This window comes from Martes martes, assembly GCF_963455335.1.
Source record: "Martes martes genome assembly, chromosome: 2".
NCBI classification, from domain to species: domain Eukaryota; kingdom Metazoa; phylum Chordata; class Mammalia; order Carnivora; family Mustelidae; genus Martes; species Martes martes.
In genome coordinates this window covers 198,948,179-199,078,184 of record NC_137889.1, presented here as the reverse complement: position 1 = coordinate 199,078,184, position 130,006 = coordinate 198,948,179, and the positions used below count along the sequence as shown (strand labels likewise).

At 40.4% G+C, this 130,006-nt stretch overlaps 3 protein-coding genes across 10 annotated transcripts; 1 reads left to right on the top strand and 2 right to left on the bottom strand.

Annotated features, from left to right (window-relative positions):
* Positions 1–13,629: 13,629 nt before the first annotated feature.
* On the bottom strand, positions 13,630–19,996 carry ODAPH (odontogenesis associated phosphoprotein; the record flags this gene model as incomplete). Its single annotated transcript, XM_080796382.1, has 2 exons — positions 13,630–14,027; positions 19,930–19,996. The coding sequence occupies 2 exons, from the start codon at positions 19,994–19,996 to the stop codon at positions 13,630–13,632; spliced, it is 465 nt and encodes a 154-aa protein (XP_080652508.1).
* An 18,750-nt stretch (positions 19,997–38,746) lies between these two features.
* Positions 38,747–56,871, bottom strand: THAP6 (THAP domain containing 6). The gene is made up of 5 exons (XM_080796163.1): positions 56,799–56,871; positions 55,614–55,716; positions 54,222–54,429; positions 48,191–48,316; positions 38,747–41,398 (listed from the first exon to the last, which is right to left on the bottom strand). The coding sequence occupies exons 2-5, from the start codon at positions 55,691–55,693 to the stop codon at positions 41,144–41,146; spliced, it is 669 nt and encodes a 222-aa protein (XP_080652289.1). The 5' UTR covers positions 55,694–55,716; positions 56,799–56,871; the 3' UTR covers positions 38,747–41,143.
* A 126-nt stretch (positions 56,872–56,997) lies between these two features.
* RCHY1 (ring finger and CHY zinc finger domain containing 1) lies at positions 56,998–105,245 on the top strand. 8 transcript variants are annotated; one of them, XM_080796157.1, is made up of 10 exons: positions 56,998–57,124; positions 62,007–62,126; positions 62,359–62,474; positions 71,129–71,207; positions 73,457–73,501; positions 74,303–74,361; positions 74,451–74,477; positions 75,494–75,614; positions 82,766–82,861; positions 105,123–105,185. In XM_080796157.1, the coding sequence occupies exons 1-9, from the start codon at positions 57,035–57,037 to the stop codon at positions 82,814–82,816; spliced, it is 708 nt and encodes a 235-aa protein (XP_080652283.1). In that variant the 5' UTR covers positions 56,998–57,034; the 3' UTR covers positions 82,817–82,861; positions 105,123–105,185. The 8 variants fall into 8 exon arrangements, with proteins under 8 accessions (XP_080652283.1, XP_080652284.1, XP_080652282.1 ...); XM_080796155.1 differs by lacking the exons at positions 82,766–82,861; positions 105,123–105,185 and adding exons at positions 63,517–63,591; positions 77,095–77,774 and having other exon boundaries at positions 57,011–57,124; XM_080796159.1 differs by lacking the exons at positions 82,766–82,861; positions 105,123–105,185 and adding exons at positions 61,309–61,416; positions 77,095–77,774 and having other exon boundaries at positions 57,011–57,124.
* Positions 105,246–130,006: the final 24,761 nt, after the last annotated feature.

Genomic DNA, 130,006 nt, shown 5'->3' with positions numbered 1-130,006 from the left:
CCCTCCTCCTTTCTGTTCTTCTCCCCCCTCCTACTTCCCTCTCTTCCTTCTCCTCCTCTTCTTTCTACTTCTTCTCCTTCGTTTTCTCTTTCTCCTCCTCCTCCTCCTCCTTTCTTCCTAATTCCCTTCCCCCTCGTCCCTCCCCCTCCACTACTCTTCCCCCTCCTCCTCCTCCTCCTCCTCCTTTTCATCCCTGCACTCAACATAGCGCTCAAACTCACAGCCCCAAGATCGGGAGTCACATGCTCTTCCGGGTGCCCCCAACAGTGATTTTTATGTGACAATAGTAGCAATAATCCGACAAAGGAAGGAATGTAAGTTTCTTTTGTTTTTGTTTTTTTGTTTTTTTTTTTTAAGATTTTATTTATTTATTTGACAGAGAGAGATCAGAACTAGGCAGAGAGGCAGGCAGAGAGAGAGGAGGAAGCAGGCTCCCTGCCAAGCAGAGAGCCCGGTGCGGGGCTCGATCCCAGGACCGTGAGATCATGACCTGAGCCGAAGGCAGAGGCTTAACCCACTGAGCCACCCAGGCATCCAGGAATGTAAGTTCTATTTTATAGGCAAGGTACTAGGCTTAGAAGGTTTAAGGGACACATGCAACGTCACTCAATAAATGGTAGAGCCCATGGTGTTTGTTAAAATAAATACACGAATATGATTATTTAGATGAATGAATTTTAAAATTTTTATTTAGGGCACCTGGGTGGCTCAGTTGGTTAAGCGACTGCCTTTGGCTCAGGTCATGATTCTGGAGTCCCCAGGGTTAAGTCCCACCTCAGGCTCCCTGTTCAGGAGGGAGTCTGCTTCTTCCGCTGACCCCTCTCCCCTCATGCTCTCTCTCTCTCTCTCTCTCATTCTCTCTCTCTCTCAAATAAATAAAAATCTTTTAAAAAAATAAAATTTTAGTTTAGATAATATACACTTTGGGAAATTTGACTCCTGGAGCCACATGCTTCATTCACGTATGGAGGAGGAAGTGTGTTTCTCTGGCCATCAGACAAAACTCCACTTCATTCTAGGCTGAATGTGGATATTGCTCACTGTGAATCAAGCACTGTAGCCAAGGAAATGGTATGTACTTATTGGCTTGGGCGTCTGTTAAATTCCTTTGCCTGAATTAATAATGGGAGCAGAAGGAAATAGGATGGTGCTGATTGGTTTAGGACAATGCCAGTTTACCTGTGGAACCACCTGGCTTCTACAAAGCTAGGGAAATATATGTAGAATGGACGCTGGAGAAAAAATTCACCGGAGACGGACAGTTGAAGCTGCAAGACTATGCTTCATTTTATTTTATTTATTTATTTTTAAAGATTTTATTTATTTATTTATTTGACAGACAGACATCACAAGTAGGCAGAGAGGCAGGCAGAGGGAGAGGGGGAGGCAGGCAGAGGGAGAGGGGGAAGCAGGCTCCCTGCCAAGCAGGGAGCCTGATGCGGGGCTCGATCCCAGGACCCTGGGATCATGACCTGAGCCGAAGGCAGAGGCTGTAACCCACTAGCCACCCAGGCGCCCCTGCTTCATTTTATTTTATTATTTTTTAAGATTTTATTCATTTATTTGAGTGTGAGAGGGGAGGGATCCCAACCAGGGGGGAAGGATAGAGGGAGAAGCAGACACCCTGCTGGGCACGGAGCCCAACATGGAAATCCATCCCAGGACCCCAGGATCACAACCTGAGCCAAAGGCACACACTCAACCGACTGAACCACGCAGGCGTCCTTTATTTTTATTTTAAAAATATTTGTTTATTTATTCATTTATTTATTTTAGAGAGGGCGAGAGAGGGTGCACAAACAGGGGCAGGGCCAGAGGGAGACACTATCCAAGCAGACGCCTGCTAAGCACGGAGCCCAACACAGGGCTCGATTTCATGACGCATGAGATCAGGGCCTGAGCTGAAACCAAGAGTCAGAAGTTTAACCCACTGAGCCCCCCAGGAGCTCCAGGTATGTTTCATTGTAGATTTTGACTGATTCTGCCAAACTGCACTCCAAAAATGCTGCACCATTTTATATTTCTACCCACAGTGTATGAGGAAGCTTATTTCTCCGCACCCAGACCATGTTAGATATTACTAATAATTTCTGTTTTGACCAGTCTGGTGGGCGGAAATTATCTTGCTTTATATTTTCTTTTTTACTACTGAGGTTACATGTATTTTTACGTATTTTTTCTTTTTGTGTATCAGTCATTTGGTTTCCTCCTTCTGTGAATAAAAGATATTAAAGGTCTTTTAGAAAAGGTAAAGTAGATTATAGCTTGAGTTTTGGAGATTTTCCTTTGTAAATGTTTTTCCTTCCTACTGAAAACAAAGGCAAACATCAGATTTAGATAATACAATTTGGCCTAAGCTATATTTTAAAGATTTTATTTATTTATTTGAGAGAGAGTGGGGGCAGAGCAGAGGGAGAGAGATGAACGACTGCGCTGAGCAGGGAGCCTGACACAGAGCTTGATCCCCATGACCCCAGATCACGACCTGTGCTGGAATCAAAAGTCAGACGCTCAATGGACTGGGCCACCCAGGTGTCCCTCAAGCTGTATTTTAGACCAAAATTATTTTGTACTGGGAAATACAGCCCAGCCAACAGAATGTATTTACTTGTTTATTTTAAAAATGTTATTTTAATTCCATGCAACTGACATACAGTGTTATACTCATTTCAGGTGTATAATATAGTGATTCCGCATGTCTATGTATTACTCAGTGCTCATCAAGGTAAGTGCACTCTTAATCCCCTTTATTTCGCCCATTCTGCCCCCCCCACCACCTCCCTTCTAATAACCCTCAGTTGGTTCTCTATTTAGGGGTCTGTTTTTTGGCTTGTCTCACCACCACCCACCACCTTTTGTTCATTTGTTTTGTTTTTTTTAAATTCCACATATGAGTGAAATCATATGGTATTTGTCTTTTTCTGACTGGCTTATTTTGCTTAGCTAATGCTACTCTCTAGATCTATCCATGTTATTGCAAATGGCAAGATTTCAGTCTTTTTATGGCTGAATAATATTCCAGTATTTATATATACACCATATCTTGTTTATCTATTCATTTGTTGATGGATACTTAGGTTGCTTCCATAATTTGGCTGTTGTAAATAATGCTTATAATAAACATTGGGGTGCATGTATCCCTTTAAATTAGTGTTTTTGCATTCTTTGGGTAAATTTCCAGTAGTGGAATTACTGGATCATATGGTAGTTCTCTTTTTAATTTTTTGAGGAACCTCCATACTGTCTTACACAGTGCCAGCCAACAGAAAGTTTTCGTTTTTTTAAAATTAACATATAATGTGTTATTAGCCCCAGGGGTACAGGTCTGTGAATCGCCAGGTTTACACACTTCACAGCACTCACAATAGCACATACCTTCCCCAATATCCATAACCCAACCACCCTCTCCCTACCCCTCTCCCCCTGGCAACCCTCAGTTTGTTTTGTGAGATTAAGAGTCTCTTATGGTTTGTCTCCCTCCCGATCCCATCTTGTTTCATTTATTCTTTTCCTACTCCCCAAACCCCCCATGTTGCTTCTCAACTTCCTCATATCAGGGAGATCATATGATAATTGTCTTTTTTAAAATTTATTTTAATAAACATATAATGTATTTTTATCCCCAGGGGTACAGGTCTGTGAATCGCCAGGTTTACACATTTCACAGCACTCATCATAGCACATAACCTCCCCAATGTCCATTTCCCCACCACCCTCTCCCGTCCCCCCTCCCCCCAGCAACCCTCAGTCTGTTTTTTGAGATTGAGTCTTTTATGGTTTGTCTCCCTCCCAATCCCATCTTTTCATTTTTTCTTTTCCTACCTCCCCCCAACCCCCCCACATTGCATCTCCACTTCCTCATATCAAAGAGATCATATGAGAGTTGTCTTTCTCCGATTGACTTATTTCGCTAAGCATGATACCCTCTAGTTCCATCCACGTCGTCGCAAATGGCAAGATTTCATTTCTTTTGATGGCTGCATAGTATTCCATTGTGTATATATACCACATCTTCTATATCCATTCATCTGTTGATGGACATCTAGGTTCTTTCCATAGTTTGGCTATTGTAGACATTGCTGCTATAAACATTCGGGTGCACGTGCCCTTTGGATCACTACATTTGTATCCTTAGGGTAAATACCCAGTAGTGCAATTGCTGGGTCATAGGGTAGTTCTATTTTCAACTTTTTGAGGAACCTCCACGCTGTTATCCAGAGTGGTTGCACCAGCTTGCATTCCTACCAAGAGTGTAGGAGGGTTCCCCTTTCTTCACATCCTCGCCAGCATCTGTCATTTCTTGATTTGTTAATTTTAGCCATTCTGACTGGTGTGAGGTGGTATCGCATTGTGGTTTTGATTTGTATTTCCCTGATGCCGAGTGATGTGGAGCATTTTTTCATGTGTCTGTGGGCCATCTGGATGTCTTCTCTGCAGAAATGTCTGTTCATGTCCTCTGCCCATTTCTTGATTGGATTATTCTTTGGGTGTTGAGTTTGATAAGTTCTGTATAGATTTTGGACAACAGAAAGTATTCTTAAATACACTTGTCTTTAAGTAAGGTGGTCCGTTTCCCATTCTTCTGTTGCGTCTGAGAAGAAATAGAAATACTTCTCCCTTCTAGGGTAGAGGTTGAAGAAGTCAGTTCTGTCTGGGCGGGCAGGAATTATTTAAGGAGGATTATGAAAGTTCTGAGCTTGGGGGTTGCTACGCTTGGCTCTAAATCCATTCCACCACGGTGACGCCCCACTCCTTTGGCTCCGCCGGGACTGCCCAGTGCTGCCGGCGTCATCCAGGAGGTGGCAGCGCAGCCCCGCTCAGGGCACTCAACCCACAGGGCAAAGGACTAAGAGCCCTGATGAACTTCACCTTTCGCCCATGCAATAAACGGTATTTTTCCACTTTAAGGGCTCAATGTTGATGAGTTCTTAGTGTATATGAACTGAGGGGCGGCAGAGGAGAACCGTGATCCGCGGTGCATCACGTGGTCCAGCCGGCGCAGTGGCGCCCTCTCGTGGACATCGGTAGTTCCACACGCCGGTAGCCCCGTCCCAGCATGACGTCAGCGCTGCCCGGAGGGCCGCAGGGGGCTGGTGACTCAGGTCCGACGGCAGAAGCCGTGGCTGGAGGAGGGCGAGGCCGATGGGAGCGTGGGGCGGGTGGGGAAGCACGTGGACTCCGCCGAAAATCCCGAGTAAGAGAAAACGTAGCTGGGGAATGATGAAAGGAAATTTGCCTCGTAGCGATGAAATGTGAGCGGAAGGGCCGAGGCCGAGCGGCAGGAGGTTCCGATCGGCCCGTCCGCGGGCGCTCATGCAGAGCGGGTTCGAGCAGCCTGCGATCCGCTGGAAGCACGACTCTCCAGTGCGGTTTCTGTACGAGCCCCAGACGTGGCTGATGCTCACGGCGATCCATTTGTGTCTAATATTTAAGCCCTCAATGTCCTTCTCCACGTGTTTATTTGAGAAAAGTTCAGCAAACAAACTGAAAAGGAACTATGGAAAACGAGAAATACTTCGCCAACACGGGAGCAGAACTTTAAAACACATTTTGAACACAATTTTATTACAATTACTGTATGAACTCTGCCTCTATTCTGAATGAAGGTGGGCATCTGAGTCTCCAGGTGAAGGAAATTTTGAAAGTTCTAAAGAAAAAGTATTTACTATGTACAGAACATGTAATAAACCTTCTGTTTAGAACATGAACCAAGATGTGTTATTAATTTTGTTGCCAGAAAATCGGTTTCTCCTCCCTGGCGAACAGATATTTAAAGAATAACAGTTTGAAGAGACACCTCCGGCAATTAGCCCTCCCAGCAAATCTATATGTCTTGCCTTAGCATGGAGGAAAACTTTACGAGGAGGACTGGACTCAGATTTTTTTTTTTTTAAGTGACAGGTGTTGCTAGTAAAAACCTGAAAAAAATTTACAAAATGAGTGAGCAGTTAAATCGGTGGATTCTCTATCTCCGGTTGTCATTCCAACTTGTTCTCTAACAAACTCCTAAAAGAGAGAAATGTTATCAGCAGTGAAATAGGAATATTCATGTTAAAATTCCTAAAAGAAGGTAAAAAATATGCATGGGTAGCAGCAGCTTTTTTTTTTTTTTTTTTTGTATGTGCCTTATTTTCTTCTCAGTAGAAGTTCCTTTTCTTCAGGAGATTTTAAAATCCTGAGGTTCCCCCTGATATGTGGAAACTGATTTGGAAGCAACTAGGGTTGAATATCAGGAAGTTTAAAAGTTCATTAATAAGTATTTATTGAGCGTCTAGTATATGCAGGTGTTATTGTCAGTGCTGGACATAAAGGAGTGAACACAATAGGTACAAAGCACTGCCTTTAAGGAACTTCTTTTTTCTTTCTCTTTTTTAAAAAAGATTTTATTTATTTTATGACAGACAGATCACAAGTAGGCAGAGAGGCAGGCAGAGGGGGTGGGGGAAGCAGGCTCCCTGCTGAGCAGAGAGCCGGATGCGGGGCTCGATCCCAGGACCTGAGATCATGACCTGAGCCGAAGGCAGAGGCTTTAACCCCACTGAGCCAGCCAGGCACCCAAGGAACTTATTTTCCAATGAAAGACAAAAAATAAAAAAGATAACTAGGAAGGCATTAAGAGTAATGAATATGATACATGCTAGGGATAGAAACACAGCTGGGAACGGGGCGAGGAAGTGCATCTGTGGCTGCACATTTAGCTAGGATCGCCAGGGAGTGGAGACGTGGCATTTTATGAATGTCCTGTGAGAAGTGAGGGAAGGGCCCAGGTGGAGAATGTGGGTTTCCGGGGCCCTGTAGAAGGAGGGACCGGCAAGGGTGCTGGGGGTCCTGAGGAGGGAGTGTGCCTGGTTTGTTTAAGGAACAGCGAGGAATGCAGTGTGTCTGAGTGGAGTGAGAAAGGAAGAGAGTATAGGAGATGAGGTCAGAGAGAGAGAGAGGCTGGGGATGCGGAGGGGAGAGGCCAGGTCAAGCAGGCCACTTTAAGGACCCGTCATCTGTGTCAGGAGGTTTCAGATGTCACGCTTTGTCATGGCCCCTTCTGTACAAATCACTGAATTGCTACTGTCGTAATAAGAACCCTTATCATACATTTCCAATGTCGAAATTGTGAGAGAGTTTCTGTTTGGAAGGTGTGTTAATCTCTTTGTGTGGTTCTTTGGCTCACCAACTGTATGAAGCATACAGGGTTAGATTTAAGGCTGTTCAAACTACTCTGTTTTAAATTTGCCTTAGCTGGGAAAGAAACGCTTGTTGGTACGTACTAAAAAGCATGCGGTCTTCTACTTACTCTTAAGAGGTGATGATCCAGTGAAATATTGCTCCCCCCAATTTATTGAGATACAGTTGACACCTATCATTGTGTAAGTTTAAGGTGTCCCACATGGTGATTAGACATACTTCTATATTGCGGTATGATTACCACAAAGGTGTTAGCTAAACTCTCCATCCTGTCACATAAATAAATACCAGTTCTGTTTTCATGGTGAGAATATTTAAGATCTACTCTCTTAGCAACTTTCAAGTCTCTGGTACAGTATTATTAGGTGTAATCACCAAACTGTATGTTAGATGCTCAGAACGTGTTAATCTTTTTTAAAAAAATTAAGTAATTATTTAATTTATTTGACGGAGATCACAAGTAGGCAGAAAGGTAGGCTGGGGGTGGGGTGGAAGCAGGTTCCCCGCTGAACAGAGAGCCCAATGCGGGGCTCGATCCCAGAACCCTGGGATCATGACCTGAGCCGAAGGCAGAGGCCCAACCCACTGAGCCACCCAGGAGCCCCAGAACGTGTTAATCTTATGATAGGGAGTTTATGCTCTTTGACCCATGTTTCCCCATTTCCTGGGTTGCCCGTCAGCCCCTGGTAACCACCATTCTACTTTCCGAGTCTTGGAGTTTAGCTTTTTTCGATTCCACGTATACGTGATATTATACAATATATATATTATACAGTTTGTCTTTTTGTTTTTTTAAAGATTTTTATTTATTTATTTGACAGAGGGAGAGCACAAACAGGAGCAGCAGAGGGAGAAGAAGAAGCAGGCTTTCTGCTGAGCAGGGAGCCCAATACGGGACTCGATCCCAGAACCCCAGGATTGTGACCTGAGCAGAAGGCAGCCACTTAACTGACCGAGCCACTCAGGTGCCCATTATTTGTCCTTCTTTGTCTGACTTATTAGTGAAGTATTACTTTATACAAGCTTGCCAACTACTGGTCATAGAATATTTGAGTGCTTGCTTGATAAACCTACAATTATAATTAGCATGTATTTACAGATTTCCCATACACTGCAGACTAAAGATTTTTAATAGATAACTTTCTTTTTTTTTTTTTTTAAAGATTTTATTTATTTATTTGACACAGAGAGATCACAAGGCAGAAAGGCAGGCAGAGAGAGAGGGAGAAGCAGGCTCCCCGCTGAGCAGAGAGCCCGATGTGGGGCTCGATCCCAGGACCCTGGGATCATGACCTGAGCCGAAGGCAGAGGCTTTAACCCACTGAGCCACCCAGGCGCCCCAATAGATAACTTTCATATAGCAAGCTATATAGACCCTAAGCATATAGCTTGGTGAGTCTTTAGAAATGTATAGACCTGTAATATTTTCAGCTCCCAGTAGGCTCTCTTACCTTTCCTCAGCCAACTACCCATGAAAAGTCATCTCTCTTCTGACCTCTGTCACCATGGATTAGTTTTGCTTGTTCCTGAATTTCATATAAATGAAATCTTATTCTTTTGCACTTGAATTCATTTCGTCAACATGAACTCATGGGATTGATTTATGCTGTTGTGTGAAGCTGTAATCCATGGTTCTGCCTTGCTGTGCGGTATTTGGGTATATGATACAGTAACAATTGGTTCATCGATTCTACTATGGATGGACTTGGTGTCCCCAGTTTAGAGCTGTTTCATGATGACTCAGCGGTTTTACTTGGCGCTGATCCTAGGAGTTGCTGCGGTATGTGGAACCAGTGGCCCAAGCACATTGTTTCAGTTCTGTCTACTCTTTCTTGGATCTTCCATCCTTGTTTTCTTTGTGTCTCTTTAGAACAAGCCTGGAGGTTCTACTAGGAACCTGATAGTTACTTACATTTTATTTATTTATTTATTTATTTATAAAAACAAGTCAAATATGCTCTGTGCTTAAAACAGGAAAGTGCTGATTCTCTCTTTATTTCTTTATGTATGAAAGTACCTGAGCATTGTAATACTCTTTTCTTTAGAATCAAAGCCAGCTTTCTCTAGATCATTTCTGGGAGTTTAGTTGCTAACTGTTATCAAGATTGGATACCTCCTATTAGGGGCCAGATTTATCCCCCAACATTCATATGTTGAAGTGCTAACCCCCAGTACCTCAGAATGTGACTATATTTGGAGATAGGACCTTTAGAGAGGTGATTTAAGATGAGGATTTTAGAGTGGTCCCTAAGCCAATCTGATTGGTATCCTTATTAAGAAGGGAAAATTTAGGGGCACCTGGATGGCTCAGTCAGTTAAGCTCTGCCTTCAGCTCAGGTCATGATCCCAGGGTCCTGGGATCGAGTCCCACATCGGGCTCCCTGCTCAGTGGGGAGTCTGCTTCTCCCTTTGCCTCTGCTGCTCCCCCTGCTTATGTTCTTTCTCTCTCTCTGACAAATAAAAAAATAAAATCTTAAAAAAATAGAGAAGAAAAAATTTGCATATGCAGGAAAAACACTGGGCACACATGCCCAGAGGAAAGACCATGTAAAGAGACAGGAAGAGGGCAGCCGTCTGCAAGCGGAGGAGAGAGGCCTCAGAGGAAAACTCTTGACATCTTGATGCTTGACTTTCAGCCTCCAGAACTGTGAGAAAGTAAATTCGGATTGTTTAAGCCGCCTAGTATGTGGCTTCTGGTGATAGAAGTGCCAGAAAACTTACACACCTCCTAAAGTAAGTTTCCAGATGCCATAAGGTAACATTTATAAAATAATTCCACTCTTTCTGAATTTTTCATTTTTAATCAGGAGCTTAGCAAACCCTGGTGTTTTAATGCACCACAAACCAATCATTTAGTAGCAAACCCCACGCAGCCTGTGTGTCCTTCCTCTCCTGGTTTGGCTGCCTCCTGAGTAATTTGAGATTTAGTTGCAGAAATCATAGTCAAATACTTCAAATACTTCATATTTTCAAGTAAGAATGTTCTCTTACATAATCATCAAATTCAGAAAATTTAACACTGACATTAAGGCTATTACCTGACACATGGTCCACATTAAAATTTTGCCAGCTGTCCCAATATCTTTTCTGGCAATCTCTCCTCTCTTTCCCACTTCTAGGACTACATGTTACATTTAGTTATCTTGTCTCTTTAACTGTATGTATGTATGTATGTATGTATGTAGGCAAGTAAGTAAGTAATGTCTACACCCAGCATGGGGCTTGAACTCACTACCATGAGATCCAGAGTCACACATTCTTCCAGTTGAGCCAGCCAGGTGCCCCTCGTGTCTCTCTAATCTCCTTTAGACTTTGTCTACCATGACATCTACACTTTTAAAGAGTACGCAGCAGGTGTTTTGTCAAAGTTCCTCAGTCTGGGCTTGTCTGATGATTAGGTTCAGGTCACGCCTCTTTAGTGTGCCTGGAACTTTAGACTTGCCTGAGCTGTTCACACCACAAAGCGAAGATGCAGGCAAGGGTTATCACACCCCGCCATTGCTTCAAAAGCCACAAGTATCACCTGTATACTAAGAGGAACGTCTATTTTTCAAAGTTCTTTTATTCATTTGACACAGAGAGAGAGAGAGAGAGAGAGCAAGCATGCGTAAGCAGGGGGAGCAGCAGAGGGAGAGAAAGAAGCAGGCGCCCCGCTGAGCAGGGAGCCCAATGTGGGACTTGATCCCAGGACCCTGAGATCATAACCTGAGCTGAAGGCAGAGGCTTAACCAACTGAGCCACCGCAGGTGCCCCTAAGAGGAACATATTTGATAAATAAATTCACTTTGCAGTATTAGTGATGAAGACTGTTCTCATCCTGAGTCAACACACCTGCTAGGCTTCCCTGTATTTTTTTTTTTTTAAAGATTTGTTTATTTACTGGAAGGGGGAAGGATTGGGAAAATAGGGGGAGGGGCAGAGGGAGAAGAGAAAATGCTAAATGGACTCTGCATGGAGGGCAGAGCCTACACCCCAGCATTACTGTTTTTTTTTTTTTTAAGATTTTATTTATTTATTTGAGAGAGAGAAAGAGTGAGAGAGCAAGAGCAGGGGGGAGGGTCAGAGGAGTGAGAGAAGCAGACTCCCCGCTGAGCAAGGAGCCTGATGTGGGGCCCAGTCCCATGACTCTGGGATCGTGATCTGAGCTGAAGGCAGAGGCTTAACCCACTGAGCCACTCAGGTGCCCCATCACTGTATTTTTAAAGAACAATTTATTAGGCAAAAGGATGCAGTGTTTTTTTTTTTTTTTTTTTAATTCATGAAAGCATGTGTTTTCCATTACAGGTGTAGGCTACCTCTCATATAGGCAACCGGATGCATGGTCAAGGGTGGGGAATGATGCAGTCATACCCGGACTTATTCTGAAAACAGTCCTTGCTATGAAACACTATAGGCGCAGGCCGCCTTCTCTAACAGAGGCAGTGAGAGAAGCCCTGAAGCTGGTGAGTTTGTCTCAGTTTCCTGAGGTTTATCTGTCAAACCAGCCAGGTCTTCACGGACAAGGTTTCAGAACAGTTGAGTTTGGGGTTGCAAAATTCTCATGTCTGGGGAGAGAAAGCCCAGTCCGAGAAGTTCGTTTGGGCAACTTGTGGCCCTGTGAGCACATGGTGGGATAAAGGGGGTCCAGAAAGGGAGGTGAGAGTCCAACACAAACCTTTTCCCTGTCTTCAAGTTTGCCCAAGGTTGGCCCTTTTCTTTCTTTTTTCCTTCCTTCCTTTCTTCCTTCCTCCCTCTTCCTCTCTCCTTCCCTCCCTCTCTCTTTTGTTTTTAAAGATTTTATTTATTTGAGAGAGTGAGAGCGAGCACACGTGCACACAAGTGGGAGGAGGGGCAGAGGGCGAGGGAAAGAATCTGAAGTAGACTCCAGGCCGAGTGTGGAACCTGACCTGGGGCTCGACCCCACACCCCTGAGATCATGACCTGAGCCAAAATCGAGTTAGATGCTTAACCGACTGAGCTACCCAGGTGTCCCTGTGTTGGCCCTTTTCTGGTTATGCCCCTCTAGTCAGAAAGAAAGCAAAAGAGTGAGCAAACATATTACAAAATACAGAGTTTCTTAGCGAGGATTTCAAATATAGGTTTTATTTAAGCCCGTAATTTTGAAGCAAATATCTGTTATAAGAAAATTAGCTATGAAGTAAATGAAGGAAATTATCCTTTTTCCTTTTTATCTTTTCATATGGCAGAACAGGGTGGTGGTTTTCTCGGTCTCTCAGTCTCTCCGTCCCCCAGGCAACACTCCCAACGTCCTCATGTCATGTTCCTTTTTTCCCTCTGTCAAAACAGTGACGGCAGCAGCAACTTTTGCACATGGTTCTTGGGAGGAACAGGTGCAAACCACTGACCTCACATGCAAAAGCCAAGTTTCTATGTTCCAGGAAAGGTGAGTGGCACAAACAGGAGGCAGTGTTTTATGGAATGGATAGAGAGATACTCAACGAATGCGGTCAGTGGGACTTACTTCTCTTGCACTCTCGGGTTCCTAGAGTTGAGTGAACTTAACGTCCATGGAGCTCTAGAGTCATCAGAACATCCACGTAAACTTTTAATCAGACGTTTGGGCCTAGACCCATGTCGAAAATTTTAGGGGAACTATACAATTTAAGCTAATATCCGGACAAGATAATGTGAGAAACAGTGAGAGAGGTGGGGGTTGCTTAAACAGTCAGCATTAAAGTAACTTTAGATATTATAGTTAAAAATAGTTTTTTAAGTTAGGTAGTTTAGTTTATGATATCTTCAAGGTATTATCTTAGACTCCCCGTAATTTGTTTTGCTTTAATTTTTATAATTCTTTTGTTGTTGTTGTTGATAGAAAACTGAGTGGATCTTGAAAGTTCTCACAAGAAAAAAAATTGTTACTGTGTATGGTAATGGTTGCTAACAGAACTTATGGTGGTGATTATTTTGCAATATATACAAATATGGAATCATCACATTGCACAGTCTAAAACTAATATGAATGTTATATCAATTACACCTCAATAAAAAAATAAATGAATAACCACTATCTACACCACTGCCAAACAGAGAATAAAATAAAACTTTCAGTTTTCTGCAATTTCCTTTAAAGTCCACTTTGTAAATGCACCCTACTCTGTAAATTTTCCAGTGAGTAAAAAAGGTGTCATTAATGTTTTCATTGGTTTATATCAGTTTCTTTAAATGTTTTTCACTTTAATTTAGAAGAGAGAGCTGATTCTTCTGTCATCTCGGTATGTATAGGAATTCCCGGAACCACCTGTTGTAGGATTTTATTTGCATCAATATCCTGTGATCTTAACAGTTGGGGATAAAGTAAAGCAATGCAGTTACTGCTCCCATTAGCAAACTGAATAACCTATAGACCAGTATCTTCCCTGCCGACAAGAAGAACAATTTCTAGTCTGTGATGTTTAAGATACTTCAAGTCCAGTTGGTTTCGTTTGGAAGAAGAAAGCGGAAATTGGTTTAGAGTCTTCTCGGCGCCATTGGCTTCTTTTGCTCCCGCGTATTTGGGACGGCTCGTTTCCATCTGCTTTCCTCAGAGGAGCTTCCTCTCCAGAGTCTTCCCCTGGGAAAATACCTATAATGAGGAGTAAGGCGACCGTGCGGCCAAAAAAATGGGTGAAACGGAAACCGGTGGTTGCACCTCCGAGGAAGGAAAGGTCTGTGTGGAAACCTAATGGGGACTCTAGGTCCTTGCCATGGAAAAAAATGAAAGGGACACTTTGGTGTCCTTGTGACGGGCTGGATCCTCGTCACCGGATTCCTCCTGGGGGGTGGAGGCGTGAGTGTGAAGACCCGGCAGTCTGTAGGCTCTCCATTATCTTGCAAGCCTGCAGGAGGGGTGACTCCCTCTTTCTGTCCTGTGGAGAGAAGTGGGCGAGTCAGGAAACAGGCTTGATCACAGAAGCAGAAAGGACACACTTTAGGTGGCAGCAGGGTGGGAAGAATGGGAGAGAGAACTAGAGAAGTCTTAAAAGGTGTTTGAAAAAACCGCAAAGGTCCGACAGAATGAGTCATGAGCACACCTCATGACCCAGCAGTCCCGCACTGGAGAATGCATCCAAGGGAAATGAGTGCGAGCATCTCCGAAAGACTACCTCGGGAACGTTTCTGGCAGCCTCATTCATATCAGCTTAAGCTTGGAAACAGGGCCAGTGTCCATCAGTAGGAGGATGGCTAACCAAGCTGTGTGTGCACGATGAAAAGAAGCCATGAGAAGGAGGAGATGCTACCACAACAACCTGAAGGCATCCCGTTGAACAAAAGGAGTTGGACATAAAAGTGTACATACTTATATAAAGTTCAAGAAAAAACCGATCTATGGTTAAAAAGTTTTCAAAAAAGTAACCAATTTACACTTAGGGTATGTGTAATTTTGTGGAAAACGTAGAATTCTTGAGATCTTGATCCAGGGGGTTGTCACATGGATGTGGAGGTACACACACACACACACACATTTACACACATGTTTACACATATAACATACATATACGTGTATATATAAAATGTGATCAGTCTGTACCTTTAAGATTTGTTATGTTATTGTTCGTAAATTATAACTGAATAAAGGAAATTCAGTGGAGAAAAAGATTTAACGTTAAGAAAATAAAAATAACCGCCCTTCCCAAAGGCTGTTAATTCAAGACGTCCGCTTCACTTCCCAGCAGTGAGGAAGGGGAACAAGCACTGAGAACCAGGATGAAATTAGTTTCTGAGAAGAAATTTGGATCGGACTCGGGTGTCAAGGTCTTCTCTACTTCTCTGTATCATCCCACTGAATGGGCTATGAAATAGCGAGCTTCCCTTCGGAAAATCACTCCTTCCCTTTCTTGGAGGCTTACGATACAGGCCTGGAAAGGGCTGAGTGTGCATGATGGAAAAACAAAGTCCCTACAGGAAGCTGAGAGTGCTGAGTGCTGACAAAGAGCTGGATTCCCCTTGCCTTTAGAACAGCCTAGATCAGATTTCTTGGTCGTACGGGATATGCCTATTGCCTGCCCGTGTTCATAGCTCCTTCTGGAGACTCTGTTTTACCCACAACCCCCGGGAACCCCTAGGCGTCCTTGGCTGAGGGACACTCAGCTCACTCATTGGCTGACCAATGACCAATCAGTTTCTCATTTGAGAATTTCAACAAAGAGAGGCAGTTGGTGGAAGATGGTAGTAGAAAGTGTAGGGCAAGGACGGGAGTGTTAGGTTTTGGCCAGTTGAACGCTGAGTAAGTAGGGAAGCCATTCTTTCCATAGAAGCTGTGTAACATACTGACATGCCACCCAAGGCCCGAAAAGAGAGACAAGAGACTGCGTGGTAACAGTTTGGTGATGAGAGTGGCCTTGGTTCTTGACTTTCCAGGGCTGATCTTCTGAAGCCTGGCTGTGCTCAAGGTTCATGGACATGGCTGTTAGTAATCACTCCACATCCAACTCTACTCTTTTCTTAAGCTAATTTGAATGGTCATCTATTCCTTGAATGAAATACCCTTTCTTGCATACCCACCAGCCTACTGAGTATTGAAATCCTATGACTAAAACTAGATTAAGTTGTTTTAAACCACAGAAGATGATTAAATCCCACAGCACTCATTCTTTTCTCCTACACAGTTAGAATAGTTCTGAACCTTTGTAACATGAAAACTTTCTGTAAGATGAGAATCCAGTCCCTAGCGGAGAAGCTAGCTTTATTATTAAGCTCCATCTTGACATTTTTGTTATCAGATCAGACTTAGCTAAGCCCGAGCTCTGCTACTCAGTATGCTTGTATTCCAGCTGTTAAAAACAAATCAACCACCCGCCTCTTGTGCTCATCTCATTTCCTAAACCTGAGACTACTCACGAAATCCTGCTGATGACGACAGGGTATGAAAGCCAGTCAGGCAGCTTTTCTCTAATTCTGGGAGATCCAGCAGTGTTCAGGGCTCTTTTCTGGGTATTTCCAAGGTCTCCAGATCAAGATACAAGCTTGTCCCAGTATCCAACCCAAGAATGTGGCAGGACCACATAAAACTACATTCTTCTGGCAAACTAGATACATGATGACGATTTCAGGTCACTGGTTGGCCGGCACAAGTGGTCTGAAATGTGGGAACCACAGGGATTGATTTGGGAAATTGTCCCAGGGTAAGGCTACACATCTGAGTGAGGAGGTTGATGCCATTCATGGTCTCCAGCTCTGGCTGAGTTGACACTGCTCACCCATTCTTTTGTTTCTCCTTGTTCTGCTCCATTCCTGCTGTCTTCTAAAGCTTTGGCATTCTTCTCAAAGCCTCTTCAAAATTCTCATTCTTCTTCAGTCCTTTGAAGAATTCTCTTCAAAAGTCTCTCTGCCTTTCTAAGTAGACTACCTCGCTTCGTATTTCAGAAAGGAAACTTCAGTGATCGGCCATGAACTTCTTTGGTTCCTACTTCTCTCACTTCAGAGAGAAGTCTACAGAGTCCCAGCTCGATTCCCACCCCTCCCCTCATATTTCATCTACTGGAATCTGACTGTGATTTTTCTACTCCACAAAAGCTAATTTGGCAAAAGCATCAATGGTCCCAAGCTTTTACCACGTTGGTTCCAGAGGTCTAAGCACCATTTCCTGTTCTTTTTGCCTGGCTTACTCTTAAGCAGATTTCATGCCTCATTTCCTCGGGGAGGCCTTTCCTACCCTGAGGCTGGCTTCAGGCTCTTGGCAGTATAGTTCCACACCACCCTGGGTGTCCACTTTTGGAATACTCATCAGTCAGGTTATGACTATTCAGGGGTTATATTCCTCGTCCACTGAAATACCCACATGGCCATCCTGTAGACCAGTGTGTCCTCACTCCTCGCTCAGGGCCTGCAGTGGAATGGAACCGATTGAGAGAAATCTCTGTTCCTGTCATTGCAGAAGTTACCATCTTTCCACCTCTCAGGGATAATGTGATCCTTACAAATAAATGTTTTTCAATATGTAACATACTGACATGCCGCCAAGGCACTGAAGGTCACACATGAGAGCCCTTCGGCGACTTAATCAGACCAAAGTAGGCCACATATTTCAAAGCAGATTGAGAACACTTTAAGCAGAAGAGCACAGCATGTAAAAGCACAGACTCTAGAATCGGGCTCCCGGCGTTCTCCCATTTGGGAACCTTGACCATTGACAGGTTCCTTAACTTTTCTGAGTCTCTTTTCCTTATTTCTAAAAAGGACAGAATAATACTCACTGGCTTGTTATATTATCTGAAATAAGGTATGTAAAGAGCTCAGAACACGTCTGACCCACAGTACGCATTTACTAGGTGTTTTCTACTGTTATTACTCATCTTGAACATTATGGAAAGATTCAATCAACACAAGCTCCATTTTCGTGGGTCCATGTGATCATATTTTACAGATTCATTTATTTATTTGACAGAGAGAGAGAGAGATCACAACTAGGCAGAGAGAGGGGGAAGCAGGCTCCCTGCTATGCAGGGAGCCTGATGCGGGGCTCGATCCCAGGACCCTGAGATCATGAGCTGAGCTGAAGGCAGGAGGCTGAACCCACTGAGCCACCCAGGACATAGTCAAGAAGTTGGATGAATGGCGGACAGATGCTGAAGGCTCTCTGTAGGTTTTTGTGAAGCTCAGTGAGTTTTTAATTCCAGTCCCAGAAATTTTTCAGTAATAACTTACATTTAAAACTTAGAGTATAATAAAACATCAAGCCAAAATATTGCCTGAAGTTTGGATATCAACTTTAAGTGGATTTATTTTAGTCTAGACATGAAATGCATAGCATACCAACAACTATGACTTTTTTTTTTTTTTTTTTTTTTTAAGGATGAGAAGTTCCTTTTCTTTAAAACAAAAAAAAACAAACACACAATTACCTGCAGTCTGTGGTTATCTGGGCAGACAACAGCCGGTTTGTGATGAACAGGACTGATTTTTAAGAGAAGTAAGCTTTATGCATGGAGTTCAAGTGCGCGGTTCTTCCTTTACGCGGCTCGTGGCATCGTGGGCGCTTCCGGAGGTGACCCAGAAAGGAACACGGGTCCTGTGATGAGTTCCCGCACGATAACGGGCAACTGAGCATGACCGGCTATTTTGGCAAATCTCTAGTTTTCCAGAGAAAGCGCTTGGAGGCCAGCAAGCGTCACCGAGGCCCGTCTCCATCCCGTGCTCCCCCCTGGCCCCTTCCCCCGGGCGCAGGTGCCGGGCGCTGTGGCAAACGCGCGGCTGGTCCAGACCCAGGCCCGGCGCGGGAGCGGAGGAGGGTCGGGGCCGCAAAGACACGGCTCTGGGCACCGAGCGAGCGGAACGCGGCCCGAGCCACGGCTGGTGCCCGATTCACAGACGTCCGCGACAGAGAGGCCTGCGGTTCCCATCTGGGTCTTCAGAAAGCCTTTGTGGGGCGATGCTGTCGTGACGGCTGGACAGAGCTGCAGTGAGGCCGTGAGAGCGGGAAGAGGCAGCGGCCGCGCAGGAGGGAGAGGCCGGGGCGAGTCCCCACACCCTCGCGGGGCCAGACGGCCGAGCCCCGGCCTGGGTCCGCGAGCCGCCACCGGAGCCCAGGCTGCCCCGACAGAGCGACGCTGCACCCGAAGGGTCTCCGAGCCGTCGGAGGGGCGGTGGCGAAGCGGGAGCCGAATCCAGAAGTCAAATCGGACCATTTAATTAGTGGTTTTCAGATGTGAATAAACCTGCAATCTCATTATAACTCCTTCAGTTGCATATTTACAAAGGGTCCCCCTGAAGGGGCTTCACTTTCTGGAAAGATGTCGGGTGGCTACTTCTGTTTTACAATGCCTTATTTTTCTATCTATCTATCTATTATTTTAAAAAGATTTTTATTTATTTATTTGACGGGGTGGGGGGAGCACAAGCAGGAGGACTGGGAGAGGGAGAAGCAGGCTCCCCACTGAGCGGGGAGCCCGATGCAGGACTCAATCCCAGGACCCTGGGATCATGACCTGAGCCAAAGGCAGACGCTTAACAACTGAGCCACCCAGGTGCCCCTACAATGCCTCTTTGAGATATCACCTTCCACAGGTGAGGCTTGGAAGTCTGGTCTTGGGAACGGGGCTGGTGTTGTTTGTAACATCTCCTCCCGCTCTGAGAGTTTCGGGCAGAGGTTGGGCAAGGTGACCTCTGGTGGTCATCCCCAGCCATGGGGTCTCTGTCCCTCTCCACTCTATGTGAGCCTTGGGGGAGGGGAGCAAAGAATGTGTTGGGGGATGAGTAGGGTTTGGCCGAGCCCCTGCAAAGCCGGCAGGGACTTGGTTTGATTCTGGGTCTCGTCTCCCTGAACAGTATCTAGTTCTGGAACTAAGGTGAACTGTGAAATAACTAGTTGCGATGAATTAAATCTATTAACAAACAGAGACTAAACAGCCTCAAAATTACTGTGCTCTTGGGGATAGTGAGAGGTGGACATTGCTGTAAGGGTGGAAATTGTTAGCTCTACGACAGTAATGACTGGCACAGTGTTAGAAGCTGGAAGAGCTTTTCTCGCACGATAGCTCGTTCGGTCCTCATAAACCCCATCGTCACTGCTCTTTCTGTCACTTCCCATACAAGGGGACTGGCACCAGAAAGGTTAAGTACTTCTAACATCATGCAGTTAGAGGGCTGAGAGTAGGACCAAGGTCTTCAGATGATAAATTTTAGCTTCTTTCTCCTTTATGCACACAGGCTGCTGGAAGCTGACAAAATCATTTCCGGTTGATGGATATCTATAGTCATGGAACCAAATCTTGTCTTTTCACAGAACTTGTTAATTAGGGACCTACAGGAGAATAAATGCAAAACCCTTACCTGCTGCCGCAGTTACCGCCGCCCAGCAGACCAACAGCCGGTAGGAGAAGCGGAGCCTGTGAGCCATGGTTCCCCCCCTGAGCAGTCCTGGCCCCCCCGGAAGCCAGCGTTGCTTTAAAGGGGACTGGGTGAGTCACGCAGCCTGATTCAGGTAATTTGCATTTGCATAGTGGACCACAGGGTTCAGGGCCTGCGGTGTGAGGGTAAGAAATCAGCGAGGAAATTCCAGACAGCATTTGTCAACCAGAAGCTTCTTGTCAGGACAGTCAAACATCATTCCTCTGTCCTGAGGGTCAGATTGTGGACAACCGCGCCCTCACTATCCTTCTAATCCCCTCAAATCTCCTCTCCGTTAGTGTCTTCTCTTTACTTGCCCTATGGGTCTCCCTCTACGAGAGAAAGAATCTCTCTAGGAGGTACTCAACAGTGTTTCCCTCTGTGTGGTTTACTTAAAAAAAAAAAAAAAAAGCCAAACAGGATGGGGAAGACGTTATCCAAAGACTTCCTGACCTGGGTGGTTTGAAGACGCTATTCACAGGCCTTGGATCAGAGTTTGCGACTTTTTCTTCTTGTTGCTTTTGTCGAGGAACCAAGGGCAGCGGCATCCAAAGGCTATGTTGTCGAGTAGCTGTCATGGTCACGGTCTACATGAACGGGAATAATTTGGGAGATTAACGGAGCGAGTTGTCCTTCCGGGACTCCTTCTGATTCATCATCTGACCCATAGGATGGACGTGATACACCAGTCCCTGGTTTGCTTCTTGAGAGAAGAACTCTGTCTAGAGGGAAGGGGAGGGGATGGCCACCGATGAGTCAGAGCATGGATCTTGGAGTTGGAAACACTGGTTCCAATTCCGATGCCTTATCTTCCCCTGTGGGTGACCAAGAGTGAGTCCCTGAGACGAGTCCCTGAGACTTGAAGGTGCCTCATCTGTAAAATGGGTATTTCCCGCAGAGGATTGTTGTGCTGAATAAAAGAAGTAATTGACCTTCAGCTCCTACCACAGTGCCTGGCCCATGGAAGGGAGAGGTGACGGTTGTGATAAACTTACAGTGACCCCAGTTCTTAATTCATTCTCTGAGGAGGTTATACTTGTCCAGTCGTTCATTGTCTCAAAAGGCCTCACGTTGAACAGAACGTTTCCCTGGGCCTTGCCGGAAGAGCAAAACAGAACCCAGTCCCCGGCTTCGAAGGGCTAACGCTCTAACGGGGGAAGACTGTGCGAACCGAGGACCGAAACGAGGAAGGAAGCAAAGAGTCACAAACTAGAAAGTGGCAGATCCCACAGGCCTGATGATGATCCCAGGCAAAATTCTAGGACGGATGGACGGTTCGTCGGCAGTTTGGAAAGGAAGCAGGGGTCATGGAGAACGAGCTCAGCTCCTTAGGCCAAGGCACTCGCTACCCACTGACGGGGTAGCTCTCTGCTGGCCACGGGTCATGAGCCAGACACCGGCCTCGGTGCCACGGCTCGAAGATGGGGTTCTGCTCTCCTGAAGCTTATGGCCTGGCGGGGACATCAACTATTAACTAGGGAATAACAGCAAAGGGCTTCGAGGGTTAAGGGAGAGGAAGTACTGGAGGAGACGAAGCAGAGAAACATCTATAATTTTCCGTCAGTGGGTGAGTATTGCAGACACCGAAGAGGGACAGAAGCAGAAAGATGTTCATCTTCGGCCCAGAAGGCTGACCTACAGCCTGAATCCTTCTGATAAGGATCAAATACGTGCTGGCTGCTACATTCTTAAAGGGTCTCAGGACGGCTGGTACGTCGCACCAATAGTCACCACCCAGCTGAACGATAAGCTCCAGAGAAATCTTGCGGAAGTAGTTTCAGGAGTAGAAACTCGAAGAAGACGTCTATGATCGAATACTCCCTGCATGTCCTCTTGCCCTTGAGCATGAAGCATATAACCACCAGCTTCACACAGCAGAAGTGTACCTCTTCCTGCCCACGGGGCCTGTCTCTGTGCTATAATAAAACCACCTTTTTGCACCAGAAACGCCTCAAGAAATCTTTCTTGACCATTTGCTTGTAGCCCCACGTCATACACTACTTTGGACCCTGTGTGGGAAACACATTGCTTTGCCAACCAAATTCCTATTGCTTAGTGTTCCATTTTATGGATTTATTGTAAATTATTTAATCAAAATTTTATTTATTTTTGAAAAAACATTTATTTGAGAGAGAGAGAGACAGAGTGAGAGAGAGTATGAGCAGGGGTTGGGGGGCAGAGCGAGAGGGGGTAGCAGGTTCCCCACTGATCAGGGAGCTTGACCCAGGGTTCGATCCCAGGACCCTGGGACCCCGACCTGAGCCCAAGGCAGACAGTTAACTGACTGAGCCACCCAGGTGCCCCTAATCAGACTTCTAGTTGTTGGAGATTTGTGTCATTTCCTCTGATCCTCTTTCTTTTCTGTATTGGATATCTGGTAGCTTTCAATTTAAATGTTCACGAAAATAAATAACAAAAACAAAATGGCGTAATTTTTTTCTCCCTGCTCGCATCTATTGTCCTGAAATCGTTAAAGCAATGAAGCTTCAAAAGGAACACATTTTTTCCAAGTATATAACAAACAAAACCTTTGTTCTGTTGATAACATAAAAAGAAATGAGAGAGAGGCTGTGTGAGAGAAGATGCCAACGGGTAAATTAGTCTATCACGTAATCAACGGGCGTCTCAGGTAGTGCCCTACACTCTAGATTTCTCTTCTCTTTGGACGAGTTTCCTGCCCACCAGGAGCACGCTGTGGAGAGGAGGACCTAGGCTGTTGACTCTGCCATCTTCTCTTTGAGAAAATAATAATTTTGAATGCGTGGCATCTAACCACCAGACCCCAAATTTGTTCTATTATTTTCCTGGGAGACTTAAAAGACACTCCTGCCAATGAGGCGAAGCTCCCCAGCCAGGTCCGCCCCGGGGCTGGCCGAGCAGGTTCCTTTGAACGTGTAAACCCCTTGTGAAGAGGAAACAGGCACGGAAGGGCGTGGGGGGTGCTGGAACCTGTGGTAAATAAGACTAAAAACCAACACACTCAAGATGGACAAAGTGAAACTACTGCGAAAAGGTGACTGACTTGCAAGGGAAGCCACACATGGCGATGTCGATACGGAAACCGAAGACCAGCGCAAAGTACACGGCAGAGGTGGGCATGACGTGTCCTTAGCGCCTTGGCGTTGGGCCGGGCTGTCACTTCCTTCCCACCTCCGAGGTTGACTTCACGTGGTTACCGTCTCCGAGGTTTTGTGGCAGCGATTGTCTTTTCAATCTCTCACCCCAAGATCAAGAGAATGTTCTTTATGTGAAAAATCCGATGATATCACTCTCTTTCTAAAGACTCTTTTTAAAAAGATTTTATTTATTTGACAGAGACACAGCGAGAAGGGGAACACAAGCAAGCGGAGTGGGAGAGGGAGAAGCAAGCCTCTCTCTGAGCAGGGAGCCTGACGCCGGGCTCCATCCCAGGACCCTGGGATCATGACCTGGGCCAAAGGTAGATGCTGAACGACTGAGCCACCCAGGTGATACCACTCTCTTTCTAAAAATCCTCTAAGGATACTCTGTTGCTGAAAAACAAAATCCAAATTCCTTAGGTGAATATCTGAAATTGTATTATTGGTTTTTTTTTTTTTTAATCAATGGCTTTAGTCTATCTCCCTTATCTCCCTATTTCTAACGTAGATCCCAACGACAACTGTATCTTCTGCTTCTAATTCTCAACCTTGTCTTGCTCTTCCAAGGAATGAATGAAAATATCTGTATAGGTCAGTGGTTCTCAGCTGGAGGGGATTTTGCTCCCTCTTCTCACGGAGAACATTTGGCAATATTTAGAGACATTTTTTGTTGTCACGGTCCCCCACGACAAAGTCTTCTCTGGCCCCAAGTGCCAGGTGCTGCTGTTAAAAAAAAAAAATTAAGGTATAGAGTAACATCATCTGAAGGGAGTCGATCATTTCTTTGAGCCTTTAGAAAATTGCTACGAAGGAGAACCAAGTTTCAGTCTAAAGAGAACATCACAGTGGAAACAGGTTTATTAAGAGAAAGACCTTTGGCGCACCTGGTGCGATCAGATCAGTTGCGAAGTCCGTGGTACCCTTTTGTCAACCCGCAAAGCCAATTCTCTCCCTCGGATCAAAGTGAGTTCGAGGAGTAGGAATGAACATATTCCCAAGCAGCCAGGTCACCCTCTCCGCTCGACACAAGTAAGGCTGCTCTCATCTAAAGCACAGGTAGCTGACGTGGGGTTGAAAAGTGTCACCAGTTTAATTTTCCAAACTTCCCTGCAGCCGGTGCTAAATAGAAATGCTTCCACAGAGACTGGGAGGATGGGTCCAGCCTCCAGTCCTCTTGCTTCCAGACCAAGACTACAAGGTCAGGAGACCAGATTAGGTACCTTAAGGAGATCTCGGGTAGCGCCCGACAGCTGGTAGATCAAAAAAAGAGAAATTTAAAAAATTAAATCGAACTCTTATTTGACAGAAAATTTTTTTCAAGATTTTATTTATTTATTTGACAGACAGTGATCACAAGTAGGCAGAGAGGCAGGCAGAGAGAGAGGAAGGGAAGCAGGCTCCCTGCTGAGCAGAGAGCCCAATGTGGGGCTCGATCCCAGGACCCTGGAATCATGACCCGAGCCGAAGGCAGAGGCTTTAACCCACTGAGCCACCCACGCACCCCAGAAATTTTTTTTTAAGATTTTATTTCTTTATCTGAGAGTGAGCAGAGGGAGAGGGAGTGGGGAGGGGAGAGGGAAGAGCAGACTCCCCGCTGAGCAGGGACCCCCCGATGCGGGGCTTGATGCAGGGCTCCATGAGGGGCTCGATGAGGGGCTCGATCCCAGGGCCCTGGAATCATGACCACAGCTGAAGGCAGAGGCTTTAACCCACTGAGCCATCCAGGCGCCCCATCTAACTTACTTCTTTATTGGTATGTATAGAGTTACTAAGTCTCGCCATCTTATTTATTTGGTGCTATATATTGAGTGGACCCAAGTGTTCAACAACACATCAAGTCAGTGAAGCTGTTGTGAGGTTAGATTAATTTGCAAAAAGTATTTCCTTTAAAAAAGGAAATATTTATTTTTTTTTAAGATTCTATTTATTTATTTGATAGACAAGTAGGTAGAGAGGCAGGCAGAGAGAGAGAGAGGAGGAAGCAGGCTCCCCGCTGAGCAGAGAGCCCCATGCGGGGCTTGATCCCAGGACCCGAGGATCATGACCCGAGCCGAAGGCAGAGGCCCCAACCCACTGAGCCACCTAGGCGCCCCCAAAAAGGAAATATTTCTGAAAGCTTATTCCAAATGCAGGTATTTTGGTAAACATCTTTTCAGTCATATACTTTAAAAATCCATAAATTGCCACTTTCTCATTTAGTTGAAGGCTAATCCGTGAGATTCTAACATCCATATCTTCAGCCTCAAGGGCTCCAGGTCACTGCTGTTGGCCCACTCGCACTCAGGTGTGATTTTTCACTGATGCCTGTACTAGTTTCTCCCTCCACGGGGTAAGTTCACGCGCTGCACGTAGACGCATTCCTTGGCCACCTTGCAAGAATTATTAACCTCGTCCTTTTGTTCTGTTTTTGGAAGTAAAGTACAGGGACCAGGGATGGGATGCGGGTTGATAAGGTCCATCTTGCAGATCCGATAGCGGGCAGGAGGTTAACAGGTAAGGAACCAGGACCCCTGGGTGGGGCCAGGATGCTGAGGACGGCGTGTAACCTGGAGAAGTTTCAAGATCTCCTCAAGACGTGTAGAGGCCCATTCAGTTCCCGCCCTAACCACCACATACTTGGCTAATCGTACATACACTGTTCCCAGGCCCGGCAGGGCACGGCAGACTTGGGGCTGATTTCCTGCCTTCCCGTTGGGCTGCCCTTCTGGTAATAAAGCTTTCTGTGGATCAAACCTGCTGACTCAGAGATCGGCTCACTGCGTTTTGGGAACACGAGTCTGATTTCAGCATTCCGTAACACACTGAGTTGAGGGGAAGGGCTCATGTAGCTGGTTTGTGTTAGGTGGTGGTGGTGTTGTTGTGTTTTTTTTCTCCAGTAATTTTATGAGGAGGTGATGTAGGACTCAAGAGGAGTTGCATTTTTTCCCTCATTGACTCAAAAATTTTGAGTGATAAGGTTGAGATTCAGAACTGGGACTTTCCCAACTTCAAAATTCATATTCTTTCTTCTAATTTAGTATACTTATGTTGCTTCAAAAATTCATTCGTTTACTCACTAACTCATTAGTGGATTTATGTTCTTCTTTTAATGGATACTTTTATTTTATATACTTTTCGTTTAACAGTCTGTGAGAAAAGAGGTACTTCCCTGATAGCATCACTTAGAAACACCCCAGGGAAGGACCCTGGGTGGCCCAGCCTGGGGGTCAGGTGGCTGGGGAGGAGAAGGTGGGCCCAGTTGCTAGAAGAAGAGAGGTGGGGGTCACTGGGCCTGGGCCAATGGAGATGTTACTACCTTCATTTGTGCCTATTACCCCTGTGTGCCACATGACCTTTCCACCCCACAATCTCCCATAGGTGTCATTTAAACAGAATGTCTGTCAATAGATAGAGGCTAATCAATGTTCCTAATCAATGTAAGAGAACAACTTACTATTAGTAAATGCCTGAGACTACGACAAAGATAGTCATATTTATGATGCTTTTTTTTTTTTTAGGTTAGGAAATAGTTGTTGGTGCCTGAGGGTCGTGTGGTTCAGCACATCTTGGCACGTGAACTTGTTCCAACCACACGTCAACCAAGGTGGAATTACTTACATATTCCATTCTGTCCATCGTCTGTGTCCAGGTTGCCCTGATAAAAAATTTTCATTATGCTGTTGTGACATGGATTGTCACAGAAGGAGCACTAGTCTAAGAAGGCTTTGTGACATTTTTAGAGGAAAGTTGCTCATGATTCCCCCTCCGCCCCCCGGTTTGGAGCCCAGAGAAGCTGGGCATTTGGGACTGGGGATTGTTGCTTTGGGAGGCGCACTTTGCTTTCATCATTCACTCAATAACTATTTATTGGGTGTCAGACACTATTCCAGGGGCTTGGGTACATCTGTGAGCAGAACAGACAAAAATACGTGCCCTGCTTGAGTTAACATTCTACTAGGATGGAGACAGACGTAAACAACAAACAAAACAAAGGAGTAAATTAAATAACATGTTGGAATACGTTAGAATGTTAGAAGATTCTGTAATACGTGGTACAGAAAAATAAAAAGATAGAGTAAGAAATGTTGGAGGGTGTTGCATTCTTAAGTAGAAGATGATGTTTGACCAAGGGCTTGAGGGACCTAGGGAAGTTACCTATGTAGTTATCTGCAGAAGAGTGTATCAGGCAGAGGGTACAGCCAGTGCAAAGGCCCTGAGACAGAAGTAGGCATGGCGTGTAACCTACAACAGCAAGGAGGGCATTGTCACAGGGGCAGACTAGGAGATGAGGTCAAGGAGTAATGGAGGCCAGATCACTACCCTGGGAGAAATGGGAAGCCATTGGAAGACTGTGCAGAGAGGCATGACACGATCTTATGTACATTGTGAAAAGATGACTCTGGCCACTCTGTAGAGAGTAGACTGGGAGACAGGGCAGAACTTAAAATAGCAATAGTGGAGGGGGTAGATAATGGTGACACAGGCTGGGGTGGCGGCAGTGGAGATGAATGAAACAGGGAGATTCTGGACGTATTTTGAAGGTAGACTTGAGAGGATTTCCTGGTGAATGGGAAGGAGGTTACGAGCGACACGGGAGTCCTAGATAACATCACACTTTTGGTCCGAGTGGTTGACTGCTGAGATTGGGTATGATCAGGTGGTGAGAATGTCGTTGAATTTTAAAAAGTTATTATAATAGGGGCGCCTGGGTGGCTCAGTGGGTTAAGCCTCTTAGGTCTGCTCAGGTCATGATCTCAGGGTCCTGAGATCGAGCCCCGCATCGGGCTCTCTGCTCAGTGGGGAGCCTGCTTCCCTTCCTCTCTCTCTGCCTGCCTCTCTGCCTACTTGTGATCTCTGTCTGTCAAATAAATAAATAAAATCTTTAAAAAAATGTTATTATAATACTGCTTCTTCCATAAAGAAAAATTGGGGCAGCAAAAATACATTAGTATCAAGTCATTAGTCTGTGAAGTGCTACCTCAAAGCTACAGGACTGGAGAAGTGAGATTTTCGTATTTAGGTGATAAGTAGGATCTGCTTGGAGCCGGACAGGCGCTGTGCCAGGAGGTAATTAGGTCCAGGGCAGCTCTGTCCCAAGGGGAGGGAAAGGACAGGATGAGCAGATGGGGGAGGGCAGTGCCCGCGTGGGGTTGGGTTCTCTGATGCCCTCTCTCACCGTGGGTAACCCTTACCCTGAAACTGTGCTTTGTGTCTTTCCTCTCTCTCTGGACTTTGAGACCCTTGATGGCAAGGACTCAGGCTTTTTAAAAAAAATTACGATAAAATAGACAACATAAAAATGACCATTTTAACTGGTCTTAAGGATACGGAAGACCTGAACTGTACTGCACTTGGAGCCACAGTGCCTGGCACACAGTGAGCGCCCCTACACCATTTTGGAGTAAACGACAGACAGACGGCATGCGGAGGGAGTGGGAAAGGGTCTCTGCTGGTGTGCAGGTGTTTGAGCACCTGTCTGGCTGGCAAGCTCAGGTCAGGGAAGGGTGCGAGGGCAGGAAGGGGGCTCAGCTCTCTGCCATGCCCTGCGTTTTGGATCTGAGCTCAGGGGGGTTAATCTCGTTTTTCTTCCCACTTGCACCCTGTAAGACTTACTTTTGTGTGTCAACCTGGCAGGGACCTGGTGCTCAGAGGTTTAGTCAAATAACGATTCTGCGAGGATGTTTTTGGCTGAGATTAACATTGAAGTTGGTGGGTGTTGAGTAAAGCCGGCTGCCAGGCCTTGCGGGGAGGGGGCCTCGTCCCATCGGCTGAACGCCAGAATAGCACAGGAGACCGACGTCCCCTGAACCGGAGCAAGAGGGAATCCTGCGGCGCACGGCCTGGGGCCCTGAGCGCCAACGGCATCGGCTCCTCCCTGGGGAGGTCTGGCCTGCCGCGGGCCCCCATCCGCCAGCGGCAGATTCTGGTCTTGCCTCCGAAATTTCGTGAGCTGGTTCCTCAGAGCAAGTCCTCCTCTGTTCCTTCAGAGAACCCTGATGAAGGCACACCCGTAGTCTGTCTGTCTGTCTGTCTCACGGTCACGTGTATTCCTGCTGCCCTGAAGGTTGAGGGCACACGTACAGGTGAAGAGACTTAAATCAAATGCTTCTAAAGAAGGACCCTGGTGTCGGTGGACGATGAAGGGCATAGCCAAGTGCTCCGTGACCAGAGATGTGGGGAGGACGTGAGGAATCTCGGGCCGGTCTGTGAGCATCGCATGGCTTTTACCACGTGTCCTTCAGAAAGGTGCCCGCGAGCAGAGCAGCCCCTCCCTGGCTCAGGGCCGCCTGTCTTTTACCTGCGGTGGAACCTCTTCATTTTGGGGGAGAATCTCACAGGGGGGACCTCCTTCCCTTGCTCCCCCTCTGCGGTCCCCTTTGCTCTCCTACTTGGTACTTTACAAATGTGTTCAGAATTTCAAGGAGCTCCAACTCTGCAGATACTGGGTTTGGATACAGTGAAAAAGGCTGTTGGTTTTGGAGTTGGGATGGAGACACCGTAACCCGGCCTTCTCCGTTCACTGGGATAGAAGCCCGAGGGGGACACGCGCGAGCACACGCAACCCCCTCCGCAGCGGTGGGGGCCAGCGACGGCCGGAAGGCTGGACCGGTCCAGTCCACCTGCGTGCGGCTCCTGGGGCCACTCGGCGGAGCCGCCGTTCACACCGCCGGGGGCCCAGCGGGATGTCCGCCTGAGGAGCGGGTCAGCGGCCCCTGCTCTCCCTGGTCTTTGCAGTCCCGTTGGGCTGAAGGCCCTGCTTTGGGGCACAGACTCAGAGAAGCGAAGCCAAGTGGCGGTTGCGTCCCCGGAGGCTCATCTACGCTGCTGGAGAAGGGGCCGACGGAGAGGCAGAGAGAGAATCCTAACAGACGCCCAGCGCGGAGCCTGATGCAGGGCTTGATCTCATGACCCTGAGATCATGACCTGAGCTGAAATCAAGAGTCAGACACTTAACTCATCCCCTCACCCCCATCTTAAAGATGAGAAAACCGAGGCTCAGAGAGGTGGTCTTGTGGCTAATAAGTGACAGAGCCGAGATAGAAACCCAGGCAGTTTAGCCCCAGAAGTCTTGTTCTTGATCACGGGGCCAGGTGTGCCCTGAGACCCTGGTTGTCAGCTTATTGATGGGAAAGCTCTGTGGCAGGATCCTTAAAATTCACCAGGTAGTGTAGGACTAAAGACTTGATAAAACAATTGTTTTTTCTTTTTCAAGTTTTTATTTAAACTTCAGTTAGTTGACATCTAGTGTAATATTAGTTTCAGGTGTAGAATTTTGTGATTCATCACTTCCATACAACACCTGGCGCTGATCACAAGTGTCCTCCATCCCCGTCACCCATTTAACCCACCGTCCCCTTGGTAACCACCAGTTCGTTCTATGTAGTTATGAGTCTGATTTCCAGTTCACCCCTCTTTAAAACAACTGTTTTTCAAAATAAATAAATAAAGAGGAAGAGGAGAATCTACAGGTTTAAAGATTTAAGTAAATTACAATCTTTGGATTTTATTTGAGTTCTGTTTCAAATAAACAAATTAAAAAAACACAATTAGGGAAATGTGAACTGCATTTTTAAAAAAATATTTTATTTATTTATTTGACAGAGAGAGAGAGATCACAAGTAGGCAGAGAGGCAGGCAGAGAGAGAGAGAGGGGGAAGCAGGCTCCTGCTGAGCAGAGAGCTCGATGCGGGGCTTGATCCCAGGACTCTGGGATCACAACCTGAGCTGAAGGCAGAGCCTTCAACCCACTGAGCCACCCAGGTGCCCCGTGAACTGCATTTTTGATGATATTAAAGGGTTATTGTAGGTGTAATGGTGATACATGGCTTTGTCCAAAAGAAAAAAATAGAATGCTTACCTTTTAGAGAGATAGATGTTGATATATTTACTGATTATGTGCTGTCTGAGATTTGCTTCAAAATAACCAAGAGGATGGGAAGTGAGTGGGGATATAGATAGAACAAAGTCACCCATATTTGATAATAGTTGCAGCTGGAGGACGAGTACATTTGAATTCATCACACTCTCTACTTCTGTTTGGAACTTTCCTTTATAGAAAGTTAAAACAATCACCCTGTTTGAGTTTTTGTTGTATTCTCTCAGAAGTGTTGAAAGCACCGTGGACCTACTTCACAGGACAAGTGGGAAGAACGACGGTCCCTAGGGAAAGAAGGGGTGGTGCTGCTTTAGAAGGATGTCGTTTATTTGAAGATGACCCCCAATGCTGTCCACGTGGCAGATGCTTGGTAAATTCTTCTGGACTGTGTGACTGCATGAGCTTATGAATGGATGTGAATGACTGGTGTACAGTGAGTTAGAGAACGATTCTGTCCTGAGATCAGGAAGAGAATCTAGTTTTGGGGCCAAGTAAAATGATAAAATGATTCTGTATGCTTCCCATTTAATGAAATTATGTATTTAAGGGCAGCTTTAACTACCACAATCATGATCGGGACTAAAAATACTCCTCCACCAACCCCCTTTATCCTGGTAGACGAATGCACATGGAGAGATTTATTAACACAAAAATCTTTATGTGGAGCGATGTCCCCATTACCACACCTGCCAGAGCCCATGCTCCGCTCTGAGCTCTCGTGCCATGTTTTGCTTGTTCATCCCAGAATCATCCCAGTTCCTCTGATTATCTAACCCTGAGTTCCCTCTGAGGAGCCGACGTTATTACTCTCCTGGCTCCGGGATTATCTGTAACCTGTGCCTGCCAATCCTAACGTAGCATTCCTTCGGGCATAGCAATTGTTTCAGGATGGGCATTTGACTGATGCCAGGTCAACCAGCCCCAGTAAAAACGAACCCTGGGGCTTTCATATGAGTGACTGGAAAAGAGGCACACATCTTGCCTTTGAACTTGAAATTGGAAAAAGATATGCTTTCCTGAAGGGAGGGCCTTTCTGATTAAGCAGAGTCGAGAGATATCAGATTATGACAACGTCAGTTTGAACCCCTGGGTCCAGCTGTACCTGAAGTCATACAGTGGACTGCTTGAGCTTTGCTAAAACTCTGAAATATAACCAACACAATCTCATGGTAACAAAGCACATACGGGATGAAGATTCTATTTTAGGCCTAGTGATGCTAGGAAAGAAGAAGCGTTAACTTTTATTCTCTTATATTTATTTACAAACTATAGATGTGGACAGAATAGAAAATTGTCTCCGTTCCAGTGGTTGGGCAAGGCACTGCCGCAGATGAGGATCAATGTGTTTGCCATCCCACGCGTTCCTCCCGAGCGCCGAGGGCAACCAGGTGACCGGACAGACTCCTGAGCGGGTGAAACCCGTGGATACTTGAATGTCTTGCCCCTGTATGTGGTGAGGTGACTTCACCCTCAGTGCTCAGCTGCCTGATTTATGCTTGGTGGTAGCTTCAGACAGATCCAGATTGTGGTGATGAGTAACTTTGAGCTTTCCCCGGCTTCAGACACAGGATGAGGTCACGTTTTATCCTTCAGCCTCTGAATTCTCCAGTTGGAGCATCTAAACGGAATGACTGAAGCCTAGGGTGTGGGTTTCTGTGACCGTTCAGTAGTAGTTCAACATTTAGTGAATTCAAACCTTGGGGCTTGGTGTTACAGATTAGGGTTGACAATGTGTCTCTTTGTATAATGATGAGGATACGTATCATTATGCCAGCTGTGAGACCTTGGGCAAGTTACTGAACTTTTCTGTTTAATTTCCTCACCCTTTCATAAAATGAGAATAATAATAGTACCTACCTCATAGGGTTGTCGTGAGGTTGAATAAGTTAATAACTTTTAAGAACTTTGTATATGTGCTGCCGAAGCGAGCACTTAAGAACTTTGAATAGAAATTGGCACCTTGAAAAAATGAAACAAGATGGGATCGGGAGGGAGACAAACCATAAGAGACTCTTAATCTCACAAAACAAACAGAGGGTTGCCGGGGGTAGGGGGGTAGGGGGGGAGGGGGACGGTGGTTGGGTTCTGGACATCGGGGAAGGTATGTGCTATGGTGAGTGCTGTGAAGTGTGTAAACCTGATGATTCACAGACCTGTACCCCTGGGGCTAATAATACATTATATGTTAATAATAAAAAAAAAGAAATTGGTACCTTATAAGTGTTAAATATCATTATTCCTGAAAAATAATACTTTTCTGTCTTAGACAGGTATTTTCTCTTGAACCTGAAACAAGACAAAGAAAAGGCAAAAATATGGGGATTTATGAAAATTGTGAAATTCTCTGTGAGAGTCTGTAGCACTTCTCAGGTATAAGACTTTGAAGTCATATGTTTTAGTTTTCTGAGGTATTGAATCAGTTGGAAAGCTTGGCTGGAAGTTTCTTTCTTTTTTCTTCCTTTCTTTTTTTTTTCCATGTATGTAACATTTTAATGGTTTTGGTATAATTAATATTCAGGTTACATTACCTTTTTTTTTTTTTTTAACAGATTTTATTATTTTGAGAGAAAGAAAGAGAGAGAGCCCAAGCAGGAGGAGGGGCATGGAGAAGCAGACTCCCTGCTGAGTGGGGAGCCCAATGTGGGGCTCTGTCCCACCAGTCTAGGATTATGACCTGAGCTGAAGGCAAAGGGTTAACCAACTGAGCTACCCAGGTGCCCCATTTTTATTTGTTTCTTCTTTCTTTCTTTCTTCTTTTTTATTTGTTTGACAGAATGAGAGTGAGAAAGAGCACAAACAGGGGGAGCAGGAGAGGGAGAAGAGGACTCCCCACTAAGCAGGGAGCTCGATTCGAGGCTTGATCCCAGTACCCTGGGATCCTGATCTGAGCCGAAGGTAGATGCCTGATTGAGCCATCCAGATGCCCCTTTTTTACCTATTTCTTAAGGTATTTAAAACATTTGATACAATCTTAAATTTTAGGCTTCTGATTTTAATGAAACACTTGGATGTTATTTCTTTTTTAATATTTTACTTATTTGAGAGACAGAGAGAGGGAGAGAGCATACTCCCCACTGAGCAGAGAGCCTGATGTGGGGCTTGATCCTAAGATTATGACCTGAGCCAAAGGCAGCTAACTGAGCCACCCAGGCGCCTCTTTTCTAGAAGTTTCTTAACAGGGGATGAAGGCATTGTTTTTTTTTTTTTTTTTTTTTTCCCCTGGGGTTCTGCTAGATGACCAATCACAGGCAAACTAACTTCAATCTTGTAACCACACCTACCCAGACAGTGGTTTCTGTACATCTCAAGAGTTAAGCTGGTAGGGGTTTGAGAGTTCTTTGAAATATCCAGGTGGCACAGGAAGTGGTAGTAATTCTAGACTTGTATCCAACTTTAGCCAGTGTCTCAAGGAGATGATGAGGGCTGATAGCAAGCAACCCCTAGGTTTTCAGAGATGAAATGGAGAGATGAAATGGTTTCGTTTGTAGAATGCTATTATTATAATTTTTTCCCTCCCTTTTTTCCTTCCTCTTCTCCTTTTCTCTCTGTGTTTCACAGGAAGTATATGCTACCCTCTCCAGAAATAACCAGTTTTACCAGTTTGACTATACCCTTTCATTCCTTTTTCTGTATGTTTGCACACACACTTAGAAGCTGTTTTGTAGAAGTATTGTTTTTTTTTTAAGACTTTATTTACTTATTTAACACAGAGAGAGAGAGAGAGAGAGAGAGAGAGATCACAAGTAGGCAGAGAGGCAGGCAGAGAGAGAGGGGAGGGGGAAGCAGGCTCCCCGCTGAGCAGAGAGCCCGATGCGGGGCTTGATCCCAGGACCCTGAGATCATGACCTGAGCCGAAGGCAGAGGCTTAACCCACTGAGCCACCCAGGCACCCCTTGTAGATGTGTTTTTAAAAATTTTATATAAATGGGATATTTTGAGTTCCTATCTAAATTTATTTATTTATTTACTTTAAAGACCATTTATCTATTTGTTTTTAAAGATTATTTTTAAAAGATTATTTATATTTTTAAAAAGATTTTAAAAATATTTTAAAAAGATTATTTATTTATATTTATTTGAGAGAGAGGGAGTGAGAGTGTGTGTGTGTGCAAGGAAGAGCAGAGGGAGAGAGAGAGGGACAAGCAGGCTCCATGCTGAGCATAGAGCCCCACATGGGGCTCTATCCCAGGACCCCGAGACCATGACCTCAGCTGAAACCAAGAGCTGGATGCTTAACTGACTGAGCCGCTCATGTGCCCCTAATTATTTCTTATCACATCAAATGCCTTTTCTTTCCATGCCAATACATGTAGATCGGGCTCTTTCTTTTCAGTTGTTACTTATTATTGCATTATTTGGGTACATCATAGTTTATCATCACTTGATAGAATTTGAGTTGCTTTCCATTTTTTTGGTCTTGCAGTCTTTCCTTAGCCCTCTTTGGACACACGCGGAACTTTTTTGCCAAGAGGCACATTTGAAAAATGACTGGCTGAAACCATTTTTAGATTTAAATTGTAGAACACATTTTCATTTCACTCTAAAATTTCCCAGTCCCTGTGGGGCCTTGGTGAGTTTGAGCCTTTGGATAGCATTATTTTATTGCTGGTTAAAACTGTTGCCCATCTTTTTGACTAAATATGGCCTGATCATGTTGATGGACAGAGAAAGGTGAAATGTACGTGTCAGTAAGACGTTCTCTACTCTTAAGACCCACCTACAAGTGCGTGATAGTGAGAGCGGCAACCAAAACGTTTGTTGAAATCCTCAGGATTTCAGAAGTAATTTCCTTCAACTGTGTGTAGCCTGGCAACATTTTGGACCATTATAAAATCAACCTCTTTTGTAAGCACTGGGACCATTCATTTTAAATTGTCTGGCGAGCACACTTTGCCGGCAAGTCTGTAGCTGAATGCCCGTCTCCACAAGGTGCTCATCATCGGTCTTTGTGGTTAGTATCATGCACTGCCTGGACACTTGACTAACTTTGTTTAATGAAATGCTTCTGTTTGAAAAAAACACGAGGCCAGCTCTGCTGAGTCAGATGTGATAGCTTTCAGCTGCGCAAGCTCCACCACGGGGATTTGGGAAGTTTTTATTCTCTGATCCAAATCTGTCGGGACTCCTCTGCTGCCGACTAGCACAAAGGAGCTAAGATCAGTTCAAAGACTGTTTGGGGACTTGTTTCTCTGGGACAGTGCTGCTCAAAGTAGCTACATGCAAACTCTTTTTTACTGGTCTAGAATGAGATAACGTACTTGTACCAGAATGTAAACCATTATGCTGTTCCATTCATGGAAAAGGGTCCTGCTGTGAAAAAAAGTTAACTGAAGGGGCGTCTGGGCGGCTCCCTCGGTTAAGCCTCTGCCTTCAGCTCAGGTCATGGTCTCAGGGTCCTGGGACTGAGACCCACGTCAGACTCTCTGTTCAGTGGGGAGCCTGCTTCTCCCTCTGTACTCTTTCTTCCTCTCAAATAAATATATGAAAGTCTTTAAAAGAAAGGTTAACTGGACTAAACTGTGCTTTGTGTCATGGCTGGGTTCCATTCTGGTGTGAGCTCCTTACTTGGTACACTGGTCTGTGAACCACACGCTGAGCAGCCGTAAGGTGCTTTATGAAAATGAATGAGCAAATGAACAAATGAGACCTATCTAATCTGGACTGAATGGCTTTTTCAGGGCTGAGGTGGGAGGATGGAGAGGAGACTGGTGATGACAGTGTTCTCTGTCAGAGGGATAGCGTTCCGTGCCTGCTTTTGAGCTACCCTGCAGAGCGAAGCTCACTGACGGCCACCATTGCCTGCACCACCCCCCATCCACTATGAAATGCATTTCCCCTCTTTCTTCGGCCCTTCTTCTTGTTCAAATCTCCTTTTTCCATGCTTTTGGCATGGGGTTTAAAGAAAGAAAAACAATATATGAAAGTTCATTGTATGTTTTATGTTTTACGCACAATTAAATACAATTCTCACAACTGGGTGTATTCCTACTTTGTAAATGCTCAGAGAGGCTCAGCAACTTTGTCCTACATGTAATAAAGCGGTAGGCTTGACCCTAGGTCTCTTTGGTTCTCTCCCAGGTGGTTTGGTCTTCTACTCTCATATCTGAGGAGGTACGAAGGGAATCCAGGTCCAGGACGCCTGGGCGGCTCAGTCGGTTAGGCATCTGCCTTTGGCTCAGATCATGATCCTGGGGTCCTGGGACTGAACCCTGCATCAGGCTCCCTGCTCAATGGGGAGCCTGCTTCTCCCTCTGCCTTGCTGGTCCCCCTGCTTGTGCTCTTGGCCTCTGACAATAAATAAAATCTAAGGAAAAAAAAAAGTAATAAAGGAATCCAGGTCTTGGGACAGAACTTGAAATATGCCCACACTGACACACCGATGTTCCATTTTGGAACTTTGAGGTTCCATTAGTCTCCCAGTCCTGCCACCTTGTTTAATTGCCATGGTCCTGCCACACTGGCCACTTCTCTGCATTTGTTAGATACTTGTGTGTCCCTGTAGGTTGTAAATATCTTCATCTTATCATTTTTGTATCCTTCACAATAGGGTATGGGGCTTTAAAAGCCATGCATATGATGGGTTGTTGCATTGAATATTAGCCCATAAACTTCGCTGTGTGCCAAAGACAAATATTAGATGACTGAGAATGAATGAGACTCCTTGACACATTCCCAAATTCTAGACTCCCTGAAGGAAAGCAGGTGTTCAGTATAACCGTAGCGTTTCTACCAACCATTTAGTCACCCTGTGAATGAGGTCATGTGAATCAGGCCATGGTCTCAGGTTTGGAAGAGTGGGAATCCTCTCGAAATGGAAGTCACCAAATGCCAGCCAAAAGCCAAGCCCACAGGCAGGCCTTTCTAAGGACGGCGGTCTCAGGTCTGTCTGGTGTGCCAACTCCTTCTCCACACCAGCACAGCTTCAGATTTTTCTGTGGGGTTGGCTAAGGTGCCACCTTTACAGACCTACATACCAGACGCAGGAGTGGTAGTCTTCAGGAGAGCGCCATCTATTCCGCAAAATCGAGACAGAGCCTGCAGGATGATAGCGGACGAAGGCAAATTCAACGAAGGAGGAGCCCTGACTACAGATGCTGTGCCGGATGTGACATCTTTGCTGGAGCAGGTTAACATGGCTATGGGTACACGGTACGTGACTGACTGTCCGGTGGGCACATGTTTTTCCATCCCTATTAAAACAGGATCACAAACAGTTCACCCTCACATGGAAGGAACAACAGGCCATGTAACTCTCTGGCTTCCATTAATATAATCGAAAGAGACGTAAACCAGGTAGACATTCTACAGAAAGTCACTTAGGTCACCAGACTGATGGATTATGTTAACCCAATGGCAGGAGCGAGATGTGATTCGTAAATCTGAGGCCTTGATAAAGTACATGTGCTCTAGAGGGTGAGATAAAACCCATGCACTCCAGAGCCTACCGTATCAGTAAAATTTGGGGGGAGGAATGTCCAGGGAGCAGGGGCATGCTAGCACACCCCCTCTGAGGTAAAAGACAAATGATCACAACCTGCATCTCCCACTATGAAGAAGGAAGCCCATTTCACACTTCATACTCCTCCTCTCAGCCGTTACACTGAGTGACACGAAAGGCTGCCAGTTTTGAGTGAGGCCCAAGCAGGAAACATCCAAATTTTGGCAAAAGCCAGTCTGCCACTTGGGTCATCTAACGTAGCAGACCCTATGATATCAGAGTTATTGGTGGAGGGAAAAATGCAGAACAAATGGAAGCAAAACCACAGTACATACACTCTTTATTTTTCTCTGCTCATTTTATTGAGTAACTGTATAAAAACCACATACAATATATTACCGGAGAAAATATTTTATTTTTCAAATGAATAAGGGATTCTTCACTCCTCAATTATTTCTGTAATATTTTACCCTTTTTAAAAACTAAATATATATTTTAATACATTTCATTTTTTCTCAAAGACTGTGGTATAATTTTGATTATCTTTAGCAACCAAAGTCTATTTCCAGCGATTTGAACTTGATATGGAGAAAACTGCCATGTCAAGTCCTTTGTAACCTGATTTGGTGCTGAGGTTGAACTGGTGTATTGGTTTGTTCCAGGATCCAGAGGCTACTCCAAGCTTTAAAGCAAAGTGAAGCCTTAGGCTGGCCTCAGCCGCTTGAGGCCCCTCTGGATGGGGGCGACTGGTTGGCTCTGCACAGGACAGTGTCTCCCTGGTCTGGGCTGGAATATTTGGAACAGAGGACTGAGGTATTTACTGTGTCGAGGCATTTGTTTGGGGTGGCAGGTGAGGAGAACCCCACTTCTTATGTCAGATTTCTATTGGTAATCATCTCTGCATAAGAATAAAGAGCAAATGGGTAGCTCTGGGTCCTTGATGATACTGATATTTCGTTCTCAGTTACCTATCTCTCAGTAAAATACTAGGCCCCATGACAAAGAAGACAAGGGCTAAGTTCACTGTGAACACAAGTGGTAAAAGTGACTGTGGTCCACTGTCCACTGACTTTAATTTTCATGCTCAAAAATAGTCTCCATTTCTATCACATTATCTCTATAAAACCTAAGATCATATCCAAACGTCCCCTTCAAATGTCCATTATGAATTCAAGATTAAGTAACTAAAATAAATAATGGGGAGCTAATGAGATTTTTTTCTAGGTAGTAAAAAGATACGACCTTGGTGTTTCTTCTTAGCATAATGCTGACCTCTGAAATGTGGGAAAGTTCCCATTTAGATGGAATCCTACATAAAAATATAACATGCATTAACACACAGAAAATTCTTGACTACAGAGAAAATTCAAGTGACCATATCCTTACTGATATTAATATAACACAAATAAAATTTCCATGAACATTTCAGCACAAAATGCAATTCATTTCTAGTTCACACAATGAAACAAATGATACTCAAATTCTAACTACCACAGCATAGACATCTGAACGAGGTTTGAATATGTACATGTGTTTCAAAGTAGAATTTGGCTTTGGGCTGGTAATTTTTAACCTAATCCACAGTATTTATGACTCTTAATTTCAGTTGTTCTTAATAAGAAATTAGGAGAAAGGCTAAATTTCTGATACTTGGATAAAAAAATAGCTAAGGGTTCTTCTTTTGTATAGTCAGTAAGAAGCTACTCTAAAGCTGTTGCTTTACTTTCTTTCTTTAAATAAAAGTCTTTGGACAGTAGACTCTCCTAATTACAGGAAAATATTCTAACCCTTTCTCCAAATCCTATTGCAATTAGAAGAGCCACAATCATTATTTTCTAATGATTTCATCTATATTTTGTATTTTAGAAATGTCAGCAATGTTACCTTTTGTAAAATACAAAGGAGCATTAAAAATATCCAGGTAGTACTAGCAACTAGAGTTTGAAGACACTCCTTTATAATGAAACAAAATGTTCAGAACAACTGTCTACAACCAAACTTTAAAAATCAGATTTAGGACCTTTTTTTTTTTTTTTCCTTTTTAAACCTATGCACATTTGTATCAAGTTCTCCTTAGAGGGGAGGATGATGTACCATACTGAAAAACTGAGACCTTGTCAGAGGTCTTCTCAACCTGGCTCTGACAACTTTAAAAGCCAACAGATCTGTACCATTGCTATTCTCAGGGTCAGGACTATGGGATGCTATGTAAAAAAGAAAAAAAAATCTTTTGGTATTACTAATAACAAAAGCAACTTGGATCAGATCCAAGATAGCCTTGTGTTACAAATGAATTCTGCTTTATAGTAAAATACATTTAAAGTGTCATTCAACGTACTTACCATAAAGCATATATAAGTCAAGGTACTCCTTTGAAGCCAAAAATCTGATGATGTTGAAGCAGAGTCCAGTTCCTAATACCATGGCTGAATGTGGCTAATATGATACCATTTCCTAAGTCCTGTGGAAACTTCTGGATCTCTTAACATCTTACGATAGTGACCTGGCACTAGTTTAGGTCTATAAAAACATAATTGTCACAAATCATACAAAAACATGATAACTAGCGCACATTTCTATACATCTTCAAAAAAACTCTTTGGATGACAACTAAATGCATTATGCTATGGGAGAGCCAAAGAAGCACTCTAAATAATGGATACTATTTAATGATGGTAAGTGAGAACTATTTTATAAAAAGCTGTACCAATATTAATTTTAGGTAGAACAGAACATGGAATTATTTCATGAAATATAGTCTCTTTCTATGCTCTCCTGACAACACTCCCAACAGAAAGCTTCCAGTCTATTTGCTGTTTCTTGGCTGATGAGACATTCATCTTTTAATTCCCTGATTGTCTTCCTCAATGATTTTTGGAAACGTTTTTCTCGGTCTAAAACATTCCGCAGACTTTTCTTGGTATCCTCTAGCTCGCTGATCACATGATCTAATTTATGCTTAAGTTTCTTTGGACTGTCCATTACACTGTAGCTATGTTCCTAAAAACATAAACACCAAGTTATTAAACCAGAGAGACAAGTAGTTACGTAAAAGCTTAGCTAGGTCTCAGCTGTTTTCCATTTACAAAGCTTAGATATCGTTAAGTTGGCGATACTTAGCGGTTTAAAGAACACAGGAAGAAGATGCGGGTAGAAGCAGTATTTTGGGTGCCCAGAGCCGCCCTCCTTTATCTAAGGCTAGGTGTAACATGGGGGTACAGAATCTATGGAGAGGAAGCACTGCTCATTGGGGGTAAGTATCTGCCATGAACATGACACTTGTAATGACTATCCAGCTCTTGTTCCCTAGCTGTGGTGCTGCTATGTTTATGTTTTACCTACCAACAAATCTTCAACTGTTACGCTTTTAACTATTTTATTTTATATTGATATTCATGTTAAAGGAGATGACAGAAAAGGAGCACTGGAGCAGGTCCCTCTATTTAGAGAGGACTCTGGTTCGGGTTTTTAAGAGAGCGAATTTAAGCTCTCTCAATATTTATTATGGCTATGCTTATGTTTGCTGGGTATACTTTTTTTTCATTTGAAAATCAGGAAAGTAACACTAACATATCTTAAAAAGGCACTATAAAATAATTTTGGAAAGTTTTTATTTAATATTAAAATAAGTAAAGAGGACTTTTGCTTCTAGCCAAGATGAAATAACAGACTGGATTGACTCTTATCTAAAAAATCCCACATATGGCTAAGAGGTATAAAAAATGTTACGAAGATAACTGACATCAGGCAAGGAAAGCAACAATCCTGGAGGGATGGGAAACTAAGAGGTGAGCCCGCTGGCTGACCGCCCAAGCTTACTGCCTTGGGAGAGCATTAACGCCGTGGAGCTCGGTAGACCGAGAAGACTGTGCAAAGCATCCAGAAAGACCACAGTGGTTACCATTCACAGGAAAAAGTACTAGTGAGGAGAGGGAACTCTGAAGATCCTTACAGGCTCCCCTTCTAGTATTCAGTGCACACAGGTAGGAAACTGCTCAAGGCTGAGGGAAAAATGACCAGAAAGGACCAGCAGTACCCTGCGTTCAGAGGGCATGGCCACTATTCCCACTCCTACCAGATTAGAAAATTTCAGAATTCATGGCGGCACTGAGTAGAGTACGCAGGAGGGTCTTGTCGCAGTGGTGGAGAACAAATAGCCCCAGACGGAACACTCTTCTAGTCCTGCCTAACAAAACCTGAGAGGATCAAACTGTTTATAAATAACTTTGTGGTATCCCAGAACAAAGCTCAAGAACACAGGGTACAAAAATATCCACCATCCAGCAAAGTAAAATCCACAATGTGCAGCATACAACATTTATCAGGTATGCGTAGAAACAGGAAAACATGAGCCATAATAAGAAATAAACCAGTCAATGGAAACTAACACAGAATTGTCACAATGTTGGAATTAGCAGATAAGGGAATTAAGAAAGTTATTAAAATTGTATTCTGTATATTCAAAAAGTTAGGTAGAGACATGAAAGATATAAAAAGGAATGAAATAGAAGATCTAGAGATAAAATCTACAATGTGTGAGGTGAAGAATACATTGGAGGGAATTAAGGGCAGATTAGTGAAGGTGAGGATTCAGCAATACGAACTATCCAGAATAGACTGCAGAGAGAAAAGGGAATACTGAAAAATAGAGCCAGAAAAAAACAAAAAATTAGGAGAGCATCAGTAAGTGGTAGTGTGACTCAGATAGCCTAATATACATGCAGTCAGAATCCCTGAAGGGATGGAAAGAAAGGTTGAGGAAGAATGAAATAGCTGAAGAAACCTTGGCCAAAATTTCTCCAAGTTTGATGAAAACTATAAACACACAGATAAAGAAGCTCAAGCACATTTCTCATCCCAAGCATGAGAAATATGAAGAAAACTAAACTAAGGTACATCATAATCAAATTATTCAAACCACTGGGAAAGAAAAAACCTTAAAAGCAAAGAAAAAAAGGAACATTAGATATATAGAGGATAAAGATGACAGATTTTGCATTAAAAACAATGCTTGTGAGGATACAGTGGAGCAACATCTCTGAAGAACTAAAAACAAACAAATGAATCTCCAAAACTATCAACCTAGGATTTGATACCTAATGAAAAGATCTTTCAAAAACAGAGACTAAATAATGATTTTTTTTTCAGAAATATAAAAGCTGAAAGAATTCATCACCAAATGTTATCCAGATAGAATGGAACCAGAGGGAAATACAGGAATGAAAAGCCCTGGCAATGGCCGCAACATGGGTAAGGTATAAGATTTTTTTCTTATTATTTTATATCTCCTTAAAAGATACTTTATTGTTAAAACAAAAATTAGAACAATGTAGTGTGGGGTTTATAGCCTATGTAAAAGTGAAATGTATGATAGCAGTAACACAAAAATTGGGAGAAGGAAAATGAAAGTAGACTATTTTAAGATTCTTATAATATGTGTTAAGTGAAGTATCAGTTGGGTATAGCCTTTGATAATTTAAAGATGAATGCTATAGACTCAAAAGCAACTACTAAAACAAAACAAAAAGTTACAGCTAATGAGTCAAAGAAAAGGATGTAAAATGGAACCAAAAAAAATTCAATTAACCCAAAAAAAGGCAGAAAAAGAAGAAAAAGGGAACAAAGAGCAAATGGAACAAGTAGAAGACAAATAAGACAACAGGTTTAATTAAACCAAATAATATCAATAAACACATTAAGTGTAAATGGTCTAAATAACCCAAGTAAAAGGCTGAAATTATCAGATTAGAGTAAAAAAAAAAATCAAGACCCAAAAATATAACTTACCTAAAAAAATATGCAGTCCAAACACACCAAATAGGTTCAAAGTAAAAGAGCAGAAAAAGATACAGATCTACCTCCACTTATGATGGGTTTCACAAGGCCTATTTTAAAATAAAGTGTTGAATATCTCATGTAACTTACTGAATACTGTTACTGGAAGTGAAAAACAATGGTTGTATGGGCACAGAATGGTTCTAAGAGTATTGATTGCTCACCCCTGTGATCATGTAGCTGATCGGAAGCTGTGACTTGCTGCCATTGCCCAACATCATAAGAGTATATACCACATACCGCTGGCCCAGGAAAAGATGAAAATTAAAAACTTGAAATAAAGTGTACTGTCAATATGAGAGACCCATATTCACTAGAGAATGTCATTTCATTAACTACAACAATGGATCATGGTGTAATTTGTTTCAATTGTTGCATAATTTAGATTTATATTTTGAAATAAATATATAAGATAATCTTTCACATATATTTTCTAAAGAATACGGTTATTTACAATCCTTTTCTGGTTATAATATTCAAGTTAAGTTAAAAAGAACTTAATTAAGTTATTTATTTAGCACCATCAAATATGAAATGATTCCTAACATCAAAATGTTTATAACGTCTATAAACATTTATAAACAAAGTGTTTATAGTTTATTGAAGATATAATATGAATCAATGTATGCTTTGTAAGAGGCAAGTAGTTGTCTTTTCATTGTTATGAGTACTTCTTGTCTGACATTTTAAAATATAATCTAGTTAAATTGAAAAAAAAAAAGACTTGAGGGAACCTGGGTGGCTCAGTGGGTTAAAGCCTCTGCTTTCGGCTCAGGTCGTGATCCCAGGGTCCTGGGATCGAGTCCCGCATCGGGCTCTCTGCTCGACAGGGAGCCTGCTTCCTCCTCTCTCTCTGCCTGCCTCTCTGCCTACGTGTGATCTCTGTCTGTCAAATAAATAAATAAAAAATCTTTAAAAAAAAAAAAAGAAAAAAAAAAGACTTGAAATATGGTTTCTATTGAATGTCTATAGATTTTGCATCATTGTTAAGTTGGAAAATCATGAGTCGAACCATCATAAGTTGGGAACAATCTGTATGCCAATATTTAACACTGATGAAAAAGAAAACTAAAGTGGGTATACTGCTATCAGAGAAAATAGATTTCAGAGCAAAAGAACATTATCAGGGATAAAGAAGGTTATTTCCTAATAATAAAGGGGTTAAATTATCAAGACATAATAATCTTAAATATTTAGTACCCAATAACAGTGCTGTAAAACATAACAAGTAAAAACTGACAACTTCAAGGAGAATTAGAACATTACCAGAAGATTACATTCCTCTCTCAAAAACAGAACAAACAGGAGTTTAGTAGGGATGAAAACTTGAACAACACTATAAACAGTTTGACTTAATGGACATTTCTAAAACATTTTGGCCAACATCAGCAGAATGTACATTCTTTGCAAATGTACACAGAACATTTGTCAAGACAGACCATATTCGAGAATATAAGTCTCAATAAATTTAAAAGTATTTCAAGCCATATAACATATATTCTCTAACTACAATAGAATTAAATTAGAAATTAATAGAAAGATATGTGGAAAATTCCCCAATTTTTGGAAACCATATGGCACACACCTCTAAATAATTCATGGGTCAAAGAACAAATCAAAATGGAATTTAGAAGTATTCTGAACTAAATGAAAATGAAGACATTTAATTTCTGGAGGGTTTCTAAAGGAATACTTAGGAAGAAATTAATATCACTAAATGCCTATATTACAAAGAAACAAGCCTCAAGTCAATGACCTTAGCTTTCATTTTAAGAAACTAGAAAAAGATGAACAAATTTTATGGAAGTAGAAAAAAGAAAATAATAAAGATGAATGGAAATCAGTGAAGTAGAAAACAAAAACAAAAAAGCAAGAATATTAATGAAACCTAGTTCTTTGACAAGATCAATAAAAAAAGATTTTATTTTTAAAGATTTTAATTTATTTATTTGACAGAGAGAGAGAGACATTGAGAGAGGGAATACAAGCAGGGGGAATGGGAGAGGGAGAAGCAGGTTTCCCGCTGAGCAGGGGGCCTGATGGATGTGGGCTTTGATCCCAGGACCCCGGGATCATGAGCTGAACCGAAGGCAGATGCTTAACTGACTGAGCCACCCAGGTGCCCCAGGACAATAAAATTGATAAATCTCTAGGCAGACTGATCAGCAATAAAAGAGAACAGAAACAAATTGCCAATATCAGAAATGGGACAGATAATATCACTACAGATTCTACATATGTTAAAAGGATAATAAGCAAATATTATGAACAATTTTAAAATAATAAACTTGACAACTGAGATAAAATGGACAAAGCCCTTGGAAGACACAAGCTACCAAAATTTTTTTCCCACTTCAGGCCCAGATAGTTTTACTAGGGTATTCTATCAAATACTTATGGAAGAAATAATAACAAATCTATACCAACTCTTCTAGAAAAATAAAAAAAGGAGGCAATATTTTCTAACTTATTCACTGAGGTCAGCATTATTCTGATTCTAAAACCAGACAAAGACATCACATAGAAAGAAAACTACAGGCCAATATCCCAACTATACATACAAGGAAAGACTCTAAACAAAATTTTAATAAATCGAACCCAACAATATATAAAAGTGGTAACACACCATGAGGTAAGGTTTATTCTGAGGCTGGTTTAATATTCAAACATGAATTGATATAACTAATCATATTAAAAAACTATAAAAGAAAGCCACACAATCTAAATAGATACAGAAAAAGCATTTGACAAAACTAACATTCACTTCTGATAAAAATTCTCACCAAACTAGGAACAGAAAGGCACTTCCTCAACCTGATAAAAGGCATTTATAAAAAACCTACAGTTAACATCATATTTAGTGGCAAAAGACTGAATGCCTGCCTTCTAAAATCAGGGGCACAGCCTAGAGAACAGCTCTCAATACTTCTATTTGGCATAGCCCTGGAAGTTCAAAGCAGTGCAATAAAGCAAGAAAAAGAAAAGACCTCTGTTCTGGAAAGGAAGAATTAAAACTTTGACAGACAACATGATTATGTAGAAAAATCTAACAGCCTCTATAAAAAAGCTTTTATAATTAATATGTGAGTTTAGCAAGTTTGCCAAATAGAAGATCCACGTACAAAAATCAACTATCATATACTATCAGTAAAAACAAAACAAAACACCATTTATAATAGCATCCAACTGCATACAACATTAGGGATAAATCTGATAAAGTGAAAGATGGGTACACTGAAAACTACAAAATATTGCAGAGAGAAGTTAAAGACCTAAATAACTGTAGAGATACAATGAGTTCACAGGTTCAAAGACTTAACATAGTTTCATTAAGATGTCAATTCTTTCCAAATGGAATCTGTAGATTCAACACAATCCCAGTTAAAATTCCAGTAGGAATTTTTGAACTCATTACAAAAGGATTCTAAAATTCACATAAAAATGCAAAAGATCTAGAATATTCAAAACAACTTTGAAAAAATAACAAAGTTGGAAGACAAACACTGCCTGATTTCAAGAATTATTATAAAGTTACAGATCTTGGTTCTAGGTCTGGCTCTAACATGAATACTCAATGAGATGAATAATAATGCAAGCCTGAAAACTCTGTATGTGTATGACTGTTCTAAGAAAACCTAAAGAGGTAACTATATTTTTTATTAGATATTTCCATGTAGAAGGTACAGTACCTAAAGGGAGAAATTAATTATTGCATTTTTCTTGGTAAATACAGCTTTGTGAAGGCATTCTTTCAACTAAATTGTAACCAAAGGATTAACTACTTCTATATTATTACTACATATATAAAAATTATAATAGCCCTGGGAAGCAGTATTATTTTTGGACATCATATCTGTATTTATATCTATATCTCAAACACCTAAATTTCTACTCTAATCCTAATGGAGAAGGCATATTAAAAATATCAGCATTAGGTCAGTAAATAATTTTACTTACAAAAATGAACTGGGATTGGAATTCTTCAGTACATGAGGAAGCACCAACAAGCTGGTGATTGTGGTTTGTGACTGGAAGGGTTTTGAGGGTGAAGTTTTTTCTACAATGAAGTTTTTCTCTCTTCTCCTGTTAAGTAGAGTTAATAAAAATCATTGTAGATACTTCTGTCCTTTTTAAAATTTTTATTCCTTCTTAACTTTGTGTAGTGGAATACAGTATTTCTTTTCATGGAAATTGCTTAGAAAACTCAGTAAATTTAAAATTCCTTTGAGATTAGTTTTTTTAAATCCAAACTACTATTTATTAAAAAATAATTTGTCATTCATACAATCCTCCAAATAACCTAGATAACCCCTCTCCCCATCCCCAACCCCAGGTCAAGAGAGAGGCAGGTCACGGAGAGGCAGATTTGGTCTTAAGTGCTTAAATTCACTCTCAAATTTTATTTTAAATTGTTTTCTGGTGGTATGCACTCAGCTTGTAAAAAAGACAGCATTTTTAATACGAAATGGCTCTCATGTTTGCTTTAAGGGTGTTACTGAAGTCTTGTTCACTATGTCAGGCAATGTCTCCTTTAAGAGTTCTCAAGAGAAACATTCTTTTCACAGCTATTGCTGAAAAATGTTTTGCTTCTCCTTAACAGAGAGCATGAATTTTAAGAAAACATATTGACAGTGCAATCCCGGTGACCCAATGTATTCTATTCTTCTTATGGGCCACTAGGAGCCTAGAGCTGGTATTCTAGCATATGAACTAGTATGTATTATATGGTATTCTGTAGTACATAGGCCAATATTGCCTTTTTAAAAAATATATAGAATCTTTTTACAGGCAATACTGGTCTACATATAACACAGCAACAACAGTATGAGTTTAATCTCTGGGATTAGTTTGAAGGAACTTCCTGAAAATAACTCTAACGTTCATCTAGGAACACAAACTTTCCTAAAAAAATAAGAGTGCTGTTGAGAAAGAATATGTCCTACCACTTCTTAAAGATATATTACTCATTAACAACAGTTAACATAGTGTGCTACCTCAAAGATGAGACAGAAAAATCTAGAAATAGATCAGGTGGATAAAAGGCTTTAGGAAAAAACAAGTCAGTCTAAATAAGTGGAGAAAGGCTGGGGCGCCTGGGTGGCTCAGTTGGTTAAGCATCTGACTTCTGGTTTCAGCTCAGGTCATGATCTCAGGGCTGTGAGATCACAACCTCTGAGTTGTGAGGTTGAGAGCCTCTGGCTCTGTGCTCAGCAGGGAGTCTGCTTCTCTCTCTCTCTCTGCCCCCCCCCCCTCTCATGCATGTGCATGTGCACCCATTCTCTCTCTCCTCTCAAATAAAATCTTCAAAAAAAAAAAAAAAAGCAAAGTAAGGCTATCTGGGGTGCCTGGGTGGCTCAGTTGCTTAAGCATCTGCCTTTGGCTCAGGTCATGATCTCGGGATCCTGGGATTAAGCCCTACATTGGGCTCTGTGCTTGGCAGGGAGTCTGCTTCTCCCTCTCACTCTCTGTGTTCTCCCTCTTTCTCTCTCAAATAAATAAATAAAATCTTTTAAAAAATACTTAAAAAAAGGGCTCTAAATCATGTAAAAATGAATTAAGAAAAAGTTATATCCTTCATATACAATAAATCATGTTGAAATTCCAGCACTGAAAATTTATGTAAAAATGAAAATCCTTAGGAAGTAGAAACAAATAGGGAATATTTATATTATCTTAAGGTGGGGAAGGCTAGAGGCACATAATTCAAATATAGAATATATAGAAAATATAGAATTGACTATTTAAAAGAGACATCTGAATTTCAAACAAAACAAAAAACCAAAACCAACCTGATAATTAGTACTAAAAACAACAAAAAGTAACTGCAACTCAGAGGTCAGTTAAATAATCTGTATCTTCAATATGTAGTGTTTTTACATGTAATTTAGAAAAAGATGAAAATAGAAAAAAGGTCCTCAATAAGTAACTCACAAAATAAAAAATAGAAATGTCAAGTAAATACCGAGACCAATATCCAAAAATAAATTACAACAAAATGTCATTTTTGCCAATCAATTTTAACAAAGGTTAAAAACACAACTTACTCTGAGGACTAGGGTGGATGGATACTTTCATGCAAAGGTAATAAGGGAATGGATTGGTACAAGCTTTCTGGCGGGCCTGTGGGGATCTGTATCAAAAGCAAAGGGTTTTAAAATATGTATAATCTTTGATGCAAAATTTTATTTCTGGGAATTTAGTTTGAGACAGTAAGGATATGTACAAAGATTCGGCTAGAATCATGTTTATCACAGCACTGTTTAGAATGGTAAGTGATGATAACCTATATACAATAGTAATTGGTTCCATAAACTATTGTTCATACATAAAATCAATTGCTACATGGTCACTAAATATGTTTCGTAAAACTGATACCACCAGGTACTGACAGGGATATAGAACCAGAGGAACATTCATATGCAGATGATGAGATTACAAATTGGCAAAACCACTCTGGAAAACGATGGCAGTATCTGCTCGAGCTGAACATTCACATCCCCAAGACCCAGCAGTTTCACTTCTAAAAGAATCGTATGTACACTTTGCAGAAATGTGAACCTACGTGTACCCAAGGGCATGGGCAAAAACACTCATAGCTGCATCATTCATAATAGAGCTAAAGTGAAAACAACCAAATGTTTATCAACAGTAGGAAGGCATAATTATAGTTTATTTAGATAACAGAATACTATATGGCAAAGAAATAAATGGACCACTATCACATACTAAACATGGATGAATCACACATACAAAACGTTGAGCTAAAGAAGTCAGAGGACATACTGACTCCATTTATACAACAGACAGTGATAAAATTTTGTCAGGATAGTATTTACCTTTGGAGGTGTAGTGACTGGAGAAGAGCATGAAGGCTTCTGGGGTGATGGTTAATATTTTGTATCTTGGTTTAAAGGGAGTTAATTAACTTTATGACAATTTATTGCTCAGTACACTTATGATGTGTGCACTTTCCCATATGTATATTTTAGTATAAAGTTTAGTTTAAAAAATTGATGTCTATATAGGTTTCTGTTACAAGTATCATCTGTAGGTGTGCAACACAATTGAGTGGGATGCTTGTTAAAATGTGCAGCTTTCTGGACTCTAGCCCGAACTTAGTGAATTAAATTCTCTGGGGAACAGGATTCTCCATTTTATTTTTTAAAGATTTATTTATTTTAGAGGGAGAGAGTGCGAGCACGGGGAGTGGCAGAGGGAGAAAATCTTCAAGAAACTCTCTGCTGAGCATGGAGCCCTAGTCATGGCTCGATCTCATGACCCAGAGATCGTGACCTGAGCCAAAATCAGGAGTAGGTTGCTCAGCAGACTGAGCCACGCAGGTGCCCTGAATTCCCCATTTTAAACAAGCTCCTTGGATAATTCTTACATAAAGTTTGAAAGCCATTGTTATGGAAAAATATTTAACATCATGAAAAGTAGTAGTTCACAGTGGACTCTGAAGCCAAAATGACTGGGTTCTAATCCAGCCTCTGCAATTTAATAGCTGTGTGACTCTGGCAAAGGTATTTCAGCTCTCTGGACCTACGTTTCTTCTAGTAGTACAGTGAGAGTAAAAATATTTCACATGGTTGTTAAGAGGACTAAATGAGTTTACATATAAGGTGCTTAGAATAGTGCTTGGCACAGAGTAAACACTATATAAATGCTGGGATGAAAAAGAGAGAGAGAGAGAGAGAAATGGAAGCAAATTAAGAAAAGGATATACAGTTGATCCCTGAACAGTGCAGGGTTAAGGGCACCAACTCCCCTGCACAGCTGAAAATCCGTGTATAACTTTTGACTCTCCCAAAACTTAACGACCTACTGTTTGTAGACTGGAAGCCTTACTGACAAACACAAACAGTTGATTAATACATATTTTGCATACGTCTTCTATGTTGTATTCTTACCATAAAGTAAACTAGAGAAAATGTTATTAAAATCCTAAGGAAGAAAAAAATACATTTATAGTACTGTATTTATTGAAAAAAATCTGTGTATAAGGAGACCCATGCATTCAAACTCTGTTGTTCCAGGTTCAAATCTATAGTGTAATTATATTTTTGTAAGAGTATCTATAGATGAATTTATATAAAAACATACACAAACAAATGACTGAAAGATACACATTGAAGTGTTATCTCTGGATCATATGACTATTGTTGATTTTTTTTTTGTATTTTTTAAACAGTAGGCTCCATGCCCAATATGGGCCTTGAACTCAGGACCCCGAGATTAAGAGTCACATGCTCTACCAACTAAGCCAGATGGGTGCCCCGATGATTGTTAATTTCTATTGTCTTTTTGCTTGCATCATTTAATTTCCCATAATGAAAAACCTTGTTATAAGGATATAGTTTTTGGAAGTTAGTATTATAGTTTATTTGATTATGCCCACATTTCTTAAGATTCTCAACCTGGAAAAGCAAGAAAAACCTTGCCAACAAATTGTACACAAGATATTGTACAGGTGTCAACATGGGAGAGAGTGAGGCAGTCTCTACTTGATCACACAGGCGCTGGAAGATGACCCAGTAAAGACAGGGGTATAGTGGTCAACACCATACAGGAGCAGGTACACTTGTGCATTACAGGTCTTCCTTACTTTATGATGGGGTTATGGAAATTTAAAATACTGTAAATTGAAAAGGCATTTGATACACCTAACCTACTGAATATAATAGTTAGCCTGGCCTACCATAAACATATGCTCACAACACTTAAAGTAGCCTACAGTTGAGCAAAGTGATCTAACACAAACCCTCTTTTATTTTTTATTTTGTTTTTTTAGAGAGAGAGAGCAAGAGTGAGAGCAAAGAGAGGAAGGGGAGAGGGAGGAGGAGACTCTTAAGCAGGCTCCACGCCCAGCATGGAGTCTAACACATGGCTCGATCTCACGACTCTGAGATCATGACCCGAGCAGAAGAGTTGGACACTTAACCAACTGAGCCCCTAGGTGTCCCAAGCCTATTTTATAATGAAGTGTTGATATCTCATGTGATTTACTGAATAATGTACTGAAGTTTCAGTACTGAAACTGAAAAACAGACTGGTTGTATGGGTACAAAACAGTTGTTAGTGTATTGGTTGTTTACCCTTGTGGCCACGTGGCTGCAGCTCATTCCCCCTGCCCAACATCATAGGAGTATGGTAGTATATACTGCATATCATTAGCCCGGAAAAAGATGAAAATTAAAAATTCAAAGTATGGTTTCTACTGAATGGATACTGCTTTTGCACCATCATAAAGTGGAAAAATTGTAAGACAAAGACCATCTGTAATTCCTGTTTCCAGCTGTTGGGAAGGAGGTAATTTCAATGGAAGTTCATTACTGTTGTTCTGGGACCCATAGGCTCTCCCTGAATTTTCTACGCCGGAATCAGTTACTCTATGGTTTCTAGAACCACTTTACCACATATTAAGAGAGATACTGAAGGCAAGGCAGTCAATCTATAACACTAATACCACTGAGAAAAAACACAAAATTCAACTAGATTTTACTTATACAATCCTTTTATTTTCTTTTTCTTACCTTTTCTCTCCTTTCATTCTCCTGTTCTCATCTCTTTTGCTTTTCTTCTTTTTAGTTCTACCTAGGCTTTAAGCTTGAATGTATATGGCTCTAAAAGTATACTTTGGTCCTGTTAGTGGCTCTGCTCTTGACTTTTGCTCCAGTGTGAGAAGGACTGGCAACTTGGAACTTCAGTTCAACCCTCTTATTTTCCTCCATTGTTTAGATACAAATCCTGAATTATGTTAACTCCTAAGTCAGTCTCCTTCACCAGATCTTAGAACATACAAATATTTCTGAGTGGCTACTGGTAAAACATTCCTACTATATGTTATAAAAGCTGAAGCAGTAAAAACTCAAAAATGGACTTCAGAGGAACAAGCAAACAATTAAAAATCTTAGCCTCAGTGGTAAAGGTTCTTCAATAGTACCATAAAAAATGAGTAATGATGGTAAGCAGTGTCTCATAAACAAACCTGTAAGTGAGACGGGGAATCAAAGATAGAAGGTATGACTCCAGGTTTCAGTTTAATATTTGGAGCACTTCTGTCAAAATCTGTCTTCTTAAAGTGCCTTGAACACAACACATCTCCTTTTTTAGGCTCCCAAATGCCTGCAGCATTTACATCAAGCCTTTTCATTGCTAATACCCATTTTCTTTTGACGTTTTCATCTGTGGGGAATCTAGAAAAGAAAATACAAAAAGTATTTTAAAGTTGAACACTATTGATAGATACTTGAATTAAGGCTGTGACTAAATTGGCTCACGGATGAGTTTGTTATTACTCTTGAGAAAGGGAATATTCAGGAAGCCCTCATGAATCATGCTTTCCGAACTTTCAGTTTTAATAGATTTTTCTGCTAATCATGCTGCAGACACATGGTCCTCATTTCAATTTTCTTCATATTATAAAGAAAAAACGTTTCAATGGATATTTCAGTCTTGTAGGAAGACCCACAACTGGAGATTTTTCTTCATCTATACATGATAGTATCACTTGGGCCTTTTCCTATGGGAAACGATATCCAGAATTTATCCCAGATGAATAGAGTACCTTGTATTTTCATTCTTCTGTTAGCACCAGAAAGTTGTTTAGTATAGCATTTAATACACAACAGGTCTATCAATGCTTAGTGAATGAGGCAAAGAACTGCTGCTGTTTGGAATTCCAGAGATAAGAACTATTTCGAGAGATCTGGAAATCAATAACGATATCTTTTCAGTTTTCCAAGCTGATTCAAATCTTTTTTAGAAAAGGTAGGGTACACATACTTATTTTTTGTTTCTTCATACCTTGCAAAGTAGTTAACAGATCTTTCTCTAGCACGTAGCACAGTGCCTTGCACAAAAGCAGCAAAATAAACCTTTAGCAAATGAATAATTATTAAACCTTATTATTCCTCTCCTTTGCTGTCAGAAGAATGGCTTAAAATAGCAAATCTGGATCATCTCGATTTATCTGTAGTACTACTAAAGAACCCTTGGTCTGAGCTTGTAATTTATATTTTAGATCTACTTCTAAACAGAAAGGACAGGACATATTTGGGCAAAGATCCTTTCTTCCTACAGACTGTAAACTCCATGTAACGAAACTGAATTTCTCTGAAGGTATGTTAAAATGCAAAGTAACAATATTAGCAAAATGAGCTTGATATTTTTGTTTACTAGCCTCTGATACCCTGGCAGGTATCTTAAACTTTTCAACTAAATTATACAAATGTAAATAGATCTCTGTTACTTCAGATTTAGCTAAACAAGCGATTTACAGATTTGGGAACTAAAGATCAAAGCTGAAGATTTAAGTGGAACTGTCACTGGCTTTATATACCAGTCAGAAGTACTTGGCTTAACTACAGCAAAATCTTACACGTGAAATGTCAGTCCTTTTAACTTGGAATTGGGCAAACAGCGCGAAGCACATCCAATGGCCGAGCAACATTTCACCATGATTTTAGCAACTCATAACAGAACTGAAAGAAAAGTAAAACGGTAAGAGTTAGTAACTTCAAAGCTAAGGGCAACATATTTACTTTTCCCAGCATGTGTTAGGTACTGTGAAATCACGCTAGAAAGCCAAAGCCAAATATTTTCTTCAACACTGGTGCTTTAAAAACTTTCCAGGGGCTTGGTTCTTTTTTTTTTTTTTTAAAGATTTTATTTATTTATTGACAGAGAGAGAGATCACAAGTAGGCAGAGAGACAGGGGAAGCAGGCTCCCTGCTGAGCAGAGAGCCCGATGCTGCGGGACTTGATCTCAGAACCCTGAGACCATGACCTGAGCCGAAGGCAGAGCTTAACCCACTGAGCCACCCAGGCACCCCCAGGGGCTTGGCTCTTTATAAGGCAAAGCGTATCCCACTATGCACTCCGAGGGGTCTGACTCTATCTTGCGGTCTTGTACATTTCCCTTTCGCGGCTTCTTGCAGGCACCAGGTCACAAGGCCTTTGCACACACACTCACTCCTCCTCATCTTTTGGCTTCGTGTTGCTTCTCCAGGGAAGCCCTCCTCGACACTCAGATGAAATCAGAGCCCCTCTAGCACTAGCTCTCCTCGAACAGACACTTCTTCCCGGCACTTCTCAAAGTCGCAATCTTGCTACAGTTGATTCTCTGATTAATGTCTCTCTCCCCCACCTGCCCGTGAGTTCCAGGGCATGGTGGGGCGTGTGTTTTTTCTCACTTTTCGGCCCCATGCTTAACTGGTAACTGGTAACCGGTCAACGTCAACGCATATTTTGAAGGAATGAAGAGCGAGTAAAAGCAGCAACAGGTCGAGGGCCGGCGAGCAGGGCCAGCCCGCGCAGGTCCCCGCTCAGAGCCCACCGGGCCCGCGGAGCTCCGCCCCTTTCTCGAGGCTCCGGGACGCCGCAGGGAGAAGGGAGGGGCCGCCCTGTCACAGGTGCGGAGGCGGCCGGAGAGCTTCCCTTCTTCAGGGGGCCACCGGGCGTCTCCGCGCCGCTACGGTCCACCTCGCCCCGAACCACGGCCAAGGCCTGGGCGAGTAGCGGTGGAGGGTGGGAGGGGGAGAAGAAGCAACCTAAGAGTTATTACCGTTAGCGGCGAAGTCAGCGACTAACGTCGACGACAGAGATTGCGCTTCCCTTCACTTCCGCCCCGTCGCCCCGGAAACCGGAAATCCGGCTGCCCCGGGTCACGTGCTCAGCCGCCATGTCAGCTCGGCTGGCCGCTGCGGTCGGTAGGGGGCGGTGTGCTAGTGACGCTACTTCTCTGGGCGTGGTTTTCGTCCTGCGGGAAGGGTTCGCGGAGTTTGAGGGGAGGTGGCAGAGATGGCGGCCTCGGCGCGGGAAGATGGCGCCCGCGGCCAAGAGCAAGGGCGGCGGGGCTGCGAGCACTATGACAGAGGATGTCTCCTGAAGGTGACGACTTCGATCGGCTCTTCCCTTACAAGCTTCCGCGAGGCTGGTGGGGGCGGGGGGAGGCGGAGTGGGCAAGGCGGTTAGGCTTGGGCTTAGTTAGAGGCTAAGCTGTTTGTCAGTCTACCTTCTCCACCTCGAGTTGGGTTCTTGCTGTGGAGAACGTTTTGGCAAGGCGACCGCAGGCCCCCACCTTTTCCCCTGCTTTGCACTTCGTGAGCAAAGCTCTCTGCTCGGGGAAGAACGTGGGCTTGCACATCGGTCACTTTATCAGTGCGTTTACGTAGCTTTTGCTGCTGTAAGTAGACTGAGGCAGCGCCGGGCCTGGGCTGGCTTTCGGCCAGGGTGACTTTCAGGTGTGTGATGAAATAATGGAAGACGGATAAGTGAGTGGAGAATCGGAGTCGGATTTCAGCTCCTAGTGAATAAGTTGTACAGCCCGCCCGCTGCATTTTAGAGTCAGTGAGTATGTCTAAGCCTGCCAGGAGAGTGTTTTGTGTGGAATAGGAAGACAGCCCTGTAATTGCCACTAAATAGATTATGTGTAGCAAAGTGCCCAGTATGCGTATATTGTTATTTTTGCTGTTTACTTTGAGGAAAATTGCTAGTCAATCTAGTCAATCTAGCAATCTAACTGAATGGGTGCCATTGTAACTTGGCACCCATTCAGTTAAAGTTTCCTGATTTTGTTGTTGCTGCAAGAAGCAATTTAAAGATTATACTTAAAAAGTTTGAGCTTTGGAGTCCCACAGCCCTACCCCTACATCTAGTTCTGACCCTTGATAGGTCAGTGCTTTTGAGCAAGTGCTCCATTTGTGAAATGGGGGTGATAGAAGTTCCTGTTTCATTTAAAAAAAAAAAGAGAAAGAAAGAAAGAAAAACAAAAAAAAAAAAGTATGAGGCCTGTAAGGACAACTTAGAGCCTTCTTTTTAGGCCAGGCTTGGTGAACATTCCTCCACTGCACTGGGTGAAGCTCTTTCAAAGTTAGTGGTTCACCAAGTGTTGTGTAAGTGAACTGAATGTTGTCCTTAGGATTCCATTTCCACGGATATGTTTTGTTACTCTTTGAAACTTGATAACTGGAGCTGAATTCAACATGTGGGTCCTTTTCCCCAGGAAACCACATAAATATGTCTGTGTTTCATAGTGCTGAGATATTTGACCCTGAATATCAAATACTTTTTTGCCTTCCCCCTCCTTCTTCCTTGAATACCAGAAGCCAAATGAAGAGTTTTAAGGGGAAGTAATCAACTAAATCAAATGCTGCTGTTTGAGTAAGATAAGAAGTGAAAATTGACCTTTAAATTTGGCAAGGAGGTCACTGGTGATCTTGACAAGAGAAGTTTCAGTGGAGAGATTGGGACAAAGCCTGATTGGAGTGGATTTGAAGGAGATTGAGATAGTGAAACTGGAAGTAGCCTTCATGGACAATTCGTGGAGTTTTGCTGTGAAAGAGAGATTAAAAAAAAAAAAAAAGTCTAGTTGCTGAGAGATGTGGGATCATGAGATTTTTTCCCCTTTAAAATGGGAGGTATTGCAGCATGTTCGCATATTGGAAATAACCCAGTGAGAACTTTTTTTTGTTTTTTAAAGATTTTATTTATTTGTAAGAGAGAGAGAGTTTGAGTGCACAAGCAGGTGGAGCTGCAGGCAGAGGAAGAAGCTTCCCGCTGAGCAAGGAGCCTTCTGCAGGACTCCATTCGAGGACCCTGGGATCATTATCTGAGCCGAAGACAGGCACTTAACTGACTGAGCCGCTCAGGTGTCCCATGAAGTGAGAACATTTTATGATGCAGGAGGGAAAGAAAAAACTGTAGGAGCATTTACTGCTCTTAAGTAATCAAAGAAAAGATGGGATCCAGTGCACAAGTGGAGGAGTTGGCCTTAGAGAAAAATATATAACAGAAAGGAAGATGGAGTATTAGGTACATTTGCAAGTAGGTTGATAGAGTTTGTGAAAAAATGTTTTCTTTGATTATTTCTGTTTAATAAGATAATGAGCAGAGTGTAAGGGTGGAGGAAAAGGTTTAAGGAGAGATGTGAAATAATCATCTAGATTTTAGGTCCTAGGCTGTAGAAAAATGAGGGAATCGACTAGGGAAATGTAATAAAAACCCACTTTTTAATTAGTGATCATGACTTAAAAGTGAGACAAGTGTGAAAATTCTTATTCAGCTATGTCTGACTATTCCTATACAGGAGAGAATTGGATTTAACCAGACTTGGGGTTTTGGTTAGGAGAGTATGTAAAGGAAGAGAGAAGGAAAGAATTAGAATATGTGCAAGGGAAGCATTGAAGTGAGTTGGAAAGAGAGGGGTTAGTGGTTAGAGGATTTCATACTTGAACTTACGATATAAACAAGATTTAGTTCTTGTTTTAGAAAGCATGGTTTTCAGTGTGGTGAATGGACCCCCCCCACCCCCCTGGTGATTCCTGAGGCCCTTTCAGGGGATCCTTGGGGTCAAAACTACTTTCTGATACTAAGATTTTGTCTTTTAGTGTGTGCAGAAGCAATTATTAAAACTGCTGGCATCCGACCTGTACTATACCTATAGTTTAAAAAAGAAGTTTCACTTAAGGCTGTCATTGATAAAACTAAAGCAGTAAAGTTACTAATTTTACAAAAATCTCAGCTCTCGAATACATGTCCTTTTACATGTTTGATGAAATGGAATGTTTTCATCAAGCACTTCTGCAGACTAAAATTAGATGGTTGTTGTGAGGAAAGTTCTCATGCAGTTGGATTGTGAACTGAACTAGTTTCTTATGTAACAGTTTTTACTTAAAATCTTGTTATTTAGACTTGAGTATTTGGTGGGCACTTTCTTGAAAAGTGAACCATTGAAAAGAAACTGTCATTACAAGGAAAACAGTTGCCGGTGGTAAAATTCAACCTTTCATATAAAAATTAGAATTTTGAAACACTTGTATAAGCTTCTGTGAGCTTAAAAGTGTCCCAATACCTAAAGACTTTGCTGATGAGATTGGTAGTGATGTTAACAAATAATGATTTTTTTTTTTTTATGTTGCATGGAAAATGTGTGAACATTTAGAAGAGCTGTAGAACTCAGTGAACTGATATTTTCCGAATGACTAATGCGTGGGTAAAAGGTTGATTCAAAGTGCAGGATAGATCAGAGGATTTTGATGCAACAGAGGGAGAAAAGTTCACCGATACAATTTCAGAGCCCATGTTACAACTGATCATTTATAAGACTTGTCGAGTTTTGGTGTAGTATCAGAGAAGAGCATCCATAATTCTCTCTAAAGTCTATTAAAATACTCCTCCCTTTTCCAGCTATATATTTGTGAGAGTCCAAAGTTTCTTCATATACTTCATCTAAACTGATTGAATACGGAAGTTGAAGCAGAAATGAGAATCCAGTTATTTTGGGGGAAACTAGCTATTTTTCATTAAAATATGTCATTTACATTAACATGTAATGGGTTTGTTACTATTTTTAAAAGAATTAATATTTTAAAAACCTTTCAGTTTTATTTTATAGTATGGTGTCAGTAGAGATAATTCACGTAATCAGAAGCTCTTTGAGATCCTCAACAATTTATAAGAGTGTAAAGGGGTCCTGAGACCAAAACATTTGGGAACCCCTATTCTGTGGTATGACTGTGAGAATATTTGGCTGAGTAGGGTTGAAGGACAAGGCCATTGGAAGTGAGAAAGTCAAGAAATTGAGGGTGGTTGTGCAGATCACTAAGATATAGGATGAGAGCAGTGTTGGGAGAGAAAGGGTACCAGTTGAGTGTTAAAATCTTCAAGGAATGAACTCTGTTGTGGTAAATCATCATAAGAAATCTTCAGAAATGAGTGAAGTTGGAAGGTCACAGTATACTGGAAAGTACTGGGTTAACTTACTGGCTTAGAAACTTCTTGGTGTACTAGTTAGAATAAGGCTAAGTTACTAAGGGTAACAAAAAACCAACAGTAATGTGGGTTAAACTAGTTAGAATAAGGCTAAGTTACTAAGGGTAACAAAAAAACCAACAGTAATGTGGGTTAAAGAATTAAGAATTTATTTTTTTCCCACCTAACAGTTTCAAGGTGAATTATCCAGTTTGGCGATGAGACTGATCCACATGATCACTCCAGGGACAAGTTTTTCCCATTGTATTATTTTGCCATGTTTTAGGGCATACAGTCATCAGCTGGGTTGCTGTCATGTCCAGGTTTCATCTGATGGAAAAGGGAAAGGGAGCATGGAGGAGGAGGCGTGCCCAGTTTCTTAATACTCAGGCCCAGGAGTGGCACTGATTTCTTCTGCTCATTTTCTTTTGGTAAGAACTTAGTCATTTGGCCACAGCTGAAATCAAAGAAGTCTGGGAACTGTAGTATAGCTGGGCAGTCATGTGTCCAGGAAGGAGAGAAAAGATTTTGGCAGTCTGCCACTCTTGAAAACAAGGGCTATCTCTTAAATTTATTCTGTCTTCTAAAATATCAAGGATATAGTTGATCATTAATAAACACACGTGAATTAAAATAAAATCTTTATTATAGTTAATGTTTAAAGGTTGAAGTAGGTAAATGACTTTATCTGGAAATGTCTCAGAAGAAGTTGCCTGCCTGCCGTTTAGGCTGAGGATGAGTTTAGGGTGTTGTGTGTTTAGTTCTTCTGTCTGTGGGTGTCCATTCTTCATAATTCTTTAGTATTTAAGGACCAGATTATGTTCAACTTGATGTAGACATAGATATTGAGGGGGAATAGTTAAAATATGCTAAGAAATAGTGAAAAGTTGTGTTTAGGATCAGTTTACAAACCGATTGATTGGTTGTATTCTTTGACTTTATTCCAGGAGGAGGAAGAAAAATTTTTTTTGCATTATAAACTTTTCTTTTCTTATACCTCTTTTTTCTCCCTGGGCATTAGGCACCTTGCTGTGACAAACTTTATACTTGTCGGTTGTGTCATGATAGCAATGAAGATCATCAGCTAGATCGCTTTAAAGTAAAGGAAGTGCAGTGCATAAACTGTGAAAAAATTCAACATGTAAGATTTTATCATATTCCTATTTTATTTTTAAAAAATGTTAAGATGATTTACAAAATTGATCAAGAGTATGCAAATAAGACTTCTTTAACTCTAAGCAATATCTTTGGTTTAAATGTTTAAAACCTTATAAGAGTCCGCATATATTGTAACAAATTGTGGGTATTCAAATAATAATACAAAATGTTTTGGTAAATTTAATCTAATTTTTAATTACATGTGTCTGTTTTAGGCCCAACAGACTTGCGAAGAATGTAGCACATTGTTTGGGGAATATTATTGCAGTATATGCCATCTCTTTGACAAAGACAAGAAACAGTATCATTGTGAAAACTGTGGAATTTGTAGGTACTGTATGTAAAATGTTCTTTTCTAATTATTTTTAATGTACCTGGGCAATAATAGTTTTTTTTTTTCTTTAAAGATATTATTTATTCATTTGACAGGCAGAGATCACAAGTAGGCAGAGAGGCAGGCAGAGAGAGAGAGAAGCAGGCTCCCCGCTGAGCAGAGAGCCCGATGCGGGGCTCGATCCCAGGACCCTGAGATCATGACCTGAGCTGAAGGCAGAGGCTTAACCCACTGAGCCACCCAGGCGCCCCTGGGCAATAATAGTTTTTAAAATCAGCTTTGTTGGGGTATAATTTGCATCAAATAAAATGCATTCATTTTAAGTATCCAGTTTAGTAAGTGTGACAAATATATATAACTGTGTTACTGCCAACATGATAAATATTAAAAACATTTCTGGTATTCTGAAAAAATTTTTTCATGCCTCTTTTGTAGTAATAATTTAATTAGCCCGTCAGTTATTGTGTGGCTATTTAAAAATTTAATTTTTGGATATAAAACATGCTTTTATCTGAAGTGTTTTGTAGGCAACTGAAGTAGAAAATTAGGGTGGACTTTACTTTTTTAAAAATCAGTTTTTTAAAAAGCATTTTCAAAGTACAGGCTGACTTTATAAAAATTGGAAAACATGAAAAAGTGGAAAGAACAAAAGAAACCTATAGTCCAGTCTCTCTCTGATAAGCTACTATTGACATGCCGTATACAGGAGTTTTTCTTTCTAAAAACCCTGAAGTATTGGATATATACAAAAGCACATATGTAACATAACATGTTATAAAGTATACTGATACAGTAAGTAACTCATTTTAAGAAATAGAATGTTACCAATACTGTTAAAGCTCCAAGTGTTCCATGTTAGTCTTTTCTCCTCTTTCCCATTGGAGATAACCACTGTCTTGAATATTTTAAATCACTTTCTAGCTTTTATGTAGTTTGTTTTTAAGGATGGATAACAAACATACCAAAAGATGCAGAAATCATAAACAAGCAACCTTAGGAGTTTACTTAGGAAAACATTCTTTTTTTAATCACCACCCAGATCAAAAAGTGGGATGTTCATAGCAATGTCGCAGCCTCTCTTATGCCCCCTTCAAGTCAATGTACTCGTCCAAAGGTAACCACTCTATTGAATTTTTGTAAATGGAATAATAAGGTGTTTGTTTTTTTTGCATTTTTATATATTTTAAGGCAATATCATTAGGTGTTTACATAGACTTGTTCTATTTTCCTTTATGATTGACCCATTTTCCCTTATGTAATGTCTCTTTTTATCTTTAGCAGTATTTCCTGCTTTAAGAGCTACTGTATCTAGATCACGTTTCATTGATTGGTTTTTACATGTGTACCCATCCCTTTTCTTTTTTTTATTCCAAACATTCTGTATACTTACATTTAAGGCATATATCTGGTAAGCAGAATATAGTTGAATTTTATTTTTTTATGGAGTTTGATGAAAACTCTTTTAATTAGCACATTGAGTCGACTTATTAATATAATTGTTTATACATATAAATCTACAATGTACATTTTCCAATTCAGTCTACAATTTTAGTATTTTTTATTTCCTTAGTATTTGTTTGTCCTTTTTTCCCCTTGTTTACCTTCTTTTGGATTAATCAGCAATTTTTATATTTTGTTTTTATTCTCTGTAAATTTGTTAGAGATACATTCTTCTATTATTCTTAGTTATTTTAGAAATTGTGAGATACATCTGTGTTTTATTAGTGTAATGCATTTATCATTTCCGAGTAGTGCAAGAACCTTAACTAAGGGGATTTACATGCAATTGTTTTCGTGTTTTTAATCTGTATATTTTAAACTCTATAGACATTGTTTTGAACAGCTGATATTTTCTTAGGTTTACCTTCATATTTACCATTTCTTTTGCTCTTGTCTTTCTGCATCTCCTTTGTCTTCAGGATTATTTTCCTTCAGTTTCAAGAATTGTTTTCATTATTACTTTTAGGGAGGCTATGCTGGTGACATATTGTCAGGTTTTTGTCTCTTTGAAAATGTCTTTGTTTTGGGGTGCCTGGGTGGCTCAGTGGGTTAAGCCTCTGTCTTCGGCTCAGGTCATGATCTCAGGGTCCTGGGGTCCAGCCCCTCATCGGGCTCTCTGCTCAGCGGGGAGCCTGCTTCCCCCTCTGTCTCTGTCTGCCTACTCGTGACCCCTCTCTCTGTCAAATAAATAAATAAAATCTTAAAAAAAATAGAAAATGTCTTTGTTTTGCCTTCATTTGTAAGAATTGGGGGGGGTATAGAATTACTTCTTTCAGCATGTTAAAGATACTCCGGTGCCATGGTTTCTGTTTTTGGGTCACCTAACAGGATTATTATTGTTTCTTTGAGGATAATCTGTCCTTTATCCCTCTCTTGATGTTTTCAAGTCATTGGTTTTTAGCAATTTTTCCATGATGTGTCCAGGTTTGTGAAATATTTATCTGGCTTGCAGTTTGTGGAGTTTTTTTTTTTTTTTTAAATTTTATTTATTTATCTGACAGAGAGATCACAAGTAGGCAGAGAGGCAGGCAGAGAGGGGGGAAGCAGGCTCCCTGCTGAGCAGAGAGCCTGATGTGGGGCCCGATCCCAGGACTCTGAGATCATGACCTGAGCTGAAGGCAGAGGCTTGAACCCACTGAGCCACCCAGGGGCCCCCAGGTTGTGGAGTTTCTTCAATCTGTGGCTTGATGTCTTCTGTCAGTTTTGAAATATTCTTGGCCAGTGTTTCTTCAGATAATGTTTCTGCCCCCTGCTCTTGCCTCTCCTGAGACTCTAGGTATAGATCTTTTCACTGTGTCCCATAAGTCTCTTAAATTTTTTTCCCTGTATTTATCTTTTTTTTCCTTTCCCTTCATGCTTAAATTGCATAGTTCCTACTGACTTATATTCCAGGTCTCTGTTGTACTGTGTTGAATCTAATATTTAATCTATTGAGTTTTTCATTTTAGGCTTTATTTTTCTTCTTAAAATGATAGAATTTACATTTAATTCTCCCCCACCCTCTGTACCTTCCATTTTTTAGGTGAAATCCTTCACCTTTTTTTTCCTTCAACATATTACTCACTGGTAATTTAATGGCAGTTGTCTGAGAAATCCACTATCTTGATTATCTGTGGGTCAGTTCTGATTTCTGTTTTTCTTCCTTTGGTGTTTGGTTCTTTAGTCCTGCCTTTTGGCATGCTTGATACTTTTTTTAGTTGGTTGTTGGACAAAATTGTATAGGCTCTGGATGCTTTTTTTCCAAAGAGAATTTTCTTTTGGCAAGCAGTTAATTAGAGACAGATTCCATTTATCCAATTAAAGATTGAGATGATTAGAGGCCAAGTCCTGTTCTGTTTTGTTTTCCCTAACACTCAGGCTCCTAGCACATGGTTCCTTGACTAGCTTGACTTAAAGCCAGGGTTGGTTACCAGGGCATCTCTTGTGGTGGGACCTGGTCTCCAGTTTTTTGCCTCTCTAGCAGAGAAATTGCCAGAGGGTTTACTTGGTTTCCTGTCCCGTTACCTCCTGCTTGCTGCTTAGCTCCTTAGCTTCTAATAGAATAGTGTAGACTCCAAGTTCCCTGAGGAAGAAGCAGGCTTTGCCTCAGGGTGTTTCCCTTCTCTCTGGGATATTGACCCTTTAAGCCCTTAGTTGTTCTTTACCCTATTAAAGGGCTTGTTTGTTTTCTTTGAATCTAGCCTCTGTAGTTGTCAGTGGGAGCTTTGGTCCTATATAGGCTACTTTTAACTTTGTGGAGTGGAAATTTACAATGTATGTTTAGATTTGCTTATTTTTAAACTCATATTCTATTTATTTTTCTGTGGCTTTTTTTTTTTTTAACAAACCCTTGTTTCTAGGGTTCATCCTATTTGATTCATGAGCTCCAGTTCATTTTTACTGTTATATTGAGTTATTTTGTATGTCAGATCTGCACAGTTTTTAATTACCACTATTACAACAAAGGAATCAACACATTTTATGGTTAATTTACTGACTTTCAAGTTGTTGAGACTGCCGAATAGGTAGACATCTCATCTTACCCTATATGTATTAAGCTTTATGAAATTAAGATGTTTTCAAATTTTAAATTCCTATACCTGGTAAATATTGAGATTCATGAGATTAAGGTATTTTCAAACTTTAAATTTGTGTACCTGGGAGTGCCATGTATACAGTAGGTGCTTAGTAATGTGTAGGTTGTGTATCTTCAGCAACACGTTTTTAGTGTTATGATTTCCATCTGTATATGAGGAAAATTTGTCATCAACATTTAGCATCTAAGTATATTTTTAAATCCTTTTACAAATAACAGAATATTTTTTATTGTTTATATAATTTATATATTTATTATGAATGACAGAATAAAGTTAGTGAAAAACAGCTTCATTAGAAATTTTAGTAAGAATTTAAATGTTGCAAATCTAAATTTTGATTCCATATTTTTCTAGTTCTGAAGGGATATGTACTAAATTTGGCAATATCCTTTGAATGTAGCTATTTACTGGTCATTTGTCATGCATAAATCTGACACATGTCCTTCTTATAATAACTGATTGTAGATTTTAGATACAATTCTAGTAGGCTCTAGTTTGTAATTAATTTATAGACCTGTAAATTTTTTCACTTTGTGCACTCATACCATCAAAATATATTGATTGCAGATCTCAAGTACACCACTAATAGGTTCTGGCTTATCATTACTTCTGTTTATGCATTGTCAAATTCAATGTTTTTGAAGACTTTGAGAGCTCATAATTGTATTTAAAGGTGACTATCCAGATTGGAATGAACTTATAAAGACAGCATACTCATCACATTAAATAAAATGCTCCCGAATTAAAAAAAAAAAAAAAAAGTGACTATCTTTTTAGTTTCAATACAACAAAAATTTTTTTTTAAACCTTTTTTTTTTTTTTTTAAAGATTTTATTTATTTATTCACAGGCAGAGATCACAAGTAGGCAGAGAGGCAGGCAGAGAGAGAGGAGGAAGCAGGCTCCCCGCTGAGCGGAGAGCCCGATGCGGGGCTTGATCCCAGGACCCTGGGATCATGACCTGAGCCGAAGGCAGAGGCTTTAACCCACTGAGCCACCCAGGCGCCCCACAAAAATTTTTTTTACTTTTAAATTTATAAACACCTTATTTAGGATGTTCAATATTGTAATTTATTTTCAATTTTTACATCATCTGTTTTCTTCAAGATACTTTTTTTTTTAAGATTTTTATTTATTTGAGAGGGAGAGTGAGCAAGAGAGAGAGAGCGTGCACACATGGGGGGAGGGGCAGTGGGAGAGGGAGAAGCAGATTTCTAGATGAGCAGGGAGCCCACTGAGGGGCTTGATCGCAGGATCCCAGGACCATGACCTGAGCTGAAGGCAGGAGCTTAATGGACTGAGCCACCCAGGCGCCTCCCTTCCAAATACTTTATACACATACTTCCCTTTCAACAATTCTCCATTTAGGAGCCATACCACGTAAATTTTGGTGTATAAACATCATAAAAGATGGAAGAATGCTGTTAATACCTTTTAGCAAAATGGGATGGTCTGGTTTCATGTAACAAAATACTGTGAATTGCAGTCCCTCCTATTGAATGACCAGGTGAGGAATCCATTTTTTTTTTTTCCCCTTAGAAATACATTGTTCAGGGGCACCTGGTTGGCTCAGTTGGTTGAACATCCAACTCTTGATTTTGGCTCAGGTCATGATCTCGGGGTCGTGAGATTGAGTCCTGCGTCAGGCTCCATGCTCAGCAGGAGTCTGCTGGAGATTCTTTCTCTCCCTCTTCCTTTGACTCTCCCTCTACACTCAGTCACTCTCTCGCTCTCTCTCTAAAATAAAAATAAATCTTAAAAACAAACAAACATTGTTCATTCATTTTCTTGTGAGGTCATTCATCTAGCGTGTGTTTTAGACAGATGATTATGATCACTTCAGGTAGGTATTTTAGGTAGCATTATGTCGTTTGTCATTGTTCAGAAATCTTTGGAACGTCTTTGTACAGTTTTTTCCAGAGTGCCTATGGCACACTGAAAATTCACTCCCTTGGGGATTTTCAGAGGTATTCATTTTTTTTTTCTTTTAAAGCTTGCTAAAAGATACTGGGGGTAGGGGTGCCTGGGTGGCTCAGTCGGTTAAGCATCCACCTCTTGATTTCAGCTCAGGTGGTGCTCTCAGGGCTATGAAATCAAGCCCTGTGTCGGGCTCCCTGCTGGGTGTGGAGCCTGCTTAAAATTCTCTTTCTCCTTCTGCCACTCCCATGTTCCCTCTCCCTCTCTGAAAAAGAAAAAGATATTGGGAGCAAAATCTATTAAGTAAGATTGGCAAACACTGTGTTTAGTCAGAAATGACATGGCCATTAGAAAATGATAAATTTTTTAAACAATAAAAATATCAAAAGGCAATTCAAAAATGTTTCTGCAATAGCAGCAGTGTCATTGGAAACTTTACCCTTTCATGATGACATTTTAAAAATATCATGTCATTTGAGTGTATGAATTATTACATTTTTGCTTAAATATCAGTCTTTTTAATTTGTAGTTGAACCTTTGATACTCTTTTACAACAAGTCCCCTTTTGGATATTAACGACAGCTTTTTTGTCTTAAGTATATTATGAAACTTAGTTATTGCTTTTAGTCCATTTAAGAAATCTGCAAGGTAAAGGTGATCAGATTTCTCCTGCTGGTGCTTGGTACTTAAAATACCTCTAAGCTTGACTCTGGTCTCTGGGCTTGATAATTACTGTCTTTAGGCAGTAATCACTAGAAGGAAATCCGTGCTTCTTACAGAGTTTAGTAATAAAATTAATCCTGATTTTGTATTTTAAAATAGCTCCATGATAGTTAGATAATCTTTTGACTGTGACGTGCCCTAAAAATAGGGTTTCACCTTTTCCTTAATTAGAGGCAGATATCCAACACTGAATTTTTTGGCAATGGGTGCTTATATCCTTACTGAAATGTACTAGAATGAGTTTTTTTTTTTTTTTAAATGGGGAAATATAATTTCTTATTGTTATTAAATAAGCACCAGGATACTTACTATGAGACTATGATACGGCAAATGTGGTTTTGGTGTTCTGATTTCTGCTCTTAAAAAATGTTTCAGCCCTTTGACTGTATAATTCCATTTTTAGATTATCCCAAGGAAATAGAGTTATGTACCAAGAATTATGTGTAGAATATGTCTTGTACTGATAAATATATAACAAAAATATAATAATGAAAAATGAGAACCAACCTGTATGTTGGAAGATTGTAAAATTTGCAAGCCCATATTAAAAGTAAGTTCTTGAATAATATTTAGGGATTGGGAGAATGATTGGTACAAAATGTCTGTCAGGATATCATACATACCAAAATATTAGCTGTAGTTACCCATGAGTGGTGGTATCATAATTGATGTTTGGTATTTTTTGATACATTTGTTGGTTCACGTTCTTCTGTTTTTTTTTCTTTTTAATCTTTTAAAATCTTTTTTAAAAAAGATTTTCTTTGAAAGAGAGTGCGTGCACGCGTGCACGAGTGGTGAGAGGGAGAAACAGACTCTCCTCTGAGCAGGGAGCTCCATATGGAGCTTGATCCCAGGACCCTGGGATCATGGCCTGAACTGAAGGCACTTAACTGAGTTACCCAGGGGCCCTGGTTTTACACACTTTAAATAATGATTGCAGGGAGCCTGCTTCTCCCTCTCCCACTCCCCCTGCTTGTGATCTCTCTCTCACTGTATCTCTCTCTGTTAAATAAATAAATAAAATCTTAAAAAAAATAAAATGTATTTCCTGTCTTATAACCTAAGAAGTGCAAATTAAAATGATGTCTTTTATTTGTTTATCATCTAGGTAAGCAGTGTTCACTAGGGTGTGGGAAGCACAGGTGTTGTCATACATTGTTAATGGAAGCACAATTTAGTATTGTCTTTTTGGAGGTCAGTTTGTCAGTATCAAAACCAGTGATGTAATACCCTCTGATCCCATAGATTCAGTTTTTGAAATCTTATAAAATTTTCAGCAGATGACTAAGTGATGTCTGAATAAGCATATTGCTTGCTTGCTTGCTTGATTTTATTTTTATTTGTGAGAGAGAGAGAGAGAGCACAAGCAGGGCAGGGAGCCCGATGTGGGATTCAATCCCAGAACCCTGGGATCTTGACCTGAGCTGAAGGCAGACTTAACTGAGTGAGCCACCCAGGCATCCCTGTATAAGCACATTTATTTTATATCATTATATTAACTCAAGGTATTAAATTATATATGGGAATACTTTCACAAATTATGATTTATCCATACCATGTAATACTATGTAATTATGAAGAGGAATGAAGTGGTCTAGACAGAATAATCTTTAGAATATGTTGTTCAGTGAATAAAAGTCACAGAACAGAATGTATAGAAAGAATTCATTTATGTAAAAAATAAAACCCAAAGGGTGTGTATGTGTGTGTGTATGTGTTGTGTATACACTTTTATAGAAAAAACCTGGATAGATAAACCATTCTGTTTATAGTGCTTACATTTGGGGAGTGATGTTGGGGAGGTGGGGGTTTACCCCATGTTCTTCGTTGTGAATTGAACTAACTTTACAGTGAAATTAAACTTATGTAAAAATGAGTAAATTACCATTGTATTAAAAATGAACCTAATTTTTTTGGCTTTTACATATATTTTTAGGATTGGTCCAAAGGAAGACTTTTTCCACTGTTTGAAATGTAACTTATGTCTAGCTATGAATCTCCAAGGAAAGCACAAGGTATATACTTAAGTATGCATAATTTAAAAAGTATTATATTGTGTTTGAAAACCAGCTTAAATCCTAATATGTTTAGAAGCATGCTAATTTTCAGATATTACCAAGTACAACTATGTTGCTTTTTATTTTTGAGCATTATTAAGTAGGTGTTCTAAGACCTATGCCTCAGAATATCTGATCTACAATTCTTTTTCTTCTGTATAGTGTATATGAATACTTTTTTTTTTTTTTTAAGATCTATGTATTTATTTTAGAGACACACTGAGTGGAAGGAGGGGTAGAGGGAGGGGGAAGAATCTCAGGTAGACTCCATGCTAAGCACAGGGCTTGACATGGGGCTCAATTCCAGGCTTGATCCCAGAACCCTGAGATCATGACCTGAACCAAAAATCAGGAGTTGGATGCTTAAGTGAGCCACCCAGGCTCCCTGTAGTGTGTAAGAATACTTTTATCAGTTACTAGCATAATGTCGACAACTTCTAAGGAAGTTTATGGATTTGTCTCATTGGTACTGGTATTAAGAATAACTAAAAATGAGAGGCGCCTGAGTGGCTCATTTGGTTAAGCATCCGCCTTCAGCTCAGGTCATCATCCCAGGGTCCTGTGATCGAGCATTGCATCGGGCTCCTTGCTCAGCGGGGAGACTGCTTCTCCCTCTCCTTCTGGCACTCCCCCTGCTTGTGCTCTTTTGCTCTCTGTCAAATAAATAAATAAGAAATCTTAAAAAAAAAAAAGAATAACTTTAATAAAAAAAAAGAAAGTAAAGAAGCAATAACAATGTAACAAGAGGGGCGCATGGGTGGCTCAGTGGGTTGAAGCCTCTGCCTTCGGCTCGGGTGGTGATCCTGGGGTCCTGGGATCGAGTCCCGCGTCGGGCTCTCTGCTCGGCGGGGAGCCTGCTTCTCCCTCTCTCTCTCTGCCTGCCTCTCTGCCTACTTGTGATCTCTGTCTGTCAAATAAATAAATAAAATCTTTAAGAAAAACAAAAACAAAAACAAAAAAACCACAATGTAACAAGAATTTCAAGAAAATTCAGAAAATATTTTTATATTTCCTTTCATAGTTAGAAATATTTTTAATTTTGGATCTATTAATTATACCATGATACCACGCCCTTTAAAATTATTTTTCATTATTTAGAAAAAATTTTTAAAAAATCAGAGATTAGAGAGACTAATGAGGATTTTTTTCAATTAAGTTTTTTATTTTAATTCGATATAGTTAACGTTAATGAGGATTTTTAAATAGATGCTGGCCTCAAATTATCAGGTGTTAAGAGAAATTGAAATGAATAATGAGCATTTGAGATATGGTGACAAGGTATAAGGGAAAAAGAATGGGGCTGAGTAAAGACTCGTAAGGTTTTTAAGCCCTTGTTTCAACGTATTTGATTAATAGACTGAATTTGCTGGAATTAAAAGATTGAGTTTGGTTTTATAGACTTGAGTTGGGGGATGGTAGCTGTGTGGTCTTTCAAAAACTATATGTATGTTTTCTCTTACGGTATCTTTATTTGTTTGTCAGTTATTTTTTTATTGTCTGTATTTTAGTAAATGGGCCTATCATATACTCAAGTGCTCACTTAAAAAACCTGGGCATCATCCATGGCGTGGTGCTTCCCCTTACCTTCCCGCCTTTATTTATCCTGTCTTAACTAAGTGAAGAGCTCTGGTATTGGACAAGCCTGTTGGAGCTCAAATGCAGTTCCACCTCTTATTAGTATGTGACTTTGGAAGTTACTGAGCCTTCTCTAGGCCTCACATACCTCATCTGTAAAACGGGGTAATAATTGTACCTGTCTTTATAGCAGGTACACTGTGAGACATGGTTGAGCTAATACAGGTAGTGTACTTAATGTATGGCATGTAGTAAATTTCAGTAATGTGAACTGTTACCATTGTCAATACCCTTAAGTAGCTTTGGAAATACATGTAGATTCCAAACATTATCTCTGTATCTTTGGTAAATCTTGATTCACTGATTTTCCTTATTTGTAAAATGAAGATAATTTGAACAATTAAGATGTATTGAGTAATTTCATTGTTTTAGGTAATATGCAAAGCCTGAAATAGCTGTATGAGTTAACTGTTCAGTTCTTGTCTGATATAGAAGAGACATGCGTTAATATTAATTATTAGCTTTAGTAAGTTAGTATCACTGTTTTCTTTATCACCAGTTTTTATTAATATGTACACTTGTCATTTCCATCTAGTTAAGCTTTTAGTAATTTGAGTTTCTGTTTTAAACAGTGTATTGAAAATGTTTCCAGGCAGAATTGTCCAATATGTTTGGAGGTAAGCTTAAAATATTACTTGCTTTCGAAATATTCCCTCTTTTGTTTCCTTTTTTTTTAATTACATTCAATTTACTCTCCAGAAAACCCGAGGACATCTAAAGAGAGAGAAATAATATTCTCTTAACAAATGTCATGTTGAATTTGTAATAAAGGGGTGCCTGGCTGGCTCGGCCTCTGGAGATGCAAGTCTTGATATCAAGGTCACAAGTTTAAGCTCCATGTTGGGCATGGAACCTACATAAAAAAATTACAGTAAATTCGGGAGTATCAAATTTGTGAGGTGTTATTAACTTTAAAAGATACTCCATCTTTTAAGATTAAATTTTTAAAAATTTAAATTCAATTAATTAACATATAGTGTATTATTTGTTTTGGGGTACAGGTCTGTGATTCATTTTATATATACCTGGTGCTCATTACATCACATACCCTCCCCAATGTCCATCACCCAGTTACCCCGTCTTTCCACCCTTCTGCCCTCCACCAACCCTCAGTTTGTTTCCTATGATTGAATTTCTTATGGTTTGTCTCCCTCTCTGGTTTCATCTTGTTTCATTTTTTTCGTCTTTTCCCCTGTGATCCTCTGCCTTGTTTCTTAAATTTCACGTATCAGTGAGATCATATGATAGTTGTCTTTTTCTGGTTTACTTACTTCGCTTAGCATAATACCCTCTAGTTCCATCCACATCATTGCAGATGGCAAGGTTTCATTTTTTTTGGAAATAGTCCCTCTTGAATTTAAAGTACTTGGATGTTTATACTGTCTTCATGCAACCACTAACATTTATTTCCTTTATAGGACATTCACACATCCCGTGTTGTTGCTCATGTCTTGCCATGTGGACATCTTTTACATAGGTAAAATCATTTTTTTTCCCTCAGAAAACATTTGAAAATAGTGGAGATACTTTTTGCTTTACTAAAATAATGTCATTTTTTTTTTCCAGAACGTGTTACGAAGAAATGTTGAAAGAGTAAGTGTTTGATGGGATTTTTAGAAGTTATAATTGTAAGATGTCTGATTTTTTTTTTTTTTAACTTGTGCTGGGATGTGGAAGTGGGCAAATGTTGCTGATACTTATACCTTATTGGCGTGGGAGATATCTTGAGATGGGTAGGGTAAATGAATAGTGTTAAATTGGACAGAGCATCTTGTGGATATAGTACATCTTTGTCCCCATGCTTGTGTTATGCCTTCTCTCATCCTACAACTTGCAAGAGCTACTTATCCTTTTCTAAGGGGGCACAGGCTCTGCCAAAGGCAATCCATAGAACTGTAAAAGTGCTGAGGCATGTCGTTCAAAATTCTGTTAAGTCATTATATTGGCCCAGGATAATCATCTGCAAAGAAAGCTGGTAATAAGATTATCTAAAGCAGAGACTTTATTGTGGGGGAAGGATGTTAAAATGAAGTGAGAACAGTTAGGAGAGAAGAGACTGTGTGAATGTATTTTGGTCCTGCAAATTCATAAGCAGTACTTGTAATTTAAGAGCCAGGTGGAAGTGAATTCTTCAGAATTTTTAGAAAGAATATGATACAGTCTGAATATATTAAGAAATTGAGGTTATTTAGCCAAAAAAAGCAGCTGAACAGGTTTTTAAAAATGTGTTAAATATAGGACTGCCTGGTTCACTCATTTGGAAGAGCATATGACTCTTGGTCTTGGGTTGTGAGATCGAGCCCCATGTTGAGTGTAGAGATTACTTAAATAAAAAATGTATTAAATATATTCTACAGAGAATATGGACTAATTCCTTCCCACTTTAGAGAACTGAGGATAAAGAAGGAGGTCTAAAAAATACCATAGGTTACAGGATTTAATTAAAAACTACAGTGAAAAGTTCCCAGGTTTGTAACAGGTAATCTTGAAATACAGAATAATGCTCTGTTTGGATGGTTTATGTACCAGTTAGCATGCATCTACTTGTATAGCCGAGTTGATATAGTCCTTGTTTAATGTTTGGAAAATAACCTTTCTGTCTCTTCTAGAGGCTACAGATGTCCATTATGTATGCACTCTGCTTTAGATATGACTCGGTACTGGAGACAGCTGGATGATGAGGTAGCACAGACTCCTATGCCATCAGAATACCAGAACATGACTGTGGATGTGAGTAGAATCAGTGCTTAGAACTTTTGAGATTCCTGGTTGATGTTCTTGTTTTTCTTTGCCATTTTGCTCAAATCTATCTCAAAAATCTGCTTTGGCATAGACACCGATGTGATGATTAATGGAGAGGACCAAATAATAGATTTTAGTTACTTTGAATTCAAAAGACCAGACCAAAAAAATACTAAGAATACCCTTATGCAATTCTTCCCAACACTAGATGGCAGACAAAAACTTTATTCTGAATTATTTACATCTTACTCGTCAGAACCAGTCAGTAATGTAGCCGAGTAGAGGTGAATTACTGGTCTTACGTTTTATTTTGATGATGTTTTATTTGTAATTATTTTAAATTTTATTTCAGGCATACATATCTGTTGATTTTTGAAGATTACTTTTGTGTTTTAATGTTCATTACCCTTTTTATTCATGTGGATAATTGAATTGCTAGTAAGGTCAATGAAGGATCACTTTTAAAATACTAATAAATTACGTGATGTTTTACTGCAGGTTTCAGAGTGCTATGTTCCATGTAGATCATTTTTTCAAATAACAGCTTTATTGAGGTATACATGCCATATAACTCGTCCATTTAAAGTGTGCAATTTAGCACTATTTAGTATATTCTTGGAGTTGTGCAAGCATCATCATCAATTTTAGGATCTTTTTATTGCCCCCAAAAGAAATCCCATACCCATTAGCAGCCATTCCCCAGTCCCCTAGTTCTAAGGCATCACTAATCTTTCTACATTCAGATTGTATTCTTAATTATTTTCCAGGTTACAATTTTGAGCACATTTGGAAGTTTTCTATTTATTATGGTATGACTATTCTAAAGCTAATGCTTTTCTCACATAGTAATGCAATGATCTATTTTCAGGTTAACACCTTTTATATTTTTTGGGATCTCAGTAGTAGAAGAGATTAATTCCCAAGTGACATCTTATTGTCATTTTAGGGATATGTCAAAAGCTTCTTTTTATTAAATTAGGAATGATTTTTTTGGACTTTAATTCATTCTTGAGGCATTAAGAACTTAGTATATTAAACCTAAAGAATAAGTAAAAATACTAAAATTTTGTAAAGACTTGTTTTATTAACAAAGATAATTTTACAGGTGTCAAGGAAAAATAAATCATGTATGTTATTTTGAATTCTAAGTGTAGGTGTCAGTCAGATGATGCCTATGTTAGATTTTTTAGACTAACTGTTCCCAAATTTAGACTGGGAGCAGTTTTAAAATAAGGCTTCTTGACTCAAACCTACACTTCCATTTCTGAATTCAGAGCTACCTTAATAGCCTTTTAGAGTTTTCAGAAAACAAATAAAAGGCATTTCTGTTTAGGGAAATGTTTAGACTTAGCTATATGTGTTTCAGTTCTTTGGTATGATTTTTAAGGAATTGTTTTGAGCAGACAGTGCCATTTTCTATCTATAAGGTTTAATATACTTAATTTGAATTCATTTCTTCACTTTTCAGATTCTCTGCAATGATTGCAATGGGAGATCTACAGTCCAGTTCCATATATTAGGCATGAAATGTAATATTTGTGAATCCTACAATACTGCTCAAGCTGGAGGATGTAGAATTTCACTAGATCAGCAATGACCAGTGTATGCTACATTGGAAAACTCAGCATTTTCTGATTAGAAAAAGGCTATCTTTAGTATTCTGTTGTCATAATGTGTCAGAATCTATGCATTAGAGTTGATGTGTTTTGTACTAGTGTCACAGCATAAAATCATATTACATGTACTTAAGGATTCAGGGTCTCTTTATAGAATTATCATAGCTTTATATTGGATGAAAGCCACTGTGCTTGTCTTTTGATTGGAGATTCCTTTAGTGTCAGTTGTTTGGAAGCCAATGATGTTTGCCACTGAAATTTACATCCATAGAAGTATATCATACTTCCATGGAACTTTGCTTTAAGTGACACTATGCACGAAGAGTTCATTTCTAGTTCTTCATAGAACTGCACTTATTTCTCAGTATTATTCTTGACTTTTTAAGGGCTGTGCTATAATGAGATGTTCTGTCTTACTGTTGAAATCTTATTACATATACTTTAGAATTTTCTAAGGCAGTCCTTTGGATCCTGTAAATGTGAATTTTGATGTAATAACTGCTAATAAAATTATATTGAAACTGTTTTATGGAAAGTTTTTTCCAAGATTATCTATTTTTGGCTCAACCTGGGCAATATAGTCATATGTATTTCTCTCTGTAAATACAAATACACGTACATATATATGTGTGTATATTTCTATGGAGAAACCTCTTTTTTTTCTTTTGAGGTATTCTTCCATTAGAGTAGTTGGGAAATAAAATAATAGAACTTTTCCAAGCCTTAGGAAAAACCATTAACACTGAAAATAATTTTGTTTTGGTTTCCCAAAGTTATTCCCAAAATTATTCCTTGAAGGAATAATTCATTCGGTCAGCAAGTATTTAGTGAGTAACTACTATGTGCTGGGTAAGGTTCTAGATAGCTGTGGAGACAACAGTGAACAATATAGGTAAAAGTCCCTGCCCTCATGGTCTTGCCTCATTCCTCATATACCTCATGACTAGCCTTTTCCTTGCCTTTTTTATGGAAGAAGTGGTTGTCTTTGGTGTGAGTGGGTGGATTCTTTTTCCCCAAAGTGCTTGAGAGTAGGCATGTATGAGTGGAAGGGGCATGGAATACTTCTGGTAAGATCTCTGATTTTATAATACTCTTTTTGGGCTCATGTAATGGAGTTAAATACACCTACCTCTTAATTCGGGAACAAAATACACAAAAATACTTCGCTGGTGCTACAGCTTTTACAGTAGTAATCCAGTATCCAGCTTAGCCTGTTTTATAAAGAGCTTTAGGTAAGGAAGTAAAATGTGTAGATATCAGTTGATGGGTATTTACTGAATACCATTTTTGTAATTTTGAGCTAGTTGATTTTCCTGCAAGGAAGAAAGTTAGTCTTAGAACTAGAAATCCTAACATTTCTGGTACATATATTTCTTCTTTTGAAGTCTCTTTACCTGGATAAAGGCAATAAATAGTATTGATTTACAGTTTTGGGCCCAGATCTTTCTTCTCTTCTGCCTTACTGTCTTCTGTCTTCTACTCTTCTTGTGTTCTCTCCCTGTGTCGGTTTCCTCTAAGCAGAGCAGCAGTGCTGATCTTGATTTGGGGAAGGAATGTTCTTATCTTGCCAGGTGGTACCAATATCTATACAGTTAAGGAAAGACTAATTTTCTAGTTGTACTACTTTTTATTTCCATTATCTCACCATGTTAAACTATTTTAAATCCTGTTGCTTCTAATCACAGAATCACTGGATCTTGAGTACGAGTGAGTGTATAAAAGTAACAAAGCTTCATGTTTTGAGTATCTACTATGTGCCAGGCTTATGAATTAGTATTGAGCATCATGATAATTCTGTAGGGTGAGTGTTGTCTTCAGTTTATAGATGAGAAAGCTGAGGTTCATAGGTTAAATGACCTGCTTGAGTAAATGATATTTATTAAATGTTGGGAGCTGGGAATCACATTAGGTCTGTGACCCTGAACACTCTGTAGCACACCGCCTTTCACTCAGACTACCATTTTGTTCAACTACCTGCGTAATAGCTAAGTCCTCTACATAGAGGAGCTCATGATTTGATAGACTGTCCATTTTTAGATACTTTAATTCGAAGTCTAATTACTTAGCTCAACTCGGGGTCCAAGTTTGTCTAAAATAATGGAGAATTTATATGTAATTGCTTGTTTACATCCAGTCATGTGCTTGAAGCAGTTTTCAGATGGGTGATCTTAATATTTTTTGGCTTTTTCTGATTTCAAAAATACCTATTGTAGGAAATACATTAAAAAAGGTGAAAAACTCACAATCTCGTCTTCTAGAGGTAAATACTGTTAACATTTTAATGTTTAACTTCATCGTTTTTTCTTTTTCTATTTAGAGACTTTAAAAAAGCATAGAGAAATGTTAAACCCTTACTCTGATTTTAAGTATGGTAGAATTATCTGTGAAATAAGGTATAGCAGACTTGTCTCTGAAATAAGTCAGGTTGCCCTGCCACAGAATTTGTATCTAGTGTGTACTTATTTTAAAAGCCATAATTCAATATGTTTATGAATTTCTCGGTGCACAGAAACTCATTTGGTTCCTTTATCTTTCAAGAGTGTTTATGAAGTTGTTTTTATCTCTTGTAGCTTTTAGAGTCATCTTAACTAGTACAGGGAGCTCTGTATGGTACTAATGAGGGCATATTTGAAGTATGTTTATGGCATCATAGATTTTAAAACCAAACTTTTTTCCACTAAAACATTTTTAATAATGTATACATGTTTAATTTTCTTTTAATTTCTTTCAAGTTTTAGTCATGAATAAAAATGAATGTGAGTACTGTGGAGGCAAGATCCTGTTTTTTAAGTGCCTGGCACTTAATAGATGGTCAGCAGTGAATAAGTTAAATTGAAATCAATTAATTAATTTGAAATCATGGTTGTTCATTCTTTTTTTTTAAGATTCTATTTATTTATTTATTTGACAGAGAGAGATCACAAGTAGGCAGAGAGGCAGGCAGAGAGAGAGGAGGACACAGGCTCCCTGCCAAGCAGAGAGCCCGATGTGGGACTTGATCCCAGGACCCTGAAATCATGACCTGAGCCGAAGGCAGAGGCTTATCCCACTGAGCCACCCATGTGCCCGGTCTTTCATTTTTCATTCCATTTCTTTAATCATCTCTGCTTAAATTCCCTTAAAACTTTTTGCTATTTGCCTTATATTCACTGAATTTATTTCTTACTAAGTGGACTTGTTTCTTTTTTTTTCTTTATTAACATATAATGTATTATTTGCCCCAGGTGTACAGGTCTGTGAATCATCAGGCTTACACATTTCATACCACTTACCATAACACATACCCTCCCCAATGTCCATAACCCAGCCATTGCCCCCCTCCCTCCCAGCAACCTTCAGTTTGTTTCGTGAGATTAAGAGTCTCTTATGGTTTGTCTCCCTCCTCAGTTCCGTCTTGTTTCATTTTTTTCTCTTCCTACCCCCCACAGCTCCCCGCCCTGCCTCTTAAATTCCTCATATCAGAGAGATCATATGATAATTGTCTTTCTCTGATTGACTTTCGCTTAGCATAATACCTTTTAGTTCCATCCACCTTGTTGCAAATGGCAAGATTTCATTTTTTGATGGCTGCATAGTATTCCATTGTATATATTTACCACATCTACTTTATCCATTCATCTGTTGATGGACATTGAGGTTCTTTCCATAGTTTGGCTCTTGTTCGACATTGCTGCTATAAACATTCAGGTGCATGTGCCTCTTCAGATAACTACATTTTTATCTTTAGGGTAAATACCCAGTAGTGTGATTGCTGGGTCAAAGGCAGCTGTATTTTCAACTTTCTGAGGAACCTCCATACTGTTTTGCAGTGTGGCTGCACCAGTTTGCATTCCTACCAACAGTGTAGGAGGGTTCCCCTTTCTCTGCATCCTCACTAACACCTCGTTGTTTCCTGACTGGTTAATTTTAGCCATTCTGACTGTTGTGTGATGGTATCTCATTGTGGTTTTGATTTGTATTTCCCTGATGGGAGTGATGTTGAGCTCGTTTTCATGTGTCTCTTGGCCATTTGGATGTCTTCATTGCAGAAATGTCTGTTCATGCCATCTGCCCATTTCTTGATTGGATTATTCTTTGGGTGTTGAGTTTGATAAGTTCTTTATAGATTTTGGGTACTAACCCTTTATCTGATATGTCATTTGTAAATATCTTCTCTCATTCTGTCAGTTGTCTTTTGGTTTTGTTGATTGTTTCCTTTGTTGAGCAAAACCTTTTTATCTCGATGAAGACCTAATAGTTCATTTTTGCCCTTGCTTCCTTTGCCTTTGGCGATGTTTCTAGGAAGAAGTTGCTGCAGCTGAGGTCAAAGAGGTTGCTGCCTGTGTTCTCCTCAAGGATTTTGGTGGATTCCTGTCTCACTTTGAGGTCTTTCATCCATTTTGAGTCTATTTTTGTGTGTGGTGTGGGGAAATGGTCCGGTTTCATTCTTCTGCATGTGGCTGTCCAATTTTCCCAACACCATTTGTTGAAGAGACTGTCTTTTTTCCATTGGACATTCTTTCCTGCTTTTTCGAAGAATTGTTGACCATAGATTTAAGGGTCCATTTGTGGGCTCTCTATTCCATTGATCTATGTGTCTGATTTTGTGCCAATATCATACTGTCTTGTTGATTACAGCTTTGTAATAGAGCCTGAAGTCTGGAATTGTGATGCCACCAACTTTGCTTATCTTTTTCAACATTGCTCTGGTTATTCTAGGTCTTTTCTGGTTCCATATAAATTTTAGTATTATTTATTCCATTTCTTTAAAAAAAAATGATGGTATTTTGATAGGGATTGCGTTAAATATGTAGATTGCTTTAGGTAGCGTAGACATTTTCACAATATTTGTGCTTCCAATCCATGAGCATGGAACGTTTTTCCATTTCTTTGTGTCTTTCTTAATTTCTTTCATGAGTATTCTGTAGTTTTCTGAGTATAGATTCTTTGCCTCTTTGGTTAGGTTTATTCCTAGGTATCTTACGGTTTTGGGTGCAGTTGTAAATGGGATCGACTCCTTAATTTCTCATTCTTCTGTCTTGCTGTTGGTATATAGAAATGCAACTGATTTCCGTGCATTGATTTTATATCCTGACACCTTACTGAATTCCTGTATGAGTTCTAGCATTTTTGAGTGGGGTCTTTTAGGTTTTCCACAGAAAGTATCATATCGTCTGCAAATAGTGAGAGGTTGACTTCTTTTCTGATTTGGATGCCTTTTACTTCTTTTTGTTGTCTAATTGCCAAGGCTAGGTCTTCTAGTACTATGTTGAATAGCAGTGGTGATAGTGGACAGCCCTGCCATGTTCCTGACCTTAGGGGAAAAGCTCTCAGTTTTTCCATATTGAGAATGATATTCACTGTGGGTTTTTCATAGATGGCTTTGATGGTATTGAGGTATGTACCCTCTATCCCTACACTGTGAAGAGTTTTGATCAAGAAAGGATGCTGTACTTTGTCAAATGTTTTTTCAGTATCGGTTGAGAGTATCATATCGTTCTTGTTCTTTCTTTTATTAATGTATTATATCACATTGATTTGCAGGTTTTGAACCAACTTTGCAGCCCAGGAATAAATCCTACTTGCTTGTGGTGAATAATCCTTTTAATGTACTGTTGGATCCTATTGGCTAGTATTTTGGTAAGAATTTTTGCATCTGTATTCATCAGGGATATTGGTCTATAATTCATCTTTTCCATGGGGTCTTTGTATGGTTTTGGGATCAACGTAATGCCAGCCTCATAAAATGAGTTTGGAAGTTTTCCTTCCATTTCTATTTTTTAGAACAGTTTCAGGAGAACAGCATTAATTCTTCTTTAAAAGTTTGGTGTAATTCCCCTGGGAAGCTTTCTGGCCTTGGGCTCTTGTTTGTTGGGAGATTTTCAATTACTGCTTCAATCTCCTTACTGGTTATGGATCTGTTCAGGTTTTCTATTTCTTCCTCCTTCAGTTTTGGTAGTTTATATGTCTCTAGGAATGCATTCATTTTTTCCAGATTGTCATATCGCTGGTGTATAGTTGCTCATAATATGTTCTTATAATTGTTTGTATTTCTTTGGTGTTGGTTGGGATTTCTCCTCTTTCATTCATGATTTTATTAATTTGGGTCCTTTCTCTCTTCTTTTTGATAAGTTTGGCCAGGGTTTTATCAATCTATTAATTCTTTCAAAGAACTAGCTCCTAGTTTTGTTGATTTGTTCTACTGTTCTTTTGGTTTCTATTTCATTGATTTCCTGCTCTGATCTTTATGATTTCTCTCCTCCTGCTGAGTTTAGGCTTTCTTTGCTGTTCTTTCTCCAGCTCCTTTAGGTGTAGGGTTAGGTTGTGTACTTGAGGCCTTTCTTGTTTCTTGAAGAAGGTTTGTATTGCTATATACGCTCCTCTCAGGATCGCCTTCACTGTGTCACAAAGATTTTGAGCTGTTGTGTTTTCATTTTCACTTGTTTCCATTAATTTTTTTTAATGGTTGACCCATTCATTTTTTACTAGGGTTCTCTTTAGCCTCTATGTATTTGAGTTCTTTCCAACTTTCCTCTTGTGATTGAGTTCTAGTTTCACAGCGTTGTGGTCTGGAAATATGCAGGGAATGATCCCAATCTTTAGGTATCGGTTGAGAACTGATTTGTTACCCTGGTTGTAATCTATTCTCGAGAATGTTCCATGTGCACTAGAGAAGAATGTGCATTCTGTTGCTTTGGGATGGAATATTCTGAATGTATCTGTGATGTCCATTTGGTCCAGTGTGTCATTTAATAAGCCTTTATTTCCTTGTTGGTCTTTCGATTAGATGACCTGTCCATTTCAGTGAGGGGGGCGTGTCAAAGTCCCCTACTATTATTGTGTTATTGTCAATATGTTTCTTTGATTTTGTTATTACTTGGCTTATATAATTGGCTGCTCCTATGTTAGGGGCATAGATAATTACAATTGTTAGATCTTCTTGTTGGACAGACCTTTGAGTATGATATAGTGTCCTTCCTCATCTCTTCTTATAGTCTTTGGCTTAAAATCTAATTTACCTGATATAAGGATTGCCACCCCAGCTTTCTTTTGATGTCCATTAGCATGGTAAATTATTTTCCACACCCTCACTTTAAATCTGGAGGTGTCTTTGGGTCTAAAATGAGTTTCTTGTAGACAGCCTATCGATGGGTCTTGTTTTTTATACATTCTGATACCCTGTGTCTTTTGACTGGGGCATTTAGCTCATTTACATTCAGGGTAACTATTGAGAGATATGAATTTAGTGCCATTGTATTGCCTGTAAGGTGACTGTTGCTGTGTATTTTTTCTGTTCCTTTCTGGTCTGTTACTTTGAGGCTCTCTCTTTGCTTAGAGGACCCCTTTCAAAATTTCCTGTAGGGTTGGTTTGGTGTATGCAGATTCTTTTAATTTTTGTTTGTCCTTGAAGCTATTTTTTTTTTTAAAGATTATTTTCTTATTTATTTGACAGAGAGAGACAGCTAGAGAGGGAACACAAGCAAGGGGAATAGGAGAAGGAGAAGCAGGCTTCCCACTGAACAGAGAGCCAGATGTGGGGCTCGATCCCAGGACCGCAGAATCATGACCCAAGCTGAAGGCAGACGCCTAACAACTGAGCCACCCAGGCACCCCATCCTTGAAGCTTTTTATCTGTCCTTCTATTTTCAATGACAGCCTACTGGATATAGTATTCTTGGCTGCATATTTTTCTCATTTAGTGCTCTGAATATATCATTCCAGTCCTTTGTGGCCTGCCAGGTCACTGTGGATAGGTCTGTTGCCAATCTCATATTTTTACTGTTGTATGTTACAGACCTCTTGTTCCAAGCTGCTTTCAGGATTTTCTCTTTGCCACTGAGACTAGTAAGTTTTACTCTTAGATGATGAGGTGTGGACCTATTTTTAGTGATTTTTGAGGGGGTTCTCTGTGCCTCCTGGATTTTGATGCTTGTTCCCTTTGCCAAATTAGGGAAATTCTCTGCTATAATTTAATATACTGTCTGCCCCTATCTACCCTCTTCTTCAGAGATCCCAATTATTCTAATATTGTTTTATCTTATGGTATCATTTATCTCTCGAATTCTCCCCTCATGGTCAAGTAGTGGTTTGTCTCTCCTTTGCTCAGCTTCTTTATTCTCTTTAATCATTTGATCTTCTGTATCACTATTTCTCTCTTCTGCCTCATTTATCCTAGCAGTAAGAGCCTCCATTTTTTATTGTACCTCATTAATGGTTTTTTGATTTCAACTTGTTTAGATTTTAGTTTTTATTTCTCCAGAAAGGGATTCTCTAATATCTTCCATGCTTTTTTTGAGCCCAGCTAGCACCTTATCGTCATTCTGAACTCTAGTTCCCTAATGTCTGTATTGATTAGGTCCTTAGCTGTCAGTACTCCCTCTTGTTCTTTTTTTTTTTTTTTGTGGTGAGTTTTTCCACCTTATCATTTTATCCAGGTAAAAATAGATGAACAAGAGAACAAAATACTAAAAGGGTAGCAATGACCCCAGAAAAATATACATTAACCAAATCAGAAGAGACCTGAAACCAGGGAGAGAAGAAAGGGGCAAAAAAAGAAAAAGAAAAAAATATGTATATAAATTCAACTGGTGAATAGAACAGAGCCACACACTTGATTTTGGGTGTATTTTGGTCTGTTAGAATAAACTATCTCCCAAAATTTTAAAGAAAGAAAAACATATATATACAAAAATAAGGGTAAACACAATGAAGGGATGGAATATGACTGTAAAGATGAAAATTAAAAAAGATTCTAAAAAAGGAATAGATAAGTTGGTTGAAAAAAGAAAAAAAGAGGAAAGAATGTGATCAGGCTGGAGACTAGAACAAAACTATGTGTTAGATATAGGGTATATTTTGATTAGAAGAAATTGTATCCCAAAATTTTAAAGAAAATAAAACAACCTATATGTATACAAGAAATAGGGTTAAATACAATGAAGGCATAAAATATGACTATTGCAATGAAAATCTAAAAAGATTTTTAAAAAGGTATTGATTAGATAAAATAATTAAAAAATGTTAAAATAGGAAAGAGGAAAAATTAAAAAAATAGAATAAGAAAAAAATAAAATTAAAAAAATTTAACTTTGAGGGGCTCCTGGGTGGCTCAGCCAGTTGAGTGTCTGCCTTTGGCTCAGGTTGTGATCCTAGGGTCCTGGAGTCCGCATCAGGCTTCTGGTCAGTGGGGAGTCTGCTTCTCCCTCTCCCCCTACTCATGGTCTTTCTCTCAGATAAATAAAATCTTTGGAAAAAAATTTAACTTTGAAAGACTAAAGGATCTTGGGGAAAAAAAAAACCATGAATTCTATGTGTTGCTTTTCCCTTGCTCTGGAGTTTGCGATTCTTATTGATTGGTGAACTTTGTCTTGGCTGGATGTTTTTGCTGATCTTCTGGGGGGAGGGGTCTGTTGCAGTGTTTCTCAAATGTCTTTGCCTGAGGTGGAATTGCACTGCCCTTGCCAGGGGTAAAGCTAAGTAATCTGCTCCGTTTTGAGCAGCTTTTATTCTCTGAGCGCTTTCTGTACAGCTTTAGAGGATGGGAATGAAAATGGCCTCCCAATCTCCGGCCCCGTAGGAACTGAGAGCTCAGTGACTGAGCTCTGACTCCTCAGTGTGCCCTCAGAGAAAAGCACTCAATCCCTCTTGCCCCTCTGGTCTCCAGCCGCTCTACATGCTCACCTGGCCTGTGACTGAGTGTTTCTATCTCTGGCACACGGCCCTGTTTGGAGGCCCCAAACCCAGTAGATTCCTGCTGCGTGCTCCTGCACCCCTCCTCCTATAGGAGGAAGGTGAGTCTCCCCAGATCTGCCACTTGTGGGGTCCCTGCCCAAAGAGCAGTAGACTAACTGTGCCTTGGATCATGGTTTAAGGTAATCCCGAGCTGAGAGCGCACTCCTCGACTCTGCCATCTTGCTCCTTCAGTGGACTTGTTTCTAACTGTCATTTTCATGTGGATTCTTTCCCTTGTATTTGTGCAGTTAATCCTTTAGATTATATGCCACCTTTGGGCAGGTCTGCTTTTTTTGTTTGTTTTAACACACCCCTTTTCATTCCCATAATAGTCTTACACGTACCTGGTTATCTTACATCTGATTTCACTTTGTTTCCCCTTATTTATCCATCTTGCCAGATTTTTTTCTAAGCTTAGACTTTTTTACTCATTTGGTTAAGCCCAGATTCTTTACTTTGAGATCTTTACAATAGTGTTCCAGTTTTATCTTTTCAGTTTTATTTTTCATTATTCATTTATATATATTTTTAAAACACATGGCCTCTGAATTTTTGCTCCTTTGTGCATACAGTTCCTTCTCAGAACAGTCATTCTTAGAAAAATGTAGTTGTCAAAGGCCTGCTGCTGCTTCATAGTCCAGCTCAAAGTTTACCTTTTCCATGAATGCGAATTAATTTCAACATTATTTATGAAACAGTTCATAAAGCTTCTTGTAGATAAAGCTGGGTCTGGGTCAGGGTACAAATAAAGCTACTGAAAGCTTTCTAGCAGTTGATTAGTGCAAGACAAAACAGGAAGCAATGAACTGGTTGGGGTGAGAGAGAGTATTACATTCTGAAAGGACAGTGATGGAGTTTTCATCTCATATCTTGCCCATAAGAATTTGTTGAAGTTCTAGTGAGGTTAAAATCTTGTTCCCAAGTTTTCATCATACATAAGAATCTGATAGAAGTGTGTGTATACATACAATATCTGTCAGAGGAATATAAAAATTGGTTGAGACTTCCCCACACCCCACGTGTTTAACACTCAGATATATTGATTGAAGTGTGATGGTATCATACCTTTCTCAAACTAGAAGACAGAAATCAAGTCATGCTGGAATCTGGTTGTTAGGTCCATCTGTTCACTTATCTCATTTAACAAAAGTTATTTTGCCCCGGTTATGTGCCAGACACAGTACGTAGAGCTAGTTATTAAAAAAAAAAAAAAAAAAAAAAAAAAAGAGCAATACAGTAAATGACCTCAAACTGTTCCTGGCCTGGGGGAGATGGATGTGTGACTGACAGAACGTGCTGCAGGAGTGCCTTGCGTGAATTCTAACCTTATTGTTAATAAGTGGCTCAATAAGGAGGGAGTCCTGAGAACCAGACATTTCAGAATAACTTCTTGGCTTGGTTCTGCCACACAGGGATCCACAAAAATAGGATCTTTGGGAGGTGCGTAAGCCTGTGACTTGTATGCCTTCTATTTTAGAATAGGCATTTAAACTTAGATTCATATGGATGTCAATTAACAGAGACTCAGTCTGTGATACATGATACCCTGGGTCCCTGGTGGGGCACCTGCCATTCCTCAGTTCATTAAGGATTGCCCTTGCCCGGAGGATGTTGCTTAGGCATGCCAAATGTCTATTCTTGTAAACCTCTGATCAAGATCAAAGCTTCAGGCTGGTTGCAGTTTCTTCCCTCTAGACACAAACAACATATATTCAAATTGGAGTCAAACTTCTTATTCACCAACCTGCTTCCAACTTCTGTCCCATTTTTACTCTTTGTCCTTTTCCTCATCTCATGTGCATGTGTTCTGTTTTTCTGGAGTCAGAATTCAGAATGAGCTAAGTATGGCAAATAGCTCTTTTGCCTGTTTAGAGGCTCCTGGAACTGCAGCCGTTGCCAGTAGAGTGGATTTAGGTGGAGCGTGGCCATTGGCTCCTCATTCTCAAGTGTGTAGGGACCCCGAGGAACTAAGCCTGCCTGCTGGGGCCTGGAGAACCCTGAAGAGCAGGGATGGTTCTGGGTCTTCTCCCAGGGCCTGGTTACAACATCCATCAAAGGAATTTTAGAAACCCAGCCCCGAATGCCCTGGGCTGTTGTCCTCACTCCCTTCTCCCCACCTCCCACTGGGCATCACAACAACATTTGCTTGAAATCACTGGTTGGCCTTCTTTCCAGTCTGCCTTGCTTAGGTTATTTACATGTTAATGTCCCTTGTTGAATTCTAATTTCCTTTAGAGCATCTCATATGACGTCTGACTTTGAGCTTAATATGATCTGTGCTTTCTCTTAAAGTTTTAAAGGGTTATATTCCTTGAGTTCTGAATCAAGTTTTAAATCAATTGAGAAGTAAATATGGGAGTCAGATATTGGTGCTAAACCTGGAAAGGGGATTATGGCTTGGAACCAGGTCGAACTGAGCTTGCTCTTCCTTGTTCTCAGTTGAGTTTACCCATTAGGTCGCAGACCACAGATGTCTCTCTATAGGGGAGGCTCTGTCCTGGAGAGAGGAGCACTGAATTCCAAATATTGCAAGAATATAGAGAAATCCTCCTTCGAAGACCCTGAAGCAACCCTACTTCCTGGCAATCTTTGGATAGAAGATAATCTGGATCTAGGTAACCCCTGTGGGCTGAATGTAATTTGTAGAGGATGAGATGAATAACCTCTGTCTGGTACAGACTGTAAAATTGGCCTGACCTTCAGGGATGGTGCGAGCTGTGGCACCAGCAAGACCTACTTTCCACTCTGTCATTTTGAGAGGGAAGCAGTGCTGGCTGGTGTTAAGTCTGTGTACTTTTTTCTTTCTTTCTTTTTTTTTTTTTTTTTTAAATCAAATCATGTTGTCCTAGGCAAAGTGCAGTATTTGTTAGAATTAATCTATCCCTTTCTTTTGACCTTTTTCTTTGTAAGTTGATATATTTCTTTAGGGCCATTTCCTCGTGAAGATTAACAGATTTGTTTAAAATAATGGAATTACAGACTTTGAAGCTAGATGACCATATAGTCCAACCCACTCTGGTTTTGCTTGTTCAAACTGAAGCCCAGAAAACTTAAATTTCCTTACCCGGGCTTTCTGTGAAGGCCTGCAAAGGAAGACGTTCTCTTGATTTTCTGCACCATTATTTCCCCTGAGGCTCAGCAAATATATGTTGAGACTAAAATAAATAGGGTTGTCCCTTTTGACAAATACCCAAGGCCTAAAGATCCAGAGAGATGACCTGGGTTGGGGGAAGGGAGACAAGAGGACTATGGGGGAAGGAGGAAAAACCTGGAGGAGTAAATAGAAGAGTTATCTCCTCCAAACCCTACTTCCCAGTGTCATAGGTGGGCATTGCAATCAGGTGTATTTGTAGATCCAAACATTTGGGCTTCTGGTCTAGTCTAAAATGTCAGGGGAGGGCCACTCAGAGTTACTCAATGTGATGAATTGTTTGTTGCATGAACTGCTTGATATAATAGAAGTAGCTTGGGATTTTGGAGGCAGAGAGACAGAAGTACAAATTCTTTCAGTCTGACATCACATACTGTCTTGTGACCTTGGGTCAGTTCTTAACTATCCAGACTTTTTACTCTCTAAAATAAGGGTAGTAGTAACAATTGTGTAAGATTAGTGTTGTGAGGTTTAAATAAGATAAAGCACTAGATAGTGCCCGGTGCACACTGAGTGCTCGGTGGACATTGGGCTCCTTGTCTTCATGCCTGCAGCATCTCAGTGGTCTGCAGCGTGTGCTCCCACCAAATGTACCAGTGTCCCCATCTCCAAGATTGGAACAGAGTCTAGGCTCTACCATTATCATCTGGGTGCTGACTGAAGGGGGCTTGGGAGTCAGCCCAGGGACTCATGGCCTTGCTGCTTACTCTGTCTAGAGGGCCTCGGGCTGTGAGGTTCTTCCAGCACCATACTAGGAATTTGGTCCTGTTCTGTTCAACCTATAGCCCAGAGCTCTCCAACCCCCTGGATTCATACTTTTCATCCTGGTCCAGATTTATTGGACTCACTTTTTCCTGGAGGAGGATAGGAACCCATTGTTCCATCCTTTATGAAGAAAGGCATTTTCTCTCCTGCCTCCATACAGGTTTCACTTGGCAAGTGAACCAGGCTTTGGATCTAAGTGACTATCTGCTCAGCTGACTGGTTGGGTGGTAGATGAATCAGTCCAGTTGTGTAAGCCTTGAGCTTGTTGTGGGAGGAATCCATTCTCTTTGTGAAAGCAGCTGACAATCTTTCGTGAGGTTGTGATGAGGGACATTACCTTGGGGGTCATGGTACATTTTGTTCAAAGTTCAGCATGGGGGAAGATTATCTTCATTATCTCAGCCAGCTCGGGAACCTGTCCCCTTACTCAGCTGGATGGTTCTATAGGGTGTCACAACTTTGTCTGATTCCCAGGTGGAGGCACCTGGGAACTTATAAATCATTTCTGTCCAGAATTGCAAGACTTTCTTTTTCTTTGGGATTACATTTAATCTTTTCTATGCAGTTTGCCTTTCTGAGAGAATGTTCTCAGGAATGAGTAACTTTGGTAATACATTTATTCTTTTAAGAACAAATTTGTTCGTATATTTAGAAGGGAAAAGAACCCTCCAAACTTTAGAATGGCTTGTGAATGGGAGACTTGGATTACCTCCTAATTTCTCTGCTTAGTATGAAGCAAGTAATTTTCCTGGCAATCAGTTTTCTTTTAGGTAAGAGCAATAATACCTAATAATAATTCTTGATACATTTAAAGAAGTCCCTCCCCATTAATAATCATCCTTGTTTATTAGTAGTAGAGAAGAGTGGTTAAGGTCACAGGCTCTGGAGACAGATTGCTGGTGTTTGTATCTTGGCTCGGCCATTCACTTGCTGCATGACCTTGGGCAACTTATTTAACCTTTCTGCGTTTCATGGGTAATTTGTCAAGATCAATTTATGTAAAAGGTTTAGACAAAGATAGCTATATTGTGATGTCTATGATATCTGCTACCTCTTGAGATTCTCTAACTAGCTGTTCTCTTACTTATTACCATTAAACTACACACACTGATTAGATTTTCATTCTTTACTATCTTGCCTGAATTAAGCCCCATAATTCCCCACTGCCTCTGATTTATGCTTTTACATCTGGGTAAGATGATTAACAGCCTATGGTTAAAGGAGGCTGGAGAATCCTTCAGGGAAAATGAACCTCAGTTACCTTTAAACTTTGTTTCCCGACAGCAGAGGGTGCCACAATGTTTCTTGTAAAAGGAATCTTCTGTGCAGAATGACTTTTTTTTTTTTAACCTGGTACTTAAAAGTGAGAGCTTTTGTAGGATTATTGACATTGAGGACTTTTATTGTCCATTATATAATAATGACACAAACATGTTACTGAACAGTTTTAAAACTTAATTAAGCATGCCTATCACCACCATATTTCATATCTGCCTGTTTGTATTTCTTGGATCAGGTTTGCAAAGGTCAAGTATTTTCTAGAATGTGTGAGCAGTGTTCCATGTGAGCAGTATTATATGCTAATGTTATGTCCTTATACATTTTGAAATGGGCTGGAGATGAGGGAGGCATGGTGAGGGGTAAAGGGTAGAGCCAGAAGTCTGGGAGCAGGCAGCACTGGTGCTAGAATGATTTGCCATGGGGAATCTGCAAGCTGAGCAGGCCAGATGGATGATAGTTCTAAGTGGGAAAGTGCACTTTGGCTTGATGATAATTGGAAACTGGTCAGCACCATAGGGGGGAAAATGTACATACCAAGGGGAATCTGAAGTATGGCGACTTAATTTTCTAAGATGGCTGCAACAAGATGTCCATTTTACATGCACATCTTCTAATATTTTACACTTCTACCAGCAAGAGGTAGGATGTATTTTTCTCCCCTTGAATGTGGGTGTCTGTTGGCTATGGTTAGAGTCATTTCCTAAACTTGGTCATAAAGCATAAAGCATAAAGCATATAGACTTCCTACCTGGGATACTACGGGGTTGCTGGCTCTTGGAACCTTGCCACCATGCTATGAGGAAAGGTCACATGTGGCATGTCAGTGTGCTGGCTGACAGCTTCAGCCGACATCCCAACCAACAGCCGACATTTCAGATGGGCCCCAGGCTCCATCACCTCCTAACTGTAGACATGCGATAGACTGATAACTTGCCAGCTCAATCTGTTCAATCCATGAGAGATAATGAGAAAATGATTGTTGTTGTTTTAATCCAACAAGTTTTGGGGTTATTAGTACCCAGCAATAGTCACTGATTTACAAAATTAAGGCCCATCATCAAGAGAGTTCAGTCAAGGACACACTTTCAAAGTAAGAGCTAAATAGCAGAAAGGAGTTTGAGTACAAAAGGAGAACTTGAGATCAGGCATAGGGTGCCACTAAGGGAATCTCTAATGAAGCATGACTGGCTGGGTTGCTGTGACATGGCACACTACTCGCTATCTTGCTCTTTTTATTTATTTATTTGTTTAAAATTCAATTAGCGAACATATAGTACATCATTACTTTTAGATGTAGTGTTCAGTGATTCATCAGTTGTGTGTAATACCCAGTGCTCATCACAACACATGCCCTCCTTAATGCCCCTCACCAAGTAACCCCGCCCTCCACCACCTTATCTTGTTCTTCTTAAAAGTAAGCTCATGGTTGTAGCTCCACCCTGACGTTGGCCTCTTCTAACTTTTTGTATCATGGAAAATGTCAAACATATGCAGAAGTGGTGAGACTAAAGTGCTGAACTCCATATTCACTGCCTAGTTTCAACATGATCAACTCACGGTCAGCCTTATATATCTATACTCTTACGCACTTCCCCCCTTCACACTGCTTTGAAGCAAATCCTATTCATAATATAATAAGGTCCCTACATATTTCAGATCTAGTTCTACCAGATAAGGACTATTTAAAAAAAAAACAAACCATAACCACAATACTATTATCACACCTAAAGCAATGACCAAATGAACAATTATATATTTATATAACAACTTTCATGTTTAAGTCAGAATCTGCATGATATCAATAATGCTAGACTATCTTAGAAATATAATGCAATCGATATATGAATTTCAAATGATAATTTAAAAAGTAAAAGAAATGAAATATCTTAATCTGTCAAAAATATCATTATTATTTAATGTTTATCAGTATAAAATATTTTAATCAGATATTATACATTCTTTTCTTTTCACATTAAGGATTTGAAATCTGGCATGTATCTTACACACTTCAATTTTTTGTTGTTGAAATATAATTGATATGCAATAGCCTATCAGTTTCAGGTGTACATAGTGATTTGATATTTTTATATTATGATATATGATGATCCTCATAGTTACCATTTGTTACCACATAGTCATTACAATATTATTGACTATATTCCATATGCTATTAATTAATATCCTCATGATTTATTTTATTTTATTACTATTTTTTAAAGATTTTATTTATTTATTTGATAGAAACACTGTGAGAGAGGGAACACAAGCAGGGGGAGAGGGAGAGGGAGAAGCAGGCTTCCCACTGAGCAAGGAGCCTGATGTGGGGCTCTATCCCAGAACCCTGGGATCATGACCTGAGCAGAAGGCAGATGCTTAACCGACTGAGTCACCCAGGTGCCTCAACCTCATGACTTACTTATTTTATAACTGAAAGTTTGTACTTCATAATGCCCTTTCATCTATTTTGCCCATTTCCCTAAGTCCTCTCTGTTCTGGTAACCAACAGTTGGTTTTCTGTATCTGAATCGGTGTTTTGTTTTTTAGATTCCACATATAAGTGAAATCATATGGGATTTGTCTTTCTCTTTCTGACTTATTTCACTTACCATAATAGCCTCTAGGTCCATCCATATTGTCCCAAATGGCAAAATTTCATTCTTTTTTGTGGCTAAGCAATATTTCATATATATATATATATATATACACATATATATATATATATATAGCTATCTCACATTTTCTTTATTCATTCATCTATTGATGAACACTTAGGTTGCTTCTGTATCTTGGCTATTGTGAATAATGCTGCAATAAACACAGAAGTGCATGTATGTCTTCAAATTGGTGTTTTTGTTTTCTTACACCCAGAAGGAAAATTGCTGGATTATACGATAGTTCTGTTTTTAATTTTTTGAGAAACCCCCAGACTGTTTTCCACAGTCTATACCAGTGGACTACACCTCTGGTATAGTGGTGGCTACACCAGTTTATATTCTACACCAGTTTGTATTCTTACTAACAGTGCACAAGAGTTCCTTTTTCTCCACATCTTTGCCAATGCTTGTTATTTTTAGTCATTTTGATAATAGTCAATCTGACCAGTGTGAGGTGGCATCACACTGTGGTTTTGATTCACATATCCTGATGTTGAACCTCTTCTCATGTGTCTATTGCAAGTCTGTATGTCTTCTTTGGAAAATGTCTATTCAAGTACTCTGCCCATTTTTAAATTGGGTTTAAAAAATATTAATTGTGTAAGTCAATATTTTGGATGTTAATGTCTTATTGGATATATGGTTTTCAAATATCTTCTCCCATTCAGTAGGTTGTCCTTTTATTGATGGCTTCCTCTGTTCTTGTTGATGGCTGTGCAAGGCCTTTTTAGTTTGAGTAATCTCATTTATTTATTTTAGTTTTTGTTACTTTTACTTGTGGAGGTTTGTTCAAAAAAATATTGCCAAGACTGATATTAAAGTGCTTACTGCTAATGTTTTCTTCTAGATGTTTTATGGTTTTCGGTCTTACATTCATATCTTTAATCCATTATGAATTTATTTTTGTATATGATGGAAAATAGTGGTCCAGTTTTATTCCTTTATATGTAGCAATCTGGTTATCCCAATATCATGTATTGAAGAGACCATCTTTTCTCCATTGCATATACTTGCCTCCTTCGTCATAGGTTAATTGACTATATGCATGGGCTTCTTTCTTTCTTTCTTTCTCTTATTTTTTAATTTAAATTTTACTTACTTAATATATAGTACAATATTGGTTTCTGGAAGACATCCAAATGGCCAACAGACACATGTAAAAGTGCTCAACATCACTCAGCATCATGGAAATACAAATCAAAACCACAGTGAGATACAACCTCACACCAGTCGTAATGGCTAAAATTAACTAGTCAGGAAATGACAGGTGTTAGTGAGGATGAGGAGAAAGGGGAACCCTCCTACACTGTTGGTTGGAATGCAAGCTGGTACAGCCACTCTGGAAAACAGTATGAAGGTTCCTTGAAAAGTTGAAAATAGAGCTATCCTACAACCCAGCAATCACACTACTGGGTATTTACCCTAAAGATAAAAATGTAGTGATCTGAAGGGGCATGTGCACCTGAATGTTTATAGCAGCAATGTCCACAATAGCCAAACTATGGAAGGAACCTCGATGTCCATCAACAGATGAATGGATAAAGAAGATATTGTGTGTATATATATACATATATATGTGTATACACACACACACACACACACACACACACAATGAAATATTATGCAGACATCAAAAGAAATGAAATCTTGCCATTTGCAATGACATGGATGGAACTAGAGGGTATTATGCTAAGCGAAATAAGTCAATCAGAGAAAGACAATTATCATATGATCTCTCTGATATGAGGAATTTGAGAGGCAGAGCGGGGAGTTGTGGGGGTAGGGAGGGAAAAAATGAAACAAGATGGGACTGAGGAGGGAGACAAACCATAAGAGACTCTTAATCTCAGGAAACACACTGAGGGTTGCTGGGGGCTGGAGTGGGTGGGGATAGGGTGGGTGGGTTATGGACATTGGGGAAGGTATGTGCTATGGAGAGTGGTGTGAATTGTGTAAGACTGATGATTCACAGACCTGTACCCCTGAAGCAAATAATCCATTATATGTTAATAAAAAAATATTGGTTTCTGGAGTAGAATTCAGTGATTCATCACTTACATACAATATCCAGTGCTCAACACAACAAGTGCCCTCTCTAATGCCCATCACCCATCTTAGCCCATCCTCCTGCCCACCTCCCTCAGTTTGCTCTCCGTCATTGAGAGTCTCTTAGGGTTTGTTTCCCTCTCTCCCCACCCATTCCCATATGTTCATCTGTTTTGTTTCTTAAATTCCACATATGAGTGAGAGCATATGGTATTTGTCTTTCTCTGACTGACTTATTTCATTTAGCATAATATACTCTAGCTCCATCCACGTTGTTGCAAATGCCAAGATCTCATTCTTTTTTTTTTTTTTTTTTAAGATTTATTTTGAGAGAGAGAGCATGAGTGAGGGGGAGGGGCAGAAGAAGAAGGAGAAGCAGATGCCCTGCTGAGCAGGGATTCTGGTGAGGGATTCAATATCAGGACCCTAGGATCATGATCTGAGCTGAAGGCAGATGCTTAACCAACTGAGCCACCCAGGTGCCCCAAGATTTCATTCTTTTTTTTTTTTTTTTAAAGATTTTATTTTTATTTATTTGACACACAGAGAGAGATCACAAGTAGGCAGAGAGGCAGGCAGAGAGAGAGAGAGAGAGAGAGAAGCAGGCTCCCTGCTGAGCAGAGAGCCTGATGCAGGGCTTGATCCCAGGACCCTGGGATCATGACCTGAGCCCAAGGCAGAGACTTTAAACCACTGAGCCACCCAGGCGCCCCAATTTCATTCTTTTTGATAGCTAAGTATATTCTAGTGGTGTGTGTGTGTGTATACACCACATCTTTATCCATTCATTAGTCAATGGACATTTGGGTTCTCTCCATAGTTTGACTATTGTTGATAATGCTGCTATAAACATCAGGGTGTATGTACACCTTCAAATCTGTATTTTTATATCATTTGGGTAAATACCTAGTAGTGCAATTGCTGGACTTAGGGTAGTTCTATTTTTAACTTTTTGAGGAACCTCCATACTGGTCTCCAGCATGGCTACACCATTTGCATTCCCACCAACAGTGCAAGAGGGTTCCCCTCTCTCTGCATCCTCACCAACACCTATTGTTTTTTATGTTGTTAATTTTAGCCATTCTGATAGGTATGAGGTGATATCTCATTGTGGTGAGTGATGCTGAGCATCTCTTCATGTGTCTGTTAGCCATCTGGATGTCTTCTTTGGAAAATGTCTACTCATGTCTTCTGCCCATTTCTTAACTGGATTATCTGTTTTTTGAGTGTTGAGTTTGATAAGTTCTTTATAGATTTTAGACACTAACGTTTTATCTGATATTTCATTTGAAAATGTCTTCTCCCGTTCCTTAGACTGCCTTTTAGTTTTGTTAATTGTTTCCTTCACTGTGCAGCTGCTTTGTATCTTGACAAAGTCCCAATAGTTCATTTTTGAACTATGTTTCCCTTGCCTTCGAGGATGTGTCTTATAAGAGGTTGTTGTGGCCAAGATCAAAGATGTTGCTGCCTGTGCTCTCCTCTAGGATTTTAGTGATTTCCTGTCTCACATTTAGGTCTTCCATCCATTTTGAATTTATTTTTGTGTATGGTGTAAGAAAGTGGTCCAGTTTCATTCTGTATGTTGCTGTCCATTTTTCCCAACACCATTCGTTGAAGAGACTGTCTTTTTTCCATTGAATGTTTTTTCCCGGTTTGTTGGCGACTAGTTGGCCATAGAGTTGAGGGTCCATTTCTAGGTTCTCTATTCTGTTCCATTGATCTATGTGTCTGTCTTTGTGCTAGTGCCATAGTGTCTTGATGACTACAGCTTTGTAATATAGCTTGACATCTGGAATCGTGATGCCTCCAGTTTTGTTTTGCTTCTTCGAGATTGCTTTAGCTATTCAGGGTCTTTTGTAGTTCCATACAAATTGTAGGATTGTTTGTCCTAGTTCTGTGAAAAATTCTTCTGGTATCTTGATAGGGACTGCATTAAATGTGTAGATTGCTTTGTGTAGTATAGACACTTTAACAATATTTGTTGTTGGAATCCATGAGCATGAAATTGTTTGCCATTTCTTTGTGTCCTTTTCAATTTCTTTCATTAGTATTCCATAGTTTTGAGAGCACAGATCTTTTACTTCTTTGGTTAGGTTTATACCTGGGTGTCTTATTGGTTTTGATGCAATTGCAAATGGGATTGATTTCTTGATTTCTCTTTCCACTGCTTCATTATTGGTGTATAAATACATAACAGATTGGGTACCTGGGTGGTACATTCAGTTAAGTGCCCAACTCTTGGTTCAGCTCAGGTCATGATCTCAGGGTTATGAGATTGAGCCCTGTGTTGGGCTTCATACTCAGCATGGAGTCTGCTTGAAATTCTCTCTCTCTCTCTCTCTCTCCTTCTTCCTCTCTCCCCATGTGCACTCTCTCTTTCTAAAGAAAGTAAGTAAATAAATAAATAAACACAACACTGTTCATCATCATTAGCCATCAGGGAGATTCAAATCAAAACCACATTGAGATACCACCTTACACCAGTTATAATGGCCAAAATCAAGACAGTAAACAACTTGTGTTGGAGAGGATGTGGAGAAAGGGAAACCCTCTTACACTGTTGGTGGGAATGCAAGTTGGTGCAGCCACTTTGGAAAACAGTGTGGAGATTCCTTAAGAAATTAAAAAAGAGCTACCCTATGACCCTGCAATTGCACTACTGGGTATTTACCCCAAAGATACAGATGTAGTGAAAAGAGGGGCCATATGTACCCCAATGTTCATAATAGCAATGGCCACAGTCACCAAACTGTGGAAAGAACGAAGATGCCCTTCAGCAGATGAATGGATAAGGAAGATATGGTCCATATATACAATGGAGTATTATGTCTCCATCAGAAAGGATGAATATCCAACTTTTGTATCAACATGGATGAGACTGGAAGAGATTATGCTGAGTGAAATAAGTCAGGCAGAGAGAGTCAATTATCATATGGTTTCACTTACTTGTGGAGCGTAAGGAATAACACGGAGGACATTGGGGGATAGAGAAGAAAAGTGAGTTGGGGGAAATCGGAGGGGGAGACAAACCACGAGAGACTGTGGACTTTGAGAAACAAACTGAGGGTTTGGAGGGGAGAGGGGTGGGGGGTTGGGTGAGCCTGGTAGTGGGTATTATGGAGGGCATGTATTGCATGGAGCACTGGGTGTGGTGCATAAACAATGAATTCTGGAACACTGAAAAGAAATAAAATAAAATACATAAAACTAAAAAAACCTAAATAACTACATAAACAAATCTTTTTAAACATGCAACAGGGGTGCCTGGGTGGCTCAGTTGGTTAAGCGACTGCCTTCGGCTCAGGTCATGATCCCAGAATCCCGGGATCAAGTCCCGCATCAGGCTTCCAGCTCCACGGGGAGTCTGCTTTTCCCTCTGACCTTCTTCCCTCTCATGCTCTCTCTCACTCAAATAAATAAATAAAGTCTTAAAAATGCAACAGATTTAGTAGGGTTTTGGTAGATTTTTGGTAGTCTTTTGGGTTTTCTACGTAGAGTATCATACCTGCATATAGGGAAAGTTTGAGATTTTCCTTGCTGATTTGGATGCCTTTTATTTCTTTTTGTTGACTGATTGCTGAGGCTAAGATTTCTAGTACTACATTAAATAGTTAATAGTGAGAGTGGACATCCTTGTCATGTTCCTGACTGTAGGAGAAAGGGTCTCAGTCTTTCCCCACTGAGGATGATATTAGCTGTGGGTCTTTTGTATATGGCTATTATGATGTTGAATTATGTTCCTCTGCTGAGTTTTTTTCTTTTTTTAATCAAGAATGGATGCTGTATTCTGTGCTCAGTGAGAGTCTGCTCGAGATTCTCTCTCTCTGCTCCTCCACCCCTCTTTCTCTCTCTCTAAAATAAATAAATGAGGGACACCTGGGTGGCTCAATTGGTTAAGTGGCTGCCTTTGGCTCAGGTCATGATCCTAGGGTCCTGGGATCGAGTCCTGTGTAGGGCTTCTTGCTCAGCGTTGGAGCCTGCTTCTCCTTCTGCCTGCTGCTCCCCCTGCTTGTGCTCACTCTCTCTCTGATTTAAGAAAATGAATAAAATACTAAAAAAATAAATCTTTAAAAAAAGCAATAGATGCTGTATTTTCTTAAATGCTTTTTCTGCATATATTGACAGGATCATATGGCTCTTTTCCCTTCTTTTATTATTGTGGTGTATCATGTAGATTGACTCATGAGTACTGACCACCCCTGCATGCATGGACTTATTTCTGAGTTTTCTATTCCATTGATCTATGTGTCTGTTTTGTTGCCAGTACCATAATGCTTTGACTACTATAGCTTTGTGATGTAGTTTGAAATTGGGGAGTTACACACCTCAATTTGGACTGGCCACAAATGGCAAGAGACTGACTAACAAACTGGACAGTGGAGATCTATTTGCTACAATTGGCTGATATATCTCTTATGTTACTTTTAATCTATAAGAGCCTTCCCCCACCTCCCTATTCATTTTACTCCTTTATGTTTTGTGTGTGTGTGTGTGTGCGCAAAAAGGTGATTTTATTAAAGCATGGGGACAGGACCCATGGGCAGAAAGAGCTGCCTCATTTTATTCCTTTAATTTATTTGTTAAAGAAAATGTGTTATTTGTTTTATAGAGTTTTTCACATTCTCGATTTTGCTGCTTGCATCCCTGTAGTATGATTTGTCATATTTTTCTAGTCCCTGTATTTCTTGCAAACAGATAACTCGATCTCTAAGTTGGATCAGTTTTAGGATAAACTCTTGTCAAGAGTACTTGTAGCTTATGTTGTTTTCTTCCATTAGGGGACACATAATGACTGGTAGCCATTGATGGTCATTGTCTTAGACCCATTACTTTATTAGGGGCTGAAGATTATTTTATTATTCATCTTTTGTTTATTGCAGGAACATTCCATAAAGAGAAAACTCCCTTAATCAACTTGGTAATGTAAATAATAATTGTGGTCTGATGCTTTTATTTTGTAAACTATTGCTTCTTTTAAAATATTTTTAAAATTTATTTGAGATAGAGCAAGCGAGAGAGTATGAGCATAAGCTGGGACTGGGAGTGGAGGGCAGGGGCAGAGGGAGAGGGAGAAGCAGGCTCCTGGCTGAGCAAGGAGCCCGATGCCGACTCGATCCCAGGACCCTGGAATCATGACCTGAGCCAAAGGCAGACGCTTAACCAACTGAGCCACTGAGGTGCCCAGTAAATTATTGCCTTAGAATTATATAAAAATCAGTAAAAATCAGAAAAAAAAATTTCTAAGTTATGGTGAATACTATGCAAATTATAGTTAGTTTTTCTTAATAAAGTTAGTTTTGCTTCTTATCATTACAGTAACACATGTTCATGATAGAAAATGTGGAAAAGTAGAAAGAAGAAGAGAGAAAAACAGGGACTCTTAATTGTACCACCCAAAGACAACCTTGTAAACATTTTAGTTTGCTTCTTCACAATCTCTTCTTTAAGCATTTAAAAAAAAACCAACCCATTTGTGATCATAATTAACACACACATATTTGTGTCTTATTCTTTTTCATATAGTAGAGCAAACACATCCCTGTATACTACAATCTCTATGTAAACACTGTTTACCTGTCTTGCATAATATTTAAATTACAGATGCTAAGTATTTAGAATGTTACTGATAGCTTTTCATCAGTAAATGTACTGTGATGAAGAGTGACGTATTTCACTCTTGTATTTCAGAGGCAATCCTTAGGAAATGCACCTTATTTTAAAAAGGTATGAAAGATTAGTACACAAATGTACACATAATGTAGTGGAACAAAATTAAGTACGAACTCTACAATCTGGAGACTGCTCACTCAATTACCAAATATTTATTGAATTTCTGCTATGACTTTTTTCTAGGCACGGGGGATACAGTGGTAAAAAAATAGACAGGGTCTCTTCCCTCATGGGGTTTATATTTTAGTGTGTGTATGGGAAGACAGACAATAAACAGGTAAACAAGATTATTTCAGACAGTGATAGATAATGCGAAGACTATAAAACATGCAGCAGCTACTTAGAAAAAGTAGTTCTTTGTGGGGGTCTCTGACTAGATACTATATTTGGATTAGTTCCCAGTATGGGGAGCGGGGTGAAAAAGGCAGAAAGAAGGACACCAAAGCAGATGAACATTTCATTGGTAAAAGAAAGAGAGAACAAATATTTTAGAATTAAAAGAGGTGTTCCAGAGAGAATCCTCAAGTGAGAGAGCCTGCAGGTTTAAATCTGCTGGCCACACGAACAAGGTTCATGACATCAATAGCTATCAGGGACATGAGAAGCAAAACCACAGTGCGATACCACTTCACGCCCACTAGAATGGCTATGATCAAAAGATAATAACAAGTGTTGGTAAGCATGGGAAGATATTAGAACACTCATACACTGATGGTGGGAATACTTATGGTGTCACTTTGAAAAACCATGTGGCAATTCCTGAAAAGGTTGAGCATAGAGTTACTATACTAAGCAGCAGTTCCACTCTTAGGTATTTACCCAACAGAAATGGAAACATAGATCCACATAAAAACGTGAACAAGGATGTTCACAGCATCATTTTTACATTAGCCAAAAAGTGAAAACATCTTAAACGTCTATCAACTGATGAATGGATAAACCAAATTATGGTGTGACTCTAGAATGGAATATTATACAGCCATAAAAGGGAATGGAGTACTAATCTGTGCTACAACATGGATAAACGTTAAAAACCTTCTGCTAGCTGAAAGAAGCCAGTCACAGGGAACCACATGTGTGATTCCATTTATATGAAATATCTAGAACACACAAATCCAGAGAGACTGATGTCTCCCAGAGGCTGGGGGAGGGGAGAGGGAGGATGGGCAGTGACTGCTAATGGGTATGGGGCTTCTTTTTGGAGTGTGGAAAGTGCTTTGGAATTGGTTGTGGTAATTATCGTTCAATGTCGTGAATATACTAAAAACCATCGAATTGTATACTTAAAATGAGTAAATTTATGGTGTGTGAGTTATTATCTCAATAAAGCTGTTATTAAAAAAGATCTGCTAGCACTGCCCTCAGGAAATCATTCCACTTAGATGGGATGCTATGACGCCGGGAATTTGCTTCAGAATAATCCTTTAATAAGGTTCTAGATGAAACAAGACCGGAAATGATTTGATAATTGCTGAAGTGGAGAAATGTGTACAAGGGGGTTCCTTATACTATTTACTTTTTTATATGTATGATGTTTCTCATAATAAACATTAACAATGCATTTTTTATCAAAAGACCTTGGTTCTGGCACAGTTATTAGCAAGTCGTAACTGAGAGTCAGACTGGCCTGGTTAATAGCCTGGCCTCTGGAAGCATTTTATGTATATTGTGTGATCCTGGGGAAGCCACAGAACTTCTTCATATCTCAGTTTTCTCATCTATAAAATGGAGGCACAGAGCACCTACTTCATAGGGATGTGGCAAGGATTCAATGAGTTCATATTCACAAAGTGGTTGGAATGCTGATACTTTGTAAATTATGTGTGTTCACCTGTTCCTTTAAAAAAACAGGAAGGGTGGGAGGGAAAGAGGGAGAAACCCTGACAGGAGAGTACCTTTTGGCAAAAGCGAGGATTCTGAGTCTAAGCAATCTGAACTCATAAGATCTTGGGGAAACTCCTACCCCATTAATTTTGGGGAAGCACGAAGGGGACACAATCGTCACAGATGAAAAGGCCAGCTTTTTTCAGCTGTACTCTTGCTGCATTAGTGAGCAGAGAGAGAAGTCTTAAGCTATAAATGCGGATGTTTTTGCACTTAATATTTTTTAATCCATAGTGTTTGTGACCTTGGCATCCCTGCCATAGCAGAGCACTCCGTCGCCAGGCCCCTCAACCGTTTATGCTGTTTCTCACACTTCAAGTTCTGCTTTTCGTGTAAATCTTTATTAACTGAGATGCATGGGTAGCCCACAGACCCCAGCAGCCGACCCAAAGAGGGTATTCTGGGGAATGTGGACCTGCCTTGATTTCCTCCAGGACACAGGGAGGAGCCCCAGGGATCGACCGGGAAACTTTCAAATGTGTTTTTTGTTTCGTTTTTTAAATGTTTTTTAAGAGTGCTTTAAAAATGTTTTTGGCCTGGACAATTCCGTGTGGACAGGACCCATTGTGAATGCTTCTTTGTTGTGTAAAGGACAATTATATTTGCAGAAAGGAAGTTTCTAGGCTTTCAGAGGAAACCCCAGTTTTTTTTTTTTTTTTGAATGGGGGTCTGCAGTCACTTGGGGTGATTTAACCATCTTTGTCCTTCCGAACTATAGCATTTGAAGTTCTGTGACCTGCAACCACTCGGCGGGAAGTGCAACTGACCTCACAGTACGGCGTGCGTCTGTCTGACGGGAAAATACTGCCCAGAAACAATACCCTGCGTAGGCCAGCTGGACCCAGGTGTCTTCTCTTCTTTTCTTTATTTTATTTTTAAGATTTTATTTATTTATTTGACAGAGAGAGATCACAAGTAGGCAGAGGGGCAGGCAGAGAGAGGGGGGGTTAGCAGGCTCCCTGCTGAGCAGAGAGCCCGATGCAGGGCTCGATCCCAGGACCCTGAGGTCATGACCCGAGCTGAAGGCAGAGGCTTAACCCACTGAGCCACCCAGGCGCCCTTTCTCTTCTTTTCATTATCGCACTGAAAAACCGGGGTCGCGACCCAGAGTTGATTACTGGACAAAGAATTCAGTCTTGGTGACATCGCTGCTGTGCTGGAGCGCGGACCCTGTCACTCAGGGGAACCCCCTGCGGTGGAACACCCCCAGCTGATCCCCGAATGATTTCCTCCCCACCTTTACAGCAAGAATCTTCCCTTCCCTCTCCTCCCCTCCCTTTTGACTTGAGACCAGGCTTTTGCTTTTTAAACATCCGCACTTGCCTTTCATTTAGGGCGAGTCTTCAAGCGCTGTTGACGCGCGCCGAGGGAGGTGCTGCTCCGGCGCTCAAGCTCCGGCAGCTCAGGAAGCGACGGGCGTCCGTCCTCCTCAGCCGGCTGCCCGCACACGCCCGTCCTCCTCAGCCGGCTGCCCGCACACGCTCGGCGTCACCCAGCGGACGCTCCGGGACGGCGTCCCCGCCGCAGCCGTGGAAACGGGCGGGCTCCCTCCGCGGCTGCGCGAGGCCGCCCCACGCTTCCGCCGGCGCCGGCGGCCATTTTCCTGCTCGCGGGGGAGGGGCGGGAGAGGAAGATGGTGGCGGGGCTCAGCGCATCGCCGCGTTCAGAGTTTTCTGCTCTGGTGCGCGCACGTTATCCTTCTGCGCGGAAAGCGGGCAGCAGCTCCAGGCAGAGGCCACGTGTTCTCTCTCTACGTCGCCAGGGACACGTGTGGGGCCGCACGGATCTCGTCAGGAAAACTTTCCACCGCCTTTTCCTCTGTGGCTGAAGCGTGATTCTCGGTTCTGACTCTGGCCTCAGTTGGGTCCCTGGGCTACCTCCGTGGAGATATTTTGGCTTTTCAGAAGGAGGCATCCGTGTTTCCTTGCCATCCGCTGCTCACGCCTCACCCACTTCCAAACCCAGGAACCCTGGACCCTCATCTGCTCCTGTAGCTGTTCCTAAGCATCGGTGGATGTTCTGCTGCGGGCGGAAGGCTGTTCGCAAGCCCTTGAGGACCCTAGAAAAATAAGGGAAGTGTTAGGGTCCATGATCAAAGGAACGAGACTGATGCAAAGCGAAAGTCAAGCAAAGCTTTATTTCGTGCCAAGCATCAAAAACCAAACCGACCGGTAGGGGCCATCTCTTACGAAGAGGCGATGACGTTGACCCCGACCAGGCCACTCCCCAGATGAGGCCGCTCCAGATGAGGCCGCTCTCGAAAAGGCGACGACAAGGACAACAACCCTGAGGACACAGACTCTGCTCCCCATGATGCCACTCCGACGAGGCCGCTCCCCAGACAAGGCCGCTGCAGAGGAGGCCACTGGCTGGACAGGGCCGCTGCCCGGAATGAGGCCGCTCTAGCGAGGCTGATTGCAGCAGTGAGGCCGTTTGCCACGGGGCCGCTGGCGGTGGTGAGGCTGCTGGCGGGGAGGCCCTCGCTGTGGCGCCACTGCCGGCAACCACGACGCTCTGACGACTACCCTAACAGCTCCCAAGGGCTACTCTAACGGCTATTGCTAAGGGCTATCCCAACGGCTGTTCTAACCCCTCCTACTACTCCCCCCCCCCCACAGACTAACCTTTATATAGGTGGTTGAGCCCGGCCCACACACAGGTGGCCAATGGGATTTCAACTCACTGCAGTAAATATATGCGCGCCCCACGGATTGGATGTCTCCATCCGGCCTGGCCTGCCCCTATGTCCCGGGTTTGCAACTAAGTTCCTCTGGCTAACCAGGCCCTTACAGGAAGGAAGGAAAGAAGGACTGCAGGTGGTTCTCGTCTTTGCGGAAAGCCGATGATCTAGTTGAAAACTATAATGTAGATGTAAAATTCCCAGAGCAAATTAATATTGTCTTAGGACACAATACTTACAGTATCTTCTATCCTGTGTTGTAGTTTTCCATGTGCAATAGAAAATTTCCTGTCCTTTATTCTAATTCTCTTTATTTAATCCTCCCCTAAAGAAGCAGACTCTATATTTGGATGATCTTTTATCTTTCACCCACCCTGACACATGCCTGCGTGCTTTCCTTCCTTCTTTCTTTCCTCCCTCCCTTCCTTCCTTCCCTCCTTCTTTGTATTTCTATTGTGGTCAAGATTTGATCCCAACCATTCCTATCCTTATGGTTACTCTTTAAGGTCTATCCGACCAGCACTACTTCGCAGTGGCTCCCAGCTGCATCCTAGCGGGAGGGAGGGAAGTGTGAGCCTGAAGACAAGGAGCCAGGCCAGATGATGGAGCACTCGATTGGCACAAGTTAGAATTTTGTCTGGAAAGTTACAGGTAATTGATCACACATATTTATTGGGTATTTACTATGGGCAGGCACTGTTCTGGCATGAAGAACATAGCAGTCAGAGGTGGGCCCTACTTTTGAGAGGCTTGTATTCTATGGGGGAAGATAAGTAATAAATACAGAAGTGGGTGGTGATAAGTGTTACAAAGATAGAACAGTGTTGGGACGCCCGGGTGGCTCAGTTGTTAAGTGTCTTCTTTCGGCTCAGGTCATGATCCCAGAGTCCTGGGATCCAGTCGGCATCGGGCTCCTTGCTCAGTGGGGAGTCTGTTTCTCCCTCTGCCTGTTGCTCCCCCTGTTTGTGTTCTCCCTCTGTCTCTCTCTCTGACAAATGAGTGGATAAATCTTAAAAAAAAAAAAGATAAAACAGTGTTAGGAAGGACAGTGCCTGGGGTTCTAGCTCTGTGGTCAGGTCAGGTCTTTCTGAGGTGGTGAAACTTGAGATGAGAACTGAAAAACAGGAAGGAGGAAACGCATTGCAAGCAGGAGGAATGACAGATGCAAAGGGCAAGAGACAAAAGCAAGTCTGGCATCTTCAGAGGGAGAGAAAGGGTGCAGTGCTTGGAGGATGGTAGCAGGGGGTACAAGCAGAGGGACACATGTCGGAGAGTTTCAAGGGTAGTCTTGAATGCTGTGGTCAGAAGTGCAGATATTTTTCTGGTTCAGTGGGAGACTTTGGAAAGTTTCAAGTAAGAGAGTTCATCTAATTTATACTTTTCAAGAATATTCTCATAGTTGTGTGGAGGATAAACCGTAGTAGAGCAAGACACAGAGGGACCAGGAGAGAGGCTGTTGCAGGGATGTCATTAGAGCAGCTTGAACGGGGATCCTGGAGAGGATCCCATGGCCAGTTTTTTGTTGGTGGAAATTTGCTTATGGCTGCCCCATTCCCCCTCAGTCAGGGGCAGCAAACTGAAGCCATGTGGGAACTCGGATGGCTGATGGAGAAAAGCAAGGTTTACTTTTTAGCTGAGAGGTGCTGCTGGTTTTTGGAGGCGAACTCTCATTTTATTTAGTTTCCTAATTCATTTCATTTGACTCTCATTTCTGAGGCTTTAACTCATGATGGTGTGAGTTCATTATAAGAAATTTGGAAAGCTCTAGGGAATGTTTATTTTCCAGGAAAATAAAAATAATCAAGATTGAACAGAGAACACCTGGAAAACCACTATTGATGAGAATGGAAAGGTGGTGGCAGATCTATTCAAGCCACTCAGGGAACAGATGGGTTCGGAACAATCGTCTAGTCTTCAAAAAAGGAATAATTCTATTGTTTTTCAAATGAGTCCAGGCCATGTAAAAAGAGAGATATGTCCCAAGATCATTTTATGAGATTATCATAACTTTAATACTGAAACCTGAGAAAGGGGAAAATATAGACAAATCTCATTTATGAATATAGATGCCAAAATTATAAAGTATTAGCAAAAATAATCTGGCAATGAATCAAAAGAATAATAAATTTGATCAAGTATTTTTATTTTAGAAATTTAAGGATAATGAATAATAAGAAATGTAGCAATATACTTTATTATTTCAGCAAATCATATGATCATTTCAATAGATATGGAAGAATATTTGATAAAAGTTCACATCCATTCCTAACTAAACTATAAGTAACACAGGAGCAGAAGGGAATTATTTGGGGTGATATACTTTAGGTGAGAATCATTATTTGTCCCATTACTTTAAAAATTAAGTTTTCTTACTTGTATGATAGCATCAGTATTCCCAACTTGCTAACCAGCTGCCTGCAAACAACTGGGCAGTTAACCCATAAATTTCCAGAGAAGTAGCTAGCCACACAAGTTTTCCTTTTTAATTTAATTTCCTTTTAATTTAATCACCAAACTCCTCTATGTTACAAAATGCTCATGATGTTCTCCTAATTCCTGTTATATGAGATGTTTTTAGAGCTGGGTTGTTTACTTGACAGTAGAAACCTGTGCAAGGTCAAGGGGATGAACGCAGCTTAACCTGATGACCTACTCTCCCCTGGAGGCCTACCTTTGTTTACATACGAATCACTAGTGAGGCTAGTTATTTCCAGTTCTACTACAGAATTAATTAAAATGAAGACTAGGTACCAAAACAGTAAATATTATTCTAAAATCCTCAAGTTGGGAACTAACCAGGAATGTCTACTATCGGCATTATTATGTAACACTGGTGGTATTAGTGAAGTAGTGAAGCAATAAAACAGTAATTAATATAAATTTGGAAAAGAAGAATGAAAATGATTACTTTTTGCTGATGATATGGTTTCATATTTAGAAAACCTCAGATACCTGTAAATAAAAGTGCATAAGAATTAATAAGAAAATTTGGTTAGGCAACTGCTACAAGATTCTTGTGCAAGAATAAGTCATTTCCTCTATTTTAATAACAGGCCCTGAGTAAAAGTAGCATTTACATAAGTGACAAACATTTTAAAGTATAGTACTTAGAAATACTTTTTATTTACTCTTTTAAAGATGATTTATTTGGGGGGAGAGAGAAAGAGCGCATGCGCACGAGATGGTGGGATGGGGGCAGAGGGAGAAGCAGGATCCCCGCTGATCAAGGAACCTGGGATCATGACCTGAGCCAAAGGCAGATGCTTAACCGACTGAGGTTCCCAGAAATAAGTTTTAAAAGAAAAAGCACAGGGGCGCCTGGGTGGCTCAGTGGGTTAAAGCCTCTGCCTTCAGCTCAGGTCATGATCTTGGGGTCCTGGGATTGAGCCCCGCATCAGGCTCTCCCTGCTTGGCGGGGAGGCTGCTTCCCTCTCTCTCTCTGCCTGCCTCTCTGCCTACTTGTGATCTCTGTCAAATAAATAAATGAAATCTTAAAAAAAAAAAAAAAAAAGCCCAGAACTATATGAAGGAAACCACAAATCTTATTGTATGACATAAAACAAGATTTGAAAAATGGAAGAAAATGTTTTAAATGAGAAGACACTATAATAAAAATGTTAGTTTCCCCTAAATTAATATAATTTTGATGAAATTTAGATCAGAACACTGATAGGGCATTTAATAAAACATCTCTTTAGGATGGGGTGAAATTATTTTAAAGTTTAAGAATAGGTGCCTAATAATAGTCAAGAGAAGTTTGAAAACATAAACTAGCAAAGGAGGGACTTTCTTATCCGTTATTAGAATACACTGCAAAGCCATTCAAGTCAAAACAATATGACATGGCATAGGAATAGAGAAATAGACACATGGGTCAAAGGGAGTGCAGAAACTGATCTTAGCACATAAAGGAATTTAAAATGCAAGAAACTGGTATTTTACTATGCTGGGAGAAGTTTTAATTATTTAATAAATGCAAAATCTATGAAGTATCTAGAAGTAATATTTGGAGTCTGTATTATACCATATACAAATATAATTTTAAGATTGTTTAATAATGTAAATGAAGAAAAGAAACCATCATGAAAAATCTGCAAGAAAATAATCTCCAATCTAGGGGTGGAAAATATCTCAAGTAGGACTGGAAATCCAAAAACTATATTGTGTGTGTGTGTGTGTGTGTGTGCACGTGCGTATTTTTTCCTCAAATGGCAATGATCCTAATGAAAGACGGATGAACTCACAAGCAGTCAGGAAATGCAAATTACAGTAACACTGAAATATCACTTAGTATCTATCATACTGCAAAAAAAAAAAAAAAAAGAAAAGAAAAGAAAAGAAAAATAAAATAAATAACACCTATTTGTTCACAGAGATTCAGGGAAATAAGTAGTCTTACATACTATTTATTTCTGAGAAATAAGGAAATTCTCCAACATACACACAACACAACTCTCCAATATTTGAAAATAACATTGCTATACTACTACTCTTCAGTTCAGACTCCTTTCAAGTTTCACAAACTGTCCTAATAATGTTCTTTTTTTCTCTTTTTTTAATTATTTTAATTAACATATAATATATTATTTGTCCCAGGGGTACTGGTTTGTGAATCGTCAGGCTTCCACACTTATTTACTTATATATTTTAAAAGATTGATTGATTTGAGAGAGAGAGAGTGAGAGTAAAAAGTGGGGAGGGGCAGAGGGAGAGAGAGAATCTTAAGCAGATTCTGCACTGAGTGTGGAGTTGCACAAAGGACTTGCTCTCACGACCCTAAGATCATGACCTGAGCTGAAACCAAGAGACCCGCTGTCAACCGACTGCACCCCCGGAAACCTCCCAGTGATGTTCTTTGTAATAAAATGGGTCCTGTGTGTGTTGCATTCAGTGGTCATGTCTCTTTACAGTTGACCTTAAACAACACAGGGGTTAGGCACACTGATGCCAGTGCTGCTGAAAATCCATGTACAGCTTTGGACTCCCCCCAGACTTAGCTCTTAATAGCGGACTGTTGACTGGGAGACTTACCAATAACATAAACAGTTGATTAGTGTGTTTTCTATGTCCTATGCATTATATACTGTATTCTTACAATAAACTAGAGTAAAGAAGATGTTACCAAGCAAATCATAAGGAAAATACATTTATAGTACTATGCTGTGTTTATTGAAAAAAAAAAAAATCCATGTGTAACTGGACCAGCACAGTTTAAATCTGTGCTGCTCAAGGGTCAACTGTAGTCTTGATTGGTTCTTTAGTTTTTCCTTGACTTTCATATTCTTGGTAATTTTGAGGATTACAGCCAGGTGTTTTGTTTTGTTTTTTTGTTTGTTTCTGTAGACCATCCTTCAGTTGGGATTTTTCTGATGTTTCTTCATGATTTCATTTGGGTAATGCCCCTTTGACGGGAACAACACTGAATTGGTGGTGCGTTCGTTCTCTTTAGGGTCCTGCCTGGTCCTACCTGATACTTGTCCTGTTACTAATTTTGTAAACTTTGATTGTGTGATTGATTGTGGTCTCTGCCTCACTTACTCACTGTGAGGTTATTCTTTCTCCCTTTTTATTTGTTAAATATTTTGGGGAGATAATTTGAAGCTATGCAAACAGTCCATTTCTGCTCAAACTTTCAATTTATTTATTTGTTACATTAGTATGGAGTCATGTTGCTTATTTTTTAAGTGATATATAATTTTCTCTATCAGTTATTTCAGTGTTTTTCCAATTGGTCAGTGGAAGCCCTCTCAAGATAGCTTATGTGTTCTTTCAACACGTTCCCATCATTCTTTGAACCTTACTTACTCTCTGGCACAACAATGTGATCTAAGGTCAACTTTGTATTTACCTTGTCCTAGTCTGAATTAGCCATGCTCCAAAAAGATCTGGTTCCTTCTACTGGAGAATGGTATTATCTGAGTTCTAGGTGTGCCCATTGATTTTGGGGTAACACTGCTTCTTGCCCAGTTAATGGACACTTTAGGGGACATTTGTGTTTTCTGCTCTTACTCGCTTTCTCTCATACTCACGGTCACACTCACACTCACTGAAAACCACGATTTTGCACCAATATCTTCATTTCCAATCTAACCTTACAGGTATAGTCTAGTTTTTTTTCCCCTTTCCATCATCATTTGAAAGTCTAATTGTTTAAATTTTTTTACACGTGTTTATTTTTGTGAATTTTGAATAATACATTTTAAATTTTATCCTGTTTCCATCAACATTTCCTCTCTTCAATCAGAGAGATTGAAACAAAATTTTAAATTAAGTATTTATTTATTTCTAAAGATTTTATTTATTTATTTGATAGAGAGATAGAGAGCACAAGTAGGCAGAGTGATAGGCAGAGGGAGGAGGAGGAGCAGACTTCCCACTAAGCGGGGAGCCCAACGTGAATCTCAATCCCAGGACCCTGGGATTGTGACCTGAGCCAAAGGCTGATGCTTAATGACTGAGCCACCCAGACACCCCTAAATTAAGTATTTATCACCTAAAGTATACAAATCTAAATAAGTGTAGAAGAAATTTTAAGGGGCGCCTGGGTGGCTCAGTGGGTTGAGCCTCTGCCTTTGGCTCAGGTCATGATCTCAGGGTCCTGGGATCGAGCCCTGCATCGGGCTCTCTGCTCAGCGGGGAGCCTGCTTCCTCCCCCCGCACCCCCCCCATGCCTGCCTCTCTGCCTACTTGTGACCTCTGTCTGTCAAATAAATGAATAAAATCTTTAAAAAAAAAAAATTTTAATACTCAATATTCAAATTAATTTGTTATGTTGGTAGAATCTATGATTCTGAAGTCATTAAAGCTTAAAATTGTGTGAAGACTTTTGGGACACCCTTTATTTACTTATTTGATTAATCCCCTGTATATAATTAGTTTCTCATCCCTGCCATCATCCCCTCCCCTGCGTGGGCCTCACTCTACCCATTCTTTCAAACTCCCATGCCAGCTCTCTCTTCCACAGGGCTGACTTGCTCACCCTGCTAGGGCTCTGACTCCCCCAGCTTGGCTAAGTTGGGGCCACTCCCGTGTGTGGACACCCTTCTTACCTTTCTACTCTAAGCTCTTGGCTGCCCTGGTTTACTGTCTCCCCATTCCTATGGCGTGGATGCCTACGTATCTTAGAAGTGGGCTCAACTGATTCATTTAGGATTGAATTATTCAGGAAAGGAAGGTAGGACAAAGAATGGGAGGGAAAGGAAGAGAAGGAAGAGAAATAGTTAATTTGTTTTTAATCTTCTTTCAATATATTCAAAGATACAAATTTCCCTCTAAGTATTATTTAGGTGCATCTCACAGATTTTAACATATAGTATTTTCATTGTCATTCGGTTCTAAGTAGCTTATAATTTCCCTCATGATTTTCTATTTAACCCAAGCATTATTCATTTATTTAAATAAGACAAGGGTTTCAATCAAACTCTAAAACGGAAATCTAAAAGCCATTTTACTTGTTTTCTCTAGGCATTTTAAGTGCCGATGATCCCTTTCTGGCTTAACAAAGAAAGTCAACAAGTATATCTTTAAGATGCCATATTAAATATTATCACCAGGGTAACACACTGTAAAACAGCCAATCAGCATTGTAAGTCTCTTAGAGATGAGGAACTATTTCCCCAGGATATAACAACAGTTTCTGAAATCTGGATGTCTTACAAATTTAAAGTTGTCAGGTCAGTTTTATGATGCAGAGTATTCTGTGCTTTTCTGGCAGCTTCAGGGGGAAGTGGAGATATTTGCTTCTTATCTTGCAAAGACTTTTCACCAGAGTTAGAAGAGTCTCTAGGTTTTCAAGGCTAAATGTTAAAATGTATGAAAAGAAAAAGTGGCAGCTATGAAAAGACCCAAATTCAGTTTGGAATGGGTTATATATATTTTGCATGTATTTTTAGTAACGTGTTTTTCAGTTTGAGTTTGGGAATTAAATGTGCTACCCTTTTCTCTTTCTTTTTCTACTTAGGTTATCAGTTTCTGAAAATGATAACTTAAAAATTTCTGATTAGAAGATTATTTTGTTGTTCTGTCAGCTATTCATATATTTTAAAGCCCATGTTATTAAATTATCTATATATCTATATATTCATGATCATTATATCTTCATCTCTTGTTCCTAATGCCAATATCATACCCCTCTTTACCTCATATGATGTTTTTCATTTTATACATCCTTCCTTAGTCTAGTTTTAAGATTGGTATACTGACTTCTTCTGGTTTATATCTTGTTTGTCTTTTTTCATCCCTTTAAAAAGATAGATTTAAGAAAGTATTTTTTTAAAAGATTTATTTATTCATTTATTTGACAGAGAGAGATCACAAGTAGGCAGAGAGGCAGGCAGAGAGAGAGGGGAAAAGCAAGCTCTCTGCTGAGCAGAGAGCCCAATGCGGGACTTGATCCCAGGACCCTGAGATCATGACCTGAGCCGAAGGCAGAGGCTTACCCAACTGAGCCATCCAGGCACCCTAAAGAAGTATTTTTAAACTCACCACCTAACTCAGGAATTCAAACAGTAACAATTTATCTACCTATGTGCTTCTGTTCACCACCCCTCCCCCACCATTTGCCTGTTTTTCTCAAAGGTAAGAGCTATCCTAAATTTTGTGTTTATCATTGCCTTGCTTTAACAAATTGTTAGATTTGTTTAATTTATATATATATATATACACACACACACATATATAGGTATAAATTTGTATATATGATAAAATTGTTTTACCATATATATATCATGTATATATATTACATATATATAATTGTTTTACTATATATATGTGTGTATATATACACACACACATACATACACACTCATATTTATGATTAATTATATGTAGACAAAATATTGTTTTTTTTTTAAGATTTTATTTATTTATTTGTCGGAGAGAGTGAGCACAGGCAGACAGAGTGGCAGGCAGAGGCAGAGGGAGAAGCAGGCTCCCTGCTGAGCAAGGAGCCCAATGTGGGACTCAATCCCAGTACCTTGGGATCATGACCTGAGCCGAAGGCAGCCACTTAACCAACTGAGCCAGCCAGGTGTCCCTATTGTTTTGGTTTTAAACTTAAAAGTGTCTGTGCTGTGTGTAAGTCTTTATGGACTTGCTTTTATCGCTTAACATTATGCGACTCGTATTCACTCATGTTCTGTGTTATTGCAGTTCATTCATGTTTACCTCTGTAAAGTTATTTCATGATACTAATATAGCATTCTATCAAAGGTTTTAACTTTCTTGCTATTACAAACAGTACTGCCGTGAACATGCCTGACCATCTCCTAGTGCTCATGGGCAAGATTTTCTTTTGGGCAGACACTTATGAGTGGAATTGCTAAAGCATAGGCTATGCAAACATTCAACTTGACAAGCAAATTTTATTTTATTCTTTATTATCTATCTATCTATCTATCTACCTGTCATCTGTATGCATAAAAAAGGTTATATATAATCACTTTATTTTCAGTCATTCCACATATTTTAAGGGTAACTCTTCTAAGCAACAATTACTGGATTTTTTTTTGTTTTCATCATCCAAACCAAAAGTTTAATTTACCTGTTATAATTACTGTTGTTTAGAATTTGTTCTTGCTAATTTATTTCATATTTTCACTATTTTTAACTTTATTCTTTTTGATAAGTACATAAGAATAGCTAATTGTGGTTTCAGTTTGTATTTTCTTAGTAGTGAATTATATATTTTAAATTTAAATTTTAATTAGTTAACAGCACAATATTGGTTTCTGGAGTAGAATTCAGTAATTCATCAGTTATATGCAACACCTAGTACTCATCATGACAAGTGCACTCCTTAATACCTGTCACCTCTCTAGCCCATCCCCCGTCCACCTCCCTCCATCAACCGTCACTTTGATCTCTATTGTTGAGTCTCTTATAGATTGTTTCCCTCTCTTCTTTTCCCCCTTCTCTTATGTCCATTTGTTTTCTTTCTTAAATTCCTCATGTGAGTGAGATCATATGGTATTTGTCTTTCTCTGACTGACTTATTTCACTTAGCATAGTATACTCTAGCTCTATCCACATTGTTGGAAATGGCAAGAGTTCATTCTTTTGGATGGCTGAGTAATATTCCATTGTATTTATATATATACCACATCTTTATCCATTCATCAGTCAATGGACATGGGCTCTCCCCATAGTTTGTCTCTTCTTGATAATGCTGTTAAAAACATGGAGTGCATGTACCCCTTCAAATCTGTACTTTTGAATCCTGGGTAAATACTTAGAGTGTGATTGCTGGATCATAGGGTGGTTCTATTTTTAACTATTGAGGAACCTCCATACTGTTCTCCAGTGTGACTGCACTAGTTTGCATTCCCACCAACAGTGCAAGAGGGTTCCTCTCTCTCCCCATCCTCACCAATACTTATTGTCTCTTATGCTGTTAATTTTAGCCATTCTGACAGGTGTGAGGTGATATCTCATTGTGGTGAGTGATGTTGAGCATCTCTTCATGTGTCTGTTAGCCATCTGGATGTCTTCTTTGGAAAATGTCTATTCATGTCTTCTGCCCATTTCTTAACTGGATTATTTGTTTTTTGAGTGTTGTTTGATAATTTTTTTATAGGTTTTAGACACTAACCTTTTATCCGATATTTCATTTGAAAATACCTTCTCCCAATCCATAGACTGCTTTAATTTTGTTGACTGTTTCCTTCACCATGCAGTTGCCTTTTATCTTGATGAAGTCCCAATAGTTCATTTTTGAACTATTCATTTTGTTTCTCTTGCCTCCGGGGATGTGTCTTGTAAGAAGTTGCTGTGGCCAAGATCAAAGAGGTTGCTGCCTTTTGTTCTCCTCTAGGATTTTAGTGATTTCCTGTCTCACATTTAGGTCTTCATCCATTTTGAATTTATTTTTGTGTATGGTGTAAGAAAGTGGTCCAGTTTCATTTTTCTGTATGTTTCTGTCCAGTTTTCCCAACACCATTTGTTGGAGAATCTGTCTTTTTTTTCCATTGGATACTCTTTCCTGCTTTGCCGAAGATTAGTTGACCATGTAGTTGTGGATCCAATCATGGATTCTCTGTTCTGTTCCATTGATCTATGTGTCTGTTTTTGTGCCAGTACCATGCTCTCTCGATGACCACAGCTTTGTAATATAACTTGAAATCTGGAATTGTGATGCCTTCAATCTTTTCAAGATTGCTTTGCTATTCAGAGTTTTTTGTAGTTCCATACAAAATTTAGTATTGTTTGTTCTGGCTTTTGAAAAATGCTGGTGGTATTTTTTTTTTTCTTTTAGATTTTATTTATTTATTTGGGAGAGACAGAGTGAGAAGGAAAACATGAGTGTTGAGGGGCAAGGCAGAGCAGAGAGCTGAACATGGGGCTCAATTCCAGGACCCTAAGATCATGACCTGAGCTGAAGGCAGATGCTTAACTGACTGAGCCACACAGGTGCCCTGCCGGTGGTATTTTGATGGTGATTGCATTAAATGTGTAGATTGTTTTGGGTACTACAGACATTTAACAATATTTGTTCTTCTAATCTATGAGCATGGGATGCTTTTCCATTTCTTTGTGCCATCTTCAATTTCTTTCATAAGTGTTCTATAGTTTTCAGAATACAGATCTTTGACCTCTTTAGTTAGGTTCATTCCTAGGTATCTTATTGTTTTTGGTGCAATTGAAAATGGGATTGATTCCTTGATTTCTTTTTCTGCTGGTTTATTATTGGTGTATAGACATGCAACAGATTTCTGAACATTGTTTTTCTATACATTGATTTTATATCCTGCAACTTTGTTGAATTCATGTATGAGTTCTAGCAAATTTTTGGTGGAGTCTTTCAGGTTTTCTACATAGAATATCATGTCATCTGTGAATAGAGGTAGTTCGGTTTCTTTGTTGCTGATTTGGGTGCCTTTAATTTCTTTTCTTTTATTTCTCTTCTTCTATTCTGAATGATAGCCTTGCTGTATCAAGTATTCTTGGGCTGTTTATTTTTCCCATTCAGCACGTGGAATATATCCACCACTTTGAATGTGTCCTGCCATGTATTCAAGTTTCTGTGGACAGATCTGCTGTGAACCTCATCTGTCTGCCCTTTTAAGTCAAGGACTTTTTTCCTTTGCTGCTTTCAGGATTCTTTCCGTGTCTGTGTATTTTGTGACCTTAACTGTGATATGCCTTGGCGAGGGTCAGCTTTTGTTAAATTTAATGGGAGTTCTCTGTTATTCTTGGATTTTGATGTCTGTCCTTTCCCAGATTAGGGAAGTTTCAGCTGTAATTTGCTCAAATAAACCTTCTGCCCCCTTTTCTCTCTCTTCATCTTCTGGGAATCCTATGATACGAATGTTACTTCATTTTAATAAGTCACTGAGTTCCCTAAGTCTACCTTCATCATTTACTACCTTGTTTCCCTCTTCTTTTAAGCTTCATTATTTTCTGTAATTTTATCTTCTGTATGACTGAGTCATTACTCTGCTTCATCCATCCTCATTTTATGGCATCCATTTGGGTTTGCATATTGATAATAGCATTTTAAAATTTCATTCTGAGTAGACTTTAGTTTTTTTTTTTTTTATCTCTGCAGTAAGGGATTATCTAGTGTCTTCTAAGTGTTTTTCAAGCCCAGCTAGTATCTTTATAATTGTTTTAAGTTCTAGTTCTGAGATCTTACTTAAATCTGTATTGATTAAATCTCTGTCATCTCTTCTTGTTCTTTCTTTTGAGGTCTTTTTGAGGTCTTGAAATTTTGGAGGGGAAAAAAGCAAAATAAAATAAATATAAAATAAAAAATAAAAAAATATAAAATAAAAATTTTAAATAAATATAAAAAATTTAAAATTTTTAAAAATTTTATTTCATTTATTTATTTATTTTTTTTAAAAAAAGATTTTATTTATTTATTTGACAGATAGAGATCACAAGTAGGCAGAGAGGCAGGCAGAGAGAGAGAGGGGGAAGCAGGCTCCCTGCTGAGCAGAGAGCCCTATGTGGGGCTCAATCCCAGGACCCTGGGAGCCTGACCCGAGCCGAAGGCAGAGGCTTTAACCCACTGAGCCATCCAGGTGCCCCCCAAATTTTTAAAATTTTAAAAATGAATTAAATAAATAATAATAAATAAATAAATAAATAAATAAATAAATAAATAAAGGAAGCTAGATCCTAGGTGTGTTTTGGTCAGCTTGTTATGAGAAACTTGGTAGAAAAACTGTAGAAAGAACATTTTAAAGGTTAAAAAGAAAATTAAAAATAGAATTAAAAAAATTAAAAATTGTTCTTTCTGGCAGTGTCTGGATGGCTTAATTGGTTAAGCTCAGGTCATGATCCTAGGGTCCTGGGATGGAGCCCTGTGTGGGAAATCCCTGCTCAGTAGGGATCCTGATTCTTCTTCTCCCTCTTCTGCTTCCCCTGCCCGTGCGCTCTGACAGACACTCTCTGTCTCTGTCAAATAAATACATAAAATTTTTTTTAAAAATTGCTCTTTTTGTATTCCACCCCTAAAAACAAAAACAAAAACGAAACAAACAAAAAAATCCAAAGGATGCTAGAGCCTGTTTTCCCTATCGCTGAAGCCCTGTAGCACTCTCTACTCAGTAGACTTGGTGTGGCCAAAGGGTTTGGGCTGGTCTTCTGGGGGAGGGGCCTGCTGCCGAATTCTCAGGTGGAATTCCCCTGGTGGAGATAAGCCTGCAGGGCCCCCCCGCCCCCCCCCCCCGGGGTGGGGCATGGTGTAGTGGTTCTGTTCTCCACTTGGTGGTGCTATTTAGCTCACTGAGGTGGATCAAGCTGGTTGGTGGGAGAGAAAATGGCTTCACCCCTTCTATTGCCTTGGAATGGGAAATGTGTGTCGTCTTGCTTTAGTAAGCTCTCACGGACACACAAACAATGATCTCCCGTGTCCTTGGTTGCCACCAGATCCCTGCCTTCACTGTGTCCAAACTGTCCACCTGTCAAGTAGCAGGACACTCGTATATTTTTTCTCAGGTGCAGCTGTGTTGCAAAACCCCACACTTAGAGACCTCAGAGGCACAGACCCACACTGATCTTTTGGAGGAGGGTATTGCTGTGCTGTGGCTGGTGCTGGCTTGTCCCAGAAGATAGTTGCGGATCACAGAGCGGGAGTTCATGGTAAATCACAGTGCACAGCTGGCGCCAGGGTTTGCTGTCCTCAGCTGGTGTCTTTATTCCCATAGTAGTGAGTAGGACTACTCAGTGGTGCCCGCAGGGTCCTCTGCCTGTGGAGAGGCCGTATCACCTCTCCCAAATGCACTCCAATCTGTGGCCAGTGTGGACTTGTCTCAGAAAACAGTTGCACAACGAAATAGTGGTTCGGAGTTTATGGTAAATTGCAACACACAGCGAGTGCCAGGGATTGCCGCTCTCAGCCCTCCTTTGTTCCTATACTGGTGAGTAGGAGAACCCAATGGTGCCCGCAGGGTCCTTTGTCTGCCCAGAGGCCATATCATCTCTACCAAATGCACTCCAAGCAGGGGAACCACTTTGTTCCCAGGTGAGTCTGGGGATCCTCAGGCTACCCTCCACGCTACTCCCCCAGTGGAGTACTGTTCACCTCCCCAGGCATGACCTCTGAAACTTGAGACTCTGTGCTTCTCTGTTTATTAAAAAAATGGTGGTATTGTAAACTTCTCCTTTTTCCCTGTCTGTGGTTTTGGGGGAATAGTTTTCCTGTGCAGGCTTGTTCACTCTTTTTTTCCCCCATGCTTTCTCTCTCTCTTTCCTCCTCTCCAGCTTCTCCCTCTGAGATCAGGGCTCCCTCTCTTGGGGAGCGACCGTGGGTCTTTTCTCCCATGAACCAACTCTCAGCAGTTCCTACCTTCCCCGAGTCATTTTTCCAGTTTGTAGACATGCAGCTTTGTTCCCTAAGACTTTCCATTGATTTCTTGGGTGTTCAGAATGATTTGATATTTATCTATCTGTGTTTGAGAGAGGAGGCAAACTTAGGGTTGCCCTACTCCTCCACTATCTTACCTCTGTCTTCTAGCTAATGATACTAAACATCTTTTCATTTGTTTATTTGCCATTTGTTTATTTTCTTTGTTAAAATATCTCTTCATGCCTTTTCCTCATGTTCCAACCTGATAGTTTTTTTTTTTTATTGGTAAGTTTCATGTGTTCTTTTTATACCCTAGGCACTTGTCCTCTGTCAGATACGTGATTTTCAAATATTTTCTCCCAATTTGTAACTTATCTTTTTATCTTCTTTACTGGGTCTTTCACAGAAGAAAATCTTTAAACTTTGATGAAGTACAATTTATCAGGTTTTTCTTTTATGGAGTGTGCTTTTGGTGGTGAGTCTAAGAATTTGTTGCCTAATCCTAGATTCCAAGAATTTCTTCTATTCTTTTCCTATAAGTTATAGTTTCTTTTCTTTTCTTTTTTCTTTTCTTTTTTTTGCTTCCCCCCTCCCTCCCTCCCTTCCTTTCTTTTCTTCTCCCTCCCTCCTTTTCTTTTCTTCCTTCCTAGTATTCACTTATTTATTTGTGAGGGAGAAGGAGCATGGTGAAGAGGGGCAGAGAGAGAGGGAAAGAGAGAACCTCAAGCAGACTCCCCGCTGAGCATGGATCCCGGTGCAGGGCTCCCTCCCACAACCCTGGGATTGGACCTGAGTCGAAACCAAGAATGGGAAGCTGTAATCAACTGTGTCACCCAGGCCCCCTGTTTTTGCTTTTGTTTTTAAATAGAATTTATTTTTAAATAGACTTTATTTATTTAAAAATAGACTTTATTTTTAGGAGCAGTATTGCATTCATAGAAATATTGTACATAAGGTACAGAGATTTCTCCCATCCAAGTACTAACCAGGCCTGACAAGCTACAGAGATTTCTCATATATTTGCTGCCTCACATAGGCATAGCCTCCCCCATTATCGGCATGCCCCCCACACTAGTGGTACGTTTGTTACAATTAATAAAGCTTCATTGACGCATCATTATCATTCAGAGCCCACAGTAGGGTTCATTCATGTGTTGTCCATTCTGTGGGTTTGGAAAAATTTATAATGATCTATATCCCCAGTTACAGTATCAATCAGAATAGTTTCATTGCCCTAAAGTTCTCCACCCCCCCAACCCCCCCCCCCCCCGATACTCCTGCACCTCTTTCCAGCATTTACTCAGCACATAATGTCACAGAACTAACTCTGGTAGTTCTTTCTTTTTTTTAAATTGACAAATTCATTTTATATTATTATTTTTTTTTAAAAAGATTTTATTTATTTATTTGACAGAGAGAGATCACAGTAGACAGAGAGGCAGGCAGAGAGAGAGGGAGAGAGGGAAGCAGGCTCCCTGCTGAGCAGAGATCCCCATGCAGGACTCGATCCCAGGACCCTGAGATCATGACCTGAGCCAAAGGCAGCAGCTTAACCCACTGAGCCACCCAGGTGCCCCCATTTTATATTATTTTTTATATTTAATACTTTGTTAAGCTTTTTCAAAATTCCAGTATAGTTAACACACAGTGATATGTTAGTTTCAGGTGTACAGTACAGTGATTCAACAATTCTGTAGATTACTCGGTGCTCCTCATAAGTGTACTCTTAATCCCCTTCACCTATTTCACTCAGCCCCCAAACCCTCCCCTCTGGTAAACCTTCATTTCCTGTAGTGAAGAGTCTGTTTCTTGGTTTGTCTTTCTCTATTTTTTCTTTGCTCATTTGTTTTGTTTCTTAAATTCCATATAGAAGTGAAATCATATGGTATTTGTCTTTCTCTGACTTATTTCACTTTCCATTATACTCCCTAGCTCCACCCATGTTGTTGCAAATGGCAAGATTTCATTCCTTTTTATGGCTGAATAGTATTCCGTTGTTTATACATAGAAAACATCTTCTGTATCCGTTCATGTATTGATGGGCGCTTGGGCTGCTTCCATACTTTGGCTATGTAAATGATGCTGCAATAAATGTGGGGGGGGTGCATGTACCCTTTTGAATTAGTGTTTTTCTTTTTTTTTTTGCAAATGTCCGGCAGTCATTGCCCTAAAAATCTTATGTGCTCCACTTGTTCCTTCTTCCTTCTTCCTTAACTCCTGACAGCCTTTGATCTTTTTACTGTCTCCACAGTTTTGCTTTTTCCAGAATGTCATCTAGTTGGACAGTTATAGTATGTAGAGTTTTCAGATTGGCTTATTTTAGATTGGCTTTAGTGTACATTTAAATTTCCTCCACGTCTTTTCCTGACTTGATAGCTCATTTCTTTTTAGCACTAAATGATATTCCATTGTCTGAATGTATCACAGTTTATCCACTCACCTACTGAAGGATATCTTGCTTGCTTTCAAGTACTGGCAATTATGAATAATGCTGCTGTAAATATCTGTGTGCAGGTTTTTTGTGGACATGTTTTCAGCTCCTTTTTGATAAATACCAAGGAATGTGATTTCTGGATCATGTGGTTAGAATATGTTTAGTTTTGTAAGGAACCACAAGACTTTTCTGAAGTGGTGATATTTCTTCCTGGTTTTCTTTGGAAGCACTTCTTTAATAAATCACTTGCTCACAAGTCCTCATCTCAAGGTCTGCATCTGGGGAAGCTAAGACATCCATCAAAGAAGTTCAGAGGTGGACAGTTGCCTATCCGGAACTTGAGGGTGTGTGGCATTGTTACTGTGGTCACTGCTGGGGTGGAGGAGGGAGGAGTCATGGCCAAGTTGCCATGATCTTGTCGTTATGGAGACAGACGTGCCGGGCTTCATCACAAGGCTGCTTCCCTCCAGGTATGATGTTGCTGTGGAAACACAGAGCCTGAAGCCTCAAAGAACACTCTGTTCTAATCCCAGCTGCTTTATCCATCTGCTTTGTGTCTCATTAGAGAAGGAGCCTAGCAAGACAGGAGGCTTTGACCACATCTCTATTCAACCCAGTTCTCTTGAGAAGGGCCCCACCCCTGGACTTTTTCCTGGGTGAGTGGGAATCTTGGGGTATTTTTAGGTGAGGTTTGCTAAATTAGATGGTAACAAAATCTTCTTGTGCTGCATGGTTTTCAGAATGACTGCTGGGAATTGCACTTACCACATACTTATTTCAATTAAGATCAAGCAGGCCCACCTTAACTTCAGCTTTATTTTGAAACGATAGATTCTTTTCAGCATTTACCTCTGTGTTTCCAGAAATGGGAATGATTATGTTAACTCATGGTTAATGTCTTCTGTGGTCAAGGAGGCAAGATTTTAAGTGGAGTTGCTATAGGACATGGTATCTCTCCATGGTGATGGCACTGCTGCTGGAGACTGAGCATAGGTATTAATGTGACCCGAGGTTATCTCCCCAGTGGGTGACAGTGATTCTTGGTTACATGCTATGTAGTAGACACAATTTCTTGGTTAAGAGCATGAGCTTTAGCATTAAATGTTGTCTGAGTGTGAGAATCTATAATGAAATACTGTAGACTGGGTGGCTTAAATAACAAACATTTATTTCTCAGAGTTCTGGAGCTAGGAAGTCCAACATCAAGGTGTTGGCAGATCCAGTGTCTGGGGAGAGCTCTCTTCTTGGTTTGCAGATGGCCCCCTTCTTGCTGTGTTCTCACTTGGCAGAGACTGAGTGAACTCTGGTCTCTTCTTCTTATAAGTCCCATCATGAGGGGACTTTACCTCATTACCTTATCTAAACCTAATTGCCCCCAAAGGTCTCACCTTTAAGTACCATAATATTGAGGATTAGGACTTCATTATATGAATTTTTTTTTTTTTTTTTTTTTTTTTTTGTGGGGGGAAATAAACAAATCAGTCCATACCAGGTGGTTTTAGGTTGCGGGTTTTTTTTTTGTTTGTTTTTTGTTTTTTTTTGGTGAGTTGTGAGTTTTGTCTCTTTTCTTGAAGAGTCATAAAAAAGAGGTCTCTTTTATTGTAAAGAGTTATTTCCTTTGCCATTTAGAAATGGCAATGGCTTTGCTTTTCATTGTTATTTTTACTCTTATTGAAATTAAACTTTGAGGGGTGCCTGGGTGGTTCAGTGAGTTAAAGCCTCTGCCTTGGCTCAGGTCATGATCCCAGGGTCCTGGGATCGAGCCCCGCATCAGGCTCTCTGCTCAGCGGGAAGCCTGTCCACCACCCCCCCCCCCCCCCCAGCCTGCCTCTCTGCCTACTTGTGATCTCTGTCAAATAAATAAATAAAATCTTTAAAAAAAAAAAAGGAAATTAAACTTTGTCAATGAATTAGAATTTCTGAATTTAATTCCTGACATTTTACTATCTGCATCTCTTAGGGGTATCAGCTAGTTTTGAGAATCAAGATCAATTTTCAGAGGAAAGCAACGGTATCAGTCAGGGTTCAGACAAGAAAACAGAAATCACTCTGGGTATCTCAAACAGAACAAGATTTGATATGGGACGTGAATTGCCTATAAAAATCACTGAGAGGACTGAGGGAGCAAAAGTCAAGAGAACACTACCTGGTATGGTATGGTCCGGTCCATCCAAGGAGCCAGAGAGATTTTAATGTCATCCACAGGTCAGGAATTGTTAGGAAACCAGAGCCAGCCCACATAGATCTTTGCAGTCCCCAGAGAGTAAATTGCAAGGGAGCAAGGAAGCTGTTATTAAAACCTCCTTTTGTAAAGCCCACCCCTCTGCTCATGCTAGCAGAGTCTTGCATGAGTATATCTCTGTATTCTAGGCTAAACCCTACCCACCACCCTGCTGGCAAATGAATACATGACATTTAGTTCCCAAGCCTCCAGCCCTCATGATGTAAAGGAGAACAGAGAAGGGGATGGGAGAGTGTGCAGGGCCCATCGACGATATCTGGTTATCATTCATTTTATATGCCCAGACCCCAGCATCCTACTTTTATTTCAGACCACATATAATTATGAATTGGATTGTGATGTTTGCAAACCAGATATTTCTAACTAGTCTGTTGTAATGATGCTTTTGCCCTCTTGTGGCTGTATACATTGAATAGAGAAACTTCATGATTATACATACAATAGATTATTTGATTTCAGGTCAACTAAAAGTCAGCATGTATTTAGTGGAAGCTGAGGACCCGAGACCTAGTGATTACAATGCTATTAACTCGCTGGGATGGTAGAATAACAATAGCAATAGTGATGATGATGATGATGATAAAAATGATGGTGATGATAATGGTATGTGGTAGATACCATTACTCTCCTTGGGTTACAGATGAAGGCAACATAGAATCAGGTGGTTAAAGAACTTTCCCAATTTCATACAGCTTGTAAGTGACAGAATCTGTGATGTGAATCTCAAACTAGCTCTTACGCACTACAAAACACACAGAAATTCTATATTCATCGATTACTTTATGCTAAGTGATTTTACTGAATGCCACCGAAGTATGAATCTTTTCGGATTCTCCCTTCCATTTTACCCATGTATCTTGTGATAAAATCAGTGGTTAAAATTTGAGAGATTTCTCTGCGGCAGACACGATGTTAAAGGATTTGTAGAGAATGTGTCATTTACTAAGCAAAACAACTTCACGAGGTCTGGGGAGGGTAAGTACTCTATCCAGTGTCACACAGTAAGGAATTGGCAGGGCCTGGATTTAAACTGTAGAGCTGCACTGGCCAATATGGTAGTTATAAGCCCAATGTCATGACGGAGCACTTGGAATGTGGCTGGTTGGAATTACAATGTGAGATGCATATTGGATTTCAAAAACTTTTTGCACTGTGGTGCATCTGGGAGGCGCTGTGGCGTGAAGTAAGACAACTACACTTCCAGTCTTGATCTCCTAGGAGTTCATCTAAAAGGTAATGAGGCATGAAGACTTTACTGAGGGCAAGGGGACCTGAGTAGGGGTGGGGTGGGTTTGGGGGGGTGGGACTCTGGAGGGATTTCTTAGAAATGCCAGTGACATTTTGAGGTTAGTGAACAGGTCAGTCTTGCTGGAGGGGTGTGTTGTAGCCAGAGATTCTTTGTTACAAATCTCTCACTCTGGTTTAAGCTCAAAGGGGGAATTTTCTGGTTGGATGCAAGGCTATCTCCTACAACACAGGCAGTTGGTTCACCTGGGTCTTGGGTGGGACTGGAACCAGGGCTTTGAAACTAGCCAGGAACAGCGGAGTGCCCTCTTCCTCTTTTCCTGGAGCTCCTAGTCTAACACCTCAAGTTTCTCTCTTTGCTTCATTGTCCTCTTTCTAGGTTAACTGGCTTATTCTGCTTCTCTAAGCTCATGGTGGAAACATTGATTGACTGGGTCCTCCTTCGAAATTGCTGGGTCCTCATTTGAAATTCCCTGGGGAGGAACCTGATTGGCTGGGCTTTGGTCAAATATTCTTCCTTATTTCAATTGATGAGTCAAAATATGCACATGAAATAATAGGACAGCTACAGAACTAAGTGCTTCTGTATTTTTTTTTTTTTTAATTTTTTTATTTTAATAAACATATAATGTATTTTTATCCCCAGGGGTACAGGTCTGTGAATCGTCTGGTTTACACATTTCACAGCACTCATCATAGCACATACCCTCCCCAATGTCCATTTCCCCACCACCCTCTCCCATCCCCCTTCCCCCCCGCAACCCTCAGTCTGTTTCTTGAGATTGAGTCTTTTATGGTTTGTCTCCCTCCCAATCCCATCTTTTCATTTTTTCTTTTCCTACCCCTCCCCAAACCCCCCCACCTTGCATCTCCACTTCCTCATATCAAAGAGATCATATGATAGTTATATTTCTCCGATTGACTTATTTCGCTAAGCATGATACCCTCTAGTTCCATCCACGTCGTCGCAAATGGCAAGATTTCATGTCTTTTGATGGCTGCATAGTATTCCATTGTGTATATATACCACGTCTTCTTTATCCATTCATCTGTTGATGGACATCTAGGCGCTTTCCACAGTTTGGCTATTGTGGACATTGCTGCTATAAACATTCGGGTGCACGTGCCCCTTCGGAGCACCACGTTTGTATCTTTAGGATATATACCCAGGAGTGCAATTGCTGGGTCGTAGGGTAGCTCTATTTTCAGTTTTTTGAGGAACCTCCACACTGTTTTCCAGAGTGGTTGCACCAGCTTGCATTCCCACCAACAGTGTAGGAGGGTTCCCCTCTCTCCGCATCCTCGCCAGCATCTGTCATTTCTTGACTTGTTAATTTTAGCCATTCTGACTGGTGTGAGGTGGTATCTCATTGTGGTTTTGATTTGTATTTCCCTGATGCCGAGTGATGTGGAGCATTTTTTCATGTGTCTGTTGGCCATCTGGATGTCTTCCTTGCAGAAATGTCTGTTCATGTCCTCTGCCCATTTCTTGACTGGATTATTTGTTCTTTGGGTATTGAGTTTGATAAGCTCTTTATAGATTTTGGATACGAGCCCTTTATCTGATATGTCGTTTGCAAATATCTTCTCCCATTCTGTCAGTTGTCTTTTGGTTTTGTTAACTGTTTCCTTTGCTGTGCAAAAGCTTTTGATCTTGATGAAATCCCAATAGTTCATTTTTGCCCTTGCTTCTGTTGCCTTTGACGATGTTCCTAGGAAGAAGTTGCTGCGGTGGAGGTCAAAGAGGTTGCTGCCTGCATTCTCCTCAAGGATTTTGATAGATTCCTTTCGCACATTGAGGTCCTTCATCCACTTTGAGTCTATTTTCGTGTGTGGTGTAAGGAAATAGTCCAATTTCATTTTTCTGCATGTGGCTGTCCAATTTTCCCAGCACCATTTGTTGAAGAGGCTGTCTTTTTTCCATTGGATATTCTTTCCTGCTTTGTCGAAGATTAGTTGACCATAGAGTTGAGGGTCTATTTCTGGGCTCTCTATTCTGTTCCATTGGTCTATATGTCTGTTTTTGTGCCAGTACCATACTGTCTTGATGATGACAGCTTTGTAATAGAGCTTTAAGTCTGGAATTGTGATACCACCGACTTTGGCTTTCTTTTTCAATATTCCTTTGGCTATTCGAGGTCTTTTCTGGTTCCATATAAATTTTAGGATTATTTGTTCTATTTCTTTAAAAAAAATGGATGGGATTTTGA

What these genes read in the sequence shown, in the direction of transcription:
- THAP6 (XM_080796163.1), bottom strand. Translation starts at nt 55,693, where the DNA reads ATGGTGAAATGTTGCTCGGCCATTGGATGTGCTTCGCGCTGTTTGCCC. An exon ending in ATTCCCCGTCTCACTTACAG is followed by an intron (nt 48,317 to 54,221) that starts GTTTGTTTATGA and finishes TCTACTTAACAG; the next exon opens with GAGAAGAGAGAAAAACTTCA. An exon ending in TCCAATCCCAGTTCATTTTT is followed by an intron (nt 41,399 to 48,190) that starts GTAAGTAAAATT and finishes TTATGTTTTTAG; the next exon opens with GAACATAGCTACAGTGTAAT.
- RCHY1 (XM_080796155.1), top strand. Translation starts at nt 57,035, where the DNA reads ATGGCGGCCTCGGCGCGGGAAGATGGCGCCCGCGGCCAAGAGCAAGGG. An exon ending in ATTGTCCAATATGTTTGGAG is followed by an intron (nt 73,502 to 74,302) that starts GTAAGCTTAAAA and finishes TTTCCTTTATAG; the next exon opens with GACATTCACACATCCCGTGT. An exon ending in ACCAGAACATGACTGTGGAT is followed by an intron (nt 75,615 to 77,094) that starts GTGAGTAGAATC and finishes TTCACTTTTCAG; the next exon opens with ATTCTCTGCAATGATTGCAA.